The sequence below is a fragment of the Xenopus laevis genome, chromosome 5L (assembly GCF_017654675.1).
Source record: "Xenopus laevis strain J_2021 chromosome 5L, Xenopus_laevis_v10.1, whole genome shotgun sequence".
In the NCBI taxonomy this organism is placed as follows: domain Eukaryota; kingdom Metazoa; phylum Chordata; class Amphibia; order Anura; family Pipidae; genus Xenopus; species Xenopus laevis.
Window position 1 is genome coordinate 158587242 of NC_054379.1, and position 144179 is coordinate 158731420.

A 144179-nucleotide genomic window follows, 5' to 3' on the forward strand; every position below is an offset into this window, starting at 1 on the left:
AATTTTGAATTTTTAGCTTTTTTTATGCTTAATAAATCTCTAAAATAAAACTAAAAAAGTTTTTGAAACTCCAATTGAAGTCAAATTTGTTCACAGCAAAAAGTTGAATTGGAGCACTGTTAAACAACCCCCCCCCCCAAGCCTTTCACAAGTAAATGTGTGGCACACCAGCAATGTGAATGAGACGAAAACGTAATGGACTGAGAACTACGTTTACATATTTTACATTATCCTCCTGCCATTCTGCTGAACTGAAACTCCCAGAATCACATTGAAGACGGTATTTAAAGGAGAACTAAACCCTAAAATGAATAGGGCTAGAAAAGCCATATTTTCAGGGTCGGATTTGGCTGGCAGGACACGGGAAAAAACCCGATGGGCCCCCGAACTCTCGTGGGCCCCGCTGGCCTAGTTCTGCTATTGGCGCTGCTGACCTCCCTCCGAGTGGAGGTTGCAGCTGCAGAGGGGGAAAGGGCTTGGCCAACGCGTCTTCAACCCAGGGCCCGGGGGTGTTGTGGGGGCCCTGAAGCAGCAGCCCTGAGGGAGCCTAGGCCCCACAGTCAGACCCTGCACATTTTTTATATTGAACTTATTGAACCAGCTTAAAGGTTCAGGATATGGTTTAGGCCTTTAAATTGTCACAGGAGTTTTCCATCTTGAATTTTATAGTGTCTGTGACACTCACATGCTCAGTGGGCTCTGATTGGCTGTTGAGAAGCTAAGCTTAGGGCTCGTCACTAATTATCCAGCAGAAAATGAGCTTCCCTGGCTGTAATATAAGCTGATGCTACAGGTTTGCTGATTATTAAATTCTGATGCTAATTGCACTGGTTTCTGTGCTGCCATGTAGTAATTATCTGTATTAATTACTAATCAGCCTTATATTGTGACATTTCTATTCTATGTGTACTGTATATTGTGAGTGGCTCCCTAAGCTCAGTAAGTGACAGCAGCACAGAGCATGTGCAGTGAATTAGCAGAAAAGAAGATGGGGAGCTACTGGGGCATCTTTGGAGACACAGATCTTTACTGCTAAAGGGCTGTGGTTGCCTTGGGCTGGTACAGAAGCACAAAATATAATGTACAACATTTCTAACTTCTTCTTTAGTTAGGCTTTAGTTCTCCTTTAAAATCTAATTGCTGCTGTGTGGATTAAAGGAGTGAATGGGGCCCTCCATACAACATATTTCCTAAGCAGAAACCTTATGTATTTGATCTCATGGACCCAGAAAAGGCCACAACCCCTGCAGTAACGCCCCTGATACACATGTAGGGCAGAGTACGGGCCAACAAGGTGGACGCAACAGAAGTGAATCATTCATTGGCCGCCCAAGTTTCCATTGAGTTGTGTTTGAAGAGACTTTGCATGGAGCGAGAGGGAAGCAGGTGCAGGAGAGGAGTCGGTGGTGCATGTCCCCTGCTTGTTTATTAAATCATTAGGATTCATTTGCATCTGTAATTACTGCCATTAGTTCAGGGCCAGGATATGCTTTTCCCCTGTATTGCCTCCCCGGGGGTGAATTGTAGAGGATCTCATTCTAACAAACTGTGCTGATGCACCTGGACCAGCGACCAGGAGTCTGTGTATTGGACAAGGTGGGTGCCTGCCCTTTCCTCTCTCTCTCTTTTACTTCCATGTACAGAAATGGGGTTCCCTTGGGAACCATTCTTATACATTATGTATCGCTATTTCACTATTCCTGCCAGCCAACGACAGGGGCTGCTGAAAGTTGTACTTTAGCCCCCCAGCAAGGGAATCGTTGAATTAATGTTGCAAAGAATTTCTCCAAATATTGTCACATAGGTGAATATATTCGGTCCTTTTGGATGTTTAAGGGGTGCTGGGAGATGTAGTCCCACAACAGTAGGTTGTCAATAGGCTGACCATGAGTTTGGGACCTATTATCCAGAATGCTCAGGACCTGGGGTTTTCTTAATAACTGGTGCTTCTGTAATTTGGGTCTTCATACCGTAAGTCTACTAGAAAATCATGTAAACATTAAATAAACCCAATAGGCTGGTTTTGCCTCCAATAAGGATTAATTATATCTTAGTTGGGATCAAGTACAAGCTACTGTTTTATTATTACAGAGAAAAAGGAAATTATTTTTTTTTTTAAAAAAAAAACTCAATTGTCTGATATCAACGGAGTCTATGGAAGACAGCCTTCCTATAATTCAGAGCTTTCTGGATAATGGGTTTCCAGATCACATATCCTATACCTGTTGTTTAAAGAGAATCAAACGAATGTCACTGTTTTGGAGCATTTCCCCAAATTTGAGCACATAGTGAACATGTTAGGCTTTGTTTAAGCTACAGGTATGGGACCTGTTATCCAGAATGCTCGGGACCTGGGGTTTTCCGGATAACAGATGTTTCTGTAATTTGGATCTTCATACCTTAAGTCTACTAGAAAATTATATAAACATTAAATAAACCCAATAGGCTGGGAGACGGCCAACCTGTAATTCGGAGCTTTCTGGATAATGGGTTTCCAGATAACACTACACATCCCTGTATAACAGTACATTGTTAGTAGACTGACCGTGAGTATTTGTAAATAAAAAGGTGTGCTATAGGGACTATCTTATAGTACAGGTATAGGATCTGTTATCCAAAACCTGTTATCCAGAAAGCTCCAAATTAAGCAAAGGCCTTCTCTCATAGACCCAAATAATATTCCTTTTTTTTTAAAAAAATGATTTCCTTTTTCTGTGTAATAATAAAACAGTCATTTGTACTTGATCCCAACTAAGATATCCTTATTGGAAGCAGAACCAGCCTATTGGGTTTATTTAACAATTAAATGATTTTTAGCAGCCATGATCCAAATTACAGAAAGATCCCATATGCAAAAAAACACAGATCCCAAGCATTCTGGATAACAGGTCCCGTACCTGTATATAAGTACATAAGACTACATAACTCTACATACTAGAATGGTTGAGGGGTGCTAGAAATTGTAGCTCAACAATGGCTGGAGGAGGATTGCCGTTAGAGTTTTTTCCCCGTACAGGTATGGGACCTGTTATCCAGATTGCTCGGGACCTGGGGTTTTCTGGATAACGGGTCTTTCTGTAATTTGGATCTTCATACCTTAAGTCTACTATAAAATCATGTAAACATTAAATTAACCGAATAGACTGGTTTTGCCTCCAATAAGGATTAATTATATCTCAGTTGGGATCAAGTACAGGTATGGGATCTGTTATCCAGAATGGTTTCTGGATAATGGGTCTTTCTGTAACTTGGATCTTCATACCTTAAGTCTACTAGAAAATCATGTAAACATTAAATAATCCCAATAGGCTGATTTTGCCTCCACTAAGGATTAATTATATCTTAGTTGGGATCAAGTACCAGGTACGGTTTTATTATTACAGAGAAAAAGGCAATCATTTTTAAAAATTTAGATTATTTGATTATAACGAAGTCTATGGGAGACGGCCTTTCCTTAATTCGGAACTTTCTGGATAACAGGTTTCCTGATAACGGATCCCAACCTGTATAAACATGTATAAGGAGCAGATTAATGAAGTTAAAAAACATAAACGCATACGAAATCTGGCAAATTTTCGGGTAAATGTAATAATAAATAAGTGTAAAAAACCTGAGCGGATTTTGCGGCAGAAAATGTTGAGATAAAATCAGACTTTAATAAATAACCCCCTACCTGTCTTGGTTGAAGAGGAGGAACAATGGTCCGGGGCTGTTTTCCATTCAATTGAAAGCAATCCTGAAAGACACATCCTACAATGACAGTTTTGGGAAGGCTCTTCCCTGTCTCCGAATGATAATCCCCCCCATGCACAAAGGTAGAACACGTTTGCTGAGATGAGAGCAAGAAAGTCCTGACCCTCAACCCTCAACTGAAACCCTGTTGGATAAACTGAAAGACCAACTGTGAGCGAGGCCTGATCTCCCGCATCAGCGTCCAACCTCCCTAATGGTCTTGTAGCTGAATGGAACCACCAACTATGTCTCTGCATCTAGTGGGGAGCTCCATAGAAGAGATGGGACTGTTACAGCAGAATTATGACAATAAATCTCACATTTGTTGCTATGGGTTAAGGCAGATTTGATAAATGTAGCCTCAGCCTATCTGCTGACTTGGGAATTACCAAGAAATAATTATTTAAGTGCCAGTAATGCAGGACCTACACAATGCTATTATTAAATAACCATTTATTCCCTGTTTGCTATAACTGCAGTAAAGCACTGCGTATCTTGACAGCGCTATATAAATAAATGATGATGATGATGATGATGATGCTAGTGGGCTCTAGGGCTGCCATTTAAAGCTTAAAATCTATGCCACCATAACACCCACATACTTAATATTTATTATGCGGAAAACTGGGTCTGAATAAATGTTGGACTCTAAAGGGGAAGCTTAAAGGGGTTTGTTCACTTTTGAATTAACATTCAGGGGCAGATTTATCAAAGGTCAAGGTTAATTTTCGAATGAAAAAAAATTCGAATTTCAAGCTATTTTTGTGTACTTCGACTAGGGAATAGTCCAAATTCGAAAATCGAAATTTATCATGTACTGTCTCTTTAAAAATTCAACTTCAACCATTCGCCATCTAAAACCTGTTGAATTGCTGTTTTAGCCTATGGGGGACCTCCTAAAACCCATTTGGTGGACTTTGAAAAATCAAAGTTTTTTTGGGAAAAACTTTGAATCGAATTTGATCGAATGCGCTATTTCTTCGATTCGTACGATTCAAATTTGGCCGAATACAGACCTATTCAATCAGAAACAGATCTATTTGACCAAAAAAAAAAACTTCAACTTAATTTCGGTTGGTCTTTTTGAATTCGAATTTTGACGTTTTTTCATTTCGAAATGCGACCCTTGATAAATATGCCCCTTATTTGTGTTTTTTGAGTTATTTAGCCTTTTCTCAGCAGCTCTCCAGTTTGCAATTTCAGCAATATGGTTGCTAGGGTCCACGTTACCCTAGCAACCATGCATTGATTTGAATAAGAGACTGGAATATGAACAGGAGAGGCCTGAACAGAAAGACGAGTAATAAAAAGTAATAATACATGTTTAGCCTTGCAGAGTATTTGTTTTTTTAGATGGGGTCAGTGACTCCCATTTGAAAGCTGGAAAGAGTCAGAAGAAGAAGGCAAATAATTCAAAAACTCTAGAAAATAAATAACGAAGACCAATGGAAAAGTTAAAGTCAACTTAAAGGGGAGCCACCCCTTTCAAGGAATGCTGTCATGATTTTCCTGGTTTACTTTTTATTTCATTGCAAATAATTCCCTCTACCATTTCAAATTGTATTCTTGAACCAACAAGTGTATTTTTTTAGCTGTAATATTGGTGTTCCTGAGCTTTGAGAAGGAGCCAGCACTTCAGGATGAAACTGCTTTGTGACAGCTATTGTTTCTCTCCTTCTCATTCAATGTGACCCAAGTCGTACTCCCTAGCACCTAGGGGCATATTTATCAAGGATCGAATTTCAAATTGAAAAAACTTTGAAATTCGAATTCAAAAAGACCAACCCAAATGAAGTCAGTTTTTTTTTTTGGTCGAATAGGTCTATTTTCAATTGAATAAGTCCTTATCCTGCCGAATTCGAATCGTACGAATTGAAGTAATAGCGCATTCGGTCGAATTTGATTTGAAGTTTTTCCCAAAAAAAACGTTTTTCAAAGTCCACCAATTGACTCCAAATAGGTTCTAGGAGGTCCCCCATAGGCTAAAACAGCAATTCAGCAGGTTTTAGATGCTGAATGGTCGAAGTCTAATTTTTAAACAGACAGTACATGATATTTCGATATTCAAATTTTTACTTTTTTTTCAAATTCAAATCGAATTTGGACTATTCCCTAGTCGAAGTACACAAAAAATAGCTCGAAATTTGAATTTTTTCTTTCGAAAATTTACCTCGACCTTTCATAAATCTGCCCCCTAGTGTTAGACATAAGAATAGCAAACAAGCAGGAAAAAGCAGGGTTTTGCCTTCTTGGGTGTTATTCTCATGTCTAACACTAGAGAGCATTTTTTGCAATGCAGCAATGGTGTCAGGTAGCTGCTACCTGGTTGGCTGCCCATTGTTCTGTTGATGGGCTGCTGGGGGGAGGGGGTTGACATCACTCCAACTTGCAGTGTAGCAGGAAAGAGTGACTGATTTTTATCAGAGCACGAGTCACATGGTTGCGGACACCTGGGAAACTTACAAAATATCTATCCCCATGCCAAATTTCAAAATTCAATATAAAACAAAATCAGTTTGCTCTTTTAAACAATGGATTTCAGTGCAGAATTCTGATGGAGCAGCACTAACTGATGTGTTTTGGGAAATAAACATGTTTTTCAACAACTGTATCGCTTTAAATCCCAAAAACACTAACAACTGTAAACAGCATAGAGTCTCTGCCACTACTGAAGCAAAGTACCTACTTCAAGAACCAACGGTCTATAGTGGGGCTCACGCAGCAGTTTCTGTAAGTGGGAAGCTCCCGTTCCTGTAGGCATCTTGGGGATGATATAATGGATTGTTATCACTCTCTGAAATATAAGATTATGTGTAGAAAGGAATATATAATATATACAAAGTGCAGTACACACAGTGCCACCCAACTATACATTGCTTTGTACACAGTGTCCTTGAATGTGAAAGCCACACCATGCGCTGACCACAGTGCCACCCAAAAATACGCTCTATATCACATTCCGTTTCCAAAATATGCATTGTATAAACTACATTGTCTTCATCTGTTTTCCTTGTCCCCAGTGAGCTTCTCAGTATTATCCTAACTCCCAAGTTTTATTCCTTCACTGCCTCTGGTCCTCCTTGTCTATTAAATTCTGTTATAAGACCAATACCACCTCCCTCACCCTTATCTTACGAAACCTTCCCTCTACCCTAAGAGTTGGCCATATGGAATAATCATTTATATTTTGAATTTTTTGAAGACAATATATTTTATACTTTAGCATGAAGGTCTCGTTTGTGGGCATAATCTTCTGCCTGGGGATACTCAGATCAAGTTTCTGCTCCTGGAGCTATAACCACTGGAAGGCCAAGAGCAGCCATGAAGAGGAGGTAAGTACTTTTAATGAGAATTTAAAAAAAATGATAGATTAGGATCTCACTCCCAATCCCAGCATTTTTTGCAGCATTCAGAATCCGCACTCTTTAAGTCATGTGACTCAGGACAACGGAATGCAACCATTTTTTTGTTCACAATTTCCACCATTTTTTTTTTTTAATTTTGAAATTTGAATATGCAAATTAAATTATTCTCTTAGATATTTTATGAGTGATTTGTGCAAACTAGAGCAACAGACGTGACCAAGGGCAGCACAAAATTGTAGACCCAGACTTCAACTTGTTTCTGGTTTTCTTTTTTAAGGAGAACGATTTTGAAGATAAAAGAGTCAGACGACAGGCATGTAAGTAAATATCAGCCCCCCTTCCCTTGTCAGTCTCCTTCTTATGGTACATGGACCTGATCACCCCCCCCCCCAAAAAAAAAGATGCTTCTGTCTTTATGGGGAAACCAGTAACCAACCAGAAGTTTATTCTCTTACTCATATGAATCCTATTGATTGATTTTGAATAATCTGGCATTTCACAATGGGATCCTTCCCTGATGAATGTGCTGCTCAACTGAAAAATTAGATGAATAACCCTTTTTTTTTGTATTCTTATAAACCGATCACAGCCTTTTACCCAGTTGGTGAATAGGTTTGCTGCCTAAAACTCACCCGTTAGTAGGGGGCGGTCTGTGATGTAAGAGGGATGGGGCAATGATGCAAGGAGGCGGGGTGATGATGAAAGGAGCAGAGCTGTGATGTCACATGCAGCTCCAGGAAATATTATGGACAGATTGGGTAAGAGAAAAGGTAATTTTGGGGTGTAATGGTCCAGGGGCTTAATTTAGGAGTATTACAAATTGACATCACTAATACCTACACTCCAAGGTCTTTGCCAGTAACGTAACGTGCCAGGCCTGGGTGCAAGCTGTGCAGCCGGGCCCCCTCCAAAAGCAATTTTCGCAGCGGGTTCGCTCGGGTGCCGAGAGGGCATGGGCTCTGGTGCAGTCACACACCCCCAGTAGTTCTGCCAATGGTCTTTGCAGTCACTTTGCCACTATATTGAGAGAAAGATAATGAGACATATACATAAGGGGTCATTAACACCCTCAAGTGCCACGTGCAAAGTGTATGTTCGGGTACATGTCTCCAGCATAATTTGGGGAATGAGGGGCAGTTGCACTCGCAATCAACATTGGGATTGTACTATTGCTGTCTCTCTGCGTCAAAATGATGTCAGCGCCTGATTCTTTAGGTGCAAATCCTGGAAATACTGCTGCTTTGGAGGTGGTAGTAACTCCAGGGTTCCCCTGCGTTGACAGGTGCATTTTCCGCTGGAATAGATGCAATGGTGCCAAGTGCAAGTATGAAATGAAGTGATGGAGCAGTTTGAATGGCATCGATCTGAGCAAAGACTGCCTCCATTGTAGCACAACTGCCTTAATGAATTTCTGCTAATATTATCAGACCAATAGCATCTATAATATCCTGTTCAACTATTCAAAAAAAATGTTTGGGTGAGTGAGCATGTGACGGGGGCAAACCTGAGTGATATAGATTGCTAATAATGTTAAATGAGCCACTAATAAAGCATATAGTATCTGGAAAACAAACAAGAAGAAAACATAATAAAACCTAATTAAAAAATGTTTATTAAATCTAGTATAGGTAGGGGGTTCATATTTGCATACTGTATGGAACATGAATCTTGATGGTCAAAAACTAAAACAGGAGGAGACTGTTGAAAGAGTTTACAGAGATTCTGGTAGCGAGAGGCTTTTGGGGTAGTTGTAAATGGGTCACAGATTTGGGGGAGTTGTAAATGGGTCACAGATTTGGGGGAGTTGTAAATGGGTCACAGGTTGGACAGTAGAACTGTCCAGAGGCAGTTACTGTTTTTGGCCTTATACTCTTCTAGAGCTCCAATTGTATTTCAGCTACCTGAGACATATGGTAAGTATGGGACACCTGCCTGTTTCAGGGATTGGCATTAGGCGTAACCACAAGTCTCTGGACACGAGGAATGATATCAAATCTCTGGTGTGTTTGCAGCCAGCCAGCCCATGTACGAGTATGTACTGTACACGCATCTCCTTATTCAGGGATTCTCCATTGCCGAAGCAGAAAGCCATTTGTTGAACTCAACGATGATGCCCTATAAAATATCCCTCAATGATACCAAGTCTGTGAACATTGAGAACCTACAGATCACTACAGGTAAGGATCATTACTGGCCAGAGAGAGGCTACAGTGCTCCCTTTCTTTTTTGCCAATAGGATTGTTTGCACTGTGTGTTATAGCTGATGTTTCTCCATTCAGAAGCCTTCTTGCATCTCAGCTGTAGGGTAGGATCCCACAGCCCAGCACAGCTCTTACATAAAATTCATTTATCTGACCACCTGAATCAGGTCGTGATGACAGTCCAGTGCCAACCCAACCTTCTCACTAGCACAAATCCTGAAGAGCGCTGGTTTAAAGGTGCTGCTTTCCCTTGTCCAACATGAGTGCAATGTATAAGTAATGCAATAGGGCTTGTGTGGAACATAAGTTTCTCCTATTGGTTTAATTACAAAAAAAAAGTCTATGGCAAGGAAAATTGAAGCTACTCCATGTTTGGTCCTTGCAAGGAAGGTAGACGATACCATTTTAGGGGGCTTCGTTCTTCAGCACAAACCATCTTAAATTTAAAGCATGGAGAAATATAAGGCTTACTAAAACATTGATGTTTTTTTTAAATGTTGTGCAATTTGGTCTCCTAAAATGAATGGTATTATAATATTATACTAATAATTGTTTTCGCTGTGAGCTATATCAGTAATGAACGATGTGCCCGACTGTCTGTTCTAGAGTGCAACATTACAAATATCGGAAGGTCCTGTGTGTGCAAAGCTGGATTCCAATGGAACATTACAACCTGTTACATGTATCCAACATGTGCCGGTTATCCTTTCTGTTCCTGCCTAATAGTGGCAAATCGCAGTGTTCCATTTTGTGAGTTGCCATGTGAACCTCGTAACTCTACAGGTAACCAGTATACTTATTTCTAAAATGGACCGGGCAAAAGGCAGTTCTTGGGAAGGGTGGCGTTTGGGTTTTTTGTGCTTTTTTCAGGTTGTCATTGGTCTCTATAATCATGTTCCCGACAGGCAGGAACTCGAAAACTGATCTGCCTACCCAGCATGAGACTAGGAGGACAGAAGGGTGACTGTCATGCTAATTGAGAGTATTACTTGGGCCTTAAAGCCATACATGGTCAGATGACCAATAAGGCAACTGCTAATGATTTGCTATGGGTTACTAGACCTGGTGGAAACTCTTTAATTGTACATCCACATACTGTAAATGTGCTACTTTCCTCCTATAACTGTTTCATCAGACCAAATCAACAGAGGTGCAGATATACTAGTACATATGCTACTTTGCACCAGTTACCCATAGTAATCAATTCTTGCTTTATTTGCAACGTGTAGAAGGCTGATTCGTTGCTATGAATAAATAATATCAGCCCAGTGTCTTTACTTTTTACCTGTGTCTGAATTGAGCAAATAAAGTTGGTGGTAGTGAGGGGTGTCTCTAATTACCGTAGAGCAGGGGTCCCCAACCTTTTTTACCCATGAGCCATATTCAAATGTAAAAAGAGTTGAGGAGCCGCACAATCATCAAATAAGTGCCTGGGGTGCTGTGATTGGCTATTATGTACCCCCTATGTGGACTGGAAGACTACAGGAGACTCTGTTTGGCAGTACACCTGGTTTTTTATGCAACCAAAACTTGCCTCCAAGCCTAGAATTCAAAAATAAGCACCGGCCTTGATGCCACTGGTAGAAACATCCAAGTGGTTGGTGAGTAACATGTTGCTTATGAGCCACTGGTTTGGAATCACTGCCCTAAAGTATAGGTTTAGAGTGAAGATCCTTAAAAATGTAAACATGAATGCAGTCCTACCTAAACAATGTGACTTTTAAGATTCTCATTTCTTAACAGACAGGCAGGATCTTTTTCATAATGCACAATTTCTGAAAGGCATGTGACATAAGTGACATCACCAGCATCTTGACTGATCACTTAACACTTTATATAGTGAATAACATACCCCTTTTTTTAAAATATAAGCTCATTATACTGTAAGTCACAGAGGAGTTCCATGATCATATAAAGTATGAGGCTGATGCATGGAAATGTCTAAGCACTGTTAAGCACATCAATAAGCACAGTTTATCTAGTGAATAAAGTACCCCTCTTGTAAAATATTAGGATATTATAAGTTATCGAAGAGTTCCTTGACCATAGAGGGAAATTACAAAGTGACTTCTAATATCCTCATATTTTGCAACAGGGGGTACTTTATTATAATACACAAGTTTCAGTGTATCATGTGACAGAGATGACATCACTAAGCGCTGATTATAACCGATGACATCACTAAGCTCTGATTATAACCGATGACATCACTAAGCTCCAATTATAACCAATGACATCACTAAGCACCGTTTATATGGATATAATTTACAGAATATTCGAGGCTCTTGTGTATGATAAAGATAAATATTACAAGTTATTGATAGGTCTTGTGTATGTATTTTCTTTCTGCAGTTGCTCTTTATGGAATATTTACACTTAATCAAAAATATACAAGTTACCTGCAAGACTCCAGCACCTCAGCATATCAGACACTAGAAAATAATATTACTACAGCTGTAAGTAGCGGCATGCATTCTGGAAACACTCGATCATGACTGATTGGCAAAGTATTTGATGTATAACCTTAGAGAATAATAGAAATGCTGCACGATTATAGTGCCAACTGGGCCTAGTTGTAGTACTGGGTATCTACAACTGAGAGAGCATGGAAATATGAGCTTGAAAGAGAGAGAATGGACTTTGGGAAGGAGAGAATTTTGTGGAGGTGGCCATTTTTGGCAATCGTATTGGATGTACTCACCCAACTTATTTAGAAACCCATTACCTTGTGAATAATTCCCTTTTTAACTGGGATGTCGCTTCTTCTCTTCTTTCAGCTCGTATTTGCCTATTCAGGAATATGTTCCCCTTTGAACGTGTCTATATCTGGATTCAGGTAACAAAAATGCTTCCCTTAATAATCAGACTGACACTTGTAAGACTGTTTTTTAAAAAAACTGCTTTTCATATATTTTCTGCGTTTAAACTACCAGCAATGCAGGCGGCATAACTGCATATTACCAGATGTTGTTGGGAGGTCCAGTAACCACAAGCAACCTCACGGCAAGTGGCACGACGGCAGTTCAGCTTCTTCAAAATGCGATTAATTCCACCGTTACTGTAGCAGGTATTTTGGTCTGTGCCCATAAGCCTTTTATTTACTACTAACGACTGTTTTATTTACTACTAAGGTCTATTCCTGGCCAAGAGACCTGGGGACCTCTTTAGAATTATTATCTTGTCCATTCTCCTGTTTTCAGTAGACTTCTCACACCAGCTTGTTCATAAAGAATTTGTTATATTCCTATAGTCCTACTGGAACGACCCACAACTTTCCTCAAACCTTCCTTTCCCAAAGAACAAATAGTATCTCAGATGGTACAAACTTTACTGAGACATCTAAGAGTAAGAAGTGGGGCTGTAGCCTACTGGAGAGAAGCTCCATGGAAATAAGTGGTGATTGGCTTCTAAACTGCCTGCACCACTTCATGGGTATAGAAGTTGTGACTGGTAGGTTGCAGGGGTGGAGTCAATTTGTGCTGGCCATAACAAGAGATGCCGGAGGAGAATTATTAAAACTTCAGTGGTTTGTGTAACTTTGCATCTACTTCGAATTCCTGAATGAACCTTCAAGAAAGCCCAAAACGGAGTCTATTTTTGAAAGTCTTAAAAGGGTAATGTCTTACATTTTTGCACTCCAAAAACATCTGCTTTTCTACATTATTTAGGAGTGTCTTCCATTGAACCCCAGCAACTCAGAGTGAACGTGTGGAGTCCAATTTTGCTGACATGTACAATAAATGAAACAATGGATGCAGTGAATTGGACTTTGATAACAAATAGCAGCAGGGATATGATTTTCAGTGCTGGAGGAAATGTACTTATCTCAACATCGTATTCTCCAGGCATGACTACCTCAACTCTCTCAATCGCCAGAGCAGATCAGTGGTCGATCGGTAAGTAACACTTTGCTCCTGTTTAAAAGCGAACATCTATTTGATTGCTATGAGTTATTCCAAATGGGCAAACGTTGGGTGAACCAGTGATATGTATCAGGTGCAATTTACTTACTAGCCAGATTATGTGTGTTGGCTGCCACATCCTTGTTGCCCTCAAACATCCAGACATCTAACCAACTTCAATTTGTGTCATCCTTCTTAGAATGAGTTCCAGTCACCTAAGGGCTCATATACTAAGGCCAAACTAAATCCAGTTTATTTCTTTCTTTCTTTTTAGGAACATATCTCTGCCAGTTTTCCCGGGAAGGTCTACTTTATAATGCTACTGCCCAAGTTAATGTTTCCTTGCTCCCATCTGAGATCATCCTCAACCCAGTCCAATTAAGTTTCCGTTCCTCTGCTGGAAATAGTGTACAACTGCAATGCTGTGCTAAAATTGATGGGGAAGTCTACGGAGTAACATGGACATACAATGGAACAACAGTAAATGCATCTCCTGGTCAGTATACTCGGGAATAACAGAGGTTTAGAGCAACCAAAGGACATTGCTCTTCAAAAGCCAATGTTCTCCGTTTTGTAGGCTGCAACTGAGACCCTAATTTATTAAATAATCCATAATGCAAAATGGGTGCAAATTTGCATCCATAAGAACACCGTAGAGAAAGTATTTGCAACATGCCACTGTAGCAGTTGGCATCAATATTTTAGCACCAGAGTTGCTCGTTCATAGTAAATAAGGCCTTGAATTCTTGGCAAATTTGTGGAGTTGTTGTTGTGTATACAATGAAAAGCTGTGAAGAAATAGTAATACTTTGTGTGTGACGTAAAATTTGTTGAGACAGTCAAATGTTCTACTTTACATGTAGACTCAGTTCATATTAAGATATGCAAATAAGCCAGGAACAGAATTCATTTGAAAACATAACAAAAAAAAGCCTATTATCACCAATGCATTCTGGCACAAGAAAAAACACCCATTAACTCCAATGCATTTTGCACAAAAAAAAGCCTATTGACTTCCATGCATTTTGTAAATTTTTGCTGGGACAGAATCACTCATCACTAACTAGTTTCTAAGCAAACCATGGTCTTCAACAAAAGGGTTTTCAATACACCAAAAATGGTGTTTAATTTAAATCAAGGTAGTATGACCATAGAATGCTCTACCTCATGATGCTGGAGTGCAGTGCTGTCCAACTTCTGTGGTACCGAGGGCCAAAATTTTACTGACCTATGTGGTGGAGGGCCGATAATGGAAGTCAGTGTTGGCCACTCCCCCTTTTAAACCACACCCACTGTAAACCACACCCATGTTACCACAAGAACTTTTAAGATCATATCCACATAAACAAAAAAACAAATGGTTGGTGCTCACTGCAGGGAAATCTCTCATCACTCATATGTGAAAAATTAAAGTGATGTTAAAACATACCCTTAAATCCATATGCCTCGTCCTCCCCTGTGGCTAATACAACAACCCCCCAACACATGATTAAACACCTTAGGGGCCCCTAACAACAATTTCCAAATGCTAACAAACCCCAAGAACAAACCCCTAATAGGCTTACATTCCATAGGTAGCGTAGGGCAAGCAGAGAATGGCACACACAAGCAGCACTGGGCAAACAGATAATGGCACACAAAAGCAGCACTGGGCAAGCAGAGAATGGCACACACACAAGCAGCACTGGGCAAGCAGAGAATGGCACACACAAGCAGCACTGGGCAAGCAGAGAATGGCACACACAAGCAGCACTGGGCAAGCAGAGAATGGCACACACAAGCAGCACTGGGCAAGCAGAGAATGGCACACACAAGCAGCACTGGGCAAGCAGAGAATGGCACACACAAGCAGCACTGGCAAGCAGAGAATGGCACACACAAGCAGCACTGGGCAAGCAGAGAATGGCACACACAAGCAGCACTGGGCAAGCAGAGAATGGCACACACAAGCAGCACTGGGCAAGCAGAGAATGGCACACACAAGCAGCACTGGGCAAGCAGAGAATGGCACACACAAGCAGCACTGGCAAGCAGAGAATGGCACACACAAGCAGCACTGGGCAAGCAGAGAATGGCACACACAAGCAGCACTGGCAAGCAGAGAATGTCACACACAAGCAGCACTGGGCAAGCAGAGAATGGCACACAAAAGCAGCACTGGGCAAGCAGAGAATGGCACACACAAGTAGCACTGGGCAAGCAGAGAATGGCACACACAAGCAGCACTGGGCAAGCAGAGAATGGCACACACAAGCAGCACTGGGCAAGCAGAGAATGGCACACCCAAGCAGCACTGGGCAAGCAGAGAATGGCACACACAAGCAGCACTGGCAAGCAGAGAATGGCACACACAAGCAGCACTGGGCAAGCAGAGAATGGCACACACAGGGAGGGAAGGCAGAACAGAGCAGGAGACAAGGAAAGCTCTCAGTCTAATATGTACTACATACAGTGACACAGTGCTGGTGCCCCATTATCATTTTGTATTAAGTGTGAACAGGTGAACAATGTGAGCAGTTTCAGTCTGGGTCTCAGGTAGAACAGTACAGGCTTTAGTATATAAACAGTAGAGGTGTCACAAGTGTGAACAATACAGGGGATCACAGTCTGAATTTGAGGTTTAAACAATGCAGGGGCCAGTTAATCTCTGTAGTGGTACCATTTACATATGGTAAACAGACACAGCATGAGGGGGGCCACAGAAGGGGGGGGTCACAGGCCGCCAGTTGGACAGCCCTGCTGTAGTGGAAGATTCTTTTGAGGATAATAAAAAATTTTACATTAAAGGGATACTGTCATGGGAAAACTTGTTTTTTTCAAAACACATCAGTTAATAGTGCTGCTCCAGCAGAATTCTGCACTGAAATCCGTTTTTCAAAAGAGCAAACAGATTTTTTTATATTTAATTTTGAAATCTGACATGGGGCTAGACATATCGTCAGTTTCCGAGCTGCCCCCAGTCACAGGAGTTGTGCTCTGATAAACTTCAGTCACTCTGCAAGTTGGAGTGAAATCACCCCCTCCCTCCACCCCCACCCCAGCAGCCTAACAAGCAGCTCCCTAACACAAGATAACAGCTGCCTGGTAGATCTAAGAACAACACTCAATAGTAAAATCCGACAGCCTGCCAGAAAGCAGTTCCATCCTAAAGTGCTGGCTCTTTCTGAAAGCACATGACCAGGCAAAATGACCTGAATTACTTGTTGGTCCAGGAATGAAATGTTATATTGTAGAGTAAATTATTTGCAGTGAAAACAGTGTAATTTAGGAATAAAAACGACACCATAAAAATCATGACAGAATCCCTTTAAGCAGAACAGGGTGCCCAAGCTCAATTCAAGAGAGGCCTAATGGACAATGTATAAAGGTACCAACATTAGTCTGCAGTAATGGTTCCCAAACTCAAAAACTGGATTGGGTGGGCCCAGAATGGCTATTTATTTTCCTATGTACTCATGGGGACCCTTTTAAAAGTAAATCAATGCTTTCATGAATTTGTGACACTATTGTGAACTTCAAGAGCTGGGCCTCCTTTGTTGGGCCTCAAAGGGAGACTTCAAACAAATTAGTCTGAAAACCACTACAAAATGACTAATAGTAATGTTAATATCCCAGACCAAGGACCCCACAGTCTAGATACTTATATAAAGAGGTGCCAATGAGAAGTATGTCCTAGAATATGTTCATTGAGTGTCTTGTTTCCACCTTAGCAGGTACACAGACCGATTTACAGTGTTACACGTTGAATGCAGGCGTTCCCTCTACAGACACCAATTACAACTGCACATTTAGCAACAGCGACGGACAAACAAAATCGGCCATTATTCCCGTCACCATAATAAAAGGTATGTGATTACAGATATTTAAGTGGAAGATAGATTTGCATGAGTTTAATTATATTTATCCACAATCATAAAGTGAAAGGCAGCTCCATTAATATTTAATGTAGAACTGTAGATCATGTACATAATGATGGATGATATCCTCGCAAGCCACTGGATTGGGAACAATGAGGAAATTCAGTTGGTGCATTGGAACTATATATCTAATCCACCAATAGCTTGGGAAACTTAATCAAGCAACAAAGTTGGAGGCCTCTGGAGGGACCTACAGGTCATTAGGCATCAATCAATTGATTGCAATGCTCCAAGTTGAGCTTCAATCCAATCCACTGTGTCTTGGGAAATGTTACATAAGTTCACATGACATACATCGCTTTTTCCAATAGACGCAGAACAATTTTGCCCGCAAACGAACACAAGCGATGGCATTATTTGGGGTATAACAAGAGCTGGGTTACAGGCCACTGTCTACTGTGCCCCTGGAAAATCAGGAACGCAGACAAGAAACTGTTCTGCTAATGGAGAGTGGATGGAGGTGCAAGATAACTGCATTAGTCTGATTCTCTGGGAAGCACTGAATGATGCCCAGGTAAAGGTCTTTGAATCATGCACACATACAATTGTGTTTTTATCTGTTGTCACTGGTGTTGGTTTCTTGGGTTTTTTGTAATGTAATGCTTTTCTACTTAAAGGAGTCATATAGGATAAAGGAAACCCCCTAGTTTTGTAGGCAATAAAGTATACTGTATGGTGCTGGTTTTAGTTTTGACTGTAAATTAATATTGTCTTCGGAAATTAGCCCCTTTATTTAAGCTCCCCATAGATGTTCTCTGGTCCCTGTCCCTATTTCAAATGAGGGGTGGGGTGTCCTAATGGCCCCTGCCAGAAGCGCAGTAGGAGGGGAACAGCCAATCACAGCTCTGCAGACACAAGCTGAGACAGGCTTCAGTTTCCTATCAGGTCAGCCTAGCTGTTGATTGGTTCCTGTCCTACACTGCAGTGTTCTGAGTGCCGCTGGCTGCCCTGCACAGCCTGGGAAAGGAGGCAGCAGCAAGTGAAATAGATGGGCAGGAATAGTAGGGTTTTAGCAGAAATGTTCAATACAATAACCAGAAAAACTACTTTTCAAATCTCATTCTGTCACGGTCGGCACCCAACACCATAACAAAACACCAGGCACCCTGGTCTCGGCTCGTGCTTCACCAGTAGTGTGGCCGCCTTTGGGCCTCGGGAGGAGCCCTCGGCTTACTTGGATGCCACCTGGACTTAAACGAGAGGTGCAAGATGAGAGTTCTGGATAGGCAGAGGGGCACGACTGTAAAGCAAAGTCTGGACAGAAGATCGTAGTACAAGGCGTTTAGGCAAAAGAGTAGTCAGATCAGGCCGGGTCGAGGCAGGCAGAGAATAAACGTTATCAGGCAGGCAAGGGTCAAACCAGGAAGTCAATCAGAGGGTTAATCAGAGGAGGTAGTCGGTAATCAGGCAAGGGTCAGAATCCAGAAGTCAGAATAGTCAAATAGCCAGGCAGGGGTCAAAAACAGGAATCAAACAAGTTCAGGATACAAAATAGCAAAAGCTCGAAAGCACCAGGTATAAACCTATCACGGGCAAACTCCCACAGCCCTAATGGGCTTTAAATAGCATTTTGAATTACGCGCCATTGTGCGCTGACGTCACTACGTCAGCGCGCCTGCGCCTTTAAATTACACAGGAGCGGGCTGCGCGCGCCTTAAGACGCCGGCGCCTGCGGCCTAAAAGAAGCTCCTCGTTGCGACGGGCGTCCCGGCCGAGGGGGCGGCAGGCGTCCCTGCCGTCCCCCCACTAGACCACCAGGTACGTTCCTTACACATTCCTTCTATATCTAAAAAAGTTTAATGCACCAGTACATTCTTGTTTTTTACATAATATGTCTCCTTTAATACCATTAGCCCCGCAGCATGGGTCTTCCCTATTGTGCTTAGGTGGGAAACCTAATCTTGACTTTGGTTGCTATTCAACCATACAACATGGGTTCCTTTAAAAACTAAGCTCCCATGAAATCCCCATTCAGCAGGACTAGTTCATATGTGAACTTTCTGGTTGCCAACAACCCTAACCTGTTGATTTAGATCTGAACACCTCCCTTTTACATTTTACTAGGCATTAGAAAATGGCCTTGGAAACCTGCAAGAAAAGGTACCGGCAATACTGACTACCATATCTGACCCTTCAGCAGTATCAGTTAACAATCCTGCGGGAGTGACCGGCCTGGTGTCCATACTGGGAATCATCTCAAATGTTTCTGCAAACATGGACATGGCGTTTGGTGCCAGTGTTGTAACTGTAAGTACACAGGGTTTTGTTCGGATAATATTGGGTTGCATTATACATACCCCCATAATATTCACCATTACAAGAAACTGCATGTTGGCCTAATGTGGCCACAATAAAATCTCACTGGAGAAATAACCAGTCAGAATTGGTTAATATTAGCTTTCCATTGTCATAGCAGTAGCAATTACTTTAGTCAAATATATCAGCTATAAGCTTAAAGCTAGAGATGTGTATGCAAGAAAGGTTGGTCTAATGCGGGGGCACAACAGTCTAACGACTGAGATCAGCAAAGAACTCAGTTGACTCAAGGGCAGGAGTCATGTTTGGAAATTCCTGAAGTGAAGGCTAATATTTGGTCTGACCTGTGATATGGTGAAATTTAATCTCAGATAACCTTAGGTGGTAACGGTGGAGCTGGAACTGAATGAGTTTATGACTTTAGATGAGAAGAAGGCTCTCTCCATCTGAGCCATAGGCAGAAGTTAGAGGAGAGCACAAAACAGCACTAAAGCGTGAGCCCTGCAGTATTTTGATAACCCCCCAGCTAGTAACACCAACATTACCACAACCCCATTTAACTGGTCCTGGGTCACTTATTTATATACTAAGATATGGGTGGATTAAAGTCTAAACATGTTGCGTGTGTCACGTTACCCGCAGGACTTCCTGGCAGTTGCAAGCAACCTCTCAGATCCCAGCTTGTCATCACTATGGAAGACCAGTAGAAGCCCTGCTGCTTCCAATATGATGAAGTCAGTGGAGCAGTTTAGCACTCTGCTTAAGGCAGACAGCCATACATTTGACATTCCTCTACAGAATATCCAGCTGAAGGGAAGCTCCTATGGAAACATGAGCATTATTGATGACTATGCAAAGACATTCGATGGTGTCCATGGAGTAAGCACATTCATAAATAAAGAGACAATCGCCGCCATGTTGGCTACAGATAACTTCACTGTTACTAGTCTGGTGTTCAACACCATTGGAGATCTGTTGCCCAACAGCACCACGGGAGAATTTAAAGGCACTCAGTTAAATAGTGTCATTCAGTCTACTTCAATAAAATCAGCAGGCTCTACCAATTTGTCTGGTGAAATTCATATGAACTTTACTACTAACTTCTCAGGCAGTAATTATGGGCAACACTGTGCCTTTTGGGACTTCTCCCAACCTAGTGCTGGTGGTGGGTGGTCAGACCAGGGATGCACAACCAACGTTAAGGACAATATGACAATCTGCACATGCAATCACTTGACCTCCTTTGCCGTGCTGATGTCCATTAATGCTGAACCCTTGTTTTTAATTGATGAGCTCACGTATGCTGGCCTGACGGCTTCCATACTATCTCTGTGTGTGTGTATCATTACAGAATGCTTAGTGTGGAAGTCTGTTGTTAGAAACAACATCTCTTATTTTCGACACATCTCTTTATTCAACATTGCGGTTTCCTTGTTGTTTGCCGACATTTTTTTCTTCTCTGCCACTTTCCCATCAGTGAAAAACTACAAGTTCATCTGCCTTGCGATAACTTTCCTGAATCACTTCTTCTACCTGGCTCTTTTTTTCTGGACTTTTTGCCAGAGTGTGATGCTTCTCCATCAGCTTCTGTTTGTTTTCCACCACCTTCGAAAGAAAATATTTGTTTCACTTTCGCTTTTTGTGGGGTATTTTATCCCTGCCTTAATAGCCACCGGCACCTTTTTATATTTCTACCCTAAACAAACTTACCTTCACCAAAGTGTGTGCTGGCTGAATCCTGAAAGTGGACCCATTTATACATTCGCCATTCCTGCTGGATCTATCATTATGTTTAATTTCATGACCTTGATGGTGGTAATATCCAAGTTATCTCGACCTTCTGTGTCAGAAGCACAGCGTCCAGAAGAAAAAGAAACGGCCAAAAGCATCATGAAGGCAGTGCTGGTGTTGACACCTGTCTTCGGTTTAACTTGGAGCTTTGGATTTGCTTTACTCAAGGACCTTGATTCTATAACCAGGCAGATTTTCACCTACGGATTTGCTGGACTGAATGCTTTTCAGGTATGTGACATTAACAAAGTCCACAATGAAGCATGTTCAAAAATTGCCACCTCTTGTGTGTCTGCAAACAGTAGTGGCTGCCTTCACTGGTCCATACTTCCAAGGTGAGCTGTACAAAGTCTGACCTATTGAGCAATGTTGGCTACAAAGTTCACCCAAGCAGGAAAAAGCAGGGTTTTTTACTGTTTGGGTTCTATTCTCATGTCTACCACTTGAGAGCACTTTTAGCAATGCAAATGAATCCTTGAGCAGAGGTTACAGGTATCTGCAATCTGGTTAACTGGCCATTGTTTTATTGATAGGCCGCTGGGTTGCTGAGGGTGGGGTGATATCACTCCATCTTGCAGTACAGCAGTAAAGAGTGACTGAAGTTTATCAGAGCACAAGTCACATGGTTTGGGGACACCTTGGAAACTGACAATATGTCTAGCCCCACAATTACAAAATGAAATTTAAAAAAATCTCTTTAAACAAAAATGGATTCCAGTGCAGAATTCAAAGCAGCACTATTAACTGTGCTTTGAAAACAAAAAAGTCTTCCCGCGACAGTATCCCTTTAAAGTCAGAATTTGATTTTGACAAGGTTACCCCAAACTATAGATAAATCCAACTGAGATTTTCAGATAATACCTGATGTATACTAATGTATTTTTGTTTTGATATTGTTTTCAAACAGGGCTTCTTTATCTTTATAACATGCCTCACAGAAAAAAAAGTAAGTAAGAGGTAGAGTTACAAGAGATGGGAAAGCATAAAAAGTTATAAAGATCATACAGCAAGAAATTCATGTCTTTTCAAAAATTTCCTTCCTATTAGCCTTTCTTAGGCTTCCTGGTCTTTCTTTCTGGGTGGGTCTAGAGTAGGCGCTGCAACACTTCTCTCCATATTCATTGCCATAGAATGTTCGGAACCTGGGGTTTTACGGATAATGGATCTTACCGTAATTTGGATCTTCATACCTTAAGTCTACTAGAAAATCATGTAAACATTAAATAAACCCAATAGGCTGGTTTTGCCTCCAATAAGGATTAATTATATCTTAGTTGGGATCAAGTACATGGTACTGTTTTATTATTACACAGAAAAAGGAAATTATTTTATTACATTTTGGATTATTTGGATAAAATGGAGTCTATGGGAGATGGACTTTCCATAATGCAGAGGTTTCTGGATAATGGGATTCTGGATAATGGATCCCATATCTGTACTATTCTCTTCCCATACATACTTCCAGAGTTCCCAAGAGTAGTAGCTAGGGATGCACCAAATCCACTATTTGGGATCCGGCTGAATCCCTGAATCCTCGGTGAAAGATTTGGTTGAATACTAATCCGAATCCTAATTTGCATATGCAAATTATGGGCAGGACAGGAAACAGTGGAAAAAAATCTTCTTTTGTGATGAAAAGTCACATGATTTCCTATCCGCCCCTAATTTACATATGCAAATTAGGATTTGGATTTGGTTTGGCCAGGCACAAGTATTCGGTCGAATCCGAATCCTGCTGAAAAAGGCCGAATCGTGGCCGAATCCCGAACTGAAGTAGCCCTTCTCTGGATCTCTAATTATTTAAAACAAATCAGGATGGATTACTCTAAGAGGCAGATTTATCAAAGTTCAGGTTTGTCTTTTTTTTCCTAAGGAACATGATTACCGTTTCTCAGCTTTTCCATGTTGCATGAGGTCCAGATAGGCTTTGACACAAGATAATTTCCTAGGACCCAGATAAAAAAACGCCGGCAGCATATAATAAATTGTTTTATTTTGTCTAAGGGGCCGATTCACAAAGGGTCGAATATCGAGGGTTAATTAATCCTCGATATTCAACTGGGAATTAAAATCCTTCGACTTCGAATATCAAAGTCGAAGGATTTTAGCGCAAATAGTGCAATCGAACGATCGAAGGATTATTCCTTCGATCGAACGATAAAATCCTTCGAATCGAAGGATTTTAATCCAACGATCGAAGGAATATCCTTCGATCAAAAAAACTTAGGAAAGCCTATGGGGACCTTCCCCATAGGCTAACATTGAGTTCGGTAGCTTTTAGATGGCGAACTAGGGTGTCGAAGTTTTTTCTTAAAGAGACAGTACTTCGACTATCGAATGGTCGAATGCTCGAACGATTTTTAGTTCGATTCGAAGTCATAGTCGAAGGTCGTAGTAGCCCATTCGATGGTCAAAGTAGGCTAAAAAACACTTCAAAATTCCAAGTTTTTTTACTTCGAATCCTTAACTCGAAGTTAGTGAATCAGCCCCTATGTGTCAGAAACCTTATTTTTCATTCTTTCACATTTAGGTGCGGGAGGCTCTGACCAATAAGGTTTCTTCACGTGTAAGTAAAAATGTATTTCTCTTAACCAGTTCAATTCTCAGCATATACTGCTTTGTATTTTCCCTAGATTTCTTACCTGTATCATATAACGTGGCCTCTGATTGTGTTTTTTGAGTGTTATATATAGAATTCACTCATTTTTTTACTCTTTAACCCTGGTAATGCAGATAACTAAACGTCTTTGGCCCTTAAAAGTATTTAAAATGGATTTTATGCATATCAATATATTTATAAATACAGATTATTGTACACACTGTAGCGAGAGTATCTGAAAGCAACTTACATATATCTTTTTTTTCATATACTGTATATTATGTCATTGTACAAGTACATTAAGAGCAGCTAGATTCTATCCCAAGGCTTATTATGTTGTTGTATATAATATTTTTCTTTAGCCCACGTCATCGACAATGTCATCAATGTCTAAATCTGAAATTCCAACAAAAATATGCACAGTATCCACCATCAGTAAAGACAAGTAAAGGTAAGACCCAACGATTGACTATGTGTTGGGTGTTGGCGCTATAATTAAAATGTGTGCATTGAAACTTGAGGTGGTGCCTGTAGCCAGATCCAACCCAATGTGTTAATATTTAGCTCTTATAAAGAAACACTAAATAAAGATACAACAAATATATTGTTTCATAGGCCTTCCCTGGCTTCTAACTAGGCTTTCCCCAGCTTCTAACTAGTCCTTGTCTAGCTTGGCCTTCCACAGTTTATCGATAGGCTTTCCCTAGCTCTAACTAGGCTTTCCCTAACTTCTATCTAAGCTTTTCTAACTTCTAACTAGGCATTTCCTAGCTTCTAAATAGGCCATCCTAGCTTCTAACTAGATTTTTCCTAACTCTAACTAGGCATTCCCTTGCTTCTAAATAGGCTTTTCTTAGCTTCTAGCTAGGCCTTCCCTAACTTCTAAGTAGGCCTTTCCTAGCATCTAAATAGGCCTTCCTAGCTTCTAACTAGACTTTTCCTAAATTATACCTAGGTCTTCCTAGCTTCTAACAAAGCTTTTCCTAACTTCTACCTAGACCTTTCCTAGCTTCTAAATAAGCCTTCCTAGATTCTAAATAGGTCTTCCTTAGCTTCTAACTAAGCTTTTCCTAACTTCTACCTATGCCTTTCCTAGCTTTTAAAATACCCTTCCTAACTTCTACCTAGGCCTTTCCTAACTTCTATCTAAGCTTTTCCTAACTTCTACCTAGGCCTTTCCTAAATTCTAAATAGCCCTTCCAAGCTTCTAACTAGACTTTTCCTAGCTTCTAACTAAGCTTTTCCTAACTTCTACCTATGCCTTTCCTAGCTTCTAAATAGGCTTTTCCTAGCTTCTGACTCAGTCTTCCCTAGCTCCTACCTTGGCTTTTCCTAGCTTCTCACTCAGTCTTCCCTAGCTTCTAACTAGGCTTTTCCTAGCTTCCAACTCAGCCTTCCCTAGCTTCTAACTAGACTTTTCCTACCTTCTTCCTAGGCCTTCCCTAGCTTCTAACAAAGCTTTTCTTAACTTCTACCTAGACCTTTCCTAGCTTCTAAATAATGTTTCCTAGATTCTAACTATATTTTTCCTATCTCTAACTAGGCCTTCCGTAGCTTCTACCTAAGCTTTTCCTAACTTCTACCTAGGCCTTTCCTAGCTTTTACATTACCCTTCCCAACTTCAACCTAGGCCTTTCCTAACTTCTATCCAAGTTTTTCGTAACTTCTACCTAGGCCTTTCCTAACATCTAAATAGGCTTTCCAATCTTCTAACTAGACTTTTCCTAGCTTCTAACTAAGCTTTTCCTAACTTCGACCTAGGCCTTTCCTAGCTTCTAACTAGGCTTTCCCCAACTTCTAACTAGGACTTTCTGAGCTTCTAAATAGGCTTTTCCCAGCTTCTCACTCAGGGGCAAATTCACTAAGCCGCGAAGCGCCGAACACTAGCGTTAATTCGCTAGCGTTTGGCATTTTCGCTACTACGCAAATTCACTAACTAACGCTGGCGTAGTTTCGCTAGTGTTACTTCACAACCTTACGCCAGGCGAAGTTTCGCTAGCGACGAAACTACGCAAATTCACTAACTTGCGCAGTGTACTGAACGCTACCTTTTACGCTAGACTTCCTTCGCCACCTCAGACCTGGCGAAGCGCAATAGAGTAGATAGGGATTGTTTAAAAAAAAGTCAATTTTTTTTCTAAGTCCCAAAAAACGTTGGCGTGTTTTCTACATGATGGGTGATAGGCTGAAAAAGATTGAAAATTTTTTGGGGCTCCCCTTCCTCCCCCCTACATTTCCTGACTCATGGCAACTTACCTAGACAGTGGGCACATGTGTAGGGCAAAATAAAATTTTTATTTGCTGATTTGAAGGTTTTCTAGGCATTTGTAGTGCAGATACGTGTTCCTCCATTGAAATTTGAATTTCGCGCCGTATGCAAATTAGCCTTCGCTAGCGTAACTTCGCTTTATATAGCGAATCAACGCTAGCGCAACTCCGCAACCTTACGCTACCCCTGTGCGCAACTTCGGATTTTAGTGAATTTGCGGAGCCCTGGCGAAACTACGCCTGGCGAAGTGCGGCGAAGTGCGGCGAAGTTGCGCCTGGCGCAACTTCGCATCTTAGTGAATTTGCCCCTCAGTCTTCCCTAGCTTCTAACTAGGCTTTTCCTAGCTTTCAACTCAGCCTTCCCTAGCTTCTAACTAGGCCTTCTATAGCTTCTTCTAGGCTTTTCCTAGCTTCTGACTCAGTCTTCCATAGCTCCGATATCACTCGAGTGTATATACCCCTGTATGCTGAGCTGTAGAGATGGAACTATGGAACTGTGATTCTGGCACACACACTGTCACACCCTTTTCCCCTATATATATATATATATATAAATGGGGTACAATCAACAGGTTCTGTGACTAATGCACGTAGTGGCTCCATCTGTTCCTGGTTCAAACTTTTAAAGCTTTTTTTTTTTTTACAGGCGTGTGTTTGGTCACATTCTATCCAGCTCTGAAACTCCATCAAGCAACCACGAGTATATCCGAAATACTGTATACCCTCACTATACTATACACTATATGATATACCCTATATTTTTTTTAATAAAGAAATGTTTTTGAATTATATTCTATTAGATAAGACAAGGAAATAACAATTTAGACCAGAGATGGACAATCTTGGTCTCAGCAGATGTTGTTCAACAAAAACTTCCAGTGATAGTAGCTAAATCTGACTGACGTCTAGAGACCTGAAACCCAACACTGCTCTAGATTATATTACTACAGGTATGGGATCCATTTATCCAAAGTATTTCCTTTTTCTCTGTAATAATAAAACAGTAGATTGTACTTCATCCCAACTAAGAGATATAATTAATCCTTATTAGAAGCAAAACCAGCCTATTGGGTTTATTTAATGTTTATATGATTTTCTAGTAGACTTACTAGTAACTTACTTACGGTAGGAAGATCCAAATTAAGGAAAGATCCGTTATCCGGAAAACCCCAGGTCCTGAGTATTGTGGATAACAGGTCCCATATCTGCATTATAGTATAATCCAGGAGATATGAAACAAAGCTATTCAAGTAGAATGAAGAATATCTGTGTTGTCCATGTGAAATTAATAAAATATGATTACGGCCAAAAACAAATGTGACAATACAGAACTCCTAGTTATAAACTCATAGCACATTATTGATTCAGACAGGGGATGGTGCTATCTTTGGCAATTTGATATGAATATGGCCCAGACCCAGTTCAGGTTTGGAACTGGCCAATCTGCTTGCAGTGTCATACTTTATAATTGGTGCTTCCACTCCTACACACTAGGTCAGGGGTGTCCAAACTACGGCCCGCGGGCCAAATGCGGCCCGCGATCCATTTTTAATTGGCCCGGCGCAAATTGCAAAAATATACAGAATATGGCCCGCACATGAAACCTGGCTGTAGATTAGAAGAGGCAGATTAACACGGAAGATAATGGTCGGCCCTGTATTGGATGAAGGGGAGGTGGGTAGGAAACTCCTTAATGCGCGTCCCTTGGCCCCATTATCCAATAAAACAAGGGTCGGCATTCCTCAGCTAATTAGTTAATTTAGGTCTCCATAGCCCAGCCCCTGGCTATTACTCTTGCCTCAGTGGTGACGTTCCGCTCCGCTCACTACGGAACTTAAGGTATTATGGTTCTTGTCGCACTCCGTAAAGGGATTTCAGTTCTTCGCACATGTCGGTGTTTTGCACTAGTATCTTGCGGTAAGGAATAGACCGGCGGCACATAGGGACGGGGAAATACAGCGGGGAGCCGGGATCGCTGGTGATTGGGGTATTTTCTCAGAAAGCTATTCTAGATTGCGAGAATGGGGAGATATCGGTTCTATCTTAGCCTTGCTCAATAGAGAGAACTTGCTCTATTGCACGGCAGACGTTTTGAGAGTTGTAGTTTTACCGTATCGGACTGCCAAGGTTTAAGGATTCCCGGCAAGCTGTTTAAGGAGGCAAAATATATATATTCAAAGAATGTCAGGCTGAATGGTTGGCCCCCTCATATTTTCACCTCACCACATCTGGCCCTCGTTGCAAAAAGTTTGGACACCCCTGCACTAGGTGCTACTTCACATCATGATCCTGCCTCTTCTGTATAGGTAAAAAGGGAATAAAACGGAATTGCTCTAATGAGCAGTGAGACGTTTTCCCTGTGTCTCCCATAAAACTATGGCAGCATAGGTATTCCCTGTACTAAGCACAATTCAGCAGGAACAGACCCTAAGTTTGCTCACAGTCTGTACAGAGAGATCCCATAAAACTATGGCAGCATAGCTAAGCTCATGCATAGCTCTAACTCTGTATTTAGCACTGAACCTATAGTAGTGTAGCAGGGAGCATGGTGTCAGTGACAATATATATCAGGGTTGTGCAACCTATATTTTCCAGCTGATGCTGAACTACTCCTTGCGTCCAGTACATGTTTTGTACATGAATTTAAATGTTATGTGTACATGATATTTTTGTACATATTACAGGTAAATAATATTATTCTTGTTTTTACTGATTATCTTTTTAACTGTGCCCTATTCAACTTCCCTTCTGCTAGGGAAGCATATTGCAGTTTATATGCCAAATCTTAGAGACTTACCTGTAATTGCAAAAACAAATATGAAAACATTAAAGGCTAAATAAAAAGTGTTTTAGAACAGCAGTGGTGTGTGATGTTTCTGATTTATCTACGATAGCAGCATGTACAACTAAAACCACTAAACACACATAAAGGCCAGGGTATAGGAGGCAATTTCATAGCAAGGGCACATTTCTGGGAAACAAGAGCGTGTCTCAGGCTAGTCATGGAGTTACCTCTTATACTTATTTATTGAAGAAACATAATAAGACGCTATGGATATAAGCAGGGGAGGGGTGTAAATCTCTATAGAATAAGGGGTGGAGCCATACGGCTAAGCAGATAAAGAGGCAACTCCAAATCAGAACTGATATTTCAAGTGGGTGGGACCTGCGAATTGACTATGATCAGCAGGTCAGTCCTTGGGGAACCACATCACCGACACAAATATACTGAGAACCTAGTGGGAACAGGGAAGCACCCATATAAAGTGCAGAATTCAGGCATTAGTAAATAAGACAGGAGCTGGATAAAGCAAACAAGCCCATAAACATTAATGTTGTGAAACATGTTTTTAACATCATTGAAAGCAAAGATCCAACTTCATATTGTTGAGATTTTTATTAGTAATAATGTCTCTCCAATGAGCAGAAAGCAATGCAGTTATCTTCGGCTTATTATGGCAAGAATAGCAATAGTGAGGGCAATGGTACCTGCCCCTCCTCCAATCAGCATCCCGAGGACATTCCCGTGCATCTGCATAGACTCACACTGTTCCCCGGCATAGAAGAAGGCTTGGCTGGAGGAGCATCTGTGCAGAGAAAGTACCCTGTTACTATTGAGCTATGGACTATGGAAAATGAACATTTTACAAAAATAAAGATAACTAATAGAACAATGAACTGACCAAAAGATAAATGGACCATTACTGGTAGCACTTGGCCCAGCCAATACTATGATGGTCACAGAATGGATTTGGCAGCAATGGGGCAGCCAAGGTGCAGGTGTATAGTGACAATAGTAATGCCTGCCCAATAGCAGCAACCCATAAGAACCAATCAGTATTCTAAATGACACTAAATTCTAACTGCCACCATATTAATGTCAGATGAAAGTTCTGAGGAGAGCAGGAACTAGGAGTAGGCAGAGGAGGCACGTGAGTTGGGAGCAACTGGGGGTGCTAGTGGAGGGGGAGCGAGCAAGTGGACATCAGCAGTAGGGAACAAGCGGCAGATATGTGGACAGTGTGTTGGTGAGTTGTAGCGAGTTCATGCAGGATCTAGGCCAATATAAGGTAGAGAACCATTGAGTGTAGGCCTGTGATATATGGACAGTGTGTTGGTGGGTGGTAGAGAGTTCATGCAGGAATCTGTGCCAATATAAAGTAGAAAACCATTGATTGTAGGCCTGTGATATGTGGACAGTGTGTTGGTGAGTTGTAGGGAGTTCATGCAGGGATCTAGGCCAATATAAAGTAGAAAACCATTGTATGATATATATTACCCCATGCATACAAACAAAATTGTAGGTTCTCTCCCAGTCAGAAACCAGTATATGATAAGAAGAAGGCGCATTATTCTTGATCTGATTAATGTGAGTTGCACCCATCCAAATCTGAAGCGCCTACTTTACTACAAACCCTTAACAGTAAATATTTCCATATCCTTGCCCACCTGCAGGTAGCCTTCTCTTTTTCATTGACACAAGCTCCACCATTTAAACAGGGGTTGGGATCACATGGGTTTTCTCCAAAATTTTGTGGAGAACGCTTGCTCCTCTCAAGAACCACTTCTTGTTCTCGCGGTGCAGCAGGCTTGATCGGTACTTCTGTTTTACTGAGGAACGTAAGGTCTGGAGGAAAAGTAAGCATCGAGAAACTCTAAACACACTAATGAATGTAAATGTAAGATCTGAAATTCAATGGGATACAATAGTAAATATGAGTTTTACTCATGAAAACCAATTGATAAATAGGCTGATTCTTTAAACAATTTGTTTGTGGCAAAAATGGTTGAATGTGTTAAAATAATGATGCGCTGTAATAGTTACATAGTTAAATTAAATTGGGTTGAAAAAAGACAAAGTCCATCAAGTTCAACCCCTCCAAATGAAAACCCAGCATCCATACACTCACCCCTCCCTACTTTCACATAAATTCTATATACCCATATCTATACTAACTATAGAGCTTAGTATCACAATAGTCTTTGATATTATGTCTGTCCAAAAAATCATCCAAGCCATTTTTATAGTCATTAACTGAATCAGCATCACAACATCACCCGGCAGTGCATTCCACAACCTCACTGTCCTGACTGTGAAGAACCCCCTACGTTGCTTCAAATGAAAGTTCTTTTCTTCTAGTCTAAACGGGAGGCCTCTGGTACGGTGATCCTCTTTATGGGTAAAAAGGTCCCCTGCCATTTGTCTATAATGTCCTCTAATGTACTTGTAAAGTCTAATCATGTCCCCTCGCAAGCGCCTTTTTTCCAGAGAAAACAACCCCAACCTTGAAAGTCTCCCCTCATAATTTAAGTCTTCCGTCCCTCTAACCAGTTTAGTTGCACTTAGTCTCTGCACTCTCTCCAGCTCATTTATATCCCTCTTAAGGACTGGAGTCCAAAACTGAACTGCATACTCCAGATGAGGCCTCACCAGGGACCTATAAAGAGGCATAATTATGTTTTCATCCCTTGAGTTAATGCCCTTTTTTATGCAAGACAGAACTTTATTTGCTTTAGTAGCCACAGAATGACACTGCCCAGAATTAGACAACTTGTTATCTACAAAGACCCCTAGATCCTTCTCATTTAAGGAAACTCCCAACACACTGCCATTTAGTGTATAACTTGCATTTATATTATTTTTGCCAAAGTGCATAACCTGCATTTATCAACATTGAACCTCATTTTCCAGTTTGCTGCCCAGTTTTCCAGTTTAGACAAATCACTGTGCAAAGTGGCAACATCCTGCATGGAACCTATAGTTCTGCACAATTTAGTATCATCTGCAAAAATAGAAACAGTACTTTCAATGGCCACCTCCAGGTCATTAATAAACAAGTTGAAAAGCAAGGGACCTAGTACAGAGCCCTGCGGTACTCCACTAACAACACTGGTCCAGTTAGAAAATGTTCCATTTACCACCACTCTTTGTAGTCTATCTTTTAGCCAGTTCTCTATCCAGGTACAAATACTATGTTCCAGGCCAACATTCCTTCATTTAACCAGTAACCTTTTGTGTGGTACTGTATCAAATGCTTTAGCAAAGTCTAAGTAAATCACATCCACTGCCACCCCAGAATCAAGGTCTCTACTTACATTCTCATAAAAAGAAATTAAGTTAGTCTGGCAAGATCTATTACGCATAAAACCATGCTGGCACAAACTCATAGTATTATGATTTGCTATGAAGTCCAGTATCTTATCCTTTATTAACCCTTCGAAAAGCTTTCCTACCACTGACGTCAGACTAACTGGCCTATAGTTTTGAGGCTGAGAACGGGATCCTTTTTTGAATAGCGGCACCACATTAGCAATTCGCCAGTTTCTCGGCACTATGCCAGATCTCAATGAATCCTGAAAAATGAAGTAAAGAGGTTTGGCAATCACAGAGCTAAGCTCGCTAATTACCCTGGGATGAATACCGTCTGGCCCTGGACCTTTGTTAATCTTAACATGTTCTAGTCTCTTTTGAATTTCTTCATGTGTGAACCATGCATCATTAGTTGTATTACTAGAATTGGAACTGTTAAGAAGGAAACCTTCACTTACTGGTTCCTCATTTGTGTAGACAGATGAAAAATACGAGTTCAGAATCTGCGCTTTTATTTTGTTTTCATCAACCAGCTGAGACCAATTAAACTCAACCTACAATAAGGAAAACCTTTTCAACCCTCAATAAATATGTCCATGGGTTTTGTTATTTGGGACGTTCAAAGAAGAACCAAAACATAGGATTATTTTTTTTTTCTTCTACAAACGGAAACGTACCTTCAAAATCCACAAAAAGGATCAGATCGTCATTTTTCAAAAAGCTCCTCCTGTGCAGTTGGCTCTGGGATATAAATGTGTTCCACCCAAACTCAAGGGACCTGTAGCAGTCACACTCGGGATCATATGCTCCTACAAGGGAAGGCCTTTCCCAGCGTGATATGTTATTCATTGCTGCACAGAAATACAAGCTTCATTAACACATGGACCTTAACACACGGAAGTATACGTGTTCAATTGTGCTCTGACAGTTGATACAATGCAACACAATGGAGTTGTGGGAGGCTTAAAGGAGAACTAAACCCTAAAAATGAATATGGTTAAAATTGACATATAAGCTCAGTAAGTGACAGCAGCACAGAGCATGTGCAGTGAATCAGCAGACAAGAAGATGGGGAGCTACTGGGGCATCTTTGGAGACACAGATCTTTACTGCTAAAGGGCTGTGGTTGCCTTGGGCTGGTACAGAAGCTCAAAACAAATTGTACAATATTTCTAGCTACTTCTTTAGTTAGGCTTTAGTTGTCCTTTAAAGGTGATTTGGGTTATGTACACTTCTGACTGATGAAGAATCAAAACATGTTGTGCCTTACACAATAAAGGGATGGAAGGCTGGATGAGTTACTTGGTTCTCTAGAGCTTAATGTGTTGCTGATTCACTCTGTACCTTACCTGTATTACCTTTTCTCTCAGGACTGCTAAATTAGTGGCATACGGTTGGGTCTACTGGGTCTTTGCCTATACCCCTTAAACCCAAAATGTATTCTTCAACAGCCCTGGGGAAATCTTTTATGGCCTCTCACCATATCATGAAGAGTTTAAGTTACCACTTGAAACAGCGGCTCCAATGTCTAATTTTAGGGTCCCCACTTGTTGGCCAATGGTGGGTCAGAGTTAATTCTATATCTTTCCCAGACAGAAATTGATCCCTGCACTTTTCCCTCCCCCCCATTACCTTGCATTTGGGGGCTGCCTTTTAACAACAATTTCGATGAAATAAAAACCTAAGGAATCTTTTGCAAGAAGCTCTTACATTCTATGACTTGAGAACTCAAGGTTGTGAAACTCCTGCTGGCCGACATCCTGAGCTGTACATTTGGGTCCTGGTCAAGCACTGTGATAATAGCTTGTCTGTTTAAGGCTGGCCATTCCATGACATCATCATCCTCTCCGCTGCACATGTGAAAAAAGATCCCTGTGTAGTTTACATAGAGCGATGATACTTGTCCATGAGGGTAAATGGATACCCCGTATCCGTACCCTTCTGGGCTGGAGAAACAACGGCTCACAATGCGATCCCCTTTATTTGTTGTTTCCAGAACTTTGGAGAAATTCCGCACGTGCCATACAGCATTGGGACATGGCGTTTCGGTGAGGCTGATGTCATCAAGTAATATACCACCGCTGGTCTTATTATCGCCATGGACACCTTGGAAGACGTAGCGGAACTTTTTATTGCCTTTGAGAGTCACGTGAGCAATTTTCCAGTTATGGTCACTATCACCTAAATAGGGAAAAAGTATCAATCACAATAAAGGTTTTATTACTTTTAAAGCAATATAGTTTACAGCCCTGCTGATTCACATAAAGACCAGGAATATGCTCTTCAGTTTGCCATAAAGAGATAGTTAAGTCATTATTTCTTCTAAAAATTATATGTTTTCCTCTATCTTATGTTCAGAAGAGAGGTAGTCATTATACATGACCCAACATCACCAAACATCTCCCAACATCTTCGTGGAACTCACTATAAATAAATCATACATCCTCCTGAAAAAGGACCATGCCCTTGATCCAAAACACATCTAAAAATGTTCAGAGCCCACCTCTACCCTCTCCCAAATTTCGGTTAGCATTTGCACCAGCCGAGAGTAGGGTTGCCACCTGGCCGGTATTTTAATGATGGTTCATCCCAATGTTATTATATAAATATGTAGGAAGGCCAGTATTTTTTTCCAGAAAAGGGGGCAACCCTAGCCGAGAGATGAAAGCTATGCATCGATACTGGTAGAAGAGTTGTATCCTGCTGCCACAAGGACACTTGATAAGAAAGACGCAGAAACTCATGTCAATAAATTTCACTCTGACAATACCAAAAATGGTGTGAATTTTCTTCATCTTTCTAACATTTCCGGCACCATCATCTATCCGTAGCCAGATCACCAGTTTGTCCTGGGGACTTCCGTCCATCTTGTAGAAGAACTGCAGACACTGCTCCGATCTCTTTGGGTACAGAATACGGGACTCGAGGAGGGCAGTGCTGCCAGCTGGGCCAGAATGAGTGTCAAAGTGCATGAAGTAGCCAGCATCTGAAAAGGAAAACAATGGGTGATTAGAACAAGGAGACATATGTTGACCTACACCTTCCTATGTGGGAGAGCTAAGCACTCCACCTTACTAACAGGAATCTGTATAGACATGCTCAGACATGATCCATTAACAAGAAGCAACAATAGGAGAAGATGAAAGAAGATTTAGGGTGGCTTGGCCTACCCAAAGAAGCAACCAGCTTCTATATATTATAAGATGTCCAATGGAAAGCCTTTTATTGGTAACCTCCCCAAACAAGAATGTTTCCTGACACCCCTGGAAGCAACAAATTTATTTTGCCATGATTAATTGAAATACCACTGATACAAAGCTATATATTAGGGTTGTCCAGTGGACTCTTTGGTATAACTAAGGCTACTAACCCAGGTCATTTGCCTAGAACCCCAGGTCTCATTAACCGCCTGAAATGCACATTTACTGTACATTTTATAAAGTATTCTGGAAGCTGCCCAAATACAGTCTGACTGTATGGCCACATGTAGTAAATCTGCCTGGGTACACAAGACATTAGAATGGGTCACTCTAGTTGTAGGTCTTTTGAACCAGGTATTTTGAAAATATAGCAACAACCCTGCAGTTGAACCTTGAAATGCCTACAGCTATGTAATTTATGACCACTAGCAGAGTACATCCGTCATAAGGTGCTCCTTGTTAATGACCCTTACTGACTCAACCCAAGAACTTGCTATTGAAATTCAGACAAGGTGTATATTTGTAGCACATATGTGGGTGAACCACGGAATGGTTTTTAAGTAGTGTGACTTGCTGTCAGTGTATCCCAGATCTCTTTGGGTTGTAGTCAACTCCCAGCAGTGTGTGTTGACCCCTTTAAGCACCTTACCCCCAGGTGTATCCTGTATGTCTCCTGGTGCACAGATCAACCAGCAGTCCAAAGGGTTGCTTCAAACCAATAACTTGTTTATTGCACAAATGGCAGTGGATCTGTTCTCAGCAATATATATATTCAAACACATTCACAGCCATCAGTGGAAAACCTTCACACTGTCAGATATTACAAGCAGATCCCTTTGAGGGGGTAATGCAACTTGTCTTGGTGATTTTCTCCAGAAATAGAGATCCCTTGGAGTATCTTGCTCCTTGGCAGTTTCCCTGCTCCTGGGCTCACTTACTTGTGTCCCTGTCTGGCTGCTTGATCACCGCAAGGGTGCTAACCCCCAACTACTCTCCTTGCTGGATACAGAAAGCTGTTCACTAAATACACTACCTGTAACTTCTACCACTCGATAAATGTCTACCACTAGATACACTTTTCCTAACCAGGGCCTATAACCTGCTCAGACCCACTCCTGTACCCACCTCCCTGCTAGGTGGGATCCAGAAAGAGAGCCCTTAGCACACGTGTGCTTTCCCTTTTAAACTTTTAAACACTGCCACCCACTGGGCAAGCAATGATCCAGATCACATTACTGATAACATTCAGGAAATGGTCTTTCACCAAGGGGTCACTAAGGACCACTTTAGGTGTACAAACTACCAGTGGAAACTGCCCATGGAGATGCCTAACTAGGGTTGCCACCTTTCCGTGTGGCTGAGAGCGGGCAGGGGTGGGTGGGGCCGTGATGTCAGTGTGTAAGGGGGTGAACCAGATGAAAAGTGTGATATGTGAAAATATTGTTATCTTGTGAGTGACAAAAATTAGTTTGATTGTAAAATGTTTGTGTTTAAAATTGTTGAATATAATTTGTGTGATTCGCCACTAGATGGCAGCAGAGGTTTAATTTAGTTTAGTTGTAATTCTGTTTCCAGACACTAGAGGCGCAGGAGGGCTATAAAGGTGAGCTGTCTTGATGGGAGGGCGCGGCAAAGGACACATCAGCTGGTCGGTGAGTGGAGACGTCGTGGACAGATAGGAAAAGCTAGAATAGGAAAGACCTTAAGTAAAGCGAGCACTAGGTGCACGAGATAGTGAGGATAGTTAGAAAGGGCAGCTGTGGCCCCATCAAGGAGGAAAGTGGAATTAGTTTCCTGCTGGCACTCTGTAAGTGAGGGAATCAGTGGAAGTTTAGGACAAGGTAGGAAGGACACCGTGAGTGGAGACGTCGTGGACAGATAGGAAAAGCTAGAATAGGAAAGACCTTAAGTAAAGCGAGCACTAGGTGCACGAGATAGTGAGGATAGTTAGAAAGGGCAGCTGTGGCCCCATCAAGGAGGAAAGTGGAATTAGTTTCCTGCTGGCACTCTGTAAGTGAGGGAATCAGTGGAAGTTTAGGACAAGGTAGGAAGGACACCTGGGTCTCTGGAAAGGAATTGGATGGAAAAGGTCCTAACCTGGAGGAGTGGAGGGATATCATCCAGAAAGTATCGGGCTACTATTGGAGAGTGGGGGGATATGTGTGGACTATATATCGGACCACTAGTTGGGTCGGTGTGATCCAAGATCCTAAGGCAGGTGTGCCTACTCTGAAGCGATTCCTTGAAGTAATTGTAACTGAAAGCGTCTAAAGAAACGTGTGCTGGATGTGTGTACAGTTGCCTGATGTTGAAGTGTCCCGGTGTTCCTAAAAATAAAAATCTCTTGTTTCATTTTTTTACATCAAGTCTCATGTGGTGAGTAACAAGTGGTTTACTTTCCCCTTTAAAATCTGGAAGCCCCTCCCACAAGTGGGTGGGTTATGACATCAGTGGGTGGGCCGTGACATAGATGGGAGTGGCTATAACATCAGGGGGTGCTATGATGCGGCGATTGCCCGATCGCTGTGTCAATCAAGGCAATCCTGCCTGGTTTTCCTTATTTGGAAAACCGGGCAGGAAGTTTTGACCCGGGCAGCCTTTCAAAATACCGGGCTGTCTGGGTCAAAACCTGACAGGTGGCAACCCTATGCCTAATCCTCAGGGTCTCTTCATATTTTTTAGTTCACTGAGTTTAAATAAATTATTTAAATGGTCTATTTTATGGTCTATTTGTTGTTATTAGTCTGCTGTGTTAGTGGGTGAAACAAAAACAAAAAAAACACAAAAACTACAATAATAAATCAAAGCAAACACTTGAACTTTATCCATTAATCACTGAAGACAGTAGCTACCCTGATTGGACTCAGATACCCTTCTTGCCTGTTTTCATTTAACTTATCAGGCAAGGGCCCTCAGGAATGCACTGAGCTTTCAAATTCTGCATTTATGCCAGTGGTTAAGCAATATAAAAAAAGGCCTTTGAGATGTAGTAAAAAAAATGTACTGACATTGCAGAGTAGAAATCTAATCATGAGGTCAAGGTTTAAGAAGACAACACACACACAAACGTATGGCTTTCCTGCAACAGAGCAGCGATTGGAAACCACCATTTCTTTCATATTTGTGTGAATTGTAAAGACAAGATCAACCAATCACAACCCATTAAAACCAACAGATTTATGCTACAAGGTTGCATTTAATGTAGTAGATTAAATAAGTAGTTTGGCCTGTCACACGGGTAACTTCTAAAGAGATAAACAGGAAAGAGATCCCTCCTGATTGATAAAACAGTTTAATAAACATTAAATCACAAGCCTCTTACTGATTTGGGTTAAAATGTAGAACAATTTTTTTGATTTCTGATGAGTCTGATATTTTTTAGCACTCCCTAAATTAAGCATATGTTTCTCTTACCTCGGCAGCCTCCAGCTATAGTGTGATCCTCCAGACCTGGTTTGCTCTTCTCATGGACCCAGTCGGCATTATCATTGGTACCCTGAATCATGCCGCATATATTAATGTACTCAAACGAGCACTGGTCCAGTAGGGTGTGTGTGGCCGCTGATAGAAAGGCAAATTAAAAAAACTGCATAAGGCTTGGCATATTTTTAAAGACTAGACAATTCTAATCTAATGTCTAATGTATTGCTTTGAGTGCTTACCCCACCCATCATTCTCAATAGAGACCTATTGGTCATCCAACCCTTCCATTGCACATAGAGATTCACTAATCACCATCATCCCTCACTCTTCTGTTGTACATGTAAACTCAATGGCTGTTGACACCAGTTCCATTTCTATCTTTGCACACAGAGATGCATCATCAGCATGACTGCCCTTCCACTATACATGGAACTATACTGGTCATCATCATCATCATGCCCTACCCTTCCATTATACATGGAAATACAGTATACTGATTGCCATCATCATGCCCTACTCTTCCATTATACATGGAAATATACTGATTGTTATCATCATGCCTTACGCTTCAATTATACATGGAAATATACTGGTCATCATCATGCCTTTCCTTCCAAAAACATGGAAATATACTGATTGTCATCTTCATGCCCTACCCTTCCATTATACATGGAAATATACTGATTGTCATCATCAACATGCCCTACCCTTACATTGTACATGGAAATACAGTATACTGATTGTCATCATCATGCCCTACTCTTCCATTATAGATGGAAATATACTGTCATCATCATCATGCCTTACCCTTCCATTATACATGGAAATATACTGATTGTCATGTTGATGACCTACAATTACATTATACATAGAAATATACTGGTCATCGTCATAATGTGTTTCCTTCCAAAAACATGGAAATGTACTGATTGTCATCATCATGCCCTACTCTTCCATTATACATGGAAATATACTGGTCATCATCATCATGCTCAACCCTTCCATTATACATGGAAATACAGTATACATCATCATTATACATGGAAATATACTGATTATCATCATCATCATGCCCTACTCTTCCATTATACATGGAAATATACTGATTGTCATCATCAACATGCCCTACAATTACATTATACATGGAAATATACTGGTCATCATCATCATGCTCAACCCTTCCATTATACATGGAAATACAGTATACATCATCATTATACATGGAAATATACTGATTATCATCATCATCATGCCCTACTCTTCCATTATACATGGAAATATACTGATTGTCATCATCAACATGCCCTACAATTACATTATACATGGAAATATACTGGTCATCGTCATCATGCCTTTCCTTCCAAAAACATAGAAATATACTGATTGTCATCATCATGCCCTACCCTTCCATTATACATGGAAATATACTGGTCATTATCATCATGTCCTACCCTTCCATTATACATAAATATATGCTGATTGTTATCATAATGCCATACCCTTTCGTTACACATGACAGTATACTGATTGTCACGATCATTCCTTTCCCTTTGATTATCCATGGAAATGGACTGGTTGTCATCATCTAGGGTTACCCTTCCACTGCACATGTATCAGTTATTTCATAGATTGTTTGGAAAACAGATTCGCACACACTCAATTGAATTCAGTCAGGGAATATACCCCTTTTATATAAATAATATTTATATTATAAAAGGGGTATATTCCCCGACTGCATTCAATTGAGTGTGTGCAGATCTGTTTTCCAAACAATCGCTGTTGCTAGGGGATCCAGCCGGGCCTACAGATGACCAGCACCATGATTGCAGTGGAAGTGGAGTACAGGTGTGCGGCAGAATTCTTACACTGTATATCAGTTATTACATAGCCCATTCCTCCAACTGAGGGTGCGCTATCTAGTAGTGTTATCATTGTCCAGGTCACCCTCAAGCACAGCAACCACTCACTTCTAACAACAGCAAATAACGTCTATGGATTCCTGATTACCTATTGCATAATATAATTGTATTTGAAAATCCTACTGTAAAAGGTCTGATAACTCTTCACTCCTCCATAATAAAAGAATATGTTTATGAAATCCCAGTTGCAAAAATAACAAGAACTTACTGCAGTTGTACATGCGATTTAGCCGCTCTAAGTCTATTTCAGAGAAATCCAGACGTTGCCCAATGATATCATTGAAAGCTTCTATCTTGGCCGTGATTGTTGGGACATTTTCATTCTTATTAAAGGATAAGGGGCCATAATGCATCACAGATTCATAATCATATGGGGTATTCAAATCGGTGATGTAGTCGTCCTCATATTTATTAAAATTGTGTTCCATGCCTGAAAATACAGTCAGCAGATAATACAGATCCATTATTTAGGATATCATTTCTTCCAAATGTCTAATTATTCCCCACAATTTGAATTTAGATATTCATGTGCAATACTTAAATGGAGTTTGTTGCATGTTATTAATGAATAACTAAAGGAAAAGATATGATAAACATCTTACATAAACATCTTTGTAAAGGCCCCACCCACTATCCTGTTTAAATGTGTCACGTGGAATTTAGTTTAATAATATTCCCACTACATAAATAACAATAGAAATCATTTTAAATGTGATTATTTGGCTGTTTACTCATGTTTTCAGAACTTACATCTGAGTATAGGACTACTACAGATATTACAGATATTACAGTGGCTCTTGAATATATCAGAAAGTTACAGGAGTTATGCAAGGAAACAGACTAGACAACCCAGGCGCATAGCGTATATAATATTTATACTGACCACTAGTAATCTCATCCCACCAGATCTTGACATAGTCATCACGGTCGGATCGTGACTGTTCATGATAGAAGCCCAGGGCATGAAGAATCTCATGTTCCACAATGGCCTTGTAATCGCATCTCTCCCCAATGGAAAGGTTTTGTCCAGTCTTCAGGTCCCCAACCATGGACCAGCAACTAGGAAAAATATGGAATTTGTTCAGAAGATGAAAAAAAATCTTCTCAAATTACAATATGTGATAGCTAGAGCAGAACAAGATGAATGCTATTTGTCTATGTAGTAGATTCTTGGGATCTTCTCACCCAGGCATAATGGAATTCTTCAATGAATCATGACCTAAAAATTGTAGACCCCCTGCAATTGGCCTGTTTAGCCAGGAATATATTCCTTATGACGCTGAATTAGCCTGACCCACAAGAATCTTCTTACTCAATTTGGAATAAACATCATTGTTGGCCCAATCAACTAACAAACTCCTCTAAAATGACTGTTTCCACCTCATTGGGCAGAAACATTTCGAAAACCCCCATGCTGGGAGAAATAAATATGTGTAACGGAGTTCTTTCCATTACATTTTTTTCCTTGTCTTAGAGAGGACGTCGCTATTGACTGTAGAGACTGTTTTCCTTTGGAACAGAATATTTCGCATAATGCCCTTTCCTATCATGATAACATATTTAACTGACTATTTAAGAAAAATAATTTCCATATAACCTCAGGGCAGTATTAAGCATGCAAAACAGGTAATACATTCACAGTGACATGGAGTCCCATCCTTTGGGTGCAATAAAATTGTAAGGACTCGTTTACAAATGGGGGTCAAGGTGCAAAATACAAACAAACATTGCACCATGCTTCCCCAGAAATTTGTAAGAAGCGGCAGTGCCCACCGGGTTTTTTCCTGGTGTCCTGACGGCCCAGTCCGACCCTGGGGGCTGCCATAGAGGAGTGTAGGACATGGGCCATACATAAGCATGTTGAAAGCTATGGTAGAACGTGGCCCCTTTTGTAAAAGGCATGGATGTTGTGAGATTATTGGTGCACAAAAAAGCATCCATAACCTGAGTGTACAAAGGGGGCCTTGTATTTAATGCCTGGTCTATGACAAGCTCAAAGTAAAGTATGGGGCTCCCTTGAGCCAATGGATGCCATGAAACATAAACATAGGAGCCAGACCATCAAACATTACATTTTGGTGGTTAACCCTGCACTGGAACTAATAGTTCAAGTAGCTGTAAACAGCTGACTGACGTAATTTGACCTGGAGGTCTCAGTAAGGAGTAAAACAATATATAGCGCTTACATTATGTAACAATATGGCTTTATATCATTGTTTTCCTCATAGATTAGAGGGCACTACCCTCCCTACGCTGCCCAGCAGGTCCCTCCCCGAGGATCTCATTTACCCACAGAGAATGTTAAAGACGCCACTTACCCACCAAATTTCTGAAAATGGATATATGTAGGCTCCCCTTCGTATGGTTTAAAGTCCACGCAAGATTTAAGTCGGAACATTTCAAAAGCCTTTAGTATAACAGACTTTGCATTCAGATCTATAAAAAAAATAAAAAAAAATAAAAATAACAATTTTGGTATAATGGCATATATTCCAGGAAATCCAGCTCCAGTCATTCATGCCCCATCTCATACCCATGGAATACGACCTATAACCCTAAAGTCAATGTATTAAAAGGCTTACCTAAGTTATCTGCCAGTATGTAGGGGATTGGGAAGTTCCATCGGTAATAGTCATCACGTAGAGCATTGCGAGACTGAGGCTGATGGAAACAAAAGAGTTTATGACCATTACTTAATGTAATATAACATATTCTGGGATGTACAGTTGTACAAGGACTGCACTTACTGTTAACACAATGTCCCCTTCAAACAGGTCCAGTCCTGATTCTGAAAGAGAAGGTATTTGTGTTATTTACATCCACTGGATTTCCTATATAAGTACACTCCCTTCATCATCCCATAGGCACATTTTTTGGGACCTCAACCAGTGTTTATTTGACTTTTATGTTTCAAGCCCCTCTTAGAGGTCCACCTTTTGGCCAGAGTCTCCTTAACTAATAACATGATAAAAGATATAAGAATTCATTGCTTTTTCGGTAATTCCAACAATATGTTGAACAGTAAATACATATCAGCCCAAATGTTACCCCAATTGGCTTTCAAGTTGGGCTTTTAGGTGTATCTAGACCAGGGGTCCACAACCCTTTTTACCTGTGAACCACATTCCAATGTAAAAAGAGTTCAGGACAACAACAGCATGAAAAAATCCTGGGGTGCCAAATAAGGGCAATGCTTGGCTATTTGGAAGTCGTTATGTGGATTGGCAGCCTAAATGAGGCTCTTTTTGTTTTTTTATGCAACTAAAACTTGCCCCATGCCAGAAATTTAAAATGAAGCACCTGCTTTGAGGCCACTGGGAGCAACATCCAAAGGGGTCTGGGGAGAAACGTGTTGTTAATGAGCCACTGGTGGGGATCACTGATCTAGACTAAGCACCCCCATGTCACTTCTTCAGGTGCCCCAGATGGGCCAGCTCCATTGTGTAGAAACTACAGAGTTAAAGGAAGTCTATACAATTTTTCTCACTAAATTCTAGTTATATTCCCTTATTTTTGCTTTAACAATTGCAATATTCAGTAGACATTTGTAAAGTGGAACTATTTACAGTACAAGTATGGAATCTGTTATCCAGAAAGCTCCAAATTACATTTTTAAAAATGATTCCCTTTTTCTGTGTAATAATAAAACAGTATCTTGTACTTGATCCCAACTAAGATATAATTAATCCTTATTGGAGGCAAAACCAGCCTATTGGGTTTATTTAATGTTTAAATCATTTTCTTGATTGAAATTACGGAAAGGCCCCTTATCTGGAAAACCCAAAGTCCAGAGCATCATGGCTAACATTGTATGTATGTGAGGTTATACCTGTTCTTGATATACACAAGCACTCAAATAAGTTTTATTCTACTTTTCATTTACTTTTTGAGCTATCGGTAGAGTATTACTGTGCTTTCTCAATATAACAAACCCAAGACTAAGTGGAGAATGAACAAACACAAGGACATTGGGCTTTGAAATTAAGGGTCAGATTTATCAGTGGTCGAAGTGAAAATTCAACTTTCAAATTTGAATTTTCAGGGTTTTTTTATGGCCAAAATTGTTAAAATTCAATTTGAGGTTTTTTTTATAAAAAAAAAAATCAAATTTCGAGATGTATCATACACTGGCATTTAAGAACTCGTATTCAACTATTCTCCACCTAAAACCTCCCGAATTGCTGTTTTAGTCAATGGAAGACGTCCTGGGATCAATTTGGAGTTGTTTGCAGCCCTCCTGACCTTCAAGTTTTTTTTCGAGTTCATGGGAGTTTTTAAAAACTCACATGAACTCAAAATTCAACCTTTGATAAATTTGTAAATGGAAAAACCTTCTTACCCAGATTGATTTGAGGAATATCCTCCCTTAGCTCCCCAGCATCGGCGTCATTCCCTGTGGGTATAAGAGATTCATATGTGTTATTATATAAGTAGAAATGACCAACAAAAACTTTAAATTTGTTTTCAATCATTACATACCAAGATTTTTGGGTCTGTGGTTTATCTACAAAGAAAAAATACAATAATGATTCTTAAATCTTTGCAACCAATAAGAACCCTTCCACCCCAGCGAGAAATGTCTGTATTTGGGGATCGTTACTTACAGAGAGAGCAGTGATAGAGACAAAGAGGACAAGGAGGCAGCAGAGCCGGAGGGAACCCTGGAGACCCATCACTGCTGCATGGAGGTGGCACAATGACTTGGTTTCTCCCAGGCAGAGGGATAAGATCTACCTGAACTTTGTACGGTCTATCAGCGCTGGGTTAAAAAGTTTGGCTTTATGGAAGGAATCATTATAATAAACAAGATTTTATTTTGCACACTGTCAATGACTTAATCTGTGGTTTAAAGGCCAAGAAGCAATAAATAACACACGGGCATCAGGTTTAACTACTTCATTATTAACAATCCTGCTGTCTTGAACATGAGAGTGATGTACAGCAAGAGCAACAAGGTATTCCCTAGGGCCCCCAGACTCACAAGGGGCCCCATAGCCTGAATATTATCATTAACATGAATATCATTTATACACAGGTGAGATTCCCAGCATAGCTGTGGGGATTAAAGTAAGTAGGTGAAACATTAATAAAAAATGGAATTTATTCCAAAATAAAGTACACAAGAACATTTATGTTGGAATAGCTTTATCTGTTTCCTGGTATTTCTATAGGACTTCATCTCACCCAGCACTTTCCAAAGTAAGGGTTATGGAAAATCAAAGGGGGTTATTTATCAAAGTCCGAATTTATCTCAATATTTTCTGCTACAAACTCCGATCAAATCCACTCTGGTTTATTCTGCTTATTTATTATTACATTTTCGCGGAAATTTGCGTTGCGGGAAAAATCAGATTTTCACAAATTTTTCATCTGAAATCTTCAGGGTATTGCACAAAACCATAAAATCATTGGGACTTCTCCCATTGACTTATATGCAACCTCGACAGGTCTGAGAAGCCAGATTTTCAGATTCTGACTTTTCCATCCTCTGGGTTTAATAAATTGAGAAAAATTTGTGATTTTTTTGTAAAAGTCCTATTTTATTTTTAAAAAAAATCAGAATTTTTTTGTAATTTTTGCATTTGGAGTTTGGTAAATAACACCCTACTGGTATAGCTGGAGTTTTCCATATCCAACTGGCAGTGCCCCAAGAATATTGGGCTGCACCTCATGGTGCACTAGGCCACATCTGTGTTGGCTTTTTATAAAAGGATATTTTAAAGAGGGCCAGATATCCTTAAAGGAGAAGGATAGGGAGAAGGATAGGGAGATAGGGAGAAGGAAGAAACTCAGGCAGGAAGTGATGTCACACCAAGAAAATATGGCAGCTGCTATCCTAAACAAACAGAGAGCTTCTAGACCTGTTTAATAAGGTATGGTAAAGCATTTTACAGAATAAATAGTGTTGCAGCTTGCACTATTGTGGCTTATCTATTGGCAATAAACTGTTTTGCTAGCTTTCCTTCTCTTTTAAAGTAGAAGGAAAGGTTAAAACTAAGTAAGCCTTATCAGAAAGGTCCATCTAAATATACCAGTAAACCCCCAAAGTAGTGCTGCTCTGAGTCCCCTGTCAAAAGAAACACTGCATTTCTTTCCTTATATTGTGTACTCATGGGCTTCTGTATCAGACTTCCTGTCTTCATCTTAAACTTCCTTGCCCTGGGCAAGAGCATGCTCAGTTTGCTCCTCTCCCCCCCCCCTTCTCTGCTGTAATCTGAGCCCAGAGCAGGGAGAGACTCAGGCAGGAAGTGATGTCACACCACGTTAATACTGCAGCTCCTATCCTAAACAAACAGAGAGTTTCTAGAGCTTTTTACTCAGGTATGGTAAAACATTCTACAGAATAAATATAGCATTCTAGCTTGCACTATTGCAGCTAATCTATTGGCAATAAAATGCCTCCGTAGCTTTCCTTCTCCTTTAAGTTACCCAATTATTATGCACAGCTTTTAATTAAAGTTGAAGAATAACCTGCCTCCACACTGTTGCTAGGGTTCAACCCCTGGGAATTAAGGTCTCATCGGGAGCACTTTAATTGGGTAAAGTTCATAGTCAGAGAAACGGTGCCACTCACTTTACTGTAGTGTTACCGATGAAATCCCCATACATACTTTGAACACAATTACGTTTAGATCTTCAAGATCAGCATCTGAAATTGCATTTGTTTTGTTGTACAGGGTGAAATTTACACAAATTATGGGGCAAATGCTGTATTGTGGGTAACAAAACATGACAAATTGTCTCCAAGATGGCACTTTACATGTTGCAATTGTCAGTCCTCTAGTGAGTGCAACACTGGGACAGAGTTAGATATTCCAACACATAGGGAAGATAAAACATATACACATGGGGGCCTACTTACTAAAAAACTCTAATTAATCTTATTTTTTTCTTAAAACGAAGTCGACCAACTCCCATCCATGAACTCATTTATCATTTTTCACGATATAGGAGCGAAAAAAAACTGCTGTGGCGATTGTAAGACCAACGCTCCCAAAACTAGACTTTATCAAATTATCTCTTAGGAAACACATTATTTATCGGACGAAAACCCCAACTTTATCAGATTATCCAGTGCAGATCAGGATGTCAAGAAACAACTTCAGGGACATCTGCCATTGACCTCAACATGATCTCGACAGGTTTGAGACGGAGTATTTTCAGATTCAGATTTTTAGCAGGTTTGGGGTATAATAAATTGCAAAAAATGTGGGTTTTTATTTTTCCACAAAAATTTTGAGTTTTCCCCTAAAAAAAAACCTCAACTAGAAAAAATTGAGGTTTAATAAATGGGCCCCAAAAAGTTTCTCCTTTATCTGAGATAACTTACAGTTGTAGTAGGACATGGAACATAATGTATCAATGATACTTGATGGTGATGTTATTAATAGAAGAGGAGGATAACAGATATAGGAAATTAGGTTTTTGTCTATATGGGAGGTATAATTTATGTATGACATCACTTCAATGAGTGATATCATCACATGTCCTAGGGATTTTAATGACTGATTAGCTTGTTACTATGATTGTACCTCTGCATTTGCAAAGGAGTTACAGATGACTACCTTATGTTTAATTGGATTGTTAACCTTTAAATTAACTTTTAGTATGATGTAGAGAGTGATATTCTGAGACAATTTGTAATTGGTTTTCATTTTTTATTATCTGTGGTTTTTGACTTATTTAGCTTTTTATTCGCTCTACAGTTTGCAAGTTTAGTAATCTGGTTGCTACAGTCCAAATTCCCCTAGCAACCATGCATTGATTTGAATAAGAGACTGGAATATGAATAGGAGAGGCCTGAATAGAAAGATCAGAAATACAAAGTAGCAATAGCAATATATTTATAGCCTTACAGAGCATTTGTTTTTTAGATGGGGTCAGTGACCCCCATTTGAAAGCTGAAAAGAGTCAGAAAAAATAAATAGCAATCGAAAAATCCTATGGTAGAGCTGAGGGGTTTTGTGAAAATATTGAGTTTTTACACACATAGCGAGAGCCGAGAGTGATTATAAAAAACAACTTTATTAGTGTTTGTATATACTGTATATGTTACAAAGAGGCAGTGCTGATATTATTCATGTGATGAAAGGATCAAACATGATGATGTTTTTGTGTGTTTGTTATAAAACATTATGGGATTTTGTATCATACAAACGATTTCTTTGTATTCTTTTTCTTGAAACCAAACTCCAATAATAAAATTTGCTTATGGAAATAAATATATTGAAATGTACAGGTATCTTTTAATTTTTTTTTTAATGATATAGAACTAGATAAAAGGAAAGAACCATGTCAGTCAGTTATAATTATCCAGTCCCTCTAATCTGAATATATATACACCAAAGCTAAACCCCCTGCAGGTGTAGTTATGTGTGGTTTGAGTGTACAGGTATGGGACCTGATATCCAGATTGCTCGGGACCTGAGGTTTTCCAGATAACGGATCTTTCCATAATTTGGATCTTCATGCCTTAAGGGCAGAGACACACACTGATTCGGGGAGATTAGTCGCCCGGTGACAAATTTCCTCTTCTTCAGAGCGACTAATCTCCCAGAACTGCCTCCCTAATCTTCCCGAATCGCAGCGTGTGTCTCTGCCCTTAGTCTACTAGAAAATCATGTAAACATTAAATAAACCCAATAGGCTGGTTTTGCTTCCAATAAGGATTAATTATATCTTAGTTGGGATCAAGTACAAGCTACTGGTTTATTATTACACAGAAAAAGGAAATCATTGTATCTCTGGGTAGCAGGCACATTTGCTTTATTAAACTAAATAACAGCTAGTTATTATCCTCATAGAAAATGTAAGTGCTTGAAACAAACGGATGCACAATTCTCACACAGCTTTTCTGAGCAATTCACTTATTTTCAATTTCGCTTTCAAGATACTTTACTCTATTATTATAAAAACAGCCCCACCCTCTGCATTTCAGATGACTGGACACAGTTGGTAGTCGCTTAAGTTGGTGAGAAGGGAAACACCTTGTGATGTTGCTGTACTCCGGGGAGCAGAGATGAGAATTCTTACATTTCTCTGGTCAGTTCTAAGCAGAGCAACATCACAAGACTTTCCTCTTCTGCCCTCATTTCTTACATAGATTATCCAGTAAGTCAAAATGAAAAGAAGTTGGTGCTGTTATCTCATATTCAGGCTAAAAACTGGTGATATCTTGAAAACTAGAATGAATTAATGTAAATTGCAAGAGTGCTTAGAAGGCTTTAGGCTCCAAGTTTAGGTTAAAAGCTTTAGTTCTTCAGCTTCCCTGTGATTGTCTCAATTCTTGCTCCAGTGCACGAAGGAACAGACAATATTCTCCAGGTTTGCAGCCCTCTGTTCTTTGCTCCAGATTTATATTTTGCCTCATAAATACCAACCCTCACAAGTCATTTACCAACTTAATTGAAAACAAAACCAGCTGATAAACAGAAACTTTATGTTGTGGATAAGAAAAGAGATAAGCCCATTAAAGGGATACTGACATGATTTAACTACTATTTCCATGAATCCCATAGCCTAGGGCCTTATTTATTAAAATCTGAATTGTTTAAATTAAAAAATTCTGACCAAACTAGAATCGATTGGACCTTATTTATTATTCAAAAATCACAATTTAATTGGATCGGACACAAACATGAAAAAATCAAGTGAAAATCCGAATCGCTCGATTTTTTTGGGCTTTTTCCCAAAAACCCACAATTTTTCGGATTTTTGCCCGAAAAGTCTGAAATAGTTGGGTTTTCAAGCTAATTCCAGTGCAAACCCCAGAAACTTCCAAATAGGATAGGGACCTCTCCAATGGACTTACATAGAACCTCGGCAGGTCTGAGATGCTGGATTCAAAAATTCAAGGGTTTTTTTTTCCACTAAAAATTTGGATTCAATAAATACTTTAATAAATAACCCCTGTAATGTTTTGGAGATTACAATTCTTTCCATTGCTGTTAAAAATATTGAATTTTGTACAGCCTTACAGGGGTGGTTCACCTTTAAAGAATTGTTCAGTATAAAAATAAAAACTGGGTAAATAGATAGGCTATGCAAAATAAAAAAAATTCTAATATAGTTAGCCAAAAATGTAATGTATAAAGGCTGGAGTGACTGGATGTGTAACATAATAGCCAGAACACTACTTCCTGCTTTTCAGCTTTCTTGGTTTCCACTGATTGGTTACCAGGCAGTAACCAATCAGAGACTTGAGGGGGGGCACATGGGTCATAACTGTTGCTTTTGAATCTGAGCTGAATGCTGAGGATCAATTGCAAACTCACTGAACAGTTATGTCCCATGTGGCCCCCCTTATAGTCACTGACTAACTCAGAGTTAGAGAGCTGAAAAGCAGGAAGTAGAGTTCTGGCTATTATGTTACACACACACTCACTCCAGCCTTTATACATTACATGTTTGGCTAAATAATTATATTAGAAACATTTTTTTATTTTGCAGTTTTTTATTTTTATACTGAACTGTTCTTTTAAGTTAACTTTTAGTATATTATAAAATGGGCAATCCTAGCAACTTTTCAATTGGTCTTCATTATTTATTTCTTATAGTTTTTGAAATATTTGCCTTCTTCTTCTGACTCTTTCCAGCTTTCAAATGGGGGTCACTGTCCACATCTAAAAAAACAAATGCTCTGCGAGGATAAAAAAGTATTGTTATTGCTAATTTTAATTACTCATCTATTCAGGCCTCTCCTATTCTTATTCCAGTCTCTTATTCAAATTAATGAGTGGTTGCTAGGGGAATTTGGACCCTAGCAACCAGGTAGCTGAAATTACAAACTGGAGAGCTGCTGAATAAAAAGCTAAATAACTCAAAAACCACAAATGATAAAAAATAAAAACCAATTGCAATTGCAAAATGAGGGGAACCCCACACCTTCCACAGTTGTACTAGCAGTGTCCTCCCCAGTGTAATAGAGATATAAATGAAATCATGTCAGTATCCCTTTAAGAGGCTCTTCAGGAGCTGTACATAAAGGAGTAGATGGTATACAAAGAAATACTGGCGCATACATAAGCACAAGATGGACAATGTTTGCACTGCTGGGTCTCTGGAAACAGACAGGGGTTATTTATAAACACTGGGCAACTTTGCACCTGGGCAGTAACTCATGGCAACTAATCAGATGATTACTTTCAGTGTTCAACCTACAACTTGCTGAAAAATGCTAATAGCTGATTGGTTGCTATGGGTTACTGCCCAGGTGCAAATCTGCCCACTGTTTATAAGTGAGGCCCAGTGAATACTACTGAGAGCAACTTCTCTGACTCTTGTGCTATCCAAACACTTAGCCCCGAGTCCTATTTCAGAATGGTTTGCTTCAAATAAGGGTTTTTTGGTGCAATTTATTAACACGGAGGTAAGTTAATACTAAAGGCTTCCAGTTGTAGTCGCACAGTTACTAGACTTGTTGCCCCATGCAATTGCTACTTGATCCCCTTCCGTTCTGTTGCACTTTTGGGAACAGCAGCTTTTCTTTGAATTATATCAGTTCTGGGAGGCTTGTGAAACAGCTGAGGGTCCTGATCTCTTGATTTAACAGATTTATTTCTTCTCTTTGATTGGATCTCCTGAATCTCCTTCTTCTTTGCCTCCCACTCTTCATCCAATTCATCCAAAGGGTTTCCCTCTGCTTCTGCTGTTTGTCGATACGCAGCACATTCTGCCTCTGCTCTGCAACGGGAAAGATCATAGTATAGAACCCACATTAATATCTTGTTTCCTTATACTGGTATGGGATCCGTTATCCAGAAACCCTTATCCAGAAAGTTCTGAATTACGGAAAGGCCGTCTCCCATAGACTCCATTTTATCCAAATTTTTTAAAAAATTATTTCCTTTTTCTCTGTAATAATAAAACAGTAGCTTGTGCTTGATCCCAACTAAAATATAATTAATCCTTATTGGAAGCAAAACCAGCCTATTGGGTTTATTAAATGTTTATATGAATTTCTAGTAGACTTAAGGTATGAAGATCTAAATTACAGAAATAACCCCCAAAGTGTAATTGTTTCCATCTTGCCCTGCTGTTGCTTATAGTACATTATTATACCTCCTACCACCTCACTAGCTGCTTTTGGAGCCCCACTATATATACGGCTCTGTCTCTTCTGTTTGCGACCCCTGTCAAATTATTCAAATGAAACTTACACTTCAAGTAACTTGACGCAGTCCTTATGTCCATATATCTCTGCTATTCTCCTGGGAGTATCTCCATGTAGATCAGACAGATCAATAGGAGCATGCAGGGAGTGCAGAGCCCTCAGAACACTAAGTTTCCCCGATTCTGCTGCAAAATGAGCTGCTGTCCACCCACTGTCAGTTCTCAAGCAAGGCCGGGCCCCGTATTCAATCAGCAGCTTGACTGTATCCGCTTGGCCTGCACATAAAGAGGAGAAAGAGACGGAAAACTTCATTATTCATCAAACGTGGATCAGTTACTGTCACATCAGTAGAACACACTGGGACACATAAAATTAGCATGTCCGGCAGAAGTGGGGCATTAGGAGCCCAGCAAACTTTGTGTGAAAGTCGACCCGAACCTGCCCACAACGTAAACCCAGGTCGTACCGCACATCACTAGTTGCCAACTTTGTCAGTATCAAAATCTGGGCAAAGGGAAGGGCGATGATTTCAGAGGGGCAATTATGTAATGTCAGCGGGTGGAGTTGTGATTTCAGGGGCATGTCTGGTGACACGAGGGGAGTGGCCACCACTAGTGATGGGTGAATTTGTCCGGTTTCACTTCGCCGTGAAATTTGCAAATTTCCTGCGAAATCCGCAAAACGGGTGAAAAATTATCAAAACACGAATTTTGACGCCTGCAACAATTTTGACAGGCGTCATTTGGCATCCATTTAATTGCCGCCAGCGTCAGAATTGAGGCCAGCGTCAGAATTGTCACTGGCGTAAAAAAAAAAACCTTTGATGCTAGTGAATTTTCGATGCAATCTCGTGAATTCGCACCTGCCGAATAAATTTGCCCATCACTAGCTATCACGCACTACTCATAAAATGTTGCCGTATTTTTAAACTGTAAGAATGTTTTGAACTGGGCAGCCCCCTAAAAAAACCAGGCCGTCCAGGTTTAAAACCGACAAGCAGCAACCCTAGTGGTTACCCTGAGCTAAGTCGCCCTGTCGCAATTTCAGAAGAGGAGCGCAATCAGAGAATCGGTAAGTAATTTCTTAATAAAAGCTTTGCGAATTAAAAGTTTAAGGGCTCTTACACATGAGCGTTCTGACCTGCGCTCCCCTGCGTTCCGTTTTTCGGCATTCAGCCGCAGGGGAGCGCAGGAATAGACGCATGTCATTATTTCAAATGGAGCTGTACTCACTCAGGCGCGTGTAGGCGCCGAACGCAGGAAAAATGCAGCATGTTGCGTCTGAACCTGCGTTCTGCGCCTACACGCGCCTGAGTGAGTACAGCCCCATTTGAAATAATGACTTGCGTCTATTCCTGCGCTCCCCTGCGGCTGAACGCCAAAAAACGGAACGCAGGGGAGCGCAGGTCAGAACGCTCATGTGTAAGAGCCCTAAACTGTGTTGGTATTTTTTTTCGTTAAGAAGAAACTTTTTTATTTTTTTAAATAAAATTACTGTTACTGGTCCTTTAAACAGGGAATCACTTATAGATGTATTAATTGGCTGCGGGCTAAAAATCTCTTTGTTATTTCACTATAGCCCCTGAGTTAAGGGGAAGTACACCATGGTCTTATTACTAAGTCACAGTTTACTGGGGGACTTGATGTTAAATGCACTACAAAGTTAAAATGCTAATAGATAGTGTCAGAAGGAAATTATTCACAGGTGTATATTTGTTGGCTGGGGCTTAATTGCTCCCAGTTTTCCCACTAGAGCTCCTGAGCTAAGGGTAAGTGCACAATGGTCTTATTACTCAGTCACACTGGTTGCTGGGGGACTTGATTATAAATACACTACAAACTTATAATGCTCACAAATAGTGTAGGACTCACGTACAACGAGGGGCCTTGACGTGGCACGTGAGCTTACATATTTTGGCCAAAGTGTGGTACTAACACCTCATTTTTTGTAATTATTTTTGCAAATTAGTGGTTACACTGTCCACTACTACTGCTGTTTCCAACCTTAAATCTTTCTGCCTTGCTGCTCTGTACATTTGGGATGCCATCCATGAATTCCTCCGCAGAGAATCATCCCATAGTCTTTTCAAAAACTCCCTCTTAGGACACTTGTATAAAACCCGGACTGTCACTTATATTTCATTGTCACCTACTGTCACCTCTTGCGCTTAATATCCCTCCTATTTGTGTCTTTCTGTCTCCCGCTTAGATTGTAAGCTCTACAGGGCAGGGATTTGCATCCTTTTGACTCTTCCACACTATAATGTAACTTTATATTATATATACTTTGTATTTATTTGTATTTATTATCACATAGGCCCCTGTTTGTTCTACTCGTTTACTGTTCTGCTGTACAGCACTGCATACGTAAGTACCATTATATACATAGCAACTAAAAAAACACAGTCAGCAGGTTCAGTTAAAATAATTGACTTTAATAGTCTTTTAAAACTAGTTACTCCAAATGAGCCTGTGGAGTGCTTTGTACTCATTTCACCTGCACCCAGAAAAGTTGTGTTTTTGTTTGGTGAGTGCTCCTCCGTTGCCCCATAACATATACATACTGTACATACAAATATATAGCAGTTTCAGTGGCGTAACTACCAGGGGTGCAGGGGGTGCGATCGTACCTGGGCCCACACCCCCTTGGGGCCCACCGGAGCCATGATAACAGTTATTGTGGGAGGCTGGGCAGGGGAGATTTTGCAGCATGCATGCCAACAGCACAATTCATAGGGGTAGGGCCTGACGGGGGCCCCGGGTGCCCATCCTGTACCAGGGCCCGCTGGCAAGTAGTTACGCCACTGAGCAGCTTAATACAAGGAAGACATACAAAACTCTCACAGCTGAGGAAGGCATTGGTTCTTGATGCAGCCCACTTTAACCTCTAGATGGCGCAATTGCTCAAACAGAAAAGAATGAAAGCAGAAATGAACAATTCAAGGATTACATTTATAATATGTCTAATCTTTAATATCTGAAATCCCGTCTCCTTTAGTTAACATTGGATCCTTCTCTGCCCATTCAACACCAGGTCCCACAGGCCTCCTTACATTCCGTTTGCTTGCTGCTGCTGCTGCTTATGTAATGTAATAAAAGCAACACATATTTCATATGGTCTAGTAACCTGTAGCAACCGCTTAGATGTCTGCTTTTAAACAGGTGAACGCTCAGCGCTACCTGACAGTGGTATTTTCAATTATTTCGATTTTAGTCCGTCATCTCTTTTATTTGGAATTTTAACAGCTATCTGGTTGCTAGGGTACAATTTACTCTAGCAACCAGGTAGTAGTTCGAGTGACTGTAGAGGGGGAGAGTAGATGTAAATTATTAGCAATACTCTGAGGCACATTTATCAAAGGTCGAATTCTTTTAAAACGAAATTCGACCAATCAAATTTATTAATGAAATCTAATTTTTTAAACTCGGATGAATAGAATCGACCGGAAAACTTGAATGTCAGGAAGGCTGCAAACAACTTCAAATTGATCCCTGGACGTCCCTCATTTACTTAAACAGCAATTCGGCAGGTGGTGACTAGTTGAATTTGAGTTCTTAAGGGCAGAGACACACACTGTTATTTGGGGAGATTAGTCGCCCAGCGACAAATCGCTTCTTATTCGGACGACTAATCTTCCCAAACTCTCTTCCCGCCAGCTGTCGGGATGGCACTCGAATCGCTTCGGCTTTCCGAAGTCACTCGCCTTTGGAAAACAAAGCGTCCCAAGTGCCATCCCGTCGGTGATTTCGATTCTAGCCGGCGGGAAGAGAGTTCGGGAAGATTAGTCGCCTGAAGAAGAGGTGATTTGTCGCCGGGTGACTAAATCTCCCCGAATCTTTGTGTGTGTCTTTGCCCTAAAGGGCCAGAGTATGATAAATTTCAAAAATCTAATTCAAATTTTTAAAAATCTCTAATCGAATTTGAATAACTCCCTAGTCAAATCTGACAGTTGTGACCATATAAAAACCTGAAAATTCGAATTTCTAATTCAAATTTTCAATTTGACCCTTGATAAATCTGCCCCTCAGTATCAATGTCATTGTAACCTATCAGAGCAATAGTATTTTTGCTGCCAAGGTCAGTGACCCCCAAACAACCAGACAAGCTGGAAGGAGACAAAAGAGGAAGACAAATAATTAAACAAGACCAATACCTTTGGCCGCAGCCCAGTGCAAGGCTGTCCTGTCGCTCCAGTCACCATCTTTGTAATTTGGGTCAAAGAGACCTTTCTTCAGTATCTGTGAAACCAAATCATAATCCCCTAGTGCAGCAGCTTGGTGGAGCTCAGTTATTTCAGCCATTCTGTACAGCTGGATCTGGAAGATACAGACAACTGGGTTAGTAGAACCCCCGCATGTCTCAGCATGGACTCAGTTAAAGGGGAGCTTCATTCCTGAACATAATTCTTTGCTCATGCTGGCTGATGACACTTAGAAACTCTCTGCCAACTCATATATGGCTGACATGCTCTAGTCTGAATACTTACTGGAAAGGAATACTAATTATTATTCATAATGTGACAAAGAATGAAATCCAGATAGATAATAAAGTGCTAATTATGTTAAATATATCACAAGAGACTAATGAAGTGATTACGGACACACCCTCTCTACATCTCCTCCAATCGGCGAAAGCCCTGATCCCGGGGAAGTGGAAGTCCACATGAATCCCTACATTTATGGAATGGGTAACTAAAGTGGAAGAAATTAGACAGCTAGTACAATAGATACCTTAAATGGACAACAAAAGCTCAAATTTTTGGAAAATATGGTCCCCTTGGATTAGATCCTTAGGCAAAGGGTAAACATTTAGGGGCAGATTTAACAAGGGTCAAAGTGAAAATTCGAATTTCGGAATTGGATTTTTTGAGTTTTTTTTAAGGCCAAAACTGTCAAAGTGTCGACTAGGGAATTGTTAAAATTCGATTCGAGTTTTTTAAAGAATTCGATTTTTGAGATTTATCATACACTGGGCTTTTAAGAACTCGAATTCGACTATTCTCCACCTAAAACCTGCCGAATGGCTGTTTTAGCCTATGAAAGACATTCTGGGATCAATTTGGAGTTGTTTGCAGCCCTCCTGACATTCGAATTTGTTGCACAGAAAAAAAATCTAATTGAGTTTGAAAAACTCTAATCAAATTCGAATTGAGATTTAAAGACTCAAATCGAATTCGATTCGAGTTTTCGGGTCGATCCTATTCACTGACTTTGAAAAATTTGATTTTCAAAAAAAATTTTGATTGGTCGAATTTCGAATTCATGGGAGTTTTACAAAACTCCCATGAACTCCAAATTTGACCATGATAAATCTGCCTCCCCATTTACGTTTAGAGTGCTTTTGATCTCCTCCCCATTCAGTTTCTAGAATAAACAACCTAGATGCGTCAGAGGGTTAGTAAATGGGTGGGAGGTAGGGTTGTCACCTTTTTTGGAAAAAAATACCAGCCTTCCTATATATATACTGTACATCTTTTTTTCCCTATTAAAGCGGTTGTTCACCTTTGAGATAACTTTTAGTATGATGTAGAGAGTGATATTCTGAGACAATTTGTAATTGGTTTTCATTTTTTTATTATTTGTGGTTTTGGAGTTATTTAGCTTTTTATTCAGCAGCTCTTCAATTTTCATAATTTTTACTGGCCAGGCCGGTAAAATCCCTACTGGGAGGTGTTTTTCTTTTCTTATTTTATTCTAATAGCAAGTATACCATAGTAATGACTTCTTGTATGGAATTTTCTTTTTTTTTTTGTGTATAAAGAACCTTGTGACCCCTCCCCCCTTTTTTTTCCTTTTCGTATCCCTCCCCATTCTTTTCGTAAAATGCTAAATAAAGATTATAAAAACAAAAATTAACTCCCTGCCAAATAGGGAAAGAATGAGATGTCAGTTAGCAGAATGTAAAGCAGCCGACTTTCAGGAGCAGATTTATGAAAGGTCAAAGTGAAAATTCGAATTAAAAAAATTCGAATTTCGAGCAAATTTTTGTGTACTTCGACTAGGGAATAGTCAAAATGTGAAAAGTTGAATTTCAAAATTTATCATGTACTGTCGACTTCGACCATTCGCCTGCTGAATTGCTGTTTTAGCCTGTGGGGGACCTCCTAAAACCTTTTTGGATTCAATTGGTGGACTTGGAAAAATCAAATTTTTTTTGGGGAAAAACTTTGATTCGAATTCCATCGAATGCGCTATTACTTCGATTCGTATGATTCGAATTCGATGGAAAGCGGAACTATTTGGCCAAAAAGTTTTTTAAATTCGAGATTTAACTGTTGATAAATCTGCCCCTCCGTGTGTACTACCTGGAGTCCTGCAGTAACTAACAACTTTTATAAATACATGTCTTTCTAGGCAAAAGAGATTGCTCTATGTGTTCAGATATGCTCTAGGCTACTTGGCAAGAGAGCAAATAGCAAACCAGGCATCAGTCATCTTGGCTCCTACCCATAATTCTCTGTTCATGCTGGAAATTGACTGTAGGTCGAGCTGGCAGGCTGGGAGAGAAGGCGATGGCAGTTGGCTAGGACAGTTGATGGACACTGCTAGGCTACTATCTTGGCCTGGGTCAGGTGATTGCCATGAAATCAATACGTAGTAATTTGAGGCATTTTGATACCCAATGTGCATCTGATATTTCATTCAAATCAATATTTATTTAGTTTTTCATCAAAAGGAAAGGGGAGGTGGTAACATAGTAACATAGTAAGTAAGGTTCAAAAAAGACACACGTCCATCGAGTTCAACCTTTTTTTTTTTTTTTTTAACTACCTATCTGCCAGTTGATCCAGAGGAAGGCAAAAAAACCCATCTGAAGCCTCTCCAATTTGCCTTAGAGGGGGGGAAATTCCTTCCTGACTCCAAAATGGCAATCGGACCAGTCCCTGGATCAATCAATGGTACAGAAAGGAAAAAAAAACATTTTAGCATTGATCACTCTGTTACACTCTTTATTATTTATTACACATTTGTCCATCAGAGACAAGACATATATCAGCAAATGTTTTCTGTAATTGTAACTTCTATGTTTTCTGTTTTATTATTTTTTTACCATATACTTCCATGTATTCTGACCATGGTCTCCAATTTAAAACATGACCTTTTTCTATAAGCAATTATTTCTTCTGTGTTTCTCATTTCCTCTATACACTTTATCCAATCTGAGACCTGAGGGGGGTCTATTGATTTCCATTTACGTGGGATTAATAATTTTGCTGAAGTTATAATATATTTTGAAGTTGTTGGAACAGATTTTTACCCAATCTTCCAATCTAGTTCCAATTCCCATTTACTAGCAAATGGTGGAGTAATTACCTTGTTTGATATCAGTCTTTTATATAGAAAATAAATAGGATTTAAGAAATTGGGTTCCTTTATCTATAATTGTTTTGTAACCAAGATAGTTCTGTATTTTGTTTTGTAATTTCCATGGCGTCAATATTACTTTTTATTCTTTCATAAATGAATTCGTTGTTTGGATTTTCTCCATACATTGCATTGAATTTTTCTAGTGTAATTATCTTGTTGGCTTCCAAAAAATCTTTTATTCTAATTGTTTTAGAATTTTTTTCAGACCCATTTTGTAGTTTGTTATTCTCTGTTTCTAAATAAAAGTCAGGATTATTCAACAAAGGTATCAGTTTTGAGGGATATGAAATTAAATCATGTTCTTTATTCATTCTATGCCAGTATTTAACTGTAGGGTAAAACGTTATTTCAGAACTATTACTATGGAGATTCATCTTTTCTGTCCAGATCAAGGTATCTAACATTGCAATGTTGTCACTTTTTTCTGCTGTCATATCAGGGTTTAGGCCTTTTTCTGTGCCATGTTAAGATCCTAGACAATTGTATTGCATAATAGTACGTTTGTAAACATGGTAAGCCTACTCCTCCCATTTCTTTTGTTCTTATTAAAGGGATACTGTCATGGGAAAAAAAATGTTTCAAAATGAATCACTTAATAGTGCTGTTCCAGCAGAATTCTGCGCTGAAATCCATTTCTCAAAAGAGCAAACAGATTTCTTTATATTTAATTTTAAAATCTGACATGGGGCTAGACATTTTGTCAATTTCCCAGCTGCCCCAAGTCATGCGACGTGTGCCTGCACTTCAGGAGAGAAATGCTTTCTGGCAGGCTGCTGTTTCCTTCTCAATGTAACTGAATGTGTCTCAGTGAGACATGGGTTTTTACTATTGAGTGTTGTTCTTAGATCTACCAGGCAGCTGTTATCTTGTGTTAGGGAGCTGTTATCTGGTTACCTTCCCATTGTTCTTTTGTTTGGCTGCTGGGGGGGAAGGGAGGGGGGTGATATCACTCCAACTTGCAGTACAGCAGTAAAGAGTGATTGAAGCTTATCAGAGCACAAGTCACATGACTTGGGGCAGCTGGGAAATTGACAATATGTCTAGCCCCATGTCAGATTTCAAAATTGAATATAAAAAAATCTGTTTGCTCTTTTGAGAAATGGATTCAGTGCAGAATTCTACTGGAGCAGCACTATTATCTGATTCATTTTGAAAAAAAAATTTTTTCCCATGACAGTATCCCTTTAAAGTTTTATATGCAATTCTAGGTACAGCTTTTTTCTAGATAAATTTGGATATTCCCTATTTGATAATGTCAAAAAATTGTATGAGTACATCAATAGGCATGTTTTGAAAAACTTATAATATTTTCGGAAAAATTAGCATTTTAACAATATTTATCCTACCAAACCATGATACACATATGTTATTACAATTTCATATATACTTATGTTATCTATTATAGGCATGTAGTTTTTTTTGTACAATAATTTTTCATTTTGAGCTAGATGGATACCAAGATATTCAATAGAGTCTTTAGCCCATTTAAAAGAGAAGTTAGTTGTTTGTTGTGATAGGGTAACATTGAGTATTTCAGATTTGTTATAATTAAGTTTAAAGTTAGATAAAGAACCAAAGGTGTTTATGAGGCTCATCGGATTTGGAATAGTGATATGAGGTTTTGTTATGTAAAATAATAGATCATCTGCAAGTGCTGATATCTTGTAGTGAGTGTCACCAACTTCGATTCCTGTAATATCTATATTCAGTCTAACTGCAATTAGAAGAGATTCTATAGTTAACACAAATAACAAAGGGGACAACGGGCACCCCTGTCTGGTCCCATTTCTTCTGGATACTTTGTCTGATAATGTTCCATTTACCTTTATTTTAGCATTTGGACATTGATACAGTGACATTATTTTACTTATCAATTTTTCACCAAATCCCAACGATTTCCATATATTGCCAATCTACTCTATCAAATGCTTTTTCAGCATCCATTGATATTATTAAAGCCTCTTCTTTCTTTTTTTTCATAACTTTAATTAAATGTAATGCTCTAATCGTATTATTTTTTCCTTCTCTTCCAGGTATAAAACCTGATTGATCAACATGGATTAAGGCTGGTAAGTATGTTATAATTCTATTTGCTATAAGTTTTGCAAATATCTTTTGATCAATATTAATAAGGGAAATAGGCCTATAGCTGGAACATTCATGTGGGTCTTTACCTAGCATCTGATATTTCATTCTACCATTTGGGTTACAAACAGGTCTTTGATCGATAAACTTTAAACCGATACGGGGTAAGAGATTAATATGTAGAATTAAAATGAATCACTGAGCTTGTGAAATTGACTGGAGACTGACTTATCTCCCAGAGATTTAATACAGGGTGTAACTTACAGTGTAACCATGTATCAGCCAATGTGCAGCATGTGACTGGCAGGGGAATGAGAACAAATCTGACTCATAATCATTCAAACTTATCTGTAGGGGTTATTTGGGCTCACTCGCCAGCACTCTAATATCACTCACTGAGATACCATATAGCTCATGACTATGCAAAGCTGCTTAAAAGGACTGTGCAATATGGAAACTGCCAGTGTCTCATTGTTTTTGTTATGATAATGATAAAACACTTGCTAAATCAGTTAATCCACAGAAACTCAGCATTGAAACCAATTTAATAATCAGAATATATAAACTACTCATTTATGGTGAAACTCATGTATTATAGAAAATAATGTACCTACTTCATGAGGGGGACATGCCCTGTATTACTCACTCTTTGTCTTCATATGGTCACAGAACAACCCCTCAGTGACTTCCAATATCCTTATTTACAGTAGGGGGTACATTATCCCTTATAATACATGAGTGATACTCAGAGTTCCCTGTATATTTCAGCCTGCAGCCTTTATATAGTCACAGAAGCCCTTAGTGACTTCTAATATCCTTATCGTTTACAGTAGGGGGTACATTATCACTTATAATACATGAGAGATACTCAGAGTTCCCTGTATAACTCAGCCTGCAGCCTTGTGCCTTTATATGGTCACAGAACAACCCCTCAGTGACTTCTAATATCCTTATCATTTACAGTAGGGGGTACATTATCCCTTATAATACGAGTGATACTCAGAGTTCCCTGTATAACTCAGCCTGCAGCCTTGTGTCTTTATATAGTCACAGAACAACCCCTCAGTGACTTCTAATATCCTTATCATTTACAGTAGGGGGTACATTATTCCTTATAATACACAAGTGATACTCAAAATTCCCTGTATAACTCAGCCTGCAGCCTTGTGCCTTTATATGGTCACAGAACCCCTCAGTGACTTCTAATATCCTTGTCATTTACAGTAGGGGGTACATTATCCCTTATAATACATGAGTGATACTCAGAGTTCCCTGTATAACTCAGCCTGCAGCCTTGTGCCTTTATATGGTCACAGAACCCCTCAGTGACTTCTAATATCCTTATCATTTACAGTAGGGGGTACATTATCCCTTATAATACATGAGTGATACTCAGAGTTCCCTGTATAACTCAGCCTGCAGCCTTGTGCCTTTATATGGTCACAGAACCCCTCAGTGACTTCTATTATCCTTATCATTTACAGTAGGGGGTACATTATCCCTTATAAATACATGAGTGATACTCAGAGTTACCTGTATAACTCAGCCTGCAGCCTTGTGCCTTTATATGGTCACAGAACCCCTCAGTGACTTCTAATATCCTTATCATTTACAGTAGGGGGTACATTATCCCTTATAATACATGAGTGATACTCAGAGTTCCCTGTATAACTCAGCCTGCAGCCTTGTGCCTTTATATGGTCACATAACCCCTCAGTGACTTCTATTATCCTTATCATTTACAGTAGGGGGTACATTATCAATTATAAATACATGAGTGATACTCAGAGTTCCCTGTATAACTCAGCCTGCAGCCTTGTGTCTTTATATGGTCACAGAACAACCCCTCAGTGACTTCTAATATCCTTATCATTTACAGTAGAGGGTACATTATCCCTTATAATACATGAGTGATACGCAAGAGTTCCTTGTGAGGCAGGTTTAATTCCATATAGGCCATGATGGACTTTTTTGGGTCGTGAACAATTCTAGGTGCTCCATCTCCCTTGTGATAAAAAAATTAGAGAAAATTCTCCCTTGTGATAATAAATTAGAGAAACAAAACTCCAGCCAAATGAATAATTAGAGGCCGATTAATTTTAATAAACGATCCCCTGAAACTACAGCTCCCAACATTCCCTAACAGCACTTAGCACAAAGAATTAAATATGCAAAGTACAAAAAAGAAATCTCAAATTGCCAGTTTTTCCCTTAATGTAAAATTCATCATTTCCAGTGTAATGCCACCCCTTGCTAACATGCGCAAAATTGTGAGGGCTTCTAGGTGCAAAGCCCAGAGGGTGCCCTGTACGGATCACTTGGTAAAGTAAACTTACTTGTTCAGCTGAGCTCTAGATGTGCAGAAAGGCCCCCCCATTAACTGCTCACAGCTTTATTCAGTATATGCCTTGGGCAACATAGTGCAGAGAGGATATGCAACTGCCTGTTGTGTTGTCTCTGGTCACTATAGAAACCTGCCCCTCCTCTTTGCACTTAAAGCAGTAGTACTATTATACCAGAGAAACAAACAGGGACTAGATTTTCTTTTCGTCACTATATTACAGCTAGGAATGCCCAGATGTTCTGTTACACCCTTAATTTAGGGGGTTAAGATATGAGTGTTTGATGGGTGGAGTTGTGATTTTCTAAATACGATCAGTGCAGCCCATCTGGCAGACATTCCTAGAAACATCCCATCCCGATCTGGCAAGGCTACCTTAATGGTCAGGCCACACTGGGAGTTTTGGGGAGATTTGGTCGCCTGGCGACTAATCGCCTCGTTTTTGCAACGACCAATCTCCCCAAACGCCTTCCCTCACTCAGCGCCGGCTAAAATGAAAAAAAAAAACGCCGGCGCTAATCACACACGGTGATTTGTTTTCCTAACTAGCCCGGCTCCGGAAAACGAAGCGTTGCATGTGATTCCCGACTTCGGAAAACGAATCGCCTTGTGTGATTATACCCAAAGGGTTGCCATCTCTTCTGCAAAAAATGTACCAGCCTTCCTATATCTGTGATCTATCTGCCCAACACTTATAGAGGCACATTTATCAAAGGTCGAATTTCGAATTCATGTGAGTTTTTAAAAACTCCCCTAAACTCCCATAAATTAGACCAATCCAAATTTATTAATAAAATCGAATTTTTAAAACTCGGAAGAGTTAATTCGACCCGAAAACTTGAATCGAATTCGATTACATTTTTTTTCTCCAGGAAAAAACTCGAATGTCAGGCTGCAAACAGCTCCAAATTGATCCCTGGACATCTCCCATTGACTCAAACAGCAATTCTTGTATCATGGACAGCACCGTTCACGGGTTTCTTTTCTTTATAATGACTTTATTGAGACATGGCTCTGACCACTTGATGGTGGCTTGATAAAAGACCGATGGCGGTCTGAAACGTTACCGATTGTTTGGGTCAGAGCCCATGTCTCAATAAAGGCGTTTTAAAGAAAAGAAACCCGTGAATGGTGCTGTCCGTGATACAAAATTTGCTATAACAAGTTGGAGGTGGAAATTGTTGGACATGCACCAGATTGAAGGAATTTAGAGGGCACGGACTAAAGAACCTCTCAAACAGCAATTCAGCATGTTTTAGGTGGCGAATAGTTGAATTCTGAGTTCTTAAAGGGCCAGAGTATGATAAATCTCGAATATCGAATTTGAATAACTCCCTAGTCGAAAATTTTAATTTTTAATTTGACCCTTGATAAATCTGCCACTTACTGTCTAGCCTGGAAACCAATGCTGCCTTGTGCTGCATTGTTGTTTATCAAGGTAATCGGGTCATTAGAACCTTATGTTACACAACACTAGTGCAATTACACAGCTGCCCTGTGTCACTGATTGTTCTTTATACTGTAAGCAGCTTCCAGTTTCCTTTTTCCATCAGAGAAATAAATATTTGGATTGTGAGTAAAGGTTTCCAGGCAGAACTCACTAAACAGAGATGTGACACAATCACGCACACATATTCTACATATTCATACCTCCTAACTGTCCTGTTTAAAGCCTCAGGCAACTTAAAGGTGATGATGTAATCTATTGCTGTTCGTCCAATTAAAGATGATAAATCATCTGGTGAGAAACCCATCCCATCTAACAACATGGTACGTACAAAGTTCTCTCTCTTAAAGGGGTCTTTATCAGATAAATCAGGGACTGGGAAAAGGCGCCTTCTCTCCCAGAAACTTGCTGGATTGACCTGTTCTCCTTGGCCACATACCTGAACTGACACTACATCTACAGCTTCTGGAAGCCCTTGATCTACCTGTCCCTGGATAACTTCTGTCAATACATTAGCAGCAGAAAAAGCCACATTCCCAGCCAACCCTCCAGCTTGCACTCCCCCCACATTCACCCTCCATTCCCCCAACACCTGTCACAGCCTCACTCACATTCCCAACAGTTACAGAGGCCTCCACTTCATTCTCCTCAATCACCCCACTCTCCGCCCTCTCACTCAGCAGATTTTGTTGGTGTAATGTCCATCTCTTCTGCATGCAGTTCTTCCGGATTTGCTATAACTTTGCCTTTAACTTTTGGCAGGTCTGGAAAATCTTGATCTGATGACAATTCAAAAGCCTGGCCCTTCTTCCCAACAGTAGCTTTAAAGGCCTTTTCATCCTTCTGCTTCTTTTCCTGGGCATCCCCGTCCTGCTGATCAAATGCCATGTTCTGCCAGTTTATCTTGTCAAGTCGCCTCTGCCGCCTGGGGGGTAAAGGCTTTATGAATTCCGCCTCACTCTCAGATGACGCAGGGCTGTTAGATGTGCTTGTCTGAAATGACTTTCCCAAAGCTGGTTTTTGCTGCTGGAGTGCAGACACTGGATGCCATTGCTGTAAATCTCTGTTTATTTTGATAAACTTCCTTCCAGGGACCGACATCTTTATACAGCTCAGAAATGTGAAGCTCTATACCAGCAAGCTCATTCCCCAGTTCATCTCGTTTGCACTTGTTAGATTCCTTAAATGTATCATTTGAAAACACCATTGCATTTGTTAAATGTTTTATTGATATTTCCAAAGACTTTTTCCTGTTTTGTAATGTAGCTAATTCTTTTAATGCTTCAGCTACTTTTTCTGCAGTAATTGTCTCTTTAACTTTGCCTTTAATACTTGCATGTTTCTGCTCTGCCCCTTTAAATGCAGCTCCTTTACTGGTGTTATGAACAATGCTGGTTCCAGGGCTTACACCAGGGCTGTTGCATTCTGACCCATGGGGAACTGGTGCAATGCTGGAAACTTTACTCTTTCTCTCCTTTCCACTGGGAACTTTAGTGGCACCGGGTGCTGCTCCATGGTGTGAAGATGTGGGTGCTTGAGTGCAAGGTCTGGCAGCTGCACCCGTAGCCCCACTCTCCTGGCAAGCTGGCTGTGATGGTAACACACAAACTGGAGAGTTAATTTCTGCACCCGATTCCTCCCCCACCTGGCCAACTGATTCCAGCTCACACAATGGTGAAACAGTTTGTTTGGTTTTGCAGCACTGGACTTTCTGCTGCTCACACTCCACAGTCACACATTGCTGGGAGGCACTTTGGCAAATATTTAAGTCACTTTGCACATTTGTTTTAAAGTCAGTTTTTTTCACAGAAGCATGTTTATCTTCATGTACATTAACATGTATTACTGGCAGCTCAATATTAACTTCTGGTGAAATTAAAGGCACAGTTTGTATTTCCATACCTTTGTGTTCCTGCTGATTTATTTCCTCATCCAATATTTGCTTTGCCTCCACTTTCCCCTGTAGCACAGGGTTAACATTAGCAGCTCCAGGGGAGATCTTTCCTTTAGGGGCACCTGTGTGGGCTTCCAACTCCTGAGCACGAGCTGCTGCTGCATTTTTCTGCTTCTGCCTCCTGGTCTCAGCCACAAACTTTTCCACCTCCATCTCACTGCTGCTTTTTCCCCGTGGAGTTCTTGGGGTCCCAACAGATGAGGATCTCAGTCTTGGCCTTGAAAGTTCAGCCACATGGCTAGGCCCCAAAGCCTGGGCCTCAGTTTTCCGGGTAGCCCGACCAGCCCTAGCAGGGCCTGGGCTTGCTCCAGACATGAGAGAGCTGTCTGATACACAACTGCTTCCAATGTGGATCAGATAGGATCTGTGCAGCCACTGGGACAGAATGCTCTGTTATACAAATAGGTAGACTCTCAGCCATAAAGCAGGACAGGACTGCTGCTTACAATGGGGATCAGATAGGATCTGTGCAGCCACTGGGACAGAATGTTAAACAGAGAGCTAGAATCCTCAGCCATAAAGCAAGATTTTTACCGGACATTGTCTTCAAACACACATTCAAACTTACTATTACTGTTTTTGTGATACTGTCCCTTTAACTGTTTAAGTGCATCCCTTCCCTGCAATTGTTGCTGTGATGAATAAGATACAGTGTGTCAGCAAGTAATAGAATAAAAGTAAAGTTCAGCCCCTCCCACTGTGAGCTGGGCGAGTGTCAGGAAAAAAAGCTGAGCCCCGCCCTCTTTGCACACTCATACAAACAGAAGTGCTGGTCCTGTGGCAAAGTCAGCTGAGGCTCGGCCAGCAAACTGTCACTCCACAGAGTTGGAAAGAGGTCAGCGGGGATTAAGACACACAGGATTAAAGGGGAAGTAAGTACTGTACCTCTCTCTTATATAGTGTGGGCGGCATTTCAAGTCCTGACTGTGTTATAGCTGGTGGGGTGTGAATAGTGAACATACTAATCTGTACAGTAAGTTCTGAGTACTGGAGCAAGAGATTGATATTATTCTTTTTCTACTAATACTTGTCTTCTCACCTGGGGGTGTAACAGCAGCAGACCCCGAGTCCACTGGGGACCCAGGCAGAACAGAGGTCTAACTAAGAGGAACGTAGGGACCCTAAAATGGTTAAATTGCCAGCATTTTTGTATCAAGTTGGGAGGGTCACCCTATATTCTACATTTGGTTATTCTTAGCACTTTCTGCACCGAGTGTTGTCTAACAGGCTGTAGATGAAATGTCCATGTTTTAGCCCAGAACCTTAGAGCTGGAGTCAGTACCTATGAATAAAGAAAGGAGGGTGCGCATGCTACTGAGTCAGACATTCACACCTTAACCAGTATGAATATTTAACCTGTATAAACAGATGCATTAGGTGTTGGGTTACTGATGGCATCAGAGCATCGAGAGAATGCTGGTGTACTAGAAAGAGAAAATACTTTATACAGGGAAGTGCACCTTAAAGGAACAGTAACACCAAAAAATTAATTTAAAGCATATTAAAATAATGAAAATATAATGTACAGATTGCACTGCACTGGTACAACTGGTGTGTTTGCTTCACAAACTCTACTACAGTTTATATAAACAAGCTGGTGTGTAGCCATGGGGGCAGCCATTCAAGCACAGGATAGACAGTAAATAACAGATAAGTACTACTATAGTTTATATAAACAAGCTGCTGTGTAGCCATGGGGGGGAGCCATTCAAGCACAGGATACACAGTAGATAACAGATAAGTACTACTATAGTTAATATAAACAAGCTGCTGTGTAGCCATGGGGGCAGTCATTCAAGCACAGGATACACAGTAGATAACAGATAAGTACTACTATAGTTTATATAAACAAGCTGCTGTGTAGCCATGGGGGGGAGCCATTCAAGCACAGGATACACAGTAGATAACAGATACGTACTACTATAGTTTATATAAAAAAAAAGCTGCTGTGTAGCCATTGGGGCAGCCACTCAAAGCTGAAAAAGGAGAAAAGGCACAGGATACACATCAGATAACAGATAAACTCTAATATACAATGGGATTCTTAAGACCTTATCTGTTATCTACTGAGTGTCCTGGGCTTGAATGGTTGCCCCCATGGCTACACAGCAGCTTGTTTATATAAACTATAGTAGTACTTATCTGTTATCTACTGTGTATCCTGTGCTTGAATGGCTGCCCCCATGGCTACACAGCAGCTTGTTTATATAAACTATAGTAGTACTTATCTATTATCTACTGTGTATCCTGTGCTTGAATGGCTGCCCCCATGGCTACACAGCAGCTTATTTATATAAACTATAGTAGTACTTATCTGTTATCTACTGTGTATCCTGTGCTTGAATGGCTGCCCCCATGGCTACACAGTAGCGTCTTTATATAAACTATAGTAGAGTTTCTGAAGCAAACACACCAGTTTTACCAATTGCAGGACAACAATATATTTTCCATTAAAACACTTTCATTTTTTGGTGTTACTGTTCCTTTAAAAGAGCTCATGGCTCAGATACATTTTTCTATTGGCTGCACATTGTGGTCCCTAGAGATCACTTCAGGAGCCTCTGCTTTCATTTCTTTGATAACTCTCAGACAACTCTTAGATGTGAAAGCCTGTTTAAACCCAATCTCCACCCAAAAACTGTGTTTTTCCTTTGTCTTGCTGCCTATATTCTCTGCACTGCCAATTCTGAATTTTTAAACCTATGTAGCAGATGACAGCTAACTGGCAGACCTGGACAAGGATCTGCCATTAAGCTAAAACTGCATGAAAGTTGTACAGGGCACGCAGAGAGATACAGTGCGTTTATCAGTTATATATCCCATAATGTCAGAGGAACTGAGCCACATATTCATTTGTACTATCTGAGTAACCAGAGTGTTGTGGCTGCTAACGGAACCTCAGCTCTTTCCTATACGTTTATCTTCTGTCTGTCACCTTCCGTCTATGTATTGCAAGCAAGCGTTCATCTCCTTGCTATTAAAGGGGTGGTTCACCTTTAACGTAACTTTTATGTTGTAGAATGGCCAATTCTAAGCAACTTTTCAATTGGTTTTTATTAACTTTTTTTTTATAGTTTTATAGTTATTTGCCTTTTTCTTCTGACTCTTTGCAGCTTTCAAATGAGCATCACCGACTCCCTTCTAAAAAACAAATGTATTGTTATTGCTACTTTTTATTACTCATCTTTCTATTCAGGCCTCTCCTATTCATATTCCAGTCTCTTATTCAAATCAATGCATGGTTGCTAGGGGAATTTGGACCCTAGCAATAAAATTGCCAATGCAGCAACCTGGAGAGCTGCTGAATAAGCTAAATAACTCGAAAACCACAAATAATAAGAAATGAAAACCAATTGCAAATTGTCTCAGAATATCACTCTCTACGTCATACTAAAAGTTATCTCAAAGGTGAACAACCCCATGAAAGGGAGCAGCTAGGTGTTTGCACATAATAGGTCAGATGCAATTCAATGAGAAAACCGCATCACTTTTTCTACGAGGGAAATCTGAACTCCGTTAGGAGATACTGTAAAGCTGGTGACTTTGCCAAACGAGCGGATCTTTCACAAACATTTCCGCATTGAGGTGGTCTATATCAGACTGATCCGATCATGTGTCCTAAGGCCGAACAATCGGATCACAACGAGATGAATATGGGAGGGTTGTATTGAGGACCGTATTAACAAACCAATGCTGTCCTCGATCTGACACGATTTTTAAACCTGCACGACTTGCAGGTCAGAAATCGATCCGGGAAGCCCATCGGAGGGCCCCATACACTGCCAAATAAGCTGCCGCCATAATCTGTTAGCAGTTTATATCTGTCCGTGTATGTGGGCCTTAAGTCTTTCTCATTAAATTGAATGTGGTCTGCAAAGCTGGAAGCTTATTACTTCTAACCCCTGACAAGGCTGCAGCAGGAAGACAAGTAGAGGTATGGGACCTATTATCCAGAATACGCGAGACCTTGGGTTTTGCGGATAACTGATCTTTCCATAATTCAGTTCTTCATACCTTGAAGAGGAATGAAAAGTGCTCTTTTTTGGGGGTGGCAAAACTTATGCACCCCCAAGTGATTGTATATACTTACCTCACCCCTCGGGCCGGTGCTCCTATCAGGAGAAAACTGCACCGGCCAGTGAGCACCACGGAGTGATCGGTTTCCGGCTTCTTCTCTCTTCTTGCAGGTGTGCATGTGCAGTAGAGCGAAACGCCGAACTTTAATGAAGAAGTCGCCTATTTTGTTCTACTGTGCATGCGTCTGCCCCAGGAAATTTGTAGATTTGAAGAACCACTGCAGTATTCTGTGGTGAGTGCTGTGCCGCCATCTTCTTCTGTTCTGCCAGGTGTCCCCTGTTGGGCTTAAAGGAATTGTTCATGATAGAAATAAAAACTAGGTAAATAAATAGACTGTGCAAAATAAAAAAAATGTATCTAATATAGTTAGTTAGACAAAAATGTAATGTATAAAGGCTGGAGTGACTGGATGTGTAACATAATAGCCAGAACACTACTTCCTGCTTTGCAGCTCTCTTGGTTTCCACTGATTGGTTACCAGGCAGTAACCAATCAGTGACTTGAGGGGGAGCCACACGGGTCATAACTGTTGCTTTTGAATCTGAACTAATGCTGAGGATCAATTACAAACTCACTGAACAGTTATGACTCATGTGGCTCCCCTTATAGTCACTGACTAACTCAGAGTTAGAGAGCTGAAAAGCAGGAAGTAGTGTTCTGGCTATTATGTTACACATCCAGTCACTCCAGCCTTTATACATTACATTTTTGGCTAACTATATTAGAAAATTTCCTATTTTGCACAGCCTATTTGCCCAGTTTTTATTTTTACACTAAACGATTCCTTTAAGAGCCGCACAGTACAGAACTTGTTCTGAGATTCTCTACATCTGCCTTCCTAGAAACAAATTCATCAGGAAAGTTATGTTAATCCACAAGCAAAGAGTCGACAGCCGGCACAAATTCCTGCATTATTATCCAAGGGGAAAATTCATTAAGGAAGAATTCAGTTTTGCCTTGTCATGTCATTAGGGAGAAATGAATCAGTCTATTAAAACGTCATTCACCTTTACTCCAGTTTAAAGAATAGTTTAAATAATACTTAACCTCTCCCATACATTTTATGGTGTACTGGTATAAATGGATAACTCTTCCCAGGCAAAAATGAACTGCCTGAGTGCAAGCAACAGGAGTAATAAATCAGTACTGCAATCATCAGGTCCTAAATAATTTGTGATGTGACTTTATTAGTTTAAGTAAGGGTTGCCACATTTTCTGGGAAAAGTTACTGGCCTTCCTATATTTTGTTTTCTTTTTTCCTATTAATTCAAGTATGAGATCCTTTATCCTGAAACCCATTATCCAGACAGCTCCCTATGGGAGGACGTCTCCCATAGACTCCATTTTATACAAATAATAAATTTTTTAAAATGATTTCCTTTTTCTCTGTAATAATAAAACAGTAGCTTGTACTTGTAGCTCGGATATAATTTATCCTTCTTGGAAGTATGTTTTTAAATTTATGTTTAAATTATTATTTTGTAGATGGGGAGGGTTATTTGCTAAAATCTGAATTTATCTAATTTTTTTAATAAAAAAAACAAGACCATACTCCAATACCCGATTTTACCTTGTTTATTATTAAAAAAAAACCCCTGAATCATACCCATTTTTTCGGGAGTTTTTTCGCCCAAAACGCTTTTTCCGCAAAAGCCAGAATTTTTTTGATTTTTGCCCAAAAAGGTTGGATTTTTAGGTTAATTCCAGCGCAGATCACAGAAACTTGAAAATCGGATAAGGACCTCTGCCATTGAATTATTCACAACCTCAGCAGGTCTGAGATGGCAGATTTTCAGATTCAGGCTTTTTGCAGCATTGGGCTATAATAAATCTCGAAAAATTCAAGGTTTTTAAAAACAAACAAAAAATTCGAACCTGAATTACTGAGCTGCCAGACTCAAACACCAGAGACACAAACATTCAACTTTAAACTTAGATTGTGGAAAAACAGTAAAAAAGAAATAATGGAAATAATTGAAAAAAGTCTTTATTTCTGGGGAACAATCTAAAAACAAATGAATTAAAAAAAGGTGTTTGGAAGGTGAACCACCCCTTTAAAGGGGTGGTTCACCTTTGAGGTAACTTTTAGTATGTTATAGAATGGGTAATTCTAAGCAACTTTTAAATTGCCATTCATTTTTTCTTTTGTATACTTTAATTATTTGCCTTCTTCTTCTGACTTTTTCCAACTTTTAAATGGGGGGTCATTGACCCCATCTAAAAAACAAATGCTCTGTAAGGCTACAAATGAGTGATGTGCCGGTCGGGATTTTCCCGACCCTAACCCGCCCTCCCTTGGCCGTCCGCATCCACACGTCCGGGTTGCTTTTATAGACCCACGCCAACCCGACCCACCGATGACATCACAAAATGGGCGGGGCAAGCAGGCGCAGGGTCTATAAAAAAGGAAACCAGAAGCTGCTATTTGACGGTGGCGGGCGGGGAGAGCAGAAGAAGAGCTCAACCCACACCCACCAGCGAAGAAGCGTGCGAGGTTGGCCCGAACCCACCTGACCCGCGGGTCCGTGGTCAGCCCACACATCACTACTACAAATGTATTGTCATTGCTACTTTTTATTACTCTACTTTCTCTTCAAGCCTCTACTATTCATATTCCAGTCTTTTATTCAAATCAATGCATGGTTGCTAGGGGAATTTGGACCCTAGCAATCAGATTGCTGAACTTACAAACTGGAGAGCTGCTGAATAAGAAGCTAAATAACTCAAAAACCACAAAAAAGAACACCAATTGCCTCAAACACCACTCTCTATATCATACTAAAAGTTAATTTAAAGGCAGACAACCCCTTTAACTTGGTGACAGTTATGGCACTAGTCTTTAGAAAACCTTGCAAAACAGCAGTGTGACTTAAATACTAAGCGATAATATACGTGCGTCAGAAAATCCACAATGACATGAGTAATTATCACTTTCTGGCACACCTTTAGTAAATGTACACCATTGTTTCCAAAATATCTAGTAGATAAGCAGGGCTGGACTGACAATCTGGCCAATGTCAGAGGGGCTGCTGTAAAATGACACAGTCACTATTTATTGGGCAGGTGCAGGAATATTTGGGCCTCTGTGTACTTGAAATGTCAGGGCCTTTTTGAAAGCCCTGACCCTATCTCTGACCTGAAAAGAAGTATGTCCCCCTATCTCTGACCCTTAAATTGGGCTGCCGCAAGCAGGTTCCCCTATCTCTGACCTTTAAAGGGGCTGTTCACCTTTGTAATAACTTTTAGTATGATGTAGAGAGGGAGCCAATTTGTAATTGGGTTTAATTTTTTATTTGTGGTTTGAGTTATTTAGCTTTTTATTCAGCAGCTCTCCAGTTTACAATTTCAGCAATCTGGTTGCTAGTAGGGATGCACCGAATCCAGGATTTGGTTCGGGATTCAGCCTTTTCCAGCAGGATTCAGTGGAATCCTTCTGCCTGGCCGAACCGAATCCAAATTAGGGACGGGTAGGGAAATCACGTGACTTTTTGTCACAAAACAAGGAAGTAAAAAATGTTTTCCCCTTCTCACCACTAATTTGCATATGCAAATTAGGATTCGGTATTCGGCCGAATCCAAAATAGTGGATTCCGTGCATCCCTAGTTGCTAGGGTCCATATTCCCCTAGCAACCATGCACTGATTCGAATAAGAGACTGGAATAGGAGAGGCCTGAATAGAAAGATGAGTAATAAAAAGTAGCAATAACAATACAAGTCTGACCCTTGTAACAGGTGGGGGGGGTGTCAGCTCTTCAGTTTAGGAAGTTGCTGCTGCTGGTGGGACAGAGTTGTGAATAACAGGCCTCAGCGTGTATCTCAAGTATTTACTAATAGAAGCAGCATGGGGGGTGGATTGAAACTAGACATAACCAGTTCTACCTGCTGCTAATTCATTATATGTAAAAACGTGGGGCAGTAGGATTAATAGAGCCGTGTGAAGTACTGGCGGGCCTCAGCGTCCCTCACGTCAAGTCATTTGCTGCTGCTCTACAGGAAGTGGTCTCACACGTTCCCAATACGTCAGGGCACAGCGAGGCCTTTTCACATAGACTACAGACCGCCTCTTCCCCTCCATCGCTTGGTCACTATCGGGACAAAGAACGCGCCTTCTGAGGTAATTAACTTCCTCAACTGAGTCCGCTCACACCTCAATGTGCACTACAAGTTTTCGCGCTCCGCGGTGTGGGCGGGGCTTATATTACTGCGGCGGTTGTCATGGCGATAGGGCGCATAGGCTGATTGATGAGATCTTGTGCTGTTAGTGATAGGGAGAGAATAAACCAAAAGGATATGAATAAAAACTTAATGTCCACGTAGAAGGGTGTAATGTGCAGGGACATAAACAGCACTTTGGCTTCCAGTGCTAATTACACGTTTCATTATTAGGGTTTGGGCTGAATTATTTCCTATGTGTTATACTGGGACCCTGACTGTGTTATACTCAATTATATATATACTCTGTGTTATATACACTCTGTTATATATATATATATATATATATACTCTGTGTTATATACATATATATATATACTCTGTGTTATATACAGTCTGTTATATATATATATATATACTCTGTGTTATATACACTGTTATATATATATATATATATATAACAGAGTGTATATAACACAGAGTATATATATATATGTATATAACACAGAGTATATATATATATATATATATAACAGTGTATATAACACAGAGTATATATATATATAACAGAGTGTATATAACACTGTGTTATATACACTCTGTTATATATATATATATATATATATATATACTCTGTGTTATATACACTCTGTTATACTCTCTGGGACACTTGGGGTTTATCATGTGTAAAACACTGGAGAAAATGCTTTTGTTCTCTAATTACAGATTGGTTGCCACGGGCAACATCATTGATGTTTTTGTCCAATATATTACACACAATGATAAATAGGCAGGGCCGGCCCAGACCCACTCCTTGCCTGAGACTAACAGTGTAACCCCCTGGCCTCCCCCGATAGTGGCCACAAAGGAAAAAGTAAAGTTATGCCCACCGGCCCAGATTTGTGGAGAGGCCACGAAGGCCCGGGCCTAGGGCGGCAGGATTTTAGGGGGTGACTTGCTGCCCAACCACAATCACATTGGTTCAGAAACACTGGGGATGCTCTGGAGATACAATAGACTTTTCAATTTCCCGTGAGCCAATCCCAATTGCTCCAGTTCCGATGATGAAAATTTGCGCAAATAAGGGGAGGGGACTTGGGCAATGAACGGCAGTGAGCCTAGGGGCATCCACTATGTAAATCCGGCCCTGGGGGGGGGGACCAGGGGGTGGTTGCGGCATTGCGTTGGTCAGGGGGTCTTCAGGTGGCAGCCGCACTGGGTCCTTGACCCCCCAGTCTGACACTGTAAATAGGCCTCTTACAGTTGAAGAGAGTTGATTGGCTGAGGGCACTACCTCAGGGGAGCAATTGACAGGGCAGCCATTAAGTGTACAAATGTAAGTTACCCAGTGATTCCTGGGAATGGCAGTGGGGCAGGAGACTGATGGGTTCCCTTCAAGGTTGGACTGGGCTGGTGGGACACTGAGAAAAAACCTGGTGGGCTCCGGCCCAGACCGACCCTCAGGCCTCTGATCTCCCTCCCCCGACGCACTGAAATTATGTTTAATTTATGCACACTCAAGGTAGGGAGGGTGGTGACATGACGGGGGCCACTTGGGGATGTGGGGGCCCCTCTGGTGGCCGCCCTGGTGGGTCCTGCACCTCCAGTTCGACCCTGGTCCGCTTGCCATACTACCATGTGGTACAGGGTCTGAACATATTCCTCCCAATATGTTGGAATAGGAGTGTGTTTACTCTATAGGAGAGTCACACACGGGTGTCTGTGACTCAAAATGGTGCAGATTCCCTACACACCTTTCCAGGCATTTTAATGCCTCTCTCACATGTTGATAGGCTGATGTGGTTTTCAGGCCCAGACTGGAGACCTGCGAAGAGGGGCTGCTGTAAGATACAATATAGACAGTAACTATTTAGTGGGCCTGTGGGGGCTGTTTTGGCTTCTGCCAGGGCCTATTTTAAATCCCATTCCAAACCTGGTGGTTCAGAAAGTGTAATGGGTAACTGGTGTCAGTGACAAACTGTTGTTGCAGAATTGCTGAGTTTTAAACTAAAAATCATGGCATGGGTAATGACTTGCCAAGTAAGCACAGCCACTGACCTGTGGATATATGGGGCTTTGTTGTGTGTGGCTGCACAAAAGCGGCACTGAGTGTGGTGCACATGTTTCTACAGCATTCATTATACCTTCCTCAACCTTGTATAAGGTTGGTAATCACAAAGTAGCACTTCTCATTTTAAATATTTGAGTCTGTATGTTCTCCCCGTGTCCGTGGGTTTCCTCCCACATTTCACAAACATACAGAGAGGTTAACTTGCTCCTGATAAAACTGCCCCTGGCATGTGGGAATGTGATAGGGACCTTAGATTGTAAGCTCCACTGGGGCAGGGACTGATGTATAATCTCTGTAAAGCACTGCAGAATATGTTGGTGCTACAAAAATTATGGATAATAATGTGTGAGAGCCACTGGGGCAGATTTACTAAAGGGTGAAGTGGCCGTCGCAAGCAACAAATCAAACAGAAATCCCATCCGCTGGGACATCGGCAATTTACTAACAGGCACAGACGACAATTTGCTAGTGAAGGAGACCATCGCTAGGCACAGTTTAGTGCCCTATCGACATATTAATTTTCTCTTAGGCGAACAATCGTTCCCCCGCAAATTCACTAAAGTGCGAATTTTACAGAACGTTACCTCTTTCACCAGCGTTTCCTTCTCCAGCTTAGACCTGGCGAACTGATAAGATAAAGCTACTTCCTCCTTAATCTTATGTCAGTGACATCATATCCTGACGGAAAGTTATTAAAATGATAAAAAAAACGCTGGTGTTTTTTCATATTTTAAAGTGGTATTGTCTTTAAAAGTTTTAACTATTACAGATGTTTGTTATAATTTTTTTTTTACCATTTGAGGGTCATGCCACATTTGTTTTAGGGTGGGCTCATGTCTAGGGCATTAGAGGATCTCTTTTGTCTTTATTTTGCTTCCTTGGACATTTGTAATAATAAGTGGCCACTTCAAGCATTTGCGCCAACATCTCTAATAAAGACCTATATATGACCTATATGTACCCGCCCTCTTCAAATTGATTAACGAAGTTTCACTAAGCAGAAACGACCGATAGCAAAAGTTTGCTATAAAATGCTTGTTCTTACAAATTAATGCTAGCGAAACTTCCCCAGCGTTCAGCTGCCCAGACACAACTTTGCCTATTAGTGAATTTAGCGTAGTGGCAGTGAATTTTTGTCTGGCGAAGTGCCTCGAAATGTGGTGGATCGTTCACTGGCGAAAATTCGCCCTTTAGTGAATTTGCCCCACTGAATCCTCACATTACCCCTTTTCAGAACCTTCATCAAGAGACTGTGACGGCAGCATTGAGTCAACACTAGAGGACACACACGGGGCTTTTTGGGAAGTGCCGGAATGGGATGGCTCATGTAACAAGGTTATTCAGTCTTCACTGGGTGAGAATATGTGTGTGTGGTCTTCACTAATGCCTATTAACCTTCTCCCTATGATTAGATGCAGAAAATATTTGCCTTCCTCACATCTGGGAGTGTTTTGCCTTCGCACATTGAGTTATACCGTGTGTCACAGACAAGTGCAATGATGGCCAGTTGTTTCGATGAAAAATTCCTCTTCCCGGGTCTTTTTTGCCTTCATTGATTCGTTTATATCAAGTGACCATAAAACAGAATGATGAGAAGGGCCTATGACATGTTCTACGTGAGGTGCTCCTCATATCTAGGTGTGCTTTGCCTTCACTGATTCGGTTATACCTTGTGCCAATTTAGAGTGGTAAGGGGCAGGGACGAGGTGTTCCGCTCATCTGAATCTGCTTTGCCTTCACTGATTCGGTTATACCTTGTGCCATAGTAATAAGTAAGGGGCAGGGATGAGGTGTTCCTCTCATCTGAATCAGATTTGCCTTCACTGATTCAGTTATACCAAGTGACACTACATTGATGGGTGCAGGGGCGTGACGTGTTCATAAAGAAGCAATGGAAAGTGGAACAAGGAATAAGTGATCATCATGTAATAGATGGAATTAGTGAACATGCCCTCTCTGTGCCCCTTCAATTCACATAGACTGAGTGGGAGCCGAGGGCCAGAATGTGGAACATTCTGCTTATCTATAAAGCTAATATTTTCAGGTGCTGCTAGTACTGATCACTAACATCTCTAGGAGCTTTAATAACCTGATTTTGGAAGCAGGTCCCATTGCACGTTGGAGCTGTTACACTTTCAGCATTGTGGGCGGCCTGGCAATTCAAAAAAGGCCATGTCCCATCTAAAGGAGGAAGGTGGGAGATGACATAAATCTCTGTGAACTGTAGGTTGGATTTCCCTAATGTATATACAGGTATGGGACTCGTCATCCGGAAACCTGTTATCCAGAAAGTTTGGAATTACGGAAAGACCAAATAATCCAAATTTTTTAATATGATTTCTTTTTTCTCTGTAATAATAAAACAGCAGCTTCTACTTGATCCCAACTAAGATATAATTAATCCTTATTGGAAGCAAAACCAGCCTATTGGGATTATTTAATGTTTACATGATTTTCTAGTAGAATTAAGGTATGAAGATCCAAATTATGGAAATATCCATTATCCAGAAAACCCAAGCATTCTGGATAACAGGTCCCATACCTGTGCTTAGCATATCTTATCTACTCTATGTATTGTTATCTGCATCTCTCACAAGTGGTACCTCTGATACTGGGGCCCGGGGTAAATGTCCTCTCTTTCCTATGTTTAAACCAATCCTGGGAACTTTTCCAACACACTTCCAGCAGAGAGAAACTTATCAGGACCTCCATTCATCACCTGGTGAATTTTAGGCCCCTCCTCGGAATGACTAACAATTTTGAGCCCTGGTGACATTTGCAAAGTGAAAAAGGGACCCAATGATTTAGTTGTATTGAGCCCAAGACTTCTGCTGGCGGCTCTGAAATGAAGCAAATATACCTGCGTTGCATTCTATTCCCAGCTCTGCTTTCCAGCTGCATTTCTGTGCTACCATACTGCTTGTGTAAAGTAGGAAAGTATCTCACACAATAACAATCCTGTCTTTTAGGTGAAGCAAAGGGTCTACTCAGCTGTACATTCCACCCGAGGGAACAGCCAACTGCCAAGAGCGATGGGGGGTCACAACAGTGTTCAGTTCAGCGGCATTCCCCAAGGGAGAGGGCCTCACGCTGTGGGCTGCACGGACTTTATGAGTGGCCCTAATATTCAGGTATCATACTTAATAGAACAGAGTGACCTACCTTTGTATATACACTTGTTCCAATGACAGGCGAGTTTTCACTTCCATCGGACAAGACTGGAGGTCAAAACACCTCACGTGCCATAGACCATAGGTCTTTAAAGGAGAACTAAAGCTTAACCAAAGAAGCAGGGCAGAACTATTGTATATTAGGGGTTGAGCTTCTGTACCAGCCCAAGGCAACCACAGCCCTTTAGCAGTAAAGATCTGTGTCTCCAAAGATGCCCCAGTAGCTCCCCATCTTCTTCTCTGCTGATTCACTGCACATGCTCTGTGCTGCTGTCACTTACTGAGCTTAGGGACCCACTCACAATATACAGTACACATAGGATAGGAATGTCACAATATAAGGCTGATTAGTAATTAATACAGATAATTACTACATGGCAGCACAGAAACCAGTGCAATTAGCATGAGAATTTAATAATCAGCAAACCTGTAGCATCAGCTTATATTACAGCCAGGGAAGCTCATTTTCTGCTGGATAATTAGTGACGAGCCCTAAGCTTAGCTTCTCAACAGCCAATCAGAGCCCACTGAGCATGTGAGTGTCACAGACACTTTCCAAGATGGTGACCCCCTGTGACAAGTTTGAAGTCCTGGATCATTGCTGCTATTGACAAGCTGAAACTTTAGGCTGGTGCAAAAAGTTCATGATATAAAATATGACATTCTAAGTCATATTAATGCTTAGGCTTTAGTTCTCCTTTAAATATCAGCCCATGACAACCATTCAGCACAATTATTTCCTCTTTTTGTTTTTAAGCCCCATGGGAATATTTTAACCCTGTACCTGCCTTACCTGCAACTTATGCAATGTGAAATGACGAAATTCTTGCTCTGCTATTTATGGCTGAACTGTGGCAGCTGAACTGCTTGTACAAACGGGTGGTAACAGGTTCATGTTACTCAGAATCTGGGGCAAAGGTTTCTGGGTAGGATTCAAGGTGCACAGTGCAGCCCCAGGAGGTCACATGGTGCTATATTAGGCCCTGCAGGTTCCGGCTGAATCACATTACCTGTCAGTATGAGGCACGGGGTTATATAACTGATCCAGTTTAGCAAGATCAGTCTGAAACCTACCATTAGTGGTTGAGGCAGCTGTAATTCAAGGCTGATGGCATTTAGATTGTAAGCTCTACCTCACATGACACTCTTTTCAGTATTTGTATTTAATCTGTATTCTTGATGTATAGCGTAGTGTCTAGCACCCTCCCTGTACAATAGTAGGGGGTATACATCACACATACAGATTAAATACAAACACTGAAAGGCACAAGATAAAGAGTGTCCCGTGAGGTAGAGCTTACAATATAATTAAGCCTTCCCTTTATATATTAGCAGTTATGACTTTAAGGATAAGGGCACACACGAAGATTCGGGGAGATTTAGTTGCCCCGGCGATAAATCGCCTCTTCTTCAGGGTGACTTATCTCCCCGAACTGCCTCCCACCGGCTAGAATCGAAATCCCCGACGGTATCGAAATCAGATCGTTTCATTTTCCGAAGTCGTCCAAAGTTGCCTCATTTGGAAAACAAATTTCTCCGAGTGCCATCCCGCCAGTGATTTCGATTCTAGCCGGCGGGAAGGCAGTTCGGGGAGATTAGTCGCCCCGTAGAAGAGGAGATTTGTCGATGGGCGACTAATCTCCCCGAATCTGAGCGTGTGTCTCTGCCCTAACTCTTTCTATCCTGCAGGGAAGCTTCTTTCGCCTGTATTACCCCAGCGCAGAGGTTGGTGATTATGAAGAGCCTTTATGGATTCCCAGGAAAGAATATTACCTTGGTCTCGCTGACACACTCAAGCTCAATCGCTTTGTAGTCAATTTCTTCTTGTGCTACTACTTTGGTAAGAAGCGTGGATTATAATAATAGTGATAATACTAATATCAGCCAGTTTTGCTGATCCTGTCGTTTTTCTCAGCAGTTCAACAAGCTCCAATGAGCTGACACCTTCTGCAGATGCTGATAAATATGGTTATTACAAGCTATACTTGGCCTTTTAATACAGCTGTGTAACTACAGATAAACGACACTCTAACCAATCAATAACCTGACAAAATGAACCTTGAATTGCTGCAGGAAGTTGTAATTTGGCCAAAGCTGGAAAGTCTCCACCTGAGAATCATTCCCATAAAAATTCTTACGTCTGCATCTCTTCACAATGCAAAAAAGCAAATGCTGCGAATGGGAAATATGAGGATTTCCGTCTAATAAACCCCCCCTCCCCAGGGGAATTTTGAAGTTTGAATTGAAAACAAGAGTGTGCCTGTTTCTCACTGCATTGCATGAACTTTAACAATCAGCAAAGCACATGTGACTCACTGCCTTAGGGTCAGGCCAAACGAGCAGATTCGGAGAGATTAGTCGCCCCAGCGACAAATCTCCTCTTCTTCGGGGCGACAATCTCCCCAAACTGCCTTCCCCCTGCCCTCCACCGACTAAAATGAAAATTGCCTGCGGCAATGCACACGTGACGCTTCGTTTTCCAAAGTCGTCCAGAGTTTCCGGCGGAGGACAGGGGGCAGGCAGTCCATGGAGATTGTCGCCCCAAAGAAAAGGAGATTTGTCGCTTGGGTGACTAATCTCCCTGAATCTGCTTGTGTGGCTTGACCCTTAAAGGGGAACTTTGTGAAAATGATAAGTTAATATACAGTAAGCTTCAGCTCACCGAAATAAGACACTTCCTAATTGCAATTAATTAAAAATTCTGTACCATTTAAAAAATAAAAAAATCAAGTTACGCTTCAGAATCTCACTCTCCACAACCTGTCACTCTTCATGCTGAGTCTGGATCAGATTTTGAGGTTTTGAGGTATGTCTAAGGGTAGTTCCCTTTCTTAGCAGAATAAGTCAAATAACCAACTCCAGCACAAACAAAAGGTAACAAAATAACAGACTCTGGCAAACACCCTGCACACACAGAAACAGCATTTCCATTAGAGACGGTTACTTTTAAAGAGCGAGCACCTTCGTTTAAGGGTGCAACCCCCCCCCCCAAAGCATGAATTAGACCGAACTGTCAATCAAAAACTGACTCCTCCTACTGCAAGGAGACGGAATAAAAAGGGACAGGTTGATCAGAGAGGGGAGAATGAAGAGTAACTTGATTATTTCATAAATTGTACAGAATTTTTTATTGATTTTATTTAGAAAGTTTCTTATTTCAGCAAGCTGAAGCTTATATTAAGGTTTCATTTTCACGATCATTCCCCTTTAATGGTAGGGGGCACTTCTTGTTCTTGGCAAATGCCCCCACATAATACAAATGTGCTCCTGCACTGACACACACACATATAAGAACATGCACCTCAGACCTCTTACACAATGGCAAATACCTAGACAAGCACAATGATACACACCCACACATTGCACAGATGATTAGGTGATACAGTCAGAGGCTTGGCCTACTCTGCATGCTGAGACATATACATACAGGCATCAGCAACTAAAACACACACACAAAGGATCAGTGCTGGGGCTCATTATTGTCCAAGCACCAGTTCTCAGGGTTACACTGTGTAATCAAACTACCTGTGTGTAGCTATAACCTCGGTATAGATGAAGCTGTAGCTGAAGTCAGTGCCACAGTGCAATCACTCATTGCAATTCTGCCTTGTCTCTCCCTACAGGATCAGTGAAATCCCCTGCAAGATGGAACGCACCTTTCAAACCGGGGGAAAAATATCCCTTGATTATATTTTCCCATGGGTTGGGAGCATTCAGGTAATAGTTAAACCAAAATATATACGACTTTTGAAATGTTGAAAGGCACAGGGATACAGATACAGGAGCTCGGGGAATGGCGCTAAGCTCAGAAAATGGATGCAGTTTGCCATGTTTTGCAATTTGTGTCCTGCCCTGAAGAACTGACACAGGTATGCACCGAATCCAGGATTCGGCCAGGATTCCGCCTTTTTCAGCAGGATTCTGATTCAGCCAAACCGAATCTGAATCCTAATTTGCATATGCAAATTAGGGGTGGGGAGGGAAATTGCGTGAAATGTTTTCCCCTTCCCACGCCTAATTTGTATATGCAAATTAGGATTCAGTTTGGTATTCAGACAAATCCAAAATAGTGGATTCGGTGCATCCCTACTCTACATAGTAAGTTAGGTTAAAAAAAGACACACGTCCATCAAGTTCAACCTTTTAAGTCTATATATAATCACTTGCTAAACACCATCCAATCCCTTCTTAAAGGGATGGTTCACCTTTAAGATAACTTTTAATATGTTATAGAATGGCCAATTCTAAACAACTTTTTAATTGGTTTTCACTATTCATTTTTTATAGTTTTATAGTTATTTGCCTTTTTCTTCTGGCTCTTTGCAGCTTTCAAATGGGCTTCGCTGACTCCCTTCTAAAAAATAAATCCCCTGTAAGGCTACAAATGTATTGTTATTGTTGCTTTTTATTATTGATCCTTCTATTCAGGTCCTCTCCTATTCATATTCCAGTCTCTTATTCAAATCAGTGCATGGTTGCTAGGGGAATTTGGACCCTAGTAACCAGATTGCTTAAAATGCAAACTGAAGAGCTGCTGAATAAAAAGCTAAATAACTCAAAAACCACAAATAATGAAAAACCAATTGCAAATTGTCTCAGAATATCACTCTCTACATAATACTAAAAGTTATCTCAAAGATGAACAACCCCTTCTTATACCTATCTAATGTATCAGCCTGTACCACTGACTCAGGGAGACAATTCCACATCTTCACAGCTCTCACTGTAACAAACCCCTTCCCAATATTTAGCCTCTTTTCTTCTAATCGGAATGGGTGACCTTGTGTCAGCTGGAAAGTCCTACTGGTAAATAAAGCATTAGAGAGATTATTATATGATCCCCTTATATATTTATACATAGTTATCATATCACCCCTTAAGCGCCTCTTCTCCAGCGTGAACATCCCCAATTTGGCCAGTCTTTCCTCATAGATAAGATTTTCCATACCTTTTACCAGCTTAGTTGCCCTTCTCTGTACCCTCTCTAATACAATAATGTCCTGTTTGAGTGATGGAGACCAAAACTGTACGGCATATTCTAGATGGGGCCTTACCAGTGCTCTAAACAGTGGAAGAATGACCCCCTCCTATGCCCTAATCTCTGTGCTGAGCAGTGTGAATACAGTGCTACCTATGTTGGGCCCACTGTATTCATGGGGGGGTGGTGGACATTTGAGAATCTTGTCTTCTACCTGTCCCCTAACTTGTAAGTCATTCAGGCGTGCAAGCTACGGAGCAGTGGTGGGCACTAGGTACAGAGCACAGCCAGACCCCTGATGCAAGTGCTTTTTAAATTAGTGCTATGGGTGCACTTTTGTGCTCTGGCACTTTGGTTTCAGGATCAAAGTAAATGACCCCTAATGTATCAATTTGTCAACTAAAAAAATAAGATAATACTAAAGAAATTGGACCCAGGCTGTTATTTATATTGTCAAGAAGAGGCTTCCAACTTTGTGCTTGTGTATTTAGTATACAGACAGTGCCTATAGGAGCTTTCTGACCTGGGCTAAAGTCGAACTTTACCTTTATTTGTTCAGCAAGTTATGCCTGTGACTCCCAAAGCTACTGCACCACCAATGAGCCTGTGCTTTCATAAATACCAGAGGCAGCTCAGCAGGAGAGGGGAAGGGGTGCAGGTGTAAAGACGAAGAATTAACCCTTCATATATTAGAAATACTGTACTTTTTTATAATATTTTGTGTTTTATATGTATAGACTTCGTTGAAGTTATTGTTTATAGTCAGGCTAGTAGCGCTGTCCTAATGAAGACTGTGGACACTTTTTTATTTGCCAGCAAATATAGTGCATGTAGCTCCTCTTCCATGTTTATAAGTAGAAAAGTTATTTACATATACATTTTATACTGTATGTCTATTATTCCTATTTAATATATTAAATGCTCGGTGCAAATTACTATTTTAGCATGTTCTTCTCCATTCAGTAATTAACTGTGCCCCATTCTGTTACAGGACCCTGTATTCTGCTATATGCATTGACCTGGCATCTCAAGGCTTCGTAGTTGCTGCGGTGGAGCACCGGTAGGTACAGGGCCAAATTTGAGAGCACTGTCCCTTTGTTACCCCTGGAAGACTGAGTGCAGGCGATTGTTATGGCAGGTGCTTCTATGGCACAACCAGGTGGCTAAAGGTGACCATATCCAGGCAGATTTAAAAGAACACCAAAAATGAAAGTGTTTCAACAGAATGAAAATAATGTTATGTTGCACTAGTACAAATGGTGTTTGATTCAGAAACTCTACTATAGTTTATATAAACAAGCTGCTGTGTAGCCATGGGAGCAGCCATTCAAGCACAGGATACACAGTAGATAACAGATAAGTACTACTATAGTTTATATAAACAAGCTGCTGTGTAGCCATGGGGGCAGCCATTCAAGCACAGGATACACAGTAGATAACAGATAAGTACTACTATAGTTTATATAAAGAAGCTGCTGTGTAGCCATGGGAGCAGCCATTCACGCACAGGATACACAGTAGATAACAGATAAGAACTACTATAGTTTATATAAACAAGCTGCTGTGTAGCCATGGGGGCAGCCATTTAAAGTCGAAAAAGGAGAAATGGCACAGGATAGACAGTAGATAACAGATAAGCTCTGTAGTATACAATGGGATTCTTCAGAACTTATCTGTTATCTACTGTGTATCCTGTGCTTAAATGGCTGCCCCCATGTCTACACACCAGCTTGTTTATATAAACTATAGTAGTACTTATCTGTTATCTACTGTGTATCCTGTGCTTGAATGGCTGCCCCCATGGCTACACAGCAGCTTGTTTATATAAACTATAGTAGTACTTATCTGTTAACTACTGTGTATAAACTATAGTAGTACTTATCCGTTATCTGTTGTGTATCCTGTGCTTGAATGGCTGCCCCCATGGCTACACAGCAGCTTGTTTATATAAACTATAGTAGTACTTATCTGTTAACTACTGTGTATAAACTATAGTAGTACTTATCCGTTATCTGTTGTGTATCCTGTGCTTGAATAGCTGCCCCCATGGCTACACAGCACAGTGTTTAATGAAATGCCTGAACTGAAGCCAGGCTGATACTGCCTTTAAGGTTGTCTTACACTGGTAAGAGCTGCTCAGTACAATGATCTGTGCCTGTATAATGATCCGTGTACTATCAATATCAATCAGTTTGGGATTGGGCTGTGCCCTCTCTGTGTGTTTGGCCCCTGGGCTTACTGGCTAGTGTGCCTGATGGGCAGGGACTTAATTACAGAGGAAGCAGACCCTGTGGCTGCAGGGGGGGGCCAGGAATTATAGGGGGACCCATGAGGCCCTAATTAATGAGCAATTTCAACATTTATTGGTAAAACAGGACAACCTCTGGATATGTTGGGGCCCTAAAATTAATTTGCTGTGGGGCCCAGTAACATCTAGTTACTCCACTGCTGAGGGGCCCGTGTATGGCCGCCATTATTCTTCCAGGATCAAAGCCCTATCACCATGTAACTATAGGAGCTCTGTACATTGCCCTTTAACCAGCTCCTGCACTGGCTTCAGATAATAACATTGCTCCAGTGTCAGTTCTGCTTTACTGGTTTCCATGTAGTATAAACACACAGTGGTGCAATATTATCAGATCTGGAAACAGGAAGTCTTTTCAATTTCATCAGCCGACTCATTACAACATTACAACAACTGCATCTTCCTATTTGTGTCTGATACGCCGAATGGACCCTCTACATATATTTGTTTCAGGGAAACCAGTTTGGGGAAGTCTCTTCTAAAAGAGAACACAAATTTATATTCCACTAAATCTGAGTAAATACTCAGTGCTATTGTCTATTCTGTGGGTGCGTTGGGCTTCTCTCTTGGTTCAGGGCAGAGACACAAGTGGAGATTCAGTCGCCCAGCAACAAATCGCCTCTTCTTCGGGCAACTAATCTCCCTGAATTGCCTCCCCGTCGGCTAGAATCTAAATCGACAGTGGGATGGCACTCGGAGCTCTTAGTTTTTTTCGAAGTCACCTAAAGTTGCCTCACGAGGAAACTTCGGAAAACGAACACTCCGAGTGCCATCCCGCTGTCGATTTAGATTCTAGCCGACGGGAAGGCATTGCGGGGAGATTAGTCGCCCCAAGAAGAGATGATTTGTCGCTGGGCGACTGAATTTCCCCAAATCTCCACTTGTGTATCTGCCCTTATGTTCCTCTTGGTTTATGCACGAGCTTCTTTTTTGTCTTGTCACGCAGTGAACTAGATCTCTAGTGTGACTTAAAGGGGACCCGTCACCCAAAAAAAAGATTCCAAATCCTATTTTATCACGTTAGTCAAGCAAAATGAACTTTAATTACACTATAAAAATTATTTGAATCTTGTTTCTACGGATGCACTGGATCCAGGATTCGGTTGGGGATTCGGCCAGGATTCGGCCTTTTTCAGCAGGATTCGGATTCGGCCAAATCCTTCTGCCCAGCCGAACCGAATCCGAATCCTAATTTGCATATGCAAATTAGGGGCGGGAGGGAAATTGCATGACTTTTTGTCAGAAAACAAGGAAGTAAAAAATGTTTTACCCTTACCACCCCTAATTTGCATATGCAAATTAGGGTTCGGGTTCGGTATTCGGCCGAATCTTTCACGAAGGATTCGGGGGTTCGGACGAATCCAAAAAAAGTGGATTCGGTGCATCCCTACTTGTTTCCTTCAGTCAGGGGATTTATAATTATAACAAGCAGGCAGGAGCCATTTTGTGGACACTGTTATTAAGACAAGCCTTGTATCATCTCAGAATCTTGTTTGTGCACCAGAATGGGGGACCTGATGTCCATCCCCATGTCCTGGCTACACAATTAAACAGTGAAGAGAACGAGGGAATGTGGGGAGAGCAGTGACATGTAGGAAGTGCTGAATGGAAAGTGAAAGTAATTGCCTAAGGCATAGAGGAGGGGCAGACAATATTTGATTGACAGCTGAGATTTTTAAATGAGCTTACAACAGCTATGAATGCTTTAATAAAAAATTAGATTTCATGTTTAATTTGAAAAGGACTTTTATTACACAGATTTTTGTGTCTGGGCGACAGGTCCACTTTAAAGAGTCACTTATTTTATTATGTAAATACCTGGGGGCTGTGCAGTGCCTTTATGTCGGCAATGGTACTGTATCACCAGAAATCCTTATTAGAGGCAAAACAATCCAATTGGGTTTATTTAATGTTTATATGATTTTCTAGTAGACTTAAGGTATGAAGATCCAAATTACAGAAAGATCCATTTTCTGGAAAACCCCAGGTCCCGAGCATTTTGGATAACAGGTCCCATACCCGTATATATTAATGAAATAATCTTTAGAAGCAAAAAAAAAAAAAAAAAGGTTTTCAGGTGCAGTTTTATTTTAATTATATCAATTGAACACCTTTTATATGAACAAATGGCGAGGGCCAGTTCTACTTCACAACTTGTTTTGTTGCTTTTTGACAGCGATCGATCGGCCTCTGCAACCTACTACCTGCAAGAGAGGTCGCCGAGTGACCCGTCTCTGGAAGAGGTTTGGCTCTACAATAAGATCCTAAAACCAGGGGAAGATGAATTTCCTCTGCGTGTTCAACAGGTATTTAATATGTATTACTGAGTCACATTCCTGTATATACACTGAAATGTGGTATATTTTGGCACTGAATAAATACATGTAATATAATAAACAAAAGCAGTAATAGCCGTCATTTCGCTTAATGACATCTTCAATTATAACTGGGACTTTGTAATTGTACCAGCACTCGTCCCACATAACTATATATACAGGTATATATATAGAAATGATATACCCCTACTTTAAAATAAAGGAATGTTTGGAGTTTCCTTATCCATAAAAAAACTTAACATACAGAATTTAAGAAATCTTCAGTGACTTCTAATGTTCTTATAATACACAAGAGCCATGAATATCCTGTAAATTATATTCTTGTAAATGGTGCTTAGTGATGTCATTTCTGTCACATGACTCACTGAAACCTGTGTATTATAATATATTATGATAAATAAAGTACCCCCTGCTGCAAAATATGAGGATATTAGAAGTCATTGAAGAGTTCCATGATCTGTATAAAAACACTTGGCCTTCAGCCTTGTGTTTTTATATGGTCATGTAACTCCTCAGTGACTTATAATATCCTTATATTTTACACTAGAAGGTACTTTATTCACTATATAATCTACAGTACGAGGTACATTATCCCTTATATGCAGCGTTCCCTGTGCCTTTATAAGGTCACAGAACCGCTCAGTGACTTCTAATATCCTTATCATTTACAGTAGGGGGTACATTATCCCTTGTAATACATGAGTGAGACTCAGAGTTCCCTGTATAACTCAGCCTGCAGCCTTGTGCCTTTATATGGTCACAGAACAACCCCTCAGTGACTTCTAATATCCTTATCATTTACAGTAGGGGGTACATTATCCCTTATAATACATGAGTGATACTCAGAGTTCCCTGTATAACTCAGCCTGTAGCCTTGTGCCTTTATATGGTCACAGAACAACCCCTCAGTGACTTCTAATATCCTTATCATTTACAGTAGGGGGTACATTATGCCTTATAATACATGAGTGATACTCAAGAGTTCCCTGTATAACTCAGCCTGCAGCCTTGTGTCTTTATATGGTCACAGAACCCTCAGTGACTTCTAATATCCTTATCATTTACAGTAGGGGGTACATTATCCCTTATAATACCTGAGTGATAGGATTTATAATACAGGGGACCTCATTTTAGAAAATAAATTATTCCCTAAGCACACATACAAGAATGCATTTATAAAAGTATTATAACATGATCTAAACAGGCCTATGAATACAGCGATCTGCCATTACATGAGTAATACTCAGAGTTCCCTGTATAACTCAGCCTGCAGTCTTGTGTCTTTATATGGTCACAGAACAACCCCTCAGTGACTTCTAATATCCTTATCATTTACAGTAGGGGGTACATTATCCCTTATAATACATGAGTGATACTCAGAGTTCCCTGTATAACTCAGCCTGCAGCCTTGTGCCTTTATATGGTCACAGAACAACCCCTCAGTGACTTCTAATATCCTTATCATTTACAGTAGGGGGTACATTATCCCTTATAATACATGAGTGATACTCAGAGTTCCCTGTATAACTCAGCCTGCAGCCTTGTGCCTTTATATGGTCACAGAACAACCCCTCAGTGACTTCTAATATCCTTATCATTTACAGTAGGGGGTACATTATCCCTTATAATACATGAGTGATACTCAGAGTTCCCTGTATAACTCAGCCTGCAGCCTTGTGTCTTTATATGGTCACAGAACAACCCCTCAGTGACTTCTAATATCCTTATCATTTACATTAGGGGTTATGTTTGTTTTTCTATAGCTCTGGGGAGTGTAAATAAGCAGGGAGTTGCAGTTATAAACAATCTGAACCAAATACTATGTACAACAGGGACAAACAAATTGCAATGTTCCAAAATGTTTACATTTAACTATTTATGCTCCAGGTCAATCAAAGAGCTGAGGAGTCTTTACGAGCCCTAGATATTATCCTCGACTTCAATGCTGGGAAGCGCACAGCCAACTTATTGCCTTCGGATTTTGACTGGAGCTTATTAAAGGTAAATTAGATTTTTTTTTTAATTCAATGCCGATGAGCTCAGCAATGGTTACTTGACAATGTTAATGAGAATCAGTGTCGTGTAATCAATTGTGCAAAGTTTGCCCAGGTCTAGTAACCCATAGCAACCTATCAGATGTTTGTTAGATGACCCAGTAAACGCTGCCGGGTGATTGGTTATTATTTGTTTTTTTGAATGATGCACATATGGGAAGTTGTTAAGCCTGACGGAACAATAATAAAATTGCTACAACTTGATTTTGCAGGAGTCTATTGACGTGCAACGAATAGCTGCCGTCGGCCACTCGTTTGGAGCTGCAACTGCAATAAAATCTCTGGGCCGTGACTCCAGATTCAGGTCAGTAAGGGGGCCGTCTCATTAACTTTCAGTAGCGGGGAAGTTCTGTCGATCATTAACATGACAGTTTGTTGCACGCCAGCAAGAATTGGGTTGAAGTCCATTGATACTGTAAGTACAACAGAAACCGTAACCTTGCAGAATATCTGGCAGCACTTTTATATATCCAGTGGGTTTGTGATGTTGATTAACGGGGTGGTTCACCTTTAAGTAAACTTGGGGAGGCCCATTTATCAAAGGTCAAATTTCGAATTCATGTGAGTTTTTTTTTTTTTTTACTCTAATAAATTCGAATTAACACAAAATTCGATTGGGAGGTTAATTAAGATAAAATTAGAACGCCTAAAACTCATAAAACAAATTTTACCGACTTGAAAACTCGAATGGAATTAGATCTTAAATCGACTAATTCAGTTTTTTCTCAGAAAAAAACTCGAATGTCAGGAAGGCTAGTAGTAACATCTTCAAACGGGTCACTGGACCTCTCGAATTCGAATTATTACCAGGGTAAAGGTTTGATAAATCTCGAATTTAGAATTCGAATGGAGTTTGGATTATTCCCAATTTGAATTTGTGAGTTTTGTTCAAAACAACAATTCGAATTTCCTATTCAACCCTTAATAAATCTGCCCCTTAGTGTATTATAGATTAGCCAATTCTAAGCAACTCTTCTATTGGTCTTTATTATTTATTTTTTACCGTTTTTAAATGATTTGCCCTCTTCTTCTGACTCTTTGCAGTTTTCAAATGGGGGTCACTGACCCCATCTAAAAACAAATGCTCTGTAAGGTTACAAATGTATTGTTATTGCTACTTTTTATTACTCATCTTTCTATTCAGGCCTCTCCTATTCATATTCCAGTCTTGTATTAAAATCAGTGCATGGTTGTTAGGGGAATTTGGTTGCTAGGGGAATTTGGACCCTAGCAAATGATGGCTGAAATTGCAAACTGGAGAGCTGCTGAATAAAAAGCAAAATAACTCAAAAACCACAAATAATAAAAAATGAAAACCAATTGCAAATTGTCTCAGAATATCACTCTCTACATCATACTAAACGTTAATGTAAAGGTGAACAACCCCATTATGTGTGAAGCTGGAGAACAAGCAGGTACTCAGATCTGTCTGTAGGGACAACCCACAGTGCAGTACTATAATTGGCCAGTGTGATGTTCCTTCCAGCCTGCAAGAGACAAACTAATGGCATTTTCTCTGTGCCTGTAGGTGTGGGGTGGCTCTGGACGCCTGGATGTTTCCCTTGAAAGACGAAATCTTCTCTAACATCCACCAACCCGTGTTATTCGTGAACTCGGAAAAGTTCCACTGGGTCAATAACATCTTAATCATGAAAAAAATGGACTCCACCAGCGTTGAGAGGAAGATGATAACAATTAAGTAAGTAAAGACCTATAGATTAGGCCGTGGAACAATCGTGGTCTGACACTTGGGAAGGGTGGGTGCTGCCTACCAATCAGAGAGCAGTTTGTCCCGCTGTATAAGTAGGGTTGCCACCTTTTAATAAAATGCTGGTGGTGGGGGCGGGAGCAAATGGGCGAACCGTGACTTAAAAGGGGGCAGACTGTGATGTGAAAAGGGGCGGAGGGTGACATAAAGGGGCGGCGCCAGAATGGGCGATTGGCCAGAAGGTAAATTTTGAGTGGGTTGGGGTTGGGCCGAGGGCTTTTGTTTGGAGTATTACAAATTTACTGGCAGCTGCATTGCCGGTAAATTTGTAATACCAGCCCCCGGCCTTGGCAGGTGTTTTACCGGCAGCCAGGTGGCAACCCTATGTATAATAGGAGACAGAAGGTTGCCATTCAAGTAAAGGGCAAGCGGAACACCTGGGGTGCCATTAGCCTAAACACGTTTTATTTACTTGACTTAGATTTGAAGCCTCTGCTCTGTGGCCCTAAATGAAAGCTGTCAGTCAGCAGAGCGGCTTCTCTTTTGGCTCACAGGATCATGTGCTTCTACAAATTGCTGTGACTACTGATCAGCTTGTATTGTTTCCTTGCAGGGGGGCCGTGCACCAGAGCTTCCCAGACTTCACATTTCTGACTGGTAATGTACTTGGGAATTTATTCAAATTAAAAGGAGAAATCAATCCTTACGTGGGGATGGATATAATAAACCACGTCACATTAGCCTTCCTGCAGAGACACTTAGGTGAGTGCTAGCCAAACTCCCTCTTGTCTGTACAATGTTATGGATACTGTGTTCTGTAATTCTGTCTGCAACTGGTTAAAGGATTAGTAAACCATTCAAATAAGTGAATATAAAATTGATGAGGTTGTTTTACTAAGAACTTTTACAATGTACATTCATCATTCCTAGGTATTAAAGGGATACTGTCATGGGAAAACACATCAGTTAATAGTGCTTCTCCAGCAGAATTCTGCACTGAAATCCGTTTCTCAAAAGAGCAAACAGATTTTTTTATATTTAATTTTGAATTCTGACATGGGGCTAGACATATTGTCAGTTTGCCTGCTACCCCCAGTCATGTGACTTGTGCTCTGATAAACTTCAGTCACTCTTTACTGCTGTACTGCAAGTTGGAGTGATATCACCCCCTCCCTTTCCCCCCAGCAGCCTAACAACAGAACAATGGGAAGGTAACCAGATAGCAGCTCCCTAGCACAAGATAACAGCTGCCTGGTAGATCTAAGAATAACACTCAATAGTAAAATCCAGGTCCCACTGAGACACATTTAGTTACATTGAGTAGGAGAAAAGTAGGAAATTGCCAGAAAGCAGTTCCATCCTAAAGTGCTGGCTCTTTCTGAAAGCACATGACCAGACAAAATGACCTGAGATGCACCTACACACTAATATTATAACTAAACAAAATACACTTGCTGGTTCAGGAATGACATTTTATATTGTAGAGTGAATTATTTGCAGTGTAAACAGTGTCATTTAGAAATAAAAACTACATCATAAAAATCATGACAGAATCCCTTTAAGGGATACATGTTCTGTTAAAGGAACAGTAACACAAAAAAATAAGTGTTTTAAAGTAATGAAAATATAATGCAGTGTTGCCATGCACTGGTAAAACTGGTGTGTTTGCTCCAGAAACACTACTATAGTTTATATAAACAAGCTGCTGTGTAGCAAATGGCGGAAATTGAAAAAAGTCTATATGGCACAGTTTAAATAGTGGATAACAGATAACACCATTATGTTCTACAGAGCTTATCTGCTGTGTAACCTGAGCCTTTTCTCATTTGAATGGCTGCCCCCATTGCTACACAGTAGCTTATTTATATAAACTATAGTAGTACTTATCTGTTATCTACTGTGTATCCTGTGCTTGAATGTCTGCCCCCATGGCTACACAGCAGCTTGTTTATATAAAATATAGTAGTACTTATCTGTTATCTACTGTGTATCCTGTGCTTGAATGGCTGCCCCATGGCTACACAGCAGCTTGTTTATATAAACTATAGTAGTACTTATCTGTTATCTACTGTGTATCCTGTGCTTGAATGGCTGCCACCATGGCTACACAGCAGCTTGTTTATATAAACTATAGTAGTACTTATCTGTTATCTACTGTGTATCATGTGCTTGAATGGCTACCCCCATGGCTACACAGCGGCTTGTTTATATAAACTATAGTAGTACTTATCTGTTATCTACTGTGTATCCTGTGCTTGAATGGCTGCCCCAATGGCTACACAGCAGATCATTTATATAAACAATAGTAGAGTTTCTGAAGCAAACACACCAGTTTTACCTGTGCAGGGCAACACTGCATCATATATATTTTTTGATGTTACTGTTCCTTTAACATGGATGAATTTTGTTACAACAGCACCACCTGCTGGTCATTTTCTGACCCATCTGAACACCAAGTAGTCGAGAAAGTTTTCAGGAGAAAGGAAGAGGCTGCTCTGATTTGAGAAAGAGTTCTATTTTTTTCCTAAGTAGAAGAACATCAGAGCAGCCTCTTTCTTTCTCCTGACAACTTCCTTGACTACTCTGAGTTCCCTGTATAACTTGGCCTTGTGCCCTTTATATGGTCACAGAACAACCTCTCAGTGACTTCTAATATCCTTATCATTTACAGTAGGGGGTACATTATCCCTTATAATACATAAGTGATACTCAGAGTTCCCTGTATAACTCAGCCTGCAGCCTTGTGCCTTTATATGGTCACAGAACAACCTCTCAGTGACTTCTAATATCCTTATCATTTACAGTAGGGGGTACATTATCCCTTATAATACATGAGTGATACTCAGAGTTCCCTGTATAACTCAGACTGTAGCCTTGTGCCTTTATATGGTCACAGAACAACCCCTCAGTGACTTCTAATATCCTTATCATTTACAGTAGGGGGTACATTATCCCTTATAATACATGAGTGATACTCAGAGTTCCCTGTATAACTCAGCCTGCAGCCTTGTGCCTTTATATGGTCACAGAACAACCTCTCAGTGACTTCTAATATCCTTATCATTTACAGTAGGGGGTACATTATCCCTTATAATACATGAGTGATACTCAGAGTTCCCTGTATAACTCAGCCTGCAGCCTTGTGCCTTTATATGGTCACAGAACAACCTCTCAGTGACTTCTAATATCCTTATCATTTACAGTAGGGGGTACATTATCCCTTATAATACATGAGTGATACTCAGAGTTCCCTGTATAGCTCAGCCTTCAGCCTTGTGCCTTTATATGGTCACAGAACAACCCCTCAGTGACTTCTAATATCCTTATCATTTACAGTAGGGGGTACATTATCCCTTATAATACATGAGTGATACTCAGAGTTCCCTGTATAGCTCAGCCTTCAGCCTTGTGCCTTTATATGGTCACAAAACACCTCAGTGACTTTTAATATCCTTATCATTTACAGTAGGGGGTACATTATCCCTTATAATACATGAGTGATAGGATTTATAATACAGGGGACCTCATTTTAGAAAATAAATTATTCCCTAAGCACACATTCAAGAATGCATTTATAAAAGTATTATAACATGATCTAAACAGACCTATGACTACAGCGATCTGCCATTATATCAGAAATATCTATAAAATGTTGTTTATTTTATTTTTTGCTCTTTAGATCTTCAGAAAGACTTTAACCAATGGGACGATTTAATCGATGGTAAAGGGGAGTTTCTCATGCCTGGCACCAACCTTGATTTGCCCCCAGCAGAGACTCCCCAATGACACTCACAGGGAACCTCCTACAGAAAAGACTTTGGACTTGGTGCTAAACTTTAATATTGTGACACCACTCTGCCCCCTAGTGGTAGAGATGGGGATGAATCACTAACTCAGTAACAGACTTGTGACACTACAATTTTTCTCTCTATTCAGAGGGCAATTTACCCTTTTACATTGGACCTGCCCTGGTAAATGCCAGAGGGGCTGCTGTAAGTTGCCATATACATGTTATATTTAGTGGGCTAGTAGGGGGCTGTTTGGGCCATCAGAGCCTATTTTGATTCCCAGTCCAGACCTGATACAGAACATGTACTAATGCCGGGCAGGTTCATGGTCCCATTAAAGGGGTTGTTCACCTTTTCTATAACTTTAGTAGGATGTAGATATTGATATTCTGAGACAATTTGCAATTGGTTCCCATTTTTTATTATTTGTAGTTTTTGAGTTATTTCGCTTTTTATTCAGCAGCTCTCCAGTTTGCAATTTCAGCCATCTGGTTGCTAGGGTCCAAATTCCCCTAGCAACCATGCATTGATTTGAATAAGAGACTGGGATATGAATAGGAGAGGACTGAAAAGAAAGATGAATATTAAAAAGTAGCAATAACAATACATTTGTAGCCTTACAGAGTATTTGGTTTTAGAAAGGCCTTATTTGAAAGCTGGAACGAGTCAGAAGAAAAAAGCAAATTAAAAAAAAAACTATAAGACATAAATAATGAAAACCAATTTAAAAGATGGTTATAATAGGCCATTCTATAATATACTGAGGGGGTTATTTACTAAACTCTGAATGCAAAAATCACGAATGATTTTTTTTCTTTTTTATAAAATCTGACTTTTAAAAAAAAATCACAAATTTTTCGTAATTTATTAAACCCCGAGGATGGAAAAATCCGAATCAGAAAATCCGGCATCTCAGACCTGTTGAGGTTGCATATAAGTCAATGGGAGAAGTGCCAATGATTTTTTGATGTGCGCTGGGTTTTATGCAATACCCTGAAGTTTTTCGGGTGAAAATTCCAAAAAAATCGTGAAATTTGTGAAAATCAGATTTTTTCCCGCAAAGCAAATTTTCTGGAAAATGTAATAATAAATAAGCATAAAAAACCCGAGCGGATTTGATCTGAGTTTGTAGCAGAAAATATTGAGATAAATTCGGACTTTGATAAATAACCCCCTGAAAGTTAACTTAAAGGAGAACCACTTTTTCTCTGTAATAATTAAACAGAACCATGTACAGTTATGGGATCTGTTATCCGGAAACCCATTATCCAGAAAGCTCAGAGTTAAGGGAAGGCCGTCTCCCATTTTATCCAAATAATTACAATTTTTTAAATGATTTCCTTTTTCTGTGTAATAATAAAACAGTATCTTGTACTTGATCCCAACTAAGATATAATTAATCCTTATTGGAAGCAAAACCAGCCTATTGGGTTTATTTAAAGGATAAGTAAACCTTTAAAATAAGTGAAAGTAAAATTGATGAGAGTGCTTTTCTAAGCACTTTTGTAATTTACATTCATATAATTAGAAACCTTTCTCAAATCTTTCCTAAGCAGAAGAACATCAGAGCAGCCTCTTTCTTTCTCCTGACAATTTCCTTGACTACTTGGTGGTCAGACTGGTGGGAAACTGACCAGCAGGTGGTGCTGTTGTAACACAATTCATTCATATTAACAGCACATGTATCTCTTAATATCTTGGAATTAAAAGAAAATAAATAATGAATGTAAATTACAAAAGTGCTGAGAATAGCACTCATCAATTTTACTTTCACTTATTTTAAAGGTTTACTTATCCTTTAATGCTTAAAGGATTTTTTTAGAAGATTTAAGATATGGAGATCCAAATTACAGAAAGATCTATTATCCAGCCAGCCCAGGTCCTGAGCATTCTGGATAACCGGTCCTATACCTTTAGTTGATCCAAAATAAGATATAAAACAATCCCATTGGGTTTAATTCATGTTTTTTTTTAGTGGAAAAATCCTAGAGCATTCTGGATAACTGGTTCCATACCTGTATTTTTAGCAAAACCTTTAAATTATAAATATGATCATTTAATAGATCGATAGAAGGGGACAAAATACCTCAGTAATCCTTGTAGAATGACATGCATAAAATTGAGTCTATGGGAGATGGCCTTCCTGTAATTCAGAGATTTCTGGATAATGGATCCCATACCTGTAAAGGTTTATTAAAAATGTCCTCTTTTACAAAGTTGCAAATTAGGGACGGAGAGGGACTTTTTGTCACAAAACAAGGAAGTTTCTCTGCTTCCCACCCTAATTTGAATATGCAAATTAGGATTTGGTTCGGTATTCGGCCGAATCTTTCAGGGGTTCGGCCGAATCCAAAATAGTGGATTCGGTGCATTCCTAAGCTAAACCACTGGTTGGAGATCTCTCATTTAATACTTCAGTAACCACAGTATAATAATACACATGAATATCCTGTAAGTGTCCTTATAATCAGAGCTTAGTGATGTCATCAGTTATAATCGGAGCTTAGTGATGTCATCGGTTATAATCGGATCTTAGTGATGTCATTTCTGTCACATGACTCACCGAAACCTTGTGTATTATAATAAATAAAGTACCCACTGCTGCAAAATATGAGGCTATTAGAAGTCACCTCAGAGTTCCATGACATGTCATATGCTGATATTTTACAAAAGCAGGTACTTTATTCACTATATTATTATTATTAGGTTAATTTATAGATATCTAAATGTAAAGGAAAACAGGTGTAAAAGGCCAATGAGATTGTTAATAACAATAGAAACGTTGCATCTCAGGGATTCCTGCCTCTAGAATACAGACACTGTAATGCTGATTGATCTTGAGAGTTATAGTTCAGCTGGAAATCCACGAGTTTGATATACCTCAATTAGATTTCATTTTTGTAGCATAGCTTTTAAAGGGGGTACCTTTTAGTAGGATGCAGCTAGTTCATCATTTTTAAAATTCTGTGTTTTTTTTTAATTTACTTTTTAAATTTGTTTGTTTGGCAAGCTCTCCAATTTGGAATTTCAGCAGCTATCTGGTTGCTAGTGCCCAATTCACCCTAGCAACCAGGCAGTGGTGTGAATGAGAGACTGGAAGATGAATAGGAAAGGGACTAGAGTTTACAATAACAAAATTGTAGCTTAACGGAGCAACAGTGAACCCTTCTCTACACGCTGCTCTTTCACTGTGATATTCCAATATAGATATAAAATAACATTTTTAGTAAACTCTCTATATGGCAGCCACCTACCTTGTTTTATCTGCATCTGACAAGAGCTTAGTGATTGGCCAGCGAGTACTTTACTGTATATATAGTCAGCTGGTACAGGTACCTCTCTCAATCTGTTCCCCCATATAAAGTGAACCCCATTATCGCCTCCTTAAAGGATCAGTAACATCAATTTTTTTTTTTAAAAAAAAAAAATTCGTTAGTATAGAATGAAAAAAAAAAAAAAACAGACAAATTAAACTTTTAAATCACTAAGGGGCAGATTTACCTAGGGTCGAATATCGAGGGTTAATTAACCCTCGATATTCAACTGTCGAATTTAAATCCTTCGACTTCGAATATCGAAGTCAAAAGATTTACTGCAATTCGTTCGATCGAACGATTAAATCCTTCGGATCGAAGGATTTTAATCCATCAATCGAACAATTTTTCTTCAACCAAAAAAAGATAGCAAAGCCTATGAGGACCTTGCCCATAGGCTAACATTGACTTCAGTAGCTTTTAGGTGGCGAAATAGGGGGTCGAACTTTTTTTTTAAAGAGACAGTACTTCGACTTTCGAATAGTCGAACAATTTTTAGTTCGAATCGTTCGATTCGATGGTCAAAGTAGCCAAAAAAATCATTCGAAATTTTTTTATTCTATTCCTTCACTCGAACTCAGTAAATGGGCCCCTAAGTCTTTCTTAAGAAATAACTTAGCCAAACTCTTCAGAAAAGGCGATCCATCGTGCGGCACTCGATCTCTCCTCCCTGGCTATCTCCTATAAGGAAAGTAGGGAGGAGAAATCGAGCACCGCGCGATGGATCGCCTTTTCGTAAGAGGAGCACCAGCGGAGTTTCAGTAAGTTATTTCTTAATAAAGAATTAACAATTTAAAAGTTTAATTTGTCTTTGTGGGTTTTTTTTTTCCTTTCTATACCAATGAATTTTTTCTTTAAAAAAAATTTATGTTACTGGTCCTTTAATCAACTGTTGAGACAAAGAGAAAAGTGGTGGTGGTTAACAAGCAAAACCAAACGGTGCTCATGTCCAGGCATTACATTTACACACCGATTACTGGACCACTCAAAGTAAGGAAACCTAAGTATTCGCTTTTATAGATTTGCCATAAATCTGTGTATTTGTATAGAAAAGAACCACCGTACCCCATAAGGCTGTAAATAAAGTGGAATACAAATAAAACATTTTATAGAAATGACCATGTTGGCGTTTGTGAATCCCACTGCGACTGACTCCGAGTCCTGTTAGTCTGACCTTTGGCAGATAAATGGAACAGGGGGTGTTTTTTCTTCTCTGGATGGAGACTTTATGGGAGACCCAACTAGGGTTGCCACCTTTTTACTAAATTTTCACCGGCCAGTGGAGGGGGCGGAAACAAAAGAGGCGGGTCTTGACGTCAACGGGGGTTGGAGCCACGGCACGCAATGGGCAAAAGGCAACGAAAAAGGTAAGTTTTGATCGGATTTGTGGCGAGCCAAGGGACTTTTTTAGGGGTATTACAAATTTACCGGCAGCTATATTGCAGGTAAATTTGTAATACCGGCCCGGCCGGGTGGCAACCCTGGACCCAGACAACCAATGCTTCTCTTGCTCCTGTATCCTCTACATCAGGGATCCCCAACCTTTTGAACCCGCGAGCAACATCCAGAAGTAAAAGGAGTTGGGGAGCAACACAAGCTTGAAAAATGTTCCTGGGGTGCCAAATAAGGGTTGTGATTGGCCATTTAGTAGCCCCTATGCGGATTGTCACACTACATCGAGACTCTGTTTGGCAGTGCACCTGGTTTTTATGCAACTAAAACTTGTCTCCAAACCTGGAATTCAAAAATAAGCGGCTGCTTTGAGGCCACTGGGAGCAACATCCAAGGGGTCGGAGAGCATCATGTTACTCACGAGCCACTGGTTGGGGATCACTGCTCTACATCAATGATCCCCCAATCGGTGCATTGTGAGCAAAAAGTTGCCCTCCAACCCCTTGGATGTTGCTCCCAGTGGCCTCAAAGCAGGTGCTTATTTTTGAATTCCAAGCTTGGAGGCAAGTTTTAGTTGAATAAAAACCAGATGTACTGCCAAACAGAGTCTCCTGTAGCTGCCAGTCCACATCTACTACTAATAGCCAATCACAGGCCATATTTGATACCCCAGGAACTTTTATCATGTTTTTATGTTGCTCTCCAACTTTTTTTTTACATTTGAATGTGGCTCATGAGTAACAAAAGGTTGGGGACCACCTGCTCTACATCGACACCCACATATTACTAAACCCTGTACCCACTCAATGTCAACATAAGATGATGTGAGAGGATAGTTGGGGTGCCCATGATGCCCCAAAATACCCAATAAGCACAGCCCTTGCCAAAAACATTGTACAGGTATAGGATTGGTTATCCAGAAACCCATTATCCAGAATTGACTCCATTTTATCCAAATAATCCACATTTTTGAAAATGATTTCCTTTTTCTGTGTAATAATAAAACAGTAGCTTGTACTTGATCCCAACTAAGATATAATTAATCCTTATTGGAAGCAAAACCAGCCTAATGGGTTTATTTAATGTTTACATGATTTTCTAGTAGACTTAAGGTATGAAGATCCAAATTATGGAAAGATCCATTATGTGGAAAACCCCAGGTCCCGAGCATTCTGGATAACAGGTCCCATACCTGTAATTATAAATTGTATGAGGGCCATGCAAACTTCACATCACGTGACCCTCCTAAGGGTTTTCTATGGCTCCCAGTGCATCATGGAACCCACCCTTGAACATGTGACATGACAAATACTTGGACTTCTTGATTAATCTCACATCTTAAATATGTCACCGCTCATCTGAGCAGCTTCTTTCCTTCAACTGACCTGTAGGGTATTACCTGTTATTTACACCAATAAGGTTAATACAATCACCATCATCCAATTATCATGGTGCCATGAAACATATTGCAGAATCTCCAGTGGTGTGAATGGTTTTGAATAGCCACAGTGATTATGTCATTACCCTGTCATGAAATTACTAAAGTATTAAAGGGGGTTGTTCATCTTTAAAGGAGAACTAAACACTAAAAATTATTGTGGCTAAAACTGCCATATTTTATATAGTGAACATATTGCACGAGGCTAAAGTTTGAGCTTGTCAATAGCAGCAATGATCCAGGACTTCAAACTTGTCACAGGGGGTCACCATCTTGGAAAGTGTCTGTGACACTCACATGCTCAGTGGGCTCTGATTGGCTGTTGAGAAGCTAAGCTTAGGGCTCGTCACTAATTATCCAGCAGAAAATGAGCTTCCCTGGCTGTAATATAAGCTGATGCTACAGGTTTGCTGATTATTAAATTCTGATGCTAATTGCACTGGTTTCTATGCTGCCATGTAGTAATTATGTGTATTAAAGGAAAACTATACCCCCAAAATTAATACTTAAGCAACAGATAGTTTATATCAAATTGAATGACATATTAAAGAATCTTACCAAACTGGAATATATATTTACATAAATATTGCCCTTTTACATCTCTTGCCTTGAACCACCATTTCGTGACTCTATCTGTGCTGCCTCAGAGATCACCTGACCAGAAATACTACAACTCTAACTGTAACAGGAAGAAGTGAGGAAGCAAAAGGCAGAACTCTGTCTGTTAATTGGCTCATGTGACCTTACATGTGGTTTATATGTGTGCACAGTGAATCTTACGATCTCAGGGGGCGGCCCTTATTTTATAAAATGGCAATTTTCTATTTATAATTACCCAATGGCACATACTACTAAAAAAGTATATTATTATGATAATGGTTCATTTACATAAAGCAGGCTTTTACACATGAGCTGTTTTACTCAGTATCTTTTAATAGAGACCTACATTGTTTGGGGGGTATAGTTTTCCTTTAATTACTAATCAGCCTTATATTGTGACATTTCTATTCTATGTGTACTGTATATTGTGAGTGGGTCCCTAAGCTCAGTAAGTGACAGCAGCACAGAGCATGTGCAGTGAATCAGCAGAAAAGAAGATGGGGAGCTACTGGGGCATCTTTGGAGACACAGATCTTTACTGCTAAAGGGCTGTGGTTGTCTTGGGCTGGTACAGAAGCACAAAACAATGTACAAAATTTCTACCTACGTCTTTAGTTAAACTTTACTTCTCCTTTAAATTAACTTTTGTAAAATGTAGAGCGACATTCTAAGATAATTTGCAATTGGCTTTCATTTTTTATTATTTGTGGTTTTGGAGTTATTTAGCTTTTTATTCAGCAGCTCTCCAGTTGGTAATTTCAGGTTGCTAAGATCCAAATATTCCTAGCAACCATGCATTGATTTAAATGAGAGACTGGGATATGAATAGGAGAGGCCTGAATAAAAAGATGAGTAATAAATAGTAGCAATAACAATATATTTGAAGCCTTACAGGGCATTTGTTGTTTAAATTGGGTCAGTGACCCCCATTTGAAAGCACGAGAGAGTCACAAGAAGGTGGCAATTCATTCAAAAGCTATAAAAAATAAAGACCAATTGAAAAGTTGCTTAGAACTGACCACTCTATAGCATACTAAAAGCTAACTTGTACGTGAACCGCCCCTTTAATTGATCAAATTATATTATTGGAGGAGTGTATTGTTGGGGAACAAGGCAAGGCCAATGGCACGTGTAGATTTTGGTTTATGAGTGAATTCAATGGCAATTACTGAGACTGATATGATGCACTTGCAGGTCATACAATTGTCGATCATAAAGGCTGACTAACTTATTTCCTACTGACAGTTGCTGACCCCAGTGTGCACTGCACTGGTCCTGGTGACTTCAAATCCAGAAAACTGCTTTAGACTTACCGCTACTGGATATGAACTAAAACAACAGACGTGTTTCTCTGGTGGGTGACATGCCTGTATTAGTACAAAAAAAGGTTCTGGCCTAACGCGTTTTGTGCCTGTTGGGAATCATAGACTAAAGGACACCTCCCAGTTAGGATTGCCACCTTTACTAAAAAATATTACCGGCCAGTGGGGGGCGGGCACCAAAAGGGGGTGGTCCGTGATGCAAAAAGGGGGTGGAGCTACGCGCTGTGCCACAAAAGGGGCGGAGCAACATCGCAGAGATGTCTACCGTGCTGGAGAAAAGGTAAGTTCTGTGCGAATTGGGGGCAGGCCAGGGGCTTTTTTTAAAGGGTATTACAAATTACCGGCAACTGCATTGCCGGTAAATTTTTATTACCGGCCCCGGCCTTGGCAGGTGTTTTACCAGCTAGGCCGGTAAAATACCGGCCGGGTGGCAACTCTACTCCCAGTACACATCTTTTCTAGGGATTGTGGCCAATCAGAAGAAACTTTCAACAACTAATCAGAGATCACACTTGAAAGCACATACATGCAAGCCGATACATGTAGGAAGAGGTGCGTTTAATAAATTTGCACTAGCAGAAATGTGATTTTGATGACGGTATTTTTATACTTTGATGACGGTGTTTGTAAATACTTTTCAAGGGTGATCTCTGATTGGTTGTTGGAAGTATTTTCTGATTGGCCACAATCCCTATAAAAGATGTATACAGGGAGGCGTCCTTTAGCCCAGCGGTCCCCAACGTTTTTTTGGGCCAGGGACCGGTGTAGAGCCAAATTTTTTCGCAAGGACCATGGGGGCGGTGATCAGACGCGACTGTCGGATGCTGCGTCTGCATCAGACAGTCGTGTCACGTCGGATCAACGCTGCGACACCATGCAACAATTTTATCTCTTACCTTATTATTATGCATTTTGTCGCAGTGCGTCAGATTGCACCCGAATCATCGTGTCGTCTTACCCGTATTATGGGCTCAATATACGCTGTTTATTAGTATTTTTCTGACGTCTGTATCCCATGCTGACAGTTTGTGGGGTGACAGATTTCAGGCATTCAGAGCACGGTTTTGCACGAATAAGACAATACAATGAAAAACCCAGCACATAACTTTCATGAAATAAGCTTTAAGCTTTAATAAGTTCTTTATATTCCAAACAAACGAAAGTCTAAGCACCCCTCAATGTAGAGAAATAATAAAGGCACCTATTATCAGAAAAGAAACAGAAATAAGTGCTCACAACCACTAACTGGAAAGGTGCGTGGGGCCGGTACACGGCTTTGATATCCTGAAATGAAACGGAGACAGACAATACTACAGCCAATTAGCACAACCTGCAGTGTCTGTATCAGCATTTAGTAACGAATATCCTCAAATGAAATGTCCCCTTCGGTGTCCGATCCATCACTACACGCTGGGGGCTGGGACGTAGCTGGACTCAATCTTCATCCGCCCTGATAAAACATACACAGAGTGATTATTTTAAAATGGATCTATCATGAAAATGAAAATTTAATACAAGCTTCATCATACTGAAAACTTTCTCAATACAATCAATTAAAAATTCTGCATTGTTTCTGAAATAATCACGTTTATCTCTTTCAGCATCTGTTTCTCTTCATTCTGTCTTCATGCAGCAGTTGGGTGTCAGATATTCATTGACAGTTAGATCCAATATATCTTATAGGGGGGCTCCTTTCCTAGCAGATGTATTGGAGCTCACTCAAATTACTGATTCCAGTACAAACAAAATCTAACAAAATAACTGCCTTTTGCACAAATCCGGCATGTAGAGAGACATGATGTCTGGTGAGTTTAATAGAGTGAGCTCTAATACATCTTCTAGGCAAAAGGAGCCCCCCTATAAGATATATTGGGTCTAACTGTCAATGAATATCTGACACCCAACTGCTGCATGAAGACAGAATGAAGAGAAACAGATGCTGAGAGAGGAATAGTGAATATAAACTTGATTTTTTCAGAAACAGTACAGAATATTTAATTGATTATATTTAGAAAGTTTCTTATTTCAGTATTCTGAGGCTTATATTAAAAGTTAATTTTGGTGATAGTTCCCCTTTAATAACCGTCATGCTTTGAAATGTTGGACAATCACAGCCCTTACATTTTGGTATTGGGGGGCTAGAGAAAGACCTGCATCGGTGGGTGATTTCAGGGGCCACATTGGCTGGTGGAACGGTGGTGAAGTTGCTGGTAATCAGTGACCATGGGGATTTTGAAGACCACTTAATGAACACCCTGTTTGGAGTATTGTTCGCCCGTGGGTGCTTTCTTGGAAGTAGAAGTGTTACAAAGGCACAAAACTAAGGGGCAGAATTGAGAATTTGAATTCTCTATTTTTTTTTTATGGTCATAACTCTAAAATTCGACTCGATTCCAGTTTTTATTTATTTTTTTAAATCGAATTCGATTTTCGAGATTTACCATACCCTGGCCCTTTAAGAATTCAAATTTGACTATTCGCCACCTAAAATCTGCCAAATTCATGTATAAGTCAATGGGAGATATCCAGGAAGCAATTTGGAGATGTTTGCAGCCTTCCTGACATTTGAGTTTGATAGTTTTCGGGTTTTAGATATTAAAGATTAAATATTTTATACTTACCAAATATCTTTTTCTAGTAGGCCCAAACTGTTTGTCTTCATACACCTCTGGAGGCAGGACAATGATTGAATTCTTGGTACCTCCTGGCCCTTCCCTTTGGCTATATAGTTCGACTCCACCTCCATTCCTCAGTTCTGTTGTCAAGCTCAGTTGGTGGAGATGTTATAGATAGACGGAAGGCCAAGATACACAGGTAGAAAGTATAGCGAGAAAGAGGTCCCTGTGCAGCCTGGGTGGGACTGCACTGACAGTTCGGGCCTACTAGAAAAAGATTTTCGGGTAAGTATAAAATCTTTCTCTCTCTAGTCGGCCCTCCTGTCAGTGCAGAAGTCAGGGGACGACCAAAAGCCGTTTCTCTCATGGGTGGGTAATTTTAGTATTTATGGCCTAGTAGTATAATTATTCTGCTAATGCGGCCTGTAGAACTTTTCGACCAAACGTGGCCTGTTGAGAAGCATAAACGTTCAACTTGTAAAACGTAATAAATATGTTGGGTGATACCCAAGTAGCTGCTTGGCAAATCTGTTGCCAATTGCCGTTGCCATATTTTGTGTGTTTTGTGCTCTTGTGGAATGGGCTTTTACCGAAAATGGTCTGCAAATGTTTCTGTTATCATAAACTGTGTTTATAGTTTCAACTAGCCAACGTGCTATAGTACTTTTTAACACCGCCTTTCCCTTGTGAGCTGTGGAGTAGGACACTAGGAGAACTTCAAGACGTCTATAATCTGCTGATCTCTTGAGATAGATGCAGAGTGCCCCTTCCACATCTAATTTATGTAGTTTTCGCTCTTTGTCATTTGGCGGTCTTGGGCAGAAGGAAGGTAAAATTATATCCTGGTTCATATGATGTTCTGTTACCACCTTTGGAAGGTAATTTGGTGTAGAGTATTGCTTTATCTTGATGAAGGATGAGCTATGGTTCCTTGCTGGAATGTGCTGACGTAATTGTGATAAGAAATGTAACTTTTAGTTCACATGTTGAGTTCACATGTTGATAACGGTTCAAAAGGTGGTTGTTGTAATGCTGTTAACACTAGAGGTAGACTCCAGGTTGCCAGAGGTTCCCTAAGAGGAGAACTGGCCCTGGTGACGCCTCTGATGAATTGGTGAACTGTGGAATCATCTGCCCAACTGTTATGAGTAAGTGCTGCTAGTGCCGACACTTGTTTTTAAAGAGTGCGGAGACTAAGGCCTTTTTGGAACCCCTCTGTCAAGAATTCTACCACCTCTGCTGTGGATGTGTCCTCCCAATGTATGCACCTCTGCCCGCACCATATTAAGAATCTTCTCCATATTCTATGGTACGTTCTGTTTGTGGACTACTTTCCAGCTTGTAAAAGAATGTCTATTGCTCTCAGAGAGTCCACGTTGTGACCACCAGTCGGTCTTAAGAGCCACGCAGTCAATCGGAGCATTGGTAAGTTGGGATGTTTGATAGGACCTTGTGTTAGTAGATTGGGTATGAATGGTAAACACCAGGGTCTGGCGATTGATAACTTGAAGAGGTCTGTGTACCATACTCTGGCCAATCTGGGGCTATGAGGATTGTGGTCGCGTTGGACTGTTTGAGTTTTCTAATTATTCTGGGTAGAATAGCTAGTGGTGGGAAGGCATACACCATCTTAAAGTTCCATGGTACCACTAGGGCGTCTACAAATATCGCTTTTGGGTCTCTCGACCTGGCACAGTAAAGGGGAAGTTTGTTGTTGTGCTTGGATGCTAGCATGTCTATCTCTGGAGTTCCCCATCTGCAAGTCAGTTGATGGAAGATCTCGGTATTGAGTGACCATTCTCCTTGGTTGATTGTTGTTCTGCTCAGGTAGTCTGCTTCCCAGTTTTGCACCCCTGGAATTTTCTCTTTGGGCATGGAACGACTGAGTTGTTGTTATCAGTGTTCTGGCTTTGTCTTGAGGTAGATATACATTCTGTCTCCTGGAATCGAACAACAACCCCCAGGTATCGGATCGTTTGACTTGGTTTGAGAGAGCACTTGTTGTGGTTGATTAACCAACTGTGTTGTATTAGCACCTGATGGCATAGCTCTGTATCTTTGCTTGCTTGTGCTGCCATGTGTGCCATTATCAGGAAGTTGTCTAGGTATGGTATGACGTGTATTCCTAGTGATCTCAAGTATGCTACTATTGGTGCTAGGACCTTGGTGAAAACACGTGCAGCTATACTGAGACCAAAGGGCAGCAAACTGATAGTGAGCGTCTCTGACTGCGAATCTTAGAAATTTTCGTGAGTGAGGGTGAATGGGAATGTGCAAGTATGCCTCCTTGAGGTCTATCGAAGTCATGAAAATTTCTGGTTCCATGGCTGCAATCACTGACCTGACAGATTCCATTCTGCTTTAGGACCATTGGATTTAGGGGCTTTAAATTGAGTACTGGGTGAAATGACCCTTCTTTTTTGCATACCAGAAATAAATTTGAGTAGAAGCCTTTGTATTTCTGTGCATGTGGTACTTGTTCGATCACTCCTGTTAGTAGCAATGTCTCTACTGCCTGTAGGAGTAAGTTTTCTTTGCGAGGAGCAGGGGATGATATGAGAAACCGCCCTGATGGTAGGTGTGGGGAAAAATGTATTCTGTAGCCTTGTTGGATGATGGTTAAAACAGAATTGTCTGTTACATGTGTTTGCCATATCCCGATGAACCACTGAAGCCTGCCCCCTACCCTTTCAGGGGCAGAGTTGGGTTTGTTGTTGTTGGGTTTTTTGGTGATGCGAGATTGTTGATGCCAGGATGGTCTACCACCTATTGGTCATTTGAGGTATTTTTGGAGTAAGGACGAAAGGAACGATATGATCGTGGTTGTGATGTCCAATTCTTTCTCCCGGTATATCTGTTTGTTGCGTCGAATCTAGGCTTTTTGCCCGTGGGTAGAAAGGTACTTTTGCCTCCTGTCACCTCCGCTATGATTTGCTTTAGGTCAGGTCTGAATAAAGATTCGCCCATGAATTGTAAGGATAATAATCTCAACTAGGACGCTGTATCACCTGTCCAATGTCTTGGCCAAAGAGCTACGACTGCATTTGCTGTTGTTTTGGCTGCCAGTTTGGCGATCTCCATTGCCGCTTCTGCGAGGAAGGTAAGGGTGGTGGATAATCTATCCACATCTGCCTGTAGTTGCTGACTGGATGTTGGTGGGTGTCTGGCTAATTCTTGTGCCCAATGTTTGGCGGTGCATGCTAAGCCCGCTGACGCCGCTGCTGGTCTGAGTATTGCAGCTGCCTGCATATAAAATAGTATTAGAACAGATTCCATACGGGCGATCAAAAGGATCCTTAAATGCGGCGTCCTCCGTTGGTAAGGCTGTCTGTCTTGATAACCCGACGACTGCCGAGTCCACCTTAGGTGACCTGTCCCACTTTTTTTGGTGTTCGTCGGGTACAGGGTACGTTTTAAAGAACCTTTGTGTAAGAGCAATTCGGCGATCTGGTTGTGCCCATTCCGCTTTAATTGCCTGTGTGATAAAATTTAAAAATCAGAAAGGCTAATTTAGACTTCTTTTGGACTCCTAGAAGCCTATCTGCACTTGAGAGAGCAGCAGTTTCATCTTTAATCTCTAAGGTTTGCATCAACTCTCTTAGAAGCTTTTTGGATGTTTCTGGGGTCGTCGCGGACGGCCCTTCTTCTTCAGATTCAGATGCTGACTGTGGGTCTGAGCTATCTGATTCCTGACCTGGTGTGTCATTTCCTTCAGTGTCTGAGGCTAATCCTTCCTCTGAATCGGAGGATTGTGTTAGTAAGGTAGTGGCTCTGCGCTTTTTTTGCGCTTTTGTGGAAGGGATGATTGTACTGTTTTCATAATCCACTGCAGATAGTCTCCTAATTGAGCTGGCATTTGTGCTGATGTATGTGGAACTGTGTCAGATTCCCAATTAGTGGGTATAGACCCGTCTGCCTGAGTGGCATTCGGCCTTGTTGTGGGCGATGGGGTGCTTAGTGGTGAGGCCTGACTCTAGGGTTGGTTGAGAGGTACTTGTGGGGAAAGTACTGGTGGCTCCACTATAGCTGAACTCTGTGAAGTGGGTTTGCAATCAGAGCAGTAGTTTCTTTCTGATTTTCTCAGAGTGTTTTTACACACTCTACATTTAGGGAGTTTATTGGGCTTTCTCTGTTTTTTCACTGTAGCCCCTGGTGATATTACTGACTGCGCCACCTTTCTGAGGTCATTGAGGGGATCTGTTTCCTCCATCCTACCTTGCAGTTGTGGTGCTGTACAAACAAATCGAGTGCAGTCTCCGTTGCTCAGTACATGCTAATGGCAGGTAGTATGCAGTATCTTGCGTTCGGTAACGAAACGCGATGTGGCTGTGTGACTGTGGCGTAGGAGCGCCTACGCTGACTATGCTTGGCGCGCAAATGTATGGTGCGCAGGAGAAGTAGTTTGGCTTTGCCTAGCAACCGGCATTCACGGTTGTTACCAACCTGCGTATCGCACCTATTTTTCCTTTATCCCTACTCCCCATGCTTACCACGTATAACTGGGTGTTGCGCGGTCTTTGTAGGGTAGTGGCTCTGAGTATTGAGCCCTAGTTTGTACTGTACCCCCGCCGAATCGGTACCTGTAATGCTCAGTCCGGCAGCTCTGCGTGCCTTCGATCTTGTGCTTACCCAAGAGGATCCATCTGTCTAAAGGCAGCTCAGCGTGACACGACAGATCTTAATCGGTCAGTATTTCTTTGCCGATTATATCAGCTGCACAGCTCTGCGTGTCCTGTGCCTCATTACCAATGTGCTGATTATAACTCATGTCCCAGAGGGTAGCTCTGCGTACCCCTTTACATGGGATTGAGGAAACAGTCAGTGATCATCCATGCTGGAGACATTATGAACTAATAATAATGATAATAATTCAGAAAAATAAGGAAGAAAGAAAGGAAATAAAAAATGTAAACTAATGGATAACTGTCCTCTACCTCCGAGGCAGGACAAAGAACCGAGGAATGGCGGTGGAGTCGAACTATATAGCCAATGGGAGGGGCCAGGAGGTACCAAAAATTTAATCATTGTCCTGCCTCCAGAGGTGTATGAAGACAAAACCCCTGACGTCTGCATTGACAGGAGGGCCGACTAGAGAAATACGTTTTCTTTTAATAAACAATTCCCCCAATCGAATAAATGTGCCTCTAAAATTGGATAATGACTGCACACTTACCTTGATCTTGCTCCATTTGTTCCATGTCATCAGTTTCTGGCTCAAAGTTATCACTGCTGTGCATGATATCCACAGATACCGGCCCCTCAAGAAGCGGTGTGTCTGCAAGGAAATCACAGTCGGGTTTATACATTAAATTCATGCTCTATAAATATTCTGTATATAAAATATCTCAAATAATCTCATTCTCAAATACTATTGCAAAAAAAAAAAAAATCTCAGATCAATACAAGTAATTACCTGGATTTACTAGGCTCTCTGGTTCACCATCTTTCCACTCTGTTGCACCAACACCGTGTGACCCCACACTGTCCCCTTCTGCAGGAGACTCTGTATATACAGGTACTATATCAGTTACTATACAGTTTGCATGCTGCACATTTAATGAACTTGAAATTTGATTAGAGGCTCACCTTGAAATTCTATATTTTTCATGTTACCAGATTCTGTCTCACTGACAGTCCATGTGTACTCAGTATATGAACGGTCTGCTGCCACCAGGCACACTGCAGAAACAAAAAAATCAGTGAGACAAAGATTGGCAAGCATTACTAATGTCTGACCTACAAGCAGATATATCTTTGGAGAGACCTGTCCAAAATGGCTTAAAATCAGCTAGATATTGGTTTGGCAGAGCATCAATGGGCCAAAAAGCTGCCAGCTCAGTCTAGTCGTCGGCTTTAATCAGTCTGTGTATGGCCACTTTATCAAAAAAGGAGATTTTGTGTACTCACCGTTAAATCTCTTTCTCATATGTCACTTGGGGGACACAGGGACAGTGGGTATAGCTGGTACCACTAGGAGGCAGGACACAACAAAAGTAAAGAAACTGGCCCCTCCCCTACTGGCTATACCCTCAGCAGGCAGAGCTTATGTCAGTTTGTACCAAAAGTCAGGAATATATATAACTTGAAATCTAACTGAACTACAACATTGTAGTATGCTGTGTAATGTGTAATGGAAAAAACTAAAAAAAAGACAAAAAAATAAAAGAAGGCTTCAGTTCAGGGGGGGGGAAGCCGTGTCCCCCAAGTGACATAAGAGAAAGAGATTTAACGGTGAGTACACAAAATCTCCTTTTCTCCTAGTCAGCTTGGCCGACACAGGGACAGTGGGGACATACCAAAGCTGTCCCTTAAGAACCCTGGGTGGGAATAGAGGTAGTGACCACAACATCTAGACGTACCTTTCTACTAAAGCGAGTGTCAGAAGCCGCAAGGTATGGAATGGTAAAATTTTGGAAGGGAGTGGACCGAGTTCCACGTAGCTGCTTTGCACAGCTATTCCGATAATGCCTGATTTCGGAATGCCAGGACGTACTCACACCTCTAGTGGAGTGAGCAGGGAGTCTGACTGGTGGAGTTTGACCATGTGTATAGGCTCTCTGAATTGCTTGTTTGATCCCGTGAGATATGGTTGCCTTAGCAGCTGAAGCACCCTGGTTTTGTCCTGAAGAAGAACCAGTAACGAATCTGATTTACGTATGTCTTGAACACTGTGTGGATAGAATTTTAGAGCCCGGATTGGGTCTAAAGTGTGCAATGCCATTTCCTTCTGACTTGCTGGTGCAGCACAGAAGGTCGGAACCACTATCTCCTGTTTAAGGTGAAAATTCCGAAAGAACCTTAGGCAATGAGGATGGGACTGTGCGCAGTAAGCCCTGACATGGTGGAAAACAAGGTATGCCGATTTACATGAAGAGCACTTCGTTCTTAAACGTGTCTTGCTGAGGCAATTTCAGGAAGGAAAAAACAGTTTTTCAGGTAAACCATTGAAGAGATACTGAGCCCCTTGGTTCAAGGGGGATGTTGTAATTCACACAGCACTACTGTGAGGTCCCAGAAAGGGACTGGTGCTCATACAGGGGCAGCCAGGTGAGCTACCCCCTGCAAGAATGTCTTGACGTCAAGTATTAGTGCTAGGTATTTCTGGAAGAGGACTGATAGTGCTGATATTTGCGACTTGAGGGAGCCCAGGGACAACCGCATGGACAGGCCATCTTGCAGGAAGTCCAGAATAATGGGAATGGATAGCACTGTGAATTTGCTTTGTGATGGGTGCACCATCATTGATAGATGGCCCAGACTCTGTGATAAACTCTGGCTGCAACTGGTTTTCAAACGGCACACATTGGTGCGCCACAGCCCTTGAGATCACCCTTTTTTTTTGGTTAGGATTTTGGGTCTCATAAGCCATGCCGTCAAGTTGCAGCTGGCTGAGTTTTGATGACGGATTGGCCCTTGAGTGAGAAGGTCTAGAAGAGGAGGTAGCGTCCACAGCTTTTCCACTGACAGATTGATCAGACCCTTAAACCAGGAGTGGTCTGTTCTTGTTGCATCTTTCTTATGGTTCTTGGAATGAGTGGCAGAGGTGGAAGGCATACACCAGCCGAAATTGCCAAGTTGCTGCTTGAGCGTCGGCGTCTATGGCTAGGGGATCCCTGTAGCAGGCTAAGAAGGCCAGCACTTTTTTGTGCCGAGTTGCCATAAGGTCCACTTCCAGCATGCCCCGCCATTGTATTAATTTCTGAAGAATTTCGTCCTTCAGTGACCACTCGCCTGGGTCCAGTGACAGCCGGCTTAGGAAGTCTGCTTTCCAGTTTAGCAACCCTGGTATATAGATGGCTGACAGATGGGCTTGATGGATTTTTGCCCACTGGAAGATTAACTTTATCTCGTTTAGTGCCACTCTGTTTCTTGTACCCACTTGGTGGTTGATGTAAGCGACCTCGGTGGAATTGTCCGACTGTATTTTCACCGTAGACCCCTCAGTTCCTTGTGCCAATGGATTAGTCCTAGACGAATCGCAGGGATCTCGAGCAGATAGATCTGTAGCCTTTCCTCGTCCAGCTTCCATTTTCCCTGTGCCATTCGAAGAGACTCGCATCTGTTGAGAAAGCGCCAACGGGGTTCTCCTGGGCGGTGGGTGCTGTGTAGCCACCGGTGGAGGGATGTCCGTGTCCGGTGAGACAGGCGAATCTCTTGGAGTAAGCATTTCCGATTCCAGCTAGCGAGAATGTTCCCCTGGAGCTCCCTGAGGTGGAATTGAGCGAATGGCACTGTTTCGATGGTGGATACCATGTCCTCCAGTACTTCCATGCCAAACTTAACTGTGTGGCAATTTTACCAGAACCTGAAGGTGAAGTACTTTCTCCCGAGGGAGACAGATCCACTGAGTCAGTGTGCTGAACTACATCCCTAGGAATAGCATGAACTGGCTGGGCGTAAAGGATGACTTGTGAATTGGTAGTGAAGATTGTAGGAAGGCCATCTCAAGTATTTCTGGTGCGGGGGGAAAACCTTTGTGGGCGAATAATTTTACTGAGGAATTCTTGTCCGCAGTCTTGAAGTGTGCTTTCGGCCTTGCCAGGTTTGGTCTTTGTTTACTGCCGAAGCATCCTCGTGTTGGAAAGGACTGTCTTGGGGGAGAAGACCTTGTGTTCTTGGTTTGGGAGCCACGAATAAACGAACCCCTGCGGAAGGAGTAGCGTGCTTTAGGTTGTGGCAGCAAAATACTCTTGCCCCTTGTGGCTTGACTGATTTTGTCCAAGTTGGGGCCAATTTGTAGCCATCCTTTAAAGGGGATGGATGTCTAGGATTTCTTGGAGAAAAATCTGCTGACCATAGTTTCATCCAGATAGACGTGCGGGCCGCCACTGAAAGTGCTGATGATCTGCTGATCACTTGTGCTGGCATTGAGTAGGCAGTCGACCAGGAATGGACTGCCCTGCTGACCTATGCCATGGCTATTACTGGCGAAGAGAGGTACCCAAGGTGAAGAACACAGAGTGTAGTAGGCTTTCTAGCTTCCTGTCCATGGAATCTTTGAAGGAAAAAAGGCATCAGGGACTGGCAGGGCAGTATTCTTAGAATGACGGAATACGGGTGCATTCACTGAGGGAGGGGGTGACTATTTTTCAGTAAGATCAGCCTTAAGGAAGCACAGATTCACCTGGAAACATCTCTCTCTCTTGTCCCACTCTAGTGATTTGGTCAAGATCGGCCATGACAAATCACTAGGCCTTCGGCCTTGTGTTTTTATATGGTCATGAAACTCCTTGGTAACTTATAATATCCTTACAAATTACAAGAAAGGGTACTTTATTCACTATATACAAAACAATCCTCCAACTGACTCAACACAAAGGGGCAGATTTATCAAGGGTTGTATTTAAAATTCGAGTTTTCAAGTTTTTTTTATGGTCAAAACTGTCAAATTCGACTAGGGAGTTAAAATCGATTCCAGTTTTTAAAAAATGCTAATTAAATTTTTGAGATTATCATACTCTGGCCCTTTAAGAACTCGAATCAGACTATTCGCCACCTAAAAGCTAACAAATTGCTGTCTAAGTCAATGGGAGACGTCCAGGGAACAAATTTGAGTTGTTTGCAGTAGTGATGTGCAGGTCAGGATTTCCCTGACCCACCCTCCCTCCGCGCCCCAATTCCAGGTTCCGTTTATAGACCTGAGCCGACCCGCCCATGTAGTCAAAAAAGGGGCGGGGTGAACTGGCGCAACTTCTATAAAAGAGGAACCAGGAAGTCGGCATTTGACGGTGGCGAATGGGGAGAGCAGGAGAAGAGCTCAACCCGCACTCACCCGCGAAGAAGAGTGCAAGGTCGGCCCGAACCTGCCTGACCGTTGGGTATCGTGCCGGCCCACACATGACTACTTTGCAGCCTGACATTCAAGGTTTTTGGGAGAAAAAACTCCAATTGAGTTTTTAAAATTCGTCAGGGATCAATTTTGAGTTGTTTGCAGTAATGATGTGCAGGTTGGGATTTCTCCAACCCGCCCTCCCTCCATCTGCGCCCCAATTCAAGGTTCCTTTTATAGACCCGAGCTGACCCGCCCATAATGTCACAAAAGGGGCGGGGTGAGCAGGCGCAGCGTCTATAAAAGAAGAACCCGGAAGTTGGCATTTGACAGAGGTGGCGGATGCAGAGTCTTTAAAATTCAAATCTAATTCGATTCGAATTTGATTTCAGTTTTTGCATCAATTACATTCATCTGATTTTAAAAGAATTACATTTTTTAAATAGATTTCAATTGGTCGAATTTATGGGAGTGTAGGGGAGTTTTTAAAAACTCCCATGAATTTGAAATTCGACCTATAAATGTGCCTCAAAATGATGCTATTGACTTCATTTGATATTATATCTTCCTAAATTCCATTTATTACATTGTTTATGTATGGTCATGTTAGTTGTCGTTTAAAATGACTTCTGTAAACTTGCTGTTAAGGAATTAAAGTTGAACATGACTGCAGACAACAGTGTTTTTGTGGTTCATATAAAATTATTAAGAAGCAAATGGAACCTTTCATTACCTTTGAGTTTCCTTATATGAAAAAAAAGCTGGCCTGGTCTAACTTGCCTGCCAGGAAAATCCTGGTGGGCCCTTCCAAGTAAAGTCTGGACAATGAATATCTTTTTTTTACACCATCAATTTTTATTGATTTTCATTCACAAGACAAGGGGGGAAAGGGGGGGGTTATGATCCTGCCTGGGAGACACTGACAATTTACATTCTCATCCAGCAGTAACAAGGTACCTCATGTAGATTCCGCTTATGCACATTTGATTATACCTTTTATTCACCCATAATAGTTATTCTTCCAGCATCAGTCCATGGCTGCCAGATTTTATCAAACTTGACAGGACAGCCCCGTGTTAGGTAGGTAAGTTTGATCAAGGGGAGCACATTGTTAACCTGCTTTCACCACATTTTCAACGTGGGAGCTCTAGGCCCCATCCACCTTAGTATGATACATTTTTTTGCATAGTATAGTAATCCTCTAGTGAGAAGGTGCATGGATTTGCCATGAATTGCTCCCTCCAGAATTCCCAGCAGACAGCATTGGGGAGTGAGCAACGGGGGAAGAGCCAGTTGTGTTGAAAGGTGTGCTGTAACTGCTCTCCCAGAAGGACAATGAATATCTTAAACATGAAAATATCTATTTATTTGTCAGCGAGAAAACACTGTTTTAGGGCTCGCTAGTTGTAGTGGAACTTTACTAGGAATGCTGACACCAGGAAGTTACAGCGGTACTACACAGGCTCACCTGGAGTTTGACATTCTATGTTTTCCACAGGATCAACTGCACACTGGCATTCATTATTCTGGTGATCGTCTTTAGTGCGGTCATCTGGTACTGGACACTCTGTGCGTTCTGATACCACTAAAGGGAAAGATGTGGCTTTTAATATACACTGTGTACATAGGTTTGGGGATCTTTGATAATGAAAATTTAATGCAAGTTTCATCATGCTGAAATAAAAAGTTTTCTAAATATAATCAATTAAAAATTATGTACCGTTCCTGAAATAATCAAATGTATCTTCACTATCCCTCTCTCAGCAACTGTTTTTCTTCATTCAGGAATTGGGTGTCAGATTTTCATTGACAGTTTATATATAACATATCTACTGCCTAGGAGATGTATTACAGCTCACTCTATTAAACTCACAAGACATCAGGTCTCTCTACATGCAGGATTTGTGCAAAAGGCAGTTGTTTTGCTAGGTTTTGATTGTACTGGAATCAGTTATTTGAGTGAGCTCTAATACATCTGCTAGGAAAGGAAGCCCCCCCCCTTTAAGATATATTGGATCTAACTGTCAATGAATATCTGACACCCAAATGCTGCATGAACAGAGAATGAAGAGAAACAGATGCTGAGAGAGGGATAGTGAAGTTAAACTTTATTATTTCAGAAACAATGCAGAATATTTAATTGATTGTTTTTAGAAAGTTTCTTATTTCGGTAAGCTTATATAAAATTTTCATTTTTGCAATAGTTACCCTTTAAGCAGTGCAGAGCGTGGGGGAAAAAAAGGATTTATACTTACGATAAATTCTTTTCTAGTAGGCCCGAACTGTCAGTGCAGATGTATGGGTTATGTCCAGGTTCACCTCTGGAGGCAGGACAGAAGAATTGGTCTCTTGGCCCCTCCCTCAGGATATATAGGCTGGCTCCACCTCTATTCCCCAGTTCTGTTGTAAAGCTCCGTGAGGTGATGAGGAGACAGCAAGATATGAAGGAAGGTCAAGAGACAATAGTAGTAATTGTAGAGATAGAGAGTCCTTACACCCATACTAAAATCAGCCTGAGTGGGATTTACTGCACTGACAGTTCGGCCTACTAGAAAAGAATTTATTGTAAGTATAAATCCCTTTTTCTCTAGTCGGCCCTCCTGTCAGTGCAGACATTTAGGACGTTCCAATGGTTTTGGCTAAGAATGTAGGCTTGGTTGATTGTCTCTTCTAGCCATCTGGAAATAGTTCGTTTGGACACGGCTAAGCCTTTGTGTGTCGGTGAGTAGGAAACGAAGAGTGCATCGGATCGTCTAAACGTAGACGTTCTTTTCTTGTAGATCTTAATAGCTCGTACAACATCCAGCTTATTTAGCTGTTTCTCTTTATCATTAGCAGGATCTGGGCAAAATGATGGAAGAACAATGTCCTGATTGATATGGAAAGCTGACATTTCTTTTGGAAGAATACTAGGAACTATCCTAGGGACCACTTTGTGAATGACTAGCCATGGTTCTGTATGGGATAATGCAGCTATCTCCGACACTCTTTTGGCTGACGTGATTGCAATAAGGAAGGGTGATAAGGGTCAACCATTTTAGGTCACAGGTTCAAAGGGCTCTTTTTGTAGAGCTGATAGGACAGTTGTTAGGTCCCATGAAGGTGTAGGGCTCCTAAAAGGGGGTATGGCTCTCAAGACTCCTTGTAAAAATTGCTGAATATCAGGTTGTTCTGCCCATTTAAACTGGAATAGTACAGACAAGGCTGATATTTGTGCTTTTAAAATGCTCAGCGCCAAACCTTTTCCAAAGCCCGAAGCAAGGAAGTCTGTAATAACCTGAGGTGTACTATCTTCCCAGTTCTGTTGTAAATCCGAACAACAGTTTATAAAGGTTCTCCAGACCTTGTAGTAGGCCTTGGCGGTGGTCACCTTACGCGACTGTAGGAGAATATCTATTGCCTTCAGGGAGAATCCCCTCTGGGACCACAATTTGATCTCAGGTGCCAGGCCGTCAAACGTAACATTGGCAGGTTGGAGTGTCACGCTGGTCTCTGCATGAGATATGACCGCATCTGGATCCACGGTCTGGAGATGGACAGGCTGATCAGATCCGTATACCAAAGTCTGTTGGCCCAATCTGGGGCAATTAGTATCGTGGTCACTGCTTCCTGATCTTGCCTAGATTCGGTAGGGGTGGAAAGGCGTACACCTTTTGAAAGTTCCAAGGAATGACTAGTGCATCTGTGAACGATGCTCCTGGGTCTCTGGTTCTGGAGCAGTAGCAGGGAACTTTGAAATTGTGTCTGGATGCCAATATGTCTATATCTGGCATCCCCCACCTGCTGGGAGAATATCTCGTGATGTAGATTCCATTCTCCTTGGTCGATGGTTTGTCTGCTGAGGAAGTCTGCTTCCCAATTTAGTGCCTAGGGTATGTATACTGCCGAGATGGTTGGTACATGGGTTTCCGCCCATGTGAAAATCTTTGTGGCCTCGAACATGGCCAACTTGCTGTGGGTTCCTCCCTGTTTGTTGACGTAAACCACTGCAGTAGTATTGTCTGACTGAATTCTGACTGGGAAAGCTCTGAGCAGGTTGTTCCAGCCCTGAAGGGCCAGCACTTTCGCTCGAAGTTCTAGTACATTGATCTGCAAACGAGATTCCTGTGGAGTCCAGCGACCCTCAGGGCTGAGGAAGTGACCATTGTTGTACGAAACGCGTTGGCAGTTTTTGTAGACATTGAACATGTAGCACTTTATGAACTTTGATCTGATGAAATAAAGAAATGACGTTTTAAAGAAATCTTTTGTGAGATTGCAGTGGATTCCGGGTAATGAGTACAGATTAGTGTGCTTTACGTTTAGTGGTTTGTTGTTGAGGGGTAGAAGGTTGGAGTGCAGTTTTTATCCACTCTAGGAAGTCTCCTACCTGAGGAGGGAGTTGTGGAACTGCATTAGGTGTTGCCTGCATAATTAGTGGTTCTTGAGACAGGGACTCCTCATTTCCTTGTAACTCCATTATGGGTGAGTTAGTTGCAACATTAATATCTTGGGCAGATAGGATTGGTGGCTCAGTAGGCCTGCAGTCAGAGCAATATGTAGATTCTGACTTTCTAAGAGTATGTTTACATTTTTTGCATTTTATTCCTCTAACAGGTCTTTTTGCAGATTTTTTTGACTGATTTAGCAGCTTGGACATCCTCCCTTAACTCCCTGAGTCATCTTTCCATCTTAAGAGAAAAATTGGAATGATTACCAGTTTATTCTCTGGAAATGGTGCTGCGCTCTTAATGTCACAGATGTGGACTTGTGTTGAGGAGTGTTTTGTATTAATAGAAGGGCTGTCCGTATCGCTCACTACAGGCAGCGTGCAGCCCCGTGGTGTTCCATATAAGCAATGAGCTGATGCGATACGGAGCAGAATTGGCAATGTGCCATGACATCATGACGTTGCACGCCTTAGCATCTCGCTATTCGCACCATAAAACAAGGGAGCGTGTTCCGCGCTTGTATTGCCCTTAAACAAAATGGCGGATTCTGCTCACGCAGCCCGCAATTTAGCGACTGCTTCAACAGTACCTTCTCTGCCATTGCTTACCAGAATATGTTGAAGGCTCTTGTTGTGAGTAACCCAGCGCTTTTGTATACAGTTGAATGTATACCTACAAACCCCTTACATAAAGTGCTGCGGGGTGAGTTGGGACTGTAGCTCTCCCTATAAATTACATTGCAGAATGTAGGCTGCTCTGTTCCAGCATGAATGAGTATCGTCCACATATTGGGCATTTTGGTAGCACTACATACCTAGCCGTTTTAGGGTAGGAGACTACTCTAAGCCACTCCGCTTGCTGCAAAAAGCCAGCAAGGAGGGAGAAGCTGATCCGATGGGAGACAGCTCAGCATGCCTCCATAACATCTGTGTAACGCTGTCCACTTGCTGCAACATGCCAGCAAAGAGGGAGCAGCCTGGATCGGTGGGAGACAGGTCTGCATGTCTCCATAGTATAATAACTATGAAGGAGAAAAAAATAATAGAAGTATTTTTGTCCTTCAACTCCAAGGCAGGACAAAAGAACTGGGGAATAGAGGTGGAGCCAGCCTATATATCCTGAGGGAGGGGCCAAGAGGAGGGGCCTCCAGAGGAGAACCTGGACATAACCCATATGTCTGCACTGACAGGAGGGCCGACTACAGAAAAAGTAAAAGGATTACGAACATTAAACAACAGAATTCACATTTTTTTTATATTTTAGATGAAAAATAAAGTTATGTATCTAGAGAAAGATATAAAATTGGTTACCAGCATGGTTAATCACCAATTAAGAGAAGGCTTAAGAAAATGTGGAAGGATGCATGCTAATATACTTGCCCTTATCTTGTAGATGGCAATGGTCTGCAACTTCTGGCTCACAAACATCAGTCTCACATACATCAGCAGTGCTGTCTGTGTGTACTGGATGCTCTGTACAAAGGAAAGGAATACATGGATTATGGTTAGTTATGGAAAGATTTCTAAGAAACCCATAAAACTCCCAAGGCTCTTTTGATTTGCAAATTGTCGGTAAGAACAACAGTAGCAGCAGAGTACACACTGACCTGGACTTTCTATGTTCTCATCAGAATGTGCTGCAAATTCACACTCATCTCCCTGACGCACATCACTAGCGCTGTCAGCTGTAGGCTCTGTATATTGGAACAGCACTAAAGGGAATGTGATAGGGATATTGAACAACTAAGTCATGAGTTTAAAAGAAAGTTGGTGCCAGAGAAGCATGAATATTAAAACTTACCTTCATCTTCAAAGTCTTGCAGGTCAACAGGCCCAGACTCCTTAGATCGATTGTCAGAGCCACTGATGCATATTTGACTCTCTACATAAAGACAGAATAAGCACATTATTGTGACCTTATAAGTATCAAATAATATCCAGTCTAAGATGGGGACTTGAGAAGTGTAGGAAACAATACGTTGGATGCCATTATCATAGGCTCATTCTAACAGGTCCTTGACCAATTTTAAGTGGTCAATAATAGTCATCCAGTTACATACAGCCCACAACATGAAATAAGAAACTTTCTAAATACAATCAATTAAAAATGCTGCATTGTTTCTGAAATAATCAAGTTTTTATTCACTATTCCCTTTCTCAGCATCTGTTTCTCATTCTGTCTACATGCAGCAGTTGCATCCAATATATCTTATTATAGGGGCTCCCTTTACTAGCAGATGTATTAGAGCTCACTGAAATAACTGATTCCAGTACAAACAAAATCTAACATAATGAATGCCTTTTGCACAAATTCTGCATGTAGAGACAGGTTTTCAATAGAGTGAACTCTAATACATCTTCTAGGCAAAAGGAGCCCCCTATGAGATATATTGGATCATTCATCTGACACCCAACTCCTTAATAAAGACAGAATGAAGAGAAACAGATGCAGAGAGAGGGATAGTGAAGATAAACTTGATTATTTCAGAAATGGTGAAGAATTTTTAATTGATTGTATTCAGAAAGTTTCTTATTTCAGTATGCTGAAGCTAATAACTTTTCATTTTCATGATAGTTCCCCTTTAAAAGCAAGTTCACTTAGATTTATATGTATATATTAGATTTATATGTATATATGAGATATATGAATATCAGGTATTATAAAGCAACATCTAAAGAGAAGAGCTGGTGGACACTAGACTGGACACAGCTGCAATAGGAATGCACAAGGGACTATGTATCCTACAAACTCATGGCTAGTTGGGTGTTACAATGAGGGTGACACTAGTGGGAAAGCAAGACACAGATCATGTATCTTACAAAAGAAGCATAACTGATAAAATAAATGAGATTTAAGATACTATGAGCCCGTTGCATAGATATCCACCCCAATGATCTGAAAATAAAGTTATACATAACTGAAATAAATGAATTGCTATTTGCAGCCATACAAAAAAAGGCCAACAGTCGCTCACCTTGATTTTCAGTATCCAAGTCCTCAACATCCTCAGTTACATATTCATAATTATAATCTATGGATACAGTTTCTTTGCTTCCAAAATCATCAACACCTCCCTCTAATAATGGAATGTCTGTATATGTGACTGTGTCTGCAAGAGAAACCAGAGGCTCAGACTATATTTTCCTGAGGACATCCATCCTATCTAAAACAACTGTATAGCGTATCTGCTATGTGCTATACAAAGGTGGGTCCTACAGCACTACTGGGACTTAATGGTATTCCCCATAGTATCTTACATACATACATAGAATATATTAGCAAGCGAGATATAGATTAACAGAACATTGTTATAGGATAAGTAAAGCTTTAAAATAAGTGAATGTAAAACTGATGAGGGGGCTATAGTAAGCACTTTTGCAATGTACATTCATTATTTTTAAATCCAAGATATTAAAGGGATATATGTTCTGTTAATAAGAATGAATGTTGTTACAACAGATCCACCTGCTGGTCAGTTTTCCACCAGTCTGACCACCAAGTAGTCAAGGAAATTGTCAGGAGAAAGAAAGTGGCAGAGGCTGCTCTGATTTTATTCCTAAGCAGAAGAACATCAGAGCAGCCTCTTTCTTTCTCCTGACAACTTCCTTGACTACAGGTGGCGCTGTTGTAATAAAATTCATTCATATTAACAGAACATGTATCCCTTAATATCTTGGAATAAAAAATAAATAATGTAAATGACAATATCTTTCTATTCAGTCTTGTCCTATTCATATTCCAGCCTCTCATTCAAATCAGTGTGTGATTGCTAGGGTAATTTAGACCCTAGCAACCAGATTGCTGAAACTGCAAACTGGAGAACTGCTGAATAAAAAGCCAAATAACTCAAAAACCATAAATAATAGAAAATGAAAACCAATTGCAAATTGCCTCAGAACATCACTCTCTATATCATACAAAAAGTTAATTTAAAGGTGAACAACCCCTTTAAGGGGACAGATCAGGATATTCCTGGTTAACTGTAACAGGGTGTGGTCAATGTAGTTCATGGGCATAGCCCTACATATTCCCATGTTATAAGTGAAAAAGGACAAGGAAAGTAAGATGAAATGTAAGTGCTATATCATTTGCAGGCTTACAGTTACCCCATACAACTTCATGTGCCCCTATCTTTCTGCAGAAATGCCATGCTATTTGTGAGTCACTTCTACAATTAATGCCTATAGAAATCTTTAATTAAAAAGGTCCATTAAACAGGAGAATTATATTGAAGTTAATCCATTTCCCAAATAACAGAGAAAATAAAAACAGAGACATAACTAAACCTGCAGATATAGTGGCGTGGCTATTTTACCCAATTGTTATTACCTTTGTGTTCTTGACTTGGCAGATCAGTTTCTTCTGCCTCAAAAAGATAACTCCTGTGTTCAGTTTCAGTACCTGGGTCTTCCTCTGGAACCAAATCCTCTGAATACAACAAGAGAGAAGTCATAAGGCAGAAGAACGTTTGCAACTTAGAAACGAAACACAAGCTTTCCTGATATGAAACGCCACCGTTTTCTTCAGTGCATTTAGGCTGTGCTTACAAGAAATGTATAAAAACAAGCTACATAAGCAATACGAGATTGTTACACTATAAGTACTGCTATAACGTATAATAAATTGGTATACAGGTATGGAATCTGTTATCCGGAAACCTGTTATCGAGAAAGCTCCAAAATTACAGAAAGGCCATCTCCAATCGACTCCATTTTATCCCAATAATCCAAACCTTTAAAAATGATTTCCTTTTTCTGTGTAATAATAAAACAGTGGCTTGTACTTGAGCCTCTGTTTTATGTTTTACATTCACTTATTTTAAAGGTTTACTTATCCTTTAGGTTTAAGTCTTCATATCCCTTTTATTTTATCTAATGGAAATAAAAATAAAATTAACTGCTTCTAAAACCTTCTTAAATAGGCCTATGATTAAGAGGTGTTACCGAAACACGTTAGGTGGCCATTCCACAGCAGCTAGTTAAACTTTTGTACATATAAACAGTGGTTTTAATTTACTTCATGAGGAAGTGAGCCCTACATTTTTTTATCTTGGATAAATACAGTTTGAGGAGCTCTGCATGAATGCAGGGACACTGAACCCTCTGCAGTCTGTCTGTGATACCAGAGAGAGTAGTCTGAACGGTTTGTTAAACTATTAAAATTACCTTATTAAATAACCCGATTTTAGTGAAAGAGTCCAAGAATCACAAAACTGGGGCCTAAAGTATAATAATACACCTTTACTATGATAACGGTCAGTAAAATGAAATCCCCATCTAAAAAGAAGATAAATGGATAAAATGATCAGTAGTTTGGTTGCGGTACATGGAATGTGTTATCACCTTTTTGCTCTTTACTTTGCAAGTCTGGCTCAGAAATATCATTCTTGTGTTCTGCAACTCGGTCCTCCTCTTGCTCTGGAAAGTCTGAATATACACATAAGAGAAAGCATGTTGCACAAGGCAGTCAGTAATCAAACTCACATCATTACACATTACGTCACACCAGCATTGGTTGCTTCTCAAAATTTGATCAACTATACAATATTGCAACTTTAAGTAAAGATTAAAAAAATCCTTTTACAAATGGGTTATAAAGACAAAGTAGAATTTTTTTCCAAATACCTTTAGGGAGCCACAAAAGTCTGTCTAGTCAGAACAACACCATGTGAAGACTCCTTAAAGGGGTGGTCGTCTTTAAGCTAACTTTTAGTGTTATAGAATGGCTAATTCTAAGCAACTTTTCAATTGGTCTTCATTTTTCCTTTTTTTTTTTTTTTTTAACATAGTTTTTGAATTATTTTCCACCACCTTTTTCCAGCTTTCAAATGGGGATCACTGACCCCATCTAAAAAAACAAATGCTTTGTAAGGCTACACATTTATTGTTATTGCTACTTTTTATTACACATCTTTCTATTCCAGACCATGTCTGATTGGCAGAATGCCTAATAAGGCAACACAGTGATTAATTACCAGACCATGTCTGATTGGCAGAATGTCACTATGCAGGGAGGGAAGCCCTGTGTATCCTCAAGCGACTGAAGAGAGATTTAACGGTGAGTACACAAAATCTCCTTTTCTCCAGTGTCTGCTTGGGGGACACAGGGACAGTGGGGAAGTACCAAAGCTGTCCCCTTGAATAGGGTGGGAAGGATAGGCCTATGTGGAAGATGCCACTGCGGCTTGAAGAACCTTCCAGCCGAAGCGTGTCAGAATTAGCAAAGGTATCGAAATGGTAGAATTTTGCAAAGGAGTGGAATGATGCCCACATAGGTGCTTTGCACGGCTGCTCAACCGAGGCTAGATTCCGGAAGCCCAGGATGTGCTCATCCCCCTGGTTGAGTGTGCCTTGACCCGTGGTGGGGGTGTTTGCCCACTTGCCGTGTATGCTTGTTGAATGGCCTGTCTAATATAGGTGAAATGGCAGCCTTAGAGGCCGGAGTTCCGTGTAGGGGTCCCCCTGGAACAACAAACAGAGCAACTGTCTTGCGGATGTCTTTAACCCTATGCAAATAACCCTATGCAAATAGAACTTGAGAGCTCATACTGGATCCAGAGAGTGCAGTGCCACTTCCTTAGGGTTGGATGGTGAGGGACAGAAGGTTGGTATGGTGATCTCTTGATTGAGATGAAACGATGAAAGTACCTTTGGGAGAAAGGAAGGTATAGTACGAAGTACCGCTCTGTCCTGATGGAACACCAGGAAAGCGGGTTTGCACGAAAGAGCGCTGAGCTCTGAAACTCTTCGTGCCGAAGCAATTGCTAGTAGGAATACCGTTTTCCAGGTAAGCCCCTGTAATGGATTCAATGCCAACGACTCAAAAGGAGGATCCTGAAGGGCTCGCAATACCAATGTAAGGTCCCATGATGGAACAGGTGTTCGAATTGGAGGCGCTATGTGAGCCACCCCTTGCATTATGGTCTTGACAACCGGGAGAAGGGCTAAGCTCTTCTGGAAAAGAATAGACAGAACCGAGACTTGGAACTTTAGTGATCCCATCGATAGGCCCACAGATAGTCCTTCCTGTAGGAATTCGAGAAGGTTGGAGATGGAAAAACGTTAGAAAACCTTGTCGTGTTGAGTACACCAGTCCTGGTATGTGCCCCATACTCTCTGATAGGTCTTTGCCGACACAGGTTTGCGTGCTGCCTGCATAGTCTTCACCACTTTGTCAGAGAACCCCTTACTCTTTAGAATGTGGGTTTCAAGAGCCACGCCGTCAAGACTTTGCGGTTTTGGATGAAGAATGGGCCCTTGAGAGAGAAGATCCAGCTGTAGAGAGAGGCTCCAAGGTTCCTCTATCGAGAGATTTAGGAGGTCTGAGAACCATGTTCGCCATGGCCATCTGGGAGCTATGAGGATGAGTGTTATCCCTGAAGCTTTCTTATTGTCCTTGGAATAAGAGGGATTGGTGGAAATGAGTAAGCAAGTTGAAAATCCCACTTTGACATAGAGCGTCCACGTCTAAGGCTAGAGGATCCCGGTACCTGGCAAAGAACCGGTTCTGCCGGGTGGCCATCAGGTCCACATCTAGTACTCCCAATCTTGCTATTATCTCCTGGAATATTTCCTGGTTTAGTGACCACTCTCCCGGGTCTAATGATTGTCTGCTTAGGAAGTCTGCTTCCCGGTTTTGGATTCCAGGGATGTATATGGCTGACAGCAGGGTTTGGTTGGCTTTCGCCCAGTGGAAAATGAGCTTGACCTCGTTTAGTGCCCTTCTGCTCCTTGTTCCCCCTTTATAGTTTATGTAAGCAACTGCCGTGGAGTTGTCTGACTGAACCTTGACGGCTTGGCCTGTCAGATCCCTCTGCCAATGCTTCAGGCCCAGTCAGATTGCTCGAATCCCGAGAATGTTGATCGATAATGCGCTCTCTACTGGTGTCCATAGACCCTGCACTGCTCTGCCATCCAGAAACGCTCCCCAACCGAAGAGGCTTGCATCCATTGTAAGGATGCTCCATTGTGGGTTTCGGAGCGGTCTGCCGGTACCGAGGTTGTTTACCATAGCCTCCACAGGAGTGGCGACCGGGTTTTGCTGGAAATGTGGATCATCTGAAACAGTGATTTCTTTTTCCACGTTGAAAGAATGTTCCATTGCAGATCCCTGAGGTGGAACTGCGCTAGAGAGACAGCCTCTATTGTTGAGACCATGACTCCCGGTACCTTCATGCAGAATCTTGCTATGTGTGACCGCTTCGCCCTCAAGGACCTGACTAGGTATTGTAGGTGGAGTATCTTCTCGTGAGGGAGAGACACCCTCTGTGTCAAGGTGTTGAAATGCATCCCCAGGAATAACATTGTTTGACTGGGGTTGCGAGAGGACTTGTCCAGATTGAGACACCATCCCAGGTCCTGAAGAATTGTCATGGTGAGGCAGAGCGCCTGCTGTGCTTCTGGACCTGAAAGTGCCTTGATTAGCAGATCGTCCAAATACGGAGTAATTGAGATGCCCTTGCTGCATTTAAGTTCTGTAGCTACTGCCATGATCTTTGTGAATACCCGAGGTGCTCATGTTAGACCAAAGGGAGTGCAGTGAATTGAAAATGATGGTTTTGAAAGGCAAAGCGTTAAGTATTTCTGATGAGGAGGGAAAATGGGAATATGCAGATACACATCCTTTATGAGCAGAGCGACTCCATCGCGTGAGTGGATGAACTTGTTCAGCTCCTTGAGGTCTAAGACTGGTCGAAATGAATTGCGTTTCTTGGGTACTATAAAAAGATTATAGTATTAGAGAGGGTACAGAGAAGGGCAACTAAGCTGGTAAAAGGTATTGAAAATCTTAGCTATGAGGAAAGACTGGCCAAATTGGAGATGTTCACGCTGGAGAAGAGGCGCTTAAGGGGTGATATGATAACTATGTATAAATATATAAGGGGATCATATAATAATCTCTCTAATGCTTTATTTACCAGTAGGTCTTTCCAGCTGACATGAGGTCACCCATTCCGATTAGAAGAAAAGAGGTTCCGCCTAAATATTCGGAAGGGGTTTTTTACAGTGAGAGCTGTGAAGATGTGGAATTCTCTCCCTGAATCAGTGGTACAGGCTGATACATAAGATATCTTTAAGAAGGGGTTGGATGGCTTTTTAGCAAGTAAGGGAATACAGGGTTATGGGAAATAGCTCATAGTCCAAGTTGATTCAGGGACTAGTCCGATTGCCATTTTGGAGTCAGGAAGGAATTTTTCCCCCTCTAAGGCAAATTGGAGAGGCTTCAGATGGGTTTTTTTTGCCTTCCTCTGGATCAACTGGCAGATAGGTAGTTAATAAAAAAAAAAAAAAGTTGAACTCGATGGACATGTGTCTTTTTTCAACCTTACTTACTATGTTACTATGTTACTATGTACTATGTACTGTATTGAATACTTCTTTCTGAAGTAATCCTTGAATGACGTCTTTGATTGCCTCGCTCCTGAGGGAGTCGGGACATAAAGAAGCGAAGCGGAGGAGGAGCAGTGAACTTATGTGGTAACCTAGGGTTACGATTTCGTGAACCCAGGTGTCTCGGGTGAGTGAATGCCATGATTTGCTGAAATGGCGTAGCCTCACCCCTATGGACCCTTGTTCGGGCCGCGGCAATGAATAGTCATGCTGAAGTGGACTTGTCAGAGTTCTTGGTAAAGGTCTTCTTGCCCTGCCAGAAGGATCTGGCCTTTGCCCCCCAGCGTCCTCTCCCCAAGGTCTGAAGGAGAGGGGGGATGATCTTGTGCTCGTGTTGTGAGCTTTGAAAAAACTTCCCCCTGCGAAAGGAGGATCGTGCCTTTGGTTGTGTAAGTAGAGTGGTTTTACCAACTGTGGCTTGGCTGATGATTTTGTCCAGATCAGGACCAAAAAGCAATTTTCCCTTGAAAGGTATGGAAGTTAGAGACTTCTTGGAAGACAGGTCTGCAGTTTTAGCCATAGCGACCTGCGTTCGGCAACTGATGTTCGACTAATTAGCTGAACAGAGTCCAGGGATGCTTCGCCAATGTAGTCAGTGGCTTCCTTGATTTGTGAAGCCCTCCCTGTCAACTCTTGACGTGGAGCCCCTGCCTGAATGGCCTCAAGCATAGAATCTGACCAGGACTGCATGGCCCTGCTATCCCAGGCCATGACTAGTGCTGGACGAAGGGAGGTACCTGCAGCTGAAAAGGTTGTGCGCAGTAAGCCCTCTAGCTTCTTGTCCATGGCATCCTTGAAGGATGAGGCATCTGGGACAGGTAGTGTTTTAAGAAAGCCTGGACACTGGTGCGTCCACTGAAGGAGGAGCGGACCACCTTTCTGACGCTTCAGACGTAAACGGGTAGAGTTTGTGGAACCTACAGTTAGCTGGCTTGTCCCACTCCTGTTGAATGATCTGATCTAACTGAGTGAGATGGAAAATTCAGAGAAGTTTTGCTATGTATCCTGAATAGAGGGTTGGCTGAGTCGGAAGAGGTCTCTGGTTCCTGGAGGAGGTGTGGTTAAGACAGAGTATTAAGGAGTCTATGGCCTCCGAAGAGTGTGAGGGAGTATCACCCTCTTCTTGATCACTCAGCGATAATTCTCCCTCTGAGAGACTTGAGTCTGGGGGGAGTGGTGACTGATCAGGATTGTCAGCCTCACTATCCTCCTCTGAGGATGAGGGCGGTGCCCTCCGCTTTTGCCCCTTTGACCTAGGGTTGTCTAGGTGGTGTAGTAACTTCTCAAGGGAGTGAGCAAGTTTGGGAACTGTTGCTAACTGTGAGGCCCATTGTGGGTCAGTTTGCGTGTCTGCGGAAGTGGGGGACAGGAGAGTAGAGTCTTGTGCAGGAGAGAAGAGTCTTGTGCTACTTGGGGGTGGGCAGGCCCTGGTAATTTCGGAACCAGAGCCGTGAGTTTGCAACTGGTGCATAAGAGATCATTGTGCCCAGTGATTAACCGTTTGCGGCATCTTGCACATGCTAAATAAGTTATTGTAGCTGGTGCTGCCCCTCTGGAGAAGAGGGCATCGCTAGACCCTTCAGACATGGTAAGGAAAAACTAATCTTACCTGGCAGTCTATGTAGCGAAGAGGAAAAGCTTCCGCCCGAAAATTTGCCAATAAACTGTCTGCGCCCCACCAGCAGCGGTGAAATTGCAGCTAGCGAGAGAGAGGAGAGAGCAGTAGTATCACTCCTGCTGCTAGTAATCAGCTAAGTCCCCGAGACAAATGCGCCAACCTTTCCCTCAGCCGGAGGTAGTCTGACTGAGGCGCACTGCTGGTTTAGGTGGCGGGTTTCCATTGGCGCTCCTCTCTCGCACAATTTTTAATTGGCGCCAATTTTGAAAAAAAAAACGGAAGGCGCAGCTAGTACTCCGGCTCCCCTTGTCAGTAGGCACAGAGCATTTGGAGAGAGTGCGGACAGATCCTTGTCTTGCGCTAAATGAATGAAGGGGGGAAAAACGTCTCTCTCTGCTGATCCCGCACAACCCTTCCCTGCGCTTCCGCCTACTGTGAGGTCATAGCCCCGGTCGCGACTATGGGGAGGAAGGGGGAGGTAGTCCGTCGTTGAGGGAGAGAGGCATATTTACATTTTGCAGCCCTCAGGTCTCCCTTAGTCTTCCGGACAGTCCGCTCTCCCCCTGTGATGGGGAGTTTAGGTAAGACTGGATGGTAGGTGTTCAGTACACTCTGTTACCCCGGAGACAATCCGAGGGTATATCGGTCCATACCCCCTCTACTCAGTGTAGGGGTGCCGAATCTCTCCAGGTGTCACTGACTGATTGAATAGGAAACGTCCTCCTCCTGAGGACACAACAAAAAACTGACTGGGCTCCACCTGCTGAGGGGGTATAGCCAGCAGAGGAGGAGCTAGTTATTTATTCATATTGTTGTGTCCTCCTCCTACTGGTACCAGCTATACCCCACTGCCCCTGTGTCCCCCAACCAGACACTGGAGAAAGTTAATTTAAAGGTGAACAACCCCTTTAAGGGGACAGATCAGGATATTCCTGGTTAACTGTAACAGGGTGTGGTCAAGGTAGTTCATGGGCATAGCCTTACATATTCCCATGTCATAAGTGGAAAAGGACAAGGAAGGTAAGATGAAATGTAAGTGCTATATCATTTGCAGGCTTCCAGTTACCCCCATACAACTTCATGTGTCCTTAACTTTCTGCAGTAATGCAATGCTATTTGCGAGTTCTCTGAGTCACTTCTACAATTAATGCCTATAGAAATCTTTAATTAAAAAGGTCTATTAAACAGGAGAATTATATTGAAGTTAATCCATTTCCCAAATAACACAGAAAATAAAAACAGAGACATAACTAAACCTGCAGATATAGTGGTGTAACTATGCTACCCAATTGTTATTACCTTTGTGTTCTTGACTTGGCAGATCAGCTTCTTCTGCCTCAAAAAGATAACTCCTGTGTTCAGTTTCAGTACCTGGGTCTTCCTCTGGCACCAAATCCTCTGAATTCAACAAGAGAGAAGTCATAAGGCAGAAGAACATTTGCAACTTAGAAATGAAACACAAGCTTTCCTGTTAGGAAACGCCACAGTTTTTTTCAGTGCATTTATGCTGTGCTTACAAGAAATGCAACAAGCTACATAAGCAATAAGAGATTGTTACAATATAAGTACTGGTATAACGTATAATAAATTGGTATACAGATATGAAATCTATTATTCGGAAACCTGTTATCCAGAAAGCTCCAAAATTACAGAAAGGCCATCTCCCATACACTCCATTGTATGCAAATAATCAACATTTTTAAAAATGATTTCCTTTTTCTCTGCAATAATAAAACAGTAGCTTGCACTTGATCCCAACTAAGATATAATTGATCCTTATTGGAGGCAAAACCAGCCCATTGGGTTTATTTAATGTTTACATGATTTTCGAGCAGACAAGGTATGAAGATCCAAATTACAGAAAGATCTGTTATACGGAAAACCCCCAGGTCCCAAGCATTCTGGACAACAGGTCCCATACCTGTACAATATATAGTAAATACTATTGTTTTTATACAGGTCCTGCTCTTTTAAAGGGGTTGTTCACCTTTAATTTAGTATGTTGTAGAGAGTGATATTCTGAGTCAATTTGCAATTGGATTTATTTTTTTATTATTTGTGGTTTTTGAGTTATTTAGCTTTTTATTCAGCAGCTCTCCAGTTTGCAGTTTCAGCAAACTGGTTGCTAGGGTTCAAAGTACCCTAGCAACCATGCACTGATTTGAATAAGAGACTGGAATATGAATAGGAGAGGCCTGAATAGAAAGATAAGTAATACAAAGTAGCAATAACAATGCATTTGTAGCCTTACAGAGCATTTGTTTTAGATGGAGTCAGTGACCCCCATTTGAAAGCTGGAAAGTGTTAGCAGAAAAAGCCAAATAATTCAAAAACTATAAAAAAATAATGAAGCCCAATTGAAAAGTTGCTTAGAATTAGCCATTCTATAACATACGAAAAGTTACTTAAATGTGAACCACCCCTTTAAGCCATGAGTGGGTACATACAACAAATATGTATAGATATAAGCATTTATTTATTTAGATGCAATGGCCACATAACAGTTTTAGTGGTTTGACTGAAAAAAAAGGTAGACAGGGTTTGACTGATTGTGGGGTAAAATGAAAAGTAAATATCACCTGCTTGTTCTTCACTTTGCAGAACTTCATAATCGTCCATTGCGCGTTCAGTGCCTGTATACCCCAATAGCTCTGCACATAAGGGAAGCCACGTTACATGCAAAGAGGTTTGCAATCAAAAAGATCCCCAGACTAATAAATGGAGACGTATACAATACTCTAATTCTAAAACCCATAATCTGACAGGATGGGATTTTCCAGATAATGGATCTTTCCATAATTTAGATCTTCATACCTACTAGAAAATCATGTAAACATTAAATAAAGCCAATAGGCTGGTTTTGCTTCCAATAAGGATTAATTATATCTCAGTTGGGATCCAGTACAAGATACTGTTTTTATTGTTACAGAGAAAAGGAAATTGTATTTTAAAATTTGGAATATTTAAATATAATGCAGTCTATGGGAGACGGCCTTTCCGTAATTTGGGGCTTTCTGGATTATGGGATTCCAGTAAGGGATCCCATACTTGAACATACATTTTTAGCAGTTTGCAGAGTGTTTAGGAGCTTATTGCTACTAAAGGACCACTAAATGGGCTCATTTTAAATGTGGGGAATACTTTTTCCCTTTAAAGGGTGTGTAATATCCTCGTAGTAGTCAGGTTGGTTACTTTAGTGTTCTTTTGTCCTGGAAGGTGGATTTAGCCCCCATGAAATGAGTGAGAATGGGAGGATATTTTTTTTATTTTTAAAGGCGAAGGAAAGGTACCGAAGCAGTTTATTGTCAGTAGATTAGCCACAATAGTGCAAGCTATAACACTATATTTATTCTGTAGAATGCTTTACCATACCTGAGTAAACAGCTCTAGAACCTCTCTGTTTGCTTAGGCTAGCACCTGCCATATTAGCTTGGTGTGACATCACATCCGGCCTGAGTTTTCCTGCTCAGTCATAGCTCTGGACTCAGATTACAGCAGGGGAGGAGCAAACTGAGCATGCTCAAGCCCTAGCCCTGGAGGTTTAAACTGAAAACAGGAGGTCTGATACAGAAGCCCATGTATACACAATATTTTGACCGAGGACTCAGGAACGCATTACTTTGAGGATTTACTGGTGTATTTATATAGACCTTTATGATAAAGCTTACTTAATTTTAGCCTTTCCTTCGCCTTTAAATGGATAACATTGGCTGACATCAATAACAATGCCAGAGTAATGCAAAGAACACCTTTAGTAATTTAAAAATTAAATAGAGATCCAGTAGCTTAATGATTTGTACATCACCAATAGAATTCCTGCTGAGATAATCACCAGCACTATCAGCCAGTGTGCTTACCTTGGTCTTGATCTTCCAAGCCCTCTGCTTCATTCATTTCATGACTGGATACCTCTTCAGGGCTGACTGAATTATCACCCTCCAGTAATGGAATATCTGTATACTCAGGTAAGCCTGCAAGGAAAAGTGGGCTTCAAAAGAAGACTGTACAAATAAAGAAAAATATCTATGGAAACTAACAAACATTGCTAATAAACATAATAAAGTATAAATGTTAAAAACAGAATCATTTCTTTAAGGATTTACCCATGAAAGTGAACACAGAAAAGGTTGGTGGAAAGGTGTAAAAACTAAAATGATTATGGGAATTATAAAGAATCACTAATTAGATATGCTGGTTGGTGATATCATGAACGTTACCTTCATTTTCTCTGCTCTGCAGATCAACCTCTGGCTCAAAATCCTCAATCTCACATTCAGCAACTGTGCTCTCCTCTGGCACTAGATACGCTACAAGTGTAAGTCAGAGAAAAAACACGTTAAACTGGTCAAATAGAATTAACAACTAAATAGATCCTTACTGAAAGTTTTTTTTTTTCTACAATGATTACACCAAATACATGAAAACAAACTTATATCTGAGATTTGTTAATCTGTATAAGCATTCTGCATCGGTGCAGATTTCTAACCAATATTTTATGCTTTTAAATGCTTTATATTTATAGCGGTGCTTGAAAGTTCCGGAATCCTTTTGAATTTTCAGTATTTAAATAATTTTAGATCATTTTCCTCAATAAACAAGCATTATGTTTTTGACTTGTGCTTAATTGGGTTCTCGTTATCTAGCTTCAGGACTTAATTGAAAAACAAATCATGTTGTAGGTCATATCTATGGGAATATTTAAATATTGAAAAGTCAAAAGCGTTCACAAACTTTCAAGCCTCAGTGTAATTAATTATATACCAATTATCTGCAGCTGCAGAAAAACAATTCATACTGGCGCGGTAGTTCAATTCTAAGCGGTTTTACAATTGGTCTTCATTATTTTTTATAGTGTTTTAATTATTATAGTTTTTTTTATTATTATTAATCTTATTCTTTCCAACTTTCAAATGGGGGCACGGACCCCTTCTAAGAAAAAATACTACAAAAGATACAAATATACCACGTATATACTCGAGTATAAGCTGACCCGAGTATAAGCCAAGGTACCTAATTTTACCTCCAAAAACTGGGAAAGCTTATTGACTCAAGTATGAGCCTAGGGTGACAAATGCATTTTAGGCCATCTTCAGCAGAACATACGCGCCTATTCACTGATCCGAAGAGGCTGCATTCACAACCTCTGTGCTGTCCACACTTGATGTTGTAATCTCCCCCCTCATGACTTGGTCCTCCCTCCTCAGCCCTGTTTGGGGGAAGTGGGGGCTTCATTACACCGTGCAGGGTCTGAACAGAGTTAGCAGCACCCTCAGTAGCCCCAGGATCCCAATGTGCTGCACAGTACGGACTCCTTTCCATGCCTGTTCAAAGAAGCGCAAGTAGCAACTGTAGAATCTGAAGCCGTGTCCCAGTAACGATAAGTTGTTATGTGACATCACTTCCGGAAGTGACGTCACACCCCGGAAGTTCGGACCCGAAGACCAGGAAGAGGAGCACGGCAGCGTAAGAGGCGAGTTCTTTCCTAGCAGAGTGCACGCAGGAGCGAGTGTGGTGTGCTAAAGATGTCCTGAAGAGCAGCCATTCGCATCTGACTCGAGTATAAGCCAAGGTAGACTTTTTCAGCACATTTTGGGTGCTGAAAACTCGGATTATACTCGTGTTTATTCGGTATTGTAATTGCAACTTTTTATTGCCTGTCTTTCTATCCAGACCCATTCCTATTCAGATGCCAGTCTTTTATTCAAACCAGCTCATGGTTGCTAGAATAATTTGGACCCTAGGAGGATTGCTGAAATTGTATACTGGAGAGCTGCTGAATAAAAAGCTAAATAACTCAAAAACCACAAATAATAAAAAATGAAAACCAATTGCAAATTGTCTCAGAATATCACACTCTAAATCATACTAAAAATGAATTCAAAGGTGAAAAACCCCTTTAAAGGAAGATGACACAACTCTGTAATTCAGCCAACTTCGGGGATCAAATTTGTTTGCTAGGACTGTGGCCAAAAGATCATGGACAGATACTGCACAAAGCTGATTCCAATGAGAAGGGAACCAGAGAGAGAAGATCTGAATGCCAAGTGCATTGAATTCACTCTGGAGCTGTGAGTGAGAATGGATGGGATTCCTTTTGGCTTTTCAGAACCAGGCAGTGTAGGAGTGGAAGGGAAGAAAGAAACAAGGGCTCATTTGCAAAAAGTTGGTGCTTAGGCAGAGCATTTAAACACCATACATATATAGCACTTGCACCTAACTGCCCTCATTATACAAGTTTATACAAGTGCCAGTTCCATGTTTGTTCCTACTTCTGTAAAAGCAGCAGCACAATCAGACAAAAGGAGTCCTGTAAACACCTGCATTAAAGGAGAACTAAACTCTATAAATGAATATGGCTAAAAATACCATATTTTATATACTGAACTTATTGCACCAGCCTAAATGTTCAGCTTGTTAATAGTAGCAATGATCCAGGACTTCAAACTTGTCACAGGGGGTCACCATCTTGGAAAGTGTCTGTGACACTCGCATGCTCAGTGGGCTCTGAGCAGCTGTTGAGAAGCTAAGCTTAGGGGTCGTCACTAATTATCCAGCAGAAAATGAGGTTGGTATGTAATATAAGATGATGCTACAGGGTGGATTATTAAATTCTGATGCTAACTGCACTGGTTTCTGTGCTGCCATGTAGTAATTATCTGTATGAATTACTAATCAGCCTTATATTGTGACATTTCTATTCTATGTGTACTGTATATTGTGAGTGGGTCCCTAAGCTCAGTAAGTGACAGCAGCACAGAGCATGTGCAGTGAATCAGCAGAAAAGAAGATGGGGAGCTACTGGGGCATCTTTGGAGACACAGATCTTTACTGCTAAAGGGCTGTGGTTTCCTTGGGCTGGTACAGAAGCACAAAACATAATATACAACATTTGTAGCTACTTCTTAAGTTAAGCTTTAGTTCTCCTTTAACCTGGCATTAGTAATTAAGGGAAACCTTGACAGCATGCAACGGACTCCCAAAATCTGGCAAACTGTGCTTAAATGCTGGGAGTTTTTACAAATTCGAAAAGGAGTTGTGGGCATCTTTACATGTGAATGCAACTGGTGCAATCTATGATAGAATCCCAGGAAACACATGACTAATTGTGACCTTTTTATGCATTACAAGTGGTATTATATAATGAGTTCAAAAGCATATACATTTTTCCTAGGTAAAAATAGAAACCACCCCCAGAAGAAAATGAGAATGAAAACCAGTGTTGTATGTGAAAATATGGGCAATGAAAAAGAGAAACTCTTCGAACAGAACACCATAGATCAGTGCAACGTGTTTCCCACTTCCCCTCATTCCCTGGTAACCGAAGGATAAGGCTTCTCCCTTAAACCTGCACGAGCAACTGAGGCTGACCACCCAACAACTGATCAGGAGATCACTACAGCCATAATCCCCATTGTACAGGGGAAAAATAGACTAGATGCAAAGACCTGCTGTACTACTTTACTTTGTTGTTTGAATTGCTATTGGCTGTGATCATTTTCTATATGTCTTTCTTTTCTCTTCTCTTTACCTAACTCTCTTTACCTTCCTATCTCACAGCCCCCAAGTACTACTTCTCAATGGCTTGCATAACTGACAATTTGTGACCAAGTATATAACTTGCTTACAGATGTGATGAAGTAATTGGAAGGTAATGGAATGAATTTTAATAAACACCAGGGCACAAACGTTTAAAGAAGTAAATATGTGAAAAATTAAACTTGACAGATCAGTGGTTTAACCACAGTAAAGAATTTCATTATCACCTTCTTCTTCTTCTCCTTTGCTTTGCACATTAGCAACGTCTGTCTCATCATTGATGTTCTCAGTGAATGCATTCTCCACTGGTTCAGGGCCCTCTGTATAAAACAAATACATCACAGATTATTGGACAACAGCACTGCCACATAATTACAGGTGTGGGATCCATTATCCCGAACCCTGTTGTCCAGAAAATTGCGGGGAGGTCATCTTGCATACACTCTTTATTTTTTTTTAAAGGTAATCTTTACTACTTTTAATTTTGTGACAAAACAAGCAATAAACAGTTGTACTTAAAATTACATTTGTCTGTGGTTTTGTTCACTCAGTGGGAACAACAGGGAACACAACTTTACAAGCTTCTGTAGGTGATATAAATTTATACATGCAACACATCATACACTATCCCCAGTGTCCCTCGGCTCTGCTCCAGGTCCTGACTGCCACCAGGGACTTCATTTTTTTTTTTTTAATTTAGCTGCGCTGTCTCTGGCTTCATAGGTAAGTTTAACTTTAGGTATTGTCTGATTAATTAGGTTAAATCCAGGAGTCTCTTGTGGGTGTGTTAGGCCCCATCCAATGCGTTATTACACATTTGTTAACATAAAATAGGACACAGAATCACAATCTTGCATGGGTTGTTGGTACAAGATGGTCCACTACTCCCAATAGACACACCATGGGGTAGCATACTTGTGGGTAGTCTAGTGTGTTTGCTAGTGTAGCCATTTGCGACCAAAAGTCCTCCAGGTTTCGAAAATGGGGAAGGTGGGTGGGTGGAATGAGTAACCACATTAGTGAGCTTTCGGTGTGGTAGGTTCTTAAGGCCTTTTAATAATCCCACTATTGTGGCTTGCATATATGCAATATGGCTCGCCATATTGGGGTTATACAGGTCAGGATGGTACCACCAATGTATTTAGTATAACTGGGCGACTAGTAGTTTAGCTGAAAATTGGGCATGGCTAGACGTCCGTCTTCTTTTTCTGCCGTCAATTTTATCCAGGCAATTCTAGGGGGTTTTTTTTGTTTCTAGATAAAAGGGAGGACCGGGCGGTTGAACCTTTTGAAGAGGGACTGAGGAATATGGACTGGGGTGTTGTGTAGGTGGTATGGGAGTTTGGGAAGATAGATCACCTAGGATACAGAATCGCAATCTTGCATGGGTTGTTGGTACAAGATGGTCCACTACTCCCAATAGACACACCATGGGGTAGCGTACTTGTGGGTAGTCTAGTGTGTTTGCTAGTGTAGCCATTTGCGACCAAAAGTCAGCTAATGCTGGGCTTTCCCAGATCATGTATAAGTAAATGGCCGTATGAGTCCTACACCTGGGGCAGGCTTCATCTTCTCTCTTACCCATTTTCTTTAGTTTTTCGGGGGTTATGTAGAGCTGGTGGAAGACCTTGTACTGAATTAATCTGTCTCGTACTGCTATTAAGCTAGTGTACATATTTCTAGTGGCCTAGTCTCATAATCATCTTGGGTGAGTACAGGAATATTTTATTGCCATTTCACCTGTGCTAGGTTGAATGGAGGGGAACAGAGGTGATCTAGATGCGATATTGGATACCAGTTTATTTGGTGATTCCCCTGACAGGGTTTCTTTCACTGCCAAAGTGGTTAGAGTAGGAGAAAGGTTACCAAATTAGGACAAATATGGAAAATTTGGAAATATCTGAATAGTGGTACATTTGGTGTGGAGCACTTAGCTTGAAGTGCTTCATGGGCAGGAGATCCCCTCGATTAATTCCCTGTTTTGGCCAATATAGAAAGTCCTCCAGGTTTCGAAAATGGGAAAGGTGGGAGTTACCCCATAATGGAAGGTTGGGAGTAAGCCTAATGGGGTCCTTTTTGAGGATTTTCAAGGTTTGGGTCCAGACTCTATGTGGTGTGGTAATGGGGGTGGGAGAGTGCCCACATC

General features: G+C 40.9%; 5 protein-coding genes and 1 long non-coding RNA gene across 13 annotated transcripts in view; 3 read left to right on the top strand and 3 right to left on the bottom strand.

The window, feature by feature from the left end:
- Window positions 1-1067: 1067 nt before the first annotated feature.
- On the top strand, window positions 1068-27094 carry LOC108717217 (adhesion G-protein coupled receptor F3). 3 transcript variants are annotated; one of them, XM_018264065.2, is made up of 18 exons: window positions 1068-1596; window positions 6956-7064; window positions 7375-7414; window positions 9110-9274; window positions 9905-10081; window positions 11651-11754; window positions 12076-12134; window positions 12232-12365; window positions 12967-13194; window positions 13475-13696; window positions 16914-17045; window positions 17429-17631; window positions 19182-19364; window positions 20016-21395; window positions 22072-22110; window positions 23695-23730; window positions 24126-24214; window positions 26678-27094. In XM_018264065.2, exons 2-17 carry the CDS (start codon window positions 6957-6959, stop codon window positions 24210-24212), a joined length of 3297 nt encoding a protein of 1098 aa, XP_018119554.1. In that variant the 5' UTR covers window positions 1068-1596; window position 6956; the 3' UTR covers window positions 24213-24214; window positions 26678-27094. The 3 variants fall into 3 exon arrangements, with proteins under 3 accessions (XP_018119554.1, XP_018119555.1, XP_018119553.1); XM_018264066.2 differs by having other exon boundaries at window positions 1069-1596; window positions 9160-9274; window positions 16911-17045; XM_018264064.2 differs by having other exon boundaries at window positions 1070-1596; window positions 16911-17045.
- A 19-nt stretch (window positions 27095-27113) lies between these two features.
- Window positions 27114-28888, top strand: LOC121393853. Its single transcript, XR_005961415.1, has 2 exons — window positions 27114-27525; window positions 28300-28888. It is a non-coding gene; the product is annotated as an uncharacterized LOC121393853 (long non-coding RNA).
- Window positions 28889-29413: 525 nt separating this feature from the next.
- mep1a.L (meprin A subunit alpha L homeolog) lies at window positions 29414-45353 on the bottom strand. Its single transcript, NM_001097873.1, has 14 exons — window positions 45269-45353; window positions 45144-45168; window positions 45004-45057; window positions 43412-43452; window positions 43247-43325; window positions 42983-43100; window positions 41548-41723; window positions 40873-41094; window positions 38737-38883; window positions 34893-35108; window positions 33833-34303; window positions 32800-32973; window positions 30481-30658; window positions 29414-29618 (listed from the first exon to the last, which is right to left on the bottom strand). Exons 1-14 carry the CDS (start codon window positions 45335-45337, stop codon window positions 29471-29473), a joined length of 2118 nt encoding a protein of 705 aa, NP_001091342.1. The 5' UTR covers window positions 45338-45353; the 3' UTR covers window positions 29414-29470.
- Window positions 45354-51998: 6645 nt separating this feature from the next.
- LOC108717218 (ankyrin repeat domain-containing protein 66) lies at window positions 51999-65367 on the bottom strand. 2 transcript variants are annotated; one of them, XM_018264069.2, is made up of 4 exons: window positions 64565-65367; window positions 56930-57092; window positions 52823-53051; window positions 51999-52346 (listed from the first exon to the last, which is right to left on the bottom strand). In XM_018264069.2, the coding sequence occupies exons 2-4, from the start codon at window positions 57075-57077 to the stop codon at window positions 52100-52102; spliced, it is 624 nt and encodes a 207-aa protein (XP_018119558.1). In that variant the 5' UTR covers window positions 57078-57092; window positions 64565-65367; the 3' UTR covers window positions 51999-52099. The 2 variants fall into 2 exon arrangements, with proteins under 2 accessions (XP_018119558.1, XP_018119559.1); XM_018264070.2 differs by lacking the exon at window positions 64565-65367 and adding an exon at window positions 59547-59606.
- A 3351-nt stretch (window positions 65368-68718) lies between these two features.
- Window positions 68719-99066, top strand: pla2g7.L (phospholipase A2 group VII L homeolog). 4 transcript variants are annotated; one of them, XM_018264071.2, is made up of 12 exons: window positions 68734-68842; window positions 79506-79625; window positions 81241-81402; window positions 83131-83281; window positions 85065-85158; window positions 87411-87479; window positions 90901-91030; window positions 92948-93061; window positions 93327-93418; window positions 94643-94813; window positions 95436-95584; window positions 98502-99066. In XM_018264071.2, the coding sequence occupies exons 2-12, from the start codon at window positions 79590-79592 to the stop codon at window positions 98606-98608; spliced, it is 1275 nt and encodes a 424-aa protein (XP_018119560.1). In that variant the 5' UTR covers window positions 68734-68842; window positions 79506-79589; the 3' UTR covers window positions 98609-99066. The 4 variants fall into 4 exon arrangements, with proteins under 4 accessions (XP_018119562.1, XP_018119560.1, XP_018119561.1 ...); XM_018264072.2 differs by lacking the exon at window positions 68734-68842 and adding an exon at window positions 75799-76162; XM_018264073.2 differs by lacking the exon at window positions 79506-79625 and having other exon boundaries at window positions 68719-68842.
- An 8716-nt stretch (window positions 99067-107782) lies between these two features.
- The window catches only part of tdrd6.L (tudor domain containing 6 L homeolog), a 60809-nt gene continuing 24412 nt past the window's right edge, over window positions 107783-144179 (bottom strand). For both annotated transcript variants that reach the window (XM_018261730.2, NM_001088680.1), the window contains 16 exon segments: window positions 142261-142353; window positions 138715-138804; window positions 138355-138468; window positions 137077-137148; window positions 135797-135895; window positions 128833-128916; window positions 127820-127918; window positions 126465-126599; window positions 125291-125371; window positions 125097-125201; window positions 124870-124962; window positions 120529-120645; window positions 114878-114970; window positions 114705-114794; window positions 114465-114566; window positions 107783-108126 (listed from right to left, as the gene is read on the bottom strand). In XM_018261730.2, the coding sequence (XP_018117219.1) occupies window positions 108080-108126; window positions 114465-114566; window positions 114705-114794; window positions 114878-114970; window positions 120529-120645; window positions 124870-124962; window positions 125097-125201; window positions 125291-125371; window positions 126465-126599; window positions 127820-127918; window positions 128833-128916; window positions 135797-135895; window positions 137077-137148; window positions 138355-138468; window positions 138715-138804; window positions 142261-142353 (1514 nt within the window). In that variant the 3' untranslated portion in view covers window positions 107783-108079.

Excerpts from the sequence above, each read along its gene's own strand:
- LOC108717217 (XM_018264064.2), top strand. The coding sequence starts at position 6,957 with ATGAAGGTCTCGTTTGTGGGCATAATCTTCTGCCTGGGGATACTCAGA. Across the intron at positions 13,697-16,910 it reads AACAGTAAATGCATCTCCTG|CAGGTACACAGACCGATTTA; the intron begins GTCAGTATACTC and ends TTTCCACCTTAG. Across the intron at positions 22,111-23,694 it reads CATGCCTCACAGAAAAAAAA|GTGCGGGAGGCTCTGACCAA; the intron begins GTAAGTAAGAGG and ends TTTCACATTTAG.
- mep1a.L (NM_001097873.1), bottom strand. The coding sequence starts at position 45,337 with ATGGGTCTCCAGGGTTCCCTCCGGCTCTGCTGCCTCCTTGTCCTCTTT. Across the intron at positions 41,095-41,547 it reads GTGGGATGAGATTACTAGTG|GCATGGAACACAATTTTAAT; the intron begins GTCAGTATAAAT and ends CTGTATTTTCAG. Across the intron at positions 35,109-38,736 it reads TATAGCTGGAGGCTGCCGAG|ATGCTGGCTACTTCATGCAC; the intron begins GTAAGAGAAACA and ends TTTCCTTTTCAG.
- LOC108717218 (XM_018264069.2), bottom strand. The coding sequence starts at position 57,077 with ATGGCTGAAATAACTGAGCTCCACCAAGCTGCTGCACTAGGGGATTAT. Across the intron at positions 53,052-56,929 it reads GCACTGGGCTGCGGCCAAAG|GCCAAGCGGATACAGTCAAG; the intron begins GTATTGGTCTTG and ends CTTTATGTGCAG. Across the intron at positions 52,347-52,822 it reads TGCGTCAAGTTACTTGAAGT|AGCAGAGGCAGAATGTGCTG; the intron begins GTAAGTTTCATT and ends TTCCCGTTGCAG.
- pla2g7.L (XM_018264071.2), top strand. The coding sequence starts at position 79,590 with ATGGCTCATGTAACAAGGTTATTCAGTCTTCACTGG. Across the intron at positions 81,403-83,130 it reads TGAGTGGCCCTAATATTCAG|GGAAGCTTCTTTCGCCTGTA; the intron begins GTATCATACTTA and ends TCTATCCTGCAG. Across the intron at positions 83,282-85,064 it reads CTTCTTGTGCTACTACTTTG|GATCAGTGAAATCCCCTGCA; the intron begins GTAAGAAGCGTG and ends CTCTCCCTACAG.